At 45.5% G+C, this 143,028-nt stretch overlaps 6 protein-coding genes across 6 annotated transcripts in view; 4 read left to right on the top strand and 2 right to left on the bottom strand.

Moving 5' to 3' along the window:
* The window catches only part of LOC139654128 (E3 ubiquitin-protein ligase rnf213-beta-like), a 27,816-nt gene extending 24,329 nt beyond the window's left edge, over positions 1-3,487 (top strand). Inside the window, exons 56-63 of the mRNA XM_071531167.1 lie at positions 72-155; positions 317-497; positions 620-821; positions 918-995; positions 1,220-1,417; positions 1,698-1,787; positions 2,294-2,472; positions 3,048-3,487. Of these exons, the coding sequence (XP_071387268.1) occupies positions 72-155; positions 317-497; positions 620-821; positions 918-995; positions 1,220-1,417; positions 1,698-1,787; positions 2,294-2,472; positions 3,048-3,186 (1,151 nt within the window). The 3' untranslated portion in view covers positions 3,187-3,487. The remainder of the gene's footprint in view (positions 1-71; positions 156-316; positions 498-619; positions 822-917; positions 996-1,219; positions 1,418-1,697; positions 1,788-2,293; positions 2,473-3,047) is intronic.
* Positions 3,488-3,864: 377 nt separating this feature from the next.
* cep131 (centrosomal protein 131) lies at positions 3,865-24,293 on the top strand. The gene is made up of 27 exons (XM_071531172.1): positions 3,865-3,991; positions 5,022-5,218; positions 5,466-5,560; positions 7,311-7,422; positions 7,712-7,839; positions 8,265-8,369; positions 8,997-9,173; positions 9,286-9,403; positions 9,509-9,625; positions 10,202-10,394; positions 10,889-10,986; positions 11,172-11,351; positions 11,465-11,656; positions 12,214-12,351; positions 12,481-12,606; positions 12,738-12,854; positions 13,149-13,178; positions 13,715-13,817; positions 15,165-15,366; positions 16,656-16,763; positions 17,162-17,279; positions 18,139-18,213; positions 19,919-20,061; positions 20,302-20,479; positions 20,656-20,852; positions 21,076-21,136; positions 21,256-24,293. The coding sequence occupies exons 2-27, from the start codon at positions 5,033-5,035 to the stop codon at positions 21,325-21,327; spliced, it is 3,369 nt and encodes a 1,122-aa protein (XP_071387273.1). The 5' UTR covers positions 3,865-3,991; positions 5,022-5,032; the 3' UTR covers positions 21,328-24,293.
* A 1,260-nt stretch (positions 24,294-25,553) lies between these two features.
* st6galnac (ST6 (alpha-N-acetyl-neuraminyl-2,3-beta-galactosyl-1,3)-N-acetylgalactosaminide alpha-2,6-sialyltransferase) lies at positions 25,554-36,814 on the top strand. Its single transcript, XM_071531175.1, has 10 exons — positions 25,554-25,677; positions 26,904-27,292; positions 28,963-29,335; positions 31,006-31,171; positions 31,633-31,807; positions 32,464-32,602; positions 33,477-33,580; positions 33,798-33,881; positions 34,159-34,258; positions 34,684-36,814. The coding sequence occupies exons 2-10, from the start codon at positions 27,153-27,155 to the stop codon at positions 34,852-34,854; spliced, it is 1,452 nt and encodes a 483-aa protein (XP_071387276.1). The 5' UTR covers positions 25,554-25,677; positions 26,904-27,152; the 3' UTR covers positions 34,855-36,814.
* Positions 36,815-37,686: 872 nt separating this feature from the next.
* Positions 37,687-39,385, bottom strand: LOC139654126 (parvalbumin-like EF-hand-containing protein). The gene is made up of 4 exons (XM_071531165.1): positions 39,280-39,385; positions 39,003-39,138; positions 38,785-38,900; positions 37,687-37,730 (listed from the first exon to the last, which is right to left on the bottom strand). Exons 1-4 carry the CDS (start codon positions 39,383-39,385, stop codon positions 37,687-37,689), a joined length of 402 nt encoding a protein of 133 aa, XP_071387266.1.
* A 20,339-nt stretch (positions 39,386-59,724) lies between these two features.
* On the top strand, positions 59,725-90,746 carry aatkb (apoptosis-associated tyrosine kinase b). Its single transcript, XM_071531166.1, has 14 exons — positions 59,725-59,787; positions 67,427-67,621; positions 72,638-72,779; positions 75,953-76,032; positions 76,939-77,057; positions 77,616-77,703; positions 79,572-79,705; positions 80,314-80,398; positions 80,795-80,916; positions 81,978-82,127; positions 82,706-86,285; positions 86,489-86,618; positions 86,781-86,987; positions 88,376-90,746. Exons 1-14 carry the CDS (start codon positions 59,725-59,727, stop codon positions 88,402-88,404), a joined length of 5,124 nt encoding a protein of 1,707 aa, XP_071387267.1. The 3' UTR covers positions 88,405-90,746.
* Positions 90,747-92,936: 2,190 nt separating this feature from the next.
* Positions 92,937-120,417, bottom strand: baiap2b (BAR/IMD domain containing adaptor protein 2b). Its single transcript, XM_071531168.1, has 12 exons — positions 120,360-120,417; positions 119,173-119,244; positions 117,357-117,494; positions 107,796-107,948; positions 103,368-103,604; positions 102,298-102,502; positions 101,429-101,630; positions 100,830-100,910; positions 100,204-100,372; positions 98,771-98,808; positions 93,533-93,576; positions 92,937-93,066 (listed from the first exon to the last, which is right to left on the bottom strand). The coding sequence occupies exons 1-11, from the start codon at positions 120,402-120,404 to the stop codon at positions 93,549-93,551; spliced, it is 1,368 nt and encodes a 455-aa protein (XP_071387269.1). The 5' UTR covers positions 120,405-120,417; the 3' UTR covers positions 92,937-93,066; positions 93,533-93,548.
* Between the last annotated feature and the right edge of the window lie 22,611 nt (positions 120,418-143,028).

The following is a 143,028-nucleotide window of genomic DNA, read 5'->3' as shown; positions in this document are numbered from 1 at the left end:
TGAAAGTGTAATGAAAAAATCCACCACCACCATCACATACACAAACTCACCTTTCTCATTATCCTTGATAGGATACCAGAAGAAGGTACTGCATGAGAGGGTGAAGACATTCATTGAGGTGTGGAATTGCCTCAGACTGGATGCGGCGAACAATTGTAAGCACATGTACATTAATTCTAACGTAAACATGTATGTATGTGCGTGTGCATGTTTGTATGTTGAGTAGTTAGTGTAGTGGTGTGCTTGAGATATCTGGTGTCTGCTGCCTTCACTGCATGCCTTGATTTGCTTGCTTCTGTGTCTGTATATATAACAGCAGACTTGGGTGCGGACGTGAAGCTGTGTGAGAAAGAGGTGACACTAGAGAGCTCTGGGGAGTTCCTGACACCATGTCGACATGGACCTGGGTCATGTCTTCGAACTCTGGTAGATTTCCTGTCAAACACTCACAACAGCTTGGTGAGAGAGGCTAGGAAACTGAGCCACCAAGAAGACAGGTCAGTCCGCCTTGTCCGGTGTCAACTGCTAAGGCATTTGGCCTTTGAATGGAATTAACTGGGATGATTAAGACTTTGGCCTTTTACAGATGACTGTTTATTTTCCTGTGATATTTCCCCAGTGAATACAGTGTTCCATTGGAGGAGATATCAGAGACCCAGCTAACCTTGTGCCATCCAGAAAGGGAGCTGCTACCCCTGGTGTTAGCCCACTGCCACTACACCTTGAGGAAAGGCGGGGAGACCGACATTAGTTACAACCTGCCAGGGATCCGAACCCAACTGGCCCGTCGCTTCCTGACCGGAAAACCACTTATCAAAGCGGTAAGAATGGAAAAGGATCTCACAATTACATGCAAATGCTAGGTGATGCCACCTGTTCTACTAACCAGCACTATTGTCCACTTTTATCAAAATCAGGACACCTCAAGGTACTTGAACAGACACCTACAGGATTTCTCTGTGGTCCTAACAGAGGTCAGAGACAAGATTCGTCAGGTAAGTCCATTTCTGGTACCAGTCTTTGTCCAGAGACAACACTGACTAAATGCCAGCCCAAGAATGTTCACAGTAGTTTCCCCTGTGGGATTTTGAGAGGCCACTTTGTTAGAGGTCAAATTCCTTCACCCAAACTCCTCTCTGTTTCCATTCACCGGGAGAGGTCTCCCCCCTGCCAGGCGCCACTCAGTGGCCTGCTGACAGTTGCTCTGTCTGTGGTATAGGAGCCGCTGAAGGGATCGGTGAGCGGTGCCATGCGGACAGTGCTGCGTTCATACACTGATGTTTGTGATGCCGTGTTTGTGGTGGAGATTGGCCTGCGCTTCCTTGGCAAGACGGGCGGGGATCCCCAAGGTCAACTTTTGTCCTACCTTACTGATTCACTGCAGATGGGCCCGCAGATCTCCAGCTGTGTAGCCAAGGTAGAAACCTCCGAACCTACAGATATTTCTCTTCCAACATACTTATGCAAATAATATGTGATTATATAGATCTCTTTTTGTATGCAAGGCATTATTACACCACCCTATTGTTGGTCTGTCTATACAATGATAGTATTCCCATTTATAGACTACTCCACTCCACTATTGTGCACTTTGGAAATAAGTGGAATAAAACGTTCTCCTACTGTGCGCTGATCTAACCTAGTATCACCTAAATCACTTAAATCCATTAAACCCTTCTGTTTCATTTTCATTTCAGGCTCTCGGAGAGAGTAGACTGGAACACAGCATATTCACCTGGCAGCTCCTAACCTGCTGGAAATCTGAGCTCATGCTGAGCCGAAAGCAGGTTAGTAAGAATAAAATTATAATGTGCCCAGCGGGTTGCTGAATACGGCAGTCACAAGAGAAATAGGTGAGAGTGTGACAGAATTATCCCTGTTGACTGTTGATGACTGATCACAACAATGGATCTGTGCCTAGGCCAAGCCACTTTAAAGACCTAGAAACACAAAAGCCATGCATGAAACTCCCCCTCGGTGACCACATATTTTGTTTTTGAGTAATTCTTTTCACTCATGTGACCCCTGCTAGCTGCCAGTGACTGACCTCAAAGACCACAAAGAGTTAATCTTGCTGGGCTGTAAATCCGTAGAAAGTGTGCCGTCCGACATGGCAGGCGCTCAGTGTTTGACCCCAACAATAAAGTGAATTGTTTGAATTCCTACTGCAGTTTCTGCCACGAAGCACATGCTTTGAAGATTTTCATAAGCGTTGTATAGTTTGATGCAGTCCGTAGCATCCAGGATCAAGAGGTGTGAAACAAACTTTGATAACACTGTCTATATGTTCCAGGACCCGTTTCAGAGGCTGCCTTCAAAATTCCAGCAGAAGCTGTCTGTGGAGGAGAGGAAAGGAGTGAAGATGTTCCTTGCTGTCACAGACGTTGACACTTTCTCTCTGGAGCTGCATGAAATTCTCCTACTGAAGACGAGCAACTCCATGCCAGACCAAGACTACCTGCCACACTGGGAGTAAGCAAACTCTAATATCACCAACAAGCCATTTGTATGCCCCCCTCCATACTGACGACACAACTAGCAAATGTATTTTGACCATTTGTGAGTTTAGGGTCTGCAGGAGGTAATGCACCAAACAAATGGTAAAACAAATCATTTACAAAGCATTTGCATTATTTTGTTTGAAGGGATGTGTATTCCCCTATTTGGCCAAAGTTTTGTTGAAGAGAAGACATTTTTGGAGTCTCATAAATGAAAGAAGTGTGCCTATTGTCAGATCAAAGATTACCACCCTCATTTAAAGGAATCCATTGAAAGTGGACACTTTCAATCACAGTGAAGTGTGGGGGTCTCACCCTGAGCTCTCCCCTGGGATTTGGGGCCTTTTGACTCCCAGGACCAGAGCGTGACCCCTCCAGGCGACCATCTGTCAGGGGAAAGGGGCTTAAGTTATATACCCTCTGCAGGCACAGGTCATCTCTATTGAAGCAGCAGCTGGACAGGGAAGTGAATAGGAATGTGTGTGGAGAGAACAATGGATGCAGTGCTAACTGTTGCTCCTCCTTTCCCTCCCTCCTTGCTGTCTCCAGCATCAGGTCCACTGTGGAGAACCATTTGGATCAGAAAAACCTTCCACCTCTGCCGGAGCTTGATTCCTTACCAGAGGACATCACACTGGACAAAGGAGCTGATGTGTGGAGGGCAGCTGTAGAGTTCAGAAAAATATAGATCATTTCTACAGAAAAATGAACCATTTCTGATTTATTTTTATTATTACAGGGCATATGATTTTTTGTTATTATTACTACTACCTATATTAGAATATCTGCATGATGCTGTCATTCAGCTGCCTTAACATTGTCTCAGTGTCTATAATTAATTCATTCCATATGATAGGATGAGGCAGAACATTTGAAATATATGTGTCTTTCCATAATGTGAATATTATAAATGTTTCTATTAGGGGTTAAACTTGAATATGTAATGAGAGAGAGAAAGGAAAGAGGAAGAGTGGTGTAATAAAATAAAATTAGCCATATTATTGTATTGCATTATGTTCGTTCTATTATTGTGGTGTTAGGGAACTATTAACAAATCACCTTTGTGTTGTAACTGGATTGTTTTCTATGAAAGCATTCCTCAACACTGATAACTTGGGGAAAAAAAACTTATTTTCATCTTGTCATCACGCCTCCCTTTGCATAGTCAACCAAACGTTTAATTTGAGCCATGCCCCCTTGCACAGTGAACAGTAGACAGACAGCTCTCCCCTGCCTATCAGATGCTCGAATAAATGGACATTGTTCATTCTCCACCACTCCCAGACGTCGAGGGGCGGAGCTCTACTGTTTTGTTGCCACAGAGAAGATGTTGCGCGTTATTTTCGTTCCTTATCATCTTGGTCGACGGAGTCAAACGGAATACTTTCACTGAGCAGCGGAGGACCGTCTCGGCAGTTAAACGATATTTGCGATAGTTCATGAGCGCTGTGTTTGGCTAAATAATCCACAATGGTGCCATCCAGCTTCTGATTGTAAGTATTTGCTCATTCGCCAACATATTTGCTCATCTGGTGATGATGGGGGTAAAGAGGAGAAATTTTTGCTTTGGCATGAGAAGGCTTAATGTTATTCTGAAAACAAATTTGGCAGCTTTTTATTTCCCTGAAGGATTTTAACGCTACGTTGGGAATGGAATACCATTTCGCCTGCTAAAACGATGCGTTGATTTGACAAATCAGTGTAACGTTATCTTATTCTGATATGATTTGCATCAGTTCTTAACGTACCTTGGGAATAATCTGTCCCAACCAACAACAAGGTAAGGGTAACAAGATTTATTCGTAGCTGCAGTTACAGTAATTGTGTTAGCTAACGTTAATAGTTGTTAACGTATCTTACCTTGCCAGCTAGCAAGTGTTATGTTGTTAGCTGAGAATAGCACAGAACATCACATTTTTGCTGTAATGCTGTTTCATACCTCTTTATCATACCTCTCATGCTCAACTGGGCTTGTTTTTCTTGTCTAGGAAGATGATAACACAAACATACACCTGCAACATTGTAGCGAACAATAGTAAAATGCTATCCTTGACACAGTTAACGTTAGCTAGCTATGTATATAGAGAATTGTTTTAGAAGAGGTAACGTTAACTACGCTAGCTCACATATTAGGAGTAACGTCAGGGTACAGTTATTATAGCCTCAACAACGTTGCATTTTAATGAGAGTCTTCTCACTGGGTCTGCTCGCTTAACGTAATGGACATATAGGTTTAGACCACAGAACATGATATAACGTTAGCAGCCTAATTCTCATTTTGTCCACTGCTTTTACCACGGCTTTGTCATAGCGTATTCCTCCTCAGTTGTCAAGCCACCTCAGCTGCAGTGGAAGTTGTGAGTGGCTTTGTTGTTGGTTACCCTGGGAAACAAACAAGCCAGGGGAAAGTGACTGTTATTTCGTCTATTTTCATTGCTGCGCCTGCTGGAGTCCCTGGAGAAATAGGTGGGGGGCTTTGTGGCCTATTGCACCTCATAGTCATCACAACCAACTTCTTCACAGGCCTACAAAGGATGCATACCACACGTAGCCCCGCGTCCATCCCGACAGGTGTCTCAGGAGATGCTCTGGACCTCAGCTTGACAGGCTCCCAGCTCTCTGTGTCCAAAAGGCCCAGCAGTGCATCACCTGGGAAATACTTCTCCCGCTCCGTGTCCGTATCTGTGGCTAGCGACAGCAAGGGAAAACGCAACACCCTGGTGAGTAAACCACTGTGGCACTACACTGCAATATGTGTGGTATTACAGGTATGGGGAGTGTAGCTGATGATGGTGTATGAGTGATCAAAGAATCTAATCAAGAGACAGGATTATCCAAGACAGGATTGCATCAGGATTGTTGTGTAGTTTTCCTAAAACAGTGAACTTCATCAGAATGCTTCATGATACCCACTGTGTAATGTTTACAGTCAAACCATGTCATTCACTGACTCTGTTAAATCCACAGAGTGATGCAACCTTCGGCAGCTCCCGCTCCATCAAGAACCTTCGGCGGTCCAACAGCACCACTCAGGTTAACCAGCAGGCCAACATCAGTTTAAGGTACACATACACACATACCCATACACACCTGCAGGGATGTAATAACAATGGAACTATTTATGCTGTGACACATTTATAACTAGACCAGCAATATTTCAGTATGTTGCTTAAGTATTGCTCATATATATGTATTTGGAAAGGGGCTCCCCTCTCAGTGCTGATAGCTCTATGGAATTATCTTGTTTTCGTCGTTCCTAATCGTTGACATACACTAAGCTGCATACAGTATGTGCTGCTACATGCACTCTGCAAAGCTTCAGGCAAAGCTGGCTCTTAGGTTCTCAGATTGTTCATCAGATGACCTCCACAGTAATTAGACCTACCTGCTATTGAAATATGAAGAACCGATGAATAGTTTTGTGTTTGGAAATGTCAGAGTAGAATGTGCACATTCTGGGTCAGACAGTCCTCTGATCCAGTCTTCATGTTACCACAGTGCATAACTGCAGGAACAGTTACTGTAGCTCAGCCGGCTTGCGTGGAGTCTTGACTCTTTAAAGCAGCGTGCCTCTCTTCAGTGAGCAACAGCTGGCGGCCCAGAAGATTCGTCAGTTGGGACAATGGGCATTGTGGCGCGCCGGCTACTGCATGATAAAGAGTGGAGGGAAGCTGGGGGGCTGTTGCTCGGGGGGAGCAGGGCCTTGCTTTGTCCCAGGTTAGAGGGGGAGGGCCGGGACCTTGGGGTCGGGTTACCCCCTCCACCAGGAGCCAGTGAAAGGAGAAGTGTGTGTGTGCATGCTCTGATTCTATTGTCCGGCAGCTGCCGGCATCCCTGCTCCCCTTGCTGCCTCTCAGGATGCAGAGCGGAGGGGCTTTAAATTTAAAGACATTCTAAATACCCCCCTCCATACCCACTACCAACTCTTTGAGTCTTTCAGGACTGTCATTGGGTCGAGCTCCACCCGCTCGCTCTCCACTGCTTCCTCCCCTCCACGCATCACTCTCTTGTAAAAGGAAACGTAGAGGAATGTGCTGCCTGAATTAGTGTTGTCAGATTGCTTTTCATTGGGCCAGCTGGCTTAGCCCCCCCCCACCCCTCACTTAAACACACACATGCTCACACACATTTATACACTGACCCAGACAGCAACACCCTGCACAGCGCAGGCAGGCTCCAGCACAGATGCCAGCGGAGGCCAGGCCAGACAGGAGGTCACCCTACATCTGCGACTAATGATGGAGTTGCTGGTGTGTGTTTGGGGTGTGTAAGGCTATTTGAAGGATGAATGACAGGCCACTGGGATCAACATATGCATGTGTGCATTTGCATGGAATCCATAATGGAATTCCCCTTGGCAGAGGGTCTGCTGCTACATACTGAATTCCAGCACTTGGGGGAGAAGAGACGGGGATGAGTCCCGTCTATGCAGCTGTCACGACAACATTTAATCACAAAAGCTGCCACCGAAGGCCACGCTTAAAGGCCCCCGCTTTGTGTTGAGTTGCTTAATTGTGTGTTGTGTACCGCTAAGCCCTTGTTGGGTGAAAAGCGAACCCGCAAGCCATGTGCTCTTTCCCCACTTAAAAGGGCAGATTTGAAATAATTTGTTTGGCTCAGACAGCCACCACCTCAGCCTTTTCAACTACCGTTTCACTCTTAACCCTTTGCAATGCATACACACTTGGAAATAGAACCCTGGATGATGTTTGATTGGTGATGATTTTGTTTAATGCCAAAGAAGCATAGTGAAACATTACACAATATAAAACAATGAACCTTAGCTGTGTCTGGCTTGTATGTGTTTCACAGTGAGGACCAGAATGACGACTTCCTGGCCCTGTTTGACAGCAGCTCAGATGGACGCAGGAAGCTGGCCAGCCTCAGCAAGGCCTCACCAGACAGAACCACATGGAACATCCTGGTACTTAACATATCACCGTCAACCGCACTTTGCCATTTGTTCATTTGTCATAGACTATATATAGCTAATATGCATAATAACAGATTTATTAATCATCATATGCATAGCCAATATCAGAATTAAAGATCATTTTAGTTAAATATTCAACTGTAGCTAATAACAAAAGCTTTGTTCCTTTTTCAAACATTGAAAGATAATCCATTCTGTACTTTTAAATTTTCAAAAGTTACAGTAGGTCAGGTTTATCAGATTGTGTAAGTGCAACAAGTGTATGTTCTCTTTATTTTAGGATGACCAGCCCAGAGCTTTCCCCCTGCCCTCTAGTTCCCGCAGCACTGGCAGCATGGACTCTCCCACCGGCCTGAAGAAGAGAGAGCCTGGCATTGCACTGGCTGCCAACTTCACCGCCAACAACAGGTGGGCAGCGTCTCTGACACATCCATACACACACACACACACACAGCTGGAGAATAGCTCAACAGAGCAGGGACGGGCCTCTCCCTAGGCCTGGTGACTACTTGCACTGCTGCATTCTGGATTTCTATCTGCTTCTCGTGTTTCATACCTGCTGAATAATGGCAGCTGATACTGCCCTCAGGCATTCCACCCACTCACTGAGGCTTTTTTTCCCCTGAAAATTGTCAAACAAAATCCGCGCAGGCTCAACTTGGACTATGGTAAGAATTTGTGTCAAGGCACGTATCGATTACTGCACTGCCTTGAAGGTGGTAGAGTGGCATTCTTGATACTTAATGTAGATGCCAACACATGAGCTTTTCAACAGGTTTGTAAATCAGAGCTGTCTGTTGAAAGTGTATCATTTTACCTTTTTTTTTTTATAGAAGCAACAAGGGAGCTGTGGGGAATTCTGTCACCACCATCTTACACAATAACTACTCTGAAAAGCCACTCACGCCTAAGAGCTCCAACCAGAAGCCCTCTTTCAAGTAAGTCCATAAATGAGCACAATTGTTTGCTTGACATAGTTTCAGTGGCATGTTTAATAGGGTTAGACCGATATATCGGGCCAACATTGGCTTTCTACTAGTCAAATACTAGCCGGTCAGTGTTAGGCACCTCCAACACGATGGATATGGTGCAGTTTGTTTAAATACATATATTGTATAAATTATTGTATGATTGATCAATACTACTCTTGTATAGGAAGCCCCCCCCATTTTGATCAGATTGCATGAATGTACCTATTATCATTATTATCCCGGGTTTCAATGGAGAGTTTTGGTGTCTCGTGGTCTAAATGCCATTTCAGTAACCTAGAATAAAATTCTGCCCGAAACACAACAAATAGTTAGATTTATTAATTTATTTATTTTGCATGAAAATTGTCCTTTTATTATCTTTACATCATATTATATCATCATCTTTATATTAATTTAAAGATATTAAACATCCACTCAAAATATCTGCTATCGGCAACTTCAATTCAAAAATATTGGTGTCAGTATTCAAAACCCCATATCGGTCGAACCCTAATGTTTAATGGACCTTGGGTGAAAAGTGTCTCATAATAATCCCATTTCTCATCTTGATATCTCTCTTATTTTTTCTTTCAGCAACATCCTTAAGGCCACGGGGAACGACGAGGTGTCGCTGGAGAACGGCTCCCTCACCAAGTCCCAGAAGAACTTCTCAACATTGTCCACCTCCAACAACAAGAGCCCGGCATCAGCCCAGCGAGGCAGCCCCATCCTGGCCCGCAGGAGAGAGGTCACTGAGGAGGAGGCCGAGAGGTCAGAGTGCACCTCATCCAGAGTTCTAAATGTCATCATCCATTATCATGGTTACCACTGTCTTCCGTTTACTGTTCTATTACTCATAAGTGTACCTGTTGTATATTTAAAGGTTTATTCAGCAGGTGAACCAGGCAGCAGTCACCATCCAGCGCTGGTACAGACGCCATGCCAAGAGACAACATGCTGGCCAGGCGGTGCTCAAACGCATCCTCGCCACCAAGAAAAAGGTACCCATCGCCTCCCTCTTTTTATTCCACAGGTGGGCTCTCTTGTTTCTTCTTTCTTTCCCTTGATATTATTGTATAAACCCTCTCTGTCTCATTCCCTTGTAGGAGCGGGAACAGAGAGCAGAGGAGGACAGGTGCCCAGAGCAGCAGAAGAAGAAGGAGGAGGACAGGAAACGGATCCGTGAAGAGAAGGCTCGTCTGGCCCGCCTCGCTGCCATCCAGGTAACACATTTGATTTACGTTACTTTGGTGGTAGTCGTAGTTGCTATTCCCTGGCGTTCTTCTGGCTGGCTTTTCAAATAGTAAAACAACATTTTAAAATCATTTCACGGGATTACAAAGAATGAAAGTAGCCTACCAAATGTAACCCACATAGTTGGCTCATAATGAAAGGAGATCATGCTTGTTTGTGATCTTATTATTTCAAACCATAAGCATCCATTGATCCTACAAGGAAGTTGTCTACTTGTCATTTATTAAGCACACCACACTGTTTGATTGACAAGTGATCTCAGGAAAGTGCAAAAGTATAAAAACACCACAGCAATGACCACTTAGCATCAGAGATGTCACTAAAATAGAAAATACAAACAAAACAAGAATCTTGTGGATTATCACTTTAACCATTATTAGCAGATGGTTACTATAGTGATCTTTGGTTGCTAGGAGGTTTCTGACTGCCAAGCCTCTTCATCTTTACAATCCAGATGTTTCCGAAACATTGCTGAGCCAAATAAAACAAACACTGTTGGCTCACTAACTGATTGCCCACGGTCTCCCTCGGGTGGCATGCTATAGGAGCTGCAGCAGAAAAGAGCCCAGCGGGCTGCAGAGGTGCAGCAGGTGGCGGAGGATGAGCTGGAAAGCCTGAGGCAGAGCGGTAAGGTGGGGCGCAAGAAGCCCCCCAAGATTTCCCCCACCAACAACACCCCAGCCTCCCCAAGCAAGAACAGCCCGATGTCACCCACTGACGTCAAAGCTAAGAACACAGGTCTGTATGCCTCTGTTCTGGTTTCTTTCAGCATCAGATCCATCACTGTTATTCTGTGAAGTCATCCTTTAATATGTTCTAAAAATGAAATTGGCCATGTTAAAATGGTTCCTACGCAAGTCTGGAAAATTGAGAAAATTATGGAATGTGAATTTGATCATTTCCAGGTCTTGAGTTTGGGAATTATCCACAAAAAGTGTGGAAAAACATTCACTACAGTGAAGTGTACACACTGTAAATCCACACTGTACAAACTGAAAATCCACTGGCATTTCATCTTTTGTCAAATTTGTGTTATGAAGAATAAGAACAGCTATAGTGTGATGTAACTAAGCTTATTCATACTGCCCACCCACTAATAACATGTCATATTGAACACCAACAAAATCTTCAAATCCAGTCAAGAAGTTAAGGTCTAGAAAAATATGGTATTTTTGACATGGAAAATATGTTACAACCCCATGGGTGTGCTCACTGGTTATGTGTTTCCACAGACTCCAATGTGAATGTTGTGGCTGATCTTGGTGAAGTCTCCAGCTTTAGAGCCATTTCCCCGGCTTTGTCCAATCGCAGAGGCTCCCAGTGCTCCCAGGTAACTAATAGAAATGTCCAATTCCACTTGTGTGAGAATTACAGTATTTTTTAGTGGATGCTACAGTATAAGCGTCAGATGCAAGTTTCTGTAGCCGATCAAAATTACTGATCCGCTATTTGCCAGTCCAAACTCTTTATAGCACTTGTCTAATTGCCATTCACATTGTTATCTCCATGCTCCAGGAGATCCTCCAGAGGTCAGTGAGTGTGGAGGACCAGCGTCAGGGTGCTTTGTCCAGCAGGGCCCAGTCTAAAACCACCCTCAACGAGCTGCTGGACACCCTGAAGCTGCTAGAGGAGGAGCCAGAGAGATTGTCGGAGCCCAAGAGCTACCGCAAAGACAAATATGCGTGGATAGACGAGGTCAGGGTTCTTTTGGTTGCTTTTTTCCTGCCCTCATTCAGAATTAAACCGCTCCATTAGAAACCTACTCTTGCCGTGACTTTAACACGTATCTCCCCCATGCCTCATCGAAGGACGGAGAGTCCAACTCTCTGACCACAGACAACCTGGAGCGTCACGGCCAGCTGATCCACAACCCCGCGCTGCCAGACGGGGGCGCCCTGCTGTCCGAGGCCAAGCTGCAGAGCATCATGAGCTTCCTGGACGAGATGGAGAAGTCCGAACAGGAGAGACCGCGCTCCGTCACCTCAGGGTCACACAGAGAGGTGAGGGTCTGGAGTTTGTTTTGGGAACTGATTGTCTTGTTGCAAACGGACTCCTAATATTGACAGTAATTGCTTCTTTTTTTCCATTATTTTGGATTCAGTTAACCCTAGCATGCCGGCAAATATTCTGATTGTGTTAATCACAGTGTTTTTCCCGTGGCACTGTGGGAATTCAGGTCAATCAGACAGGGATGAGTCACTTCACTCCTCTTCACTGTGTGCTGTCAAACGTTGCCATGGTTTAGACAAATCAGTTCTGTATTGTGCAATATCTAATTCATGAAAGGAAGTATAAGTTGGAATATTGTGCAAACTTAAAACTCCCACAATCCTCTTCTTATATTCAGAAAGAAACATACATCATCGCCATGAATAAGCCAATGGACTGGATACAATTAGTTCTAGTTATGTCTTTTTTTTTTTTATTCAGTTGACTCTAAACTGCCACCCGGTGTTCTGATTGTGTTAATCCTCGTGTTTTTTTTGGATCTCATGACTTCAGTCCTAAGAGTTGCTTTGTGTTGACTGACCGCTGAATGCTTCCTCCGTGTTTCCAGGTGGTTTTGTCCGAGGAGGAGCTGGTCGGTGTGGAGCAGGCGTCGGCCACCGCCGCCGAAATCACCGGCTCCATGATGAGGCTCAAGCTGGAGTTGGACGAGAAGAGACGCACCGTCAACATGCTGCAGACCGCACTGGTGGGGGAGACACACACACACACACACACACTCCTCACGCAGTCACATCTCATTGTTGTACATTTTCAAGTAGAGTGCATTTCTTCAGTAACATCAGCTGTCATCTTGCCTTGCCATTTTCTCCATCAGGCCCAGCAGAGGGAGCTGACGGTGAGACATGTGAAGGAGACAGAGAAGGAGCTGAACAGAAACTTCCAGCTCCAGAAGGAACAATATGAAGCCACCATCCAGAGACACCTGGCCTTCATCGATCAGGTAGGCACACACAATCCAAACTAAGCTGCAGCCTGCTCTCACGCCTCAAACAATTTATTTTCTCTATGCTCTTCTCCTTATTCTTTCTTTCTTTGTGTCTAAAACTTTGTCCTCTCTCTCTCTCTCTTCAGCTGATCAATGACAAAAAGGCTCTGAGCGAGCGCTGTGAGGGAGTGGTGGGAGAACTGAAGCAGGTGGACCAGAAGTACACCAAGAAGATCGCCCAGATGCAGGAGCAGCATGAAATGGTGAGACGGGGCATGAGCTGCTCACAGGCCTGGCTTTGGCCACCAGGGGGCAAACTTGAGTCACTAAATGATTCCAATATTTCTGTGAAGACTTGAGAGTGTTGCACGTGTGGTTCTCATTTTTCACTGCAAATAACTTCTGCCTCTGCTTATGCTTTGTGTCTCTGCGCCTCATGTGTTTTTGCCCTCTTGCAGTGCTGCTTTTGTTTAACTGTCTTCTCTCTCTTTTCCTCCTCTTTCTCCTTCCTCTCTTTCTCTGTCCTTGTCTATATGTCTAAATTTTTCTGGCTTTAGGTGTGGCAAATTCTGGGTCCCTTGTGCGAGGTAACATTTTTTTTCCCTCTAACCCCACTCATCCCCGTCACCGTCATCTTTCTCACTCCACCTTTGCTTCTTTCTTTCATTTGTTCATCCTTCACATCTTCTCTGGGACAGTCTGTGTGCATGTAAGTCTCCTCAGGCTTTTCTCTTGTCTGGTTTGTCTGTAGCTTTGGTCTCATACCAGATATGAACCTTTTCCTAAGATGCTGGTTTACTGCGCAGTAGGCTATTTGACACTTTCTGAACTCTGTCCTTTCATAACCTGGCTGTATGATGTTTCCTGATGATCCATTTGATCTTACGTCAATATTTCACCTTGAATTTATTCCCCTACATGTTGTTGTTGTTGTCACAGTGTGACAAACTGAACCCTGTGATCCACAATGTACTCCCCCTGCTTTAAATAGGACCAAGGCGGTGTGCTGCTACTGTATCAGTAGTTTTCATCACTTTAGTGCCACTTCACTCTATCGTGACCTTGTGACACCATACCACAACATAACTTGCCCTCTGCCCTCCTTCACTCCCTCCATCCACAGGAGATCAAGAAGCTGAAAGAACTGATGAGCGCCACAGAGAAGGTCCGTCGGGAGAAGTGGATCGACGAAAAGACCAAGAAGATCAAAGAGATCACCGTCAAAGGTATTCTACAGATAGCTTCAGCTTGTATTGGAAATCCGAGATTTTGACTGTTTCTGCTTCACTGGCTCCTTGATCTCAATAGAGCTTTGGCTAAGCTCTGAAACAGAACATGTAATTCTAGTATGCTTAGGGGTAACTTGTCGTGTCTGCCCTCATCCGTCAAACTTGCCTTGCTTATATCAGGACCGTCTCGCTTTTTCATAAATCCTCTGTTTTATGCTGTTAAACAAATTATAACTGCAGCTCAGAACCTGTGCTACATCTAATAAGCACGTGTTATGTTTTCTGTAGCAGTGGTGTGGCATAACTTCCGTCACCAGTTGTTTACTTCTGCTTCTCCTTCCCAGTGCATATTAAACCCTTGCGTGTCCCTTTCATGCAGTTAGTTTCAAGTGGGTATGGTGGATCTTGTCGAATTTTTGAACAAATTATACAGAAAGTCATTACAGGTAAGAAGGCCATTGCAAAAACAATTTAATAAAGGATATTTACCGTGATCATCTTTATGTGGGACAGCGTAGGCTTAATTGGGGCTGTGATTTTTACCGTCGTTGGCCCCAATTAGGTTTTCTTCTAAAAAATTTAGAAGACTGCCGTGAAAAACTCTAATCAAAGTTGTTCTCACATCCCTCAGAGGACGCTGATCTCAGAAAGTTGGCATGGATGGCAACTTTGGTTACTAATTGGTTTATGAAATCTGTAAGAAGTGTTGAAATGTTTCCACCCGTAGCAAGCTACCAACACACATATCCTACTTTTCAGTGCTCATGCTGTCTCTGGGAGGGCTCTGTCCTTCCAAACAGCTGGCAACTGAACTACCTCAAAGAAAACAAGCTGCATCAAGGAGTGTCGCATTAAAATTATTCTGTCTAGCTGCTGTTGGTTTGCTCAGTTTCTTGTGTTGGACAAGAGCAACATGAGGAAAGAGGTGCATTCTCCTGAACCTTACCATTTTGTTCCATGTGCGTTGTTTCCTGCCTGCGATGGCCCGATTCCTTGAAAAAGTAACAGACACCAATCAACCAATGCTAGGGAGGTGTTTTCTTTTTTTTGGCACAGTCACAGGGCTTGAGGAGCCAGAACTGTTTCTCTGTCTTGAATCACTCACTGCTCAGGCATATTTACTTCCTTTTTTCCACCAGGATTGAAAAAGAAAATGCTTTATGGTACTTTTGACTCATGAATGGTCGGGAACCACTGTTTTCAAATAAAAAACACATTTGAAATCATCTCCCACTCATCTTTTTTCTTCTCCCCCACAGTTTTATTCGGTATGCAGTGAACTTGATCTTGCAGGCCCCCCGACCACACGTGTGTTAACTGTTGCTTTCCTTCCTCCTTCCCCAGGTCTGGAGCCAGAGATCCAGAAGCTGATCTCCAAGCACAAGCAGGAGCTGAAGAAGCTGCGGGTCCTCCACGAGGCGGAGCTGCTGCAGGCGGACGAGAGGGCGGCCCAGCGCTACGTCCGCCAGTGTGAGGAGCTCCGCCAGCAGCTGGAGAGGGAGAAGGAGGAGCAGTGCCAGAGAGAGAGGGAGCTGGCCAAGCAGAGGTAGTCATACAGATCATACAGCTCATAATTAATCATCACACATATTGGCCTATATATGCCATATACAGGGAGTTTCTTGCTTTCTTGCTTTATTTGCTTTTAATTGTGTTTTTCTTTTGGCACTTTAAGATTTGCCTTTAATACGAAGTGCATTATACACTACCAGTCAAAAGTTTGGACACACCTGATTGAATGTACTGGAATGTAATGTTTTTCATTCTCTTAAAGCCATTTTGATCTAAAGGCTTCTGCTTGAAATTTGTTTATATTATGTATGAATATAAATAGTGAAGTTGATGCCTATGAATTTCTTTCCAAAGTCTTTGGCTTTCCATCAAGGCAAAGGGCGGCTACTTTAAAGAATCTAAAATATAAGATAGTTTTGATTTTTTTGGTCACTACATAATTCCATTTGTGTTATTTCATAGTTTTGAGGTCTTTACTATTATTCTAAAATGTGGAAAACAGTAAAAATAAAGAAAAATGTGGTCCAAACTTTTGCCTGGTAGTGTAAAATAACATACATTATTATGATCGACACAAACTCTGCATACAATATATGCACTGGCAAACATAGATGCACACAAACTTGTGGCCAAGGCTGAATTGGCCACAAGAATGTAAACACATTCATGAGAACCCCTGAACCACCCAACCACACAATCATGCTATACTCTGTCAAGCGAAAGCCGAACCAAACGATGGAAAAACTAAACAGGAAGTAGCTTCAAGGTGAACCTCTTACAAGCCAAGCTGTCTGTGTGAAGCTGAGTGCATTAAAGCCTGGGGTGCTGCAGAGATGGCCTTCCCTCTCTTAATAGTTTGTTATTTCTCACGCATGTTCTCATGGCTATTTTTGGAAGCGCCGCAATCACACTGCCTGTCCTGCGCTGAGAGGTCGAGAGACAGACGGAGAGGCTTTTAATTGCACTTACATCCATTGTAGATGGAGAATTTGGCGATGACCTTGTTCCATTTGCAGAAATACACCAGTTTGTGAATGTGTCTCGCATATATGAGATGCTACTGTCAGCGAGAGTTTGATAAACAGACTCTCTGTGTGCTCTGCCACTGTTTAGTCTTTATCCATTGTTTAGGTTTATCCTAGCAGCATGTGTACAATCGCACTTACATATGTGTGTGTGTGTGTGTGTGTGTGTGTGTGTGTGTGTGTGTGTGTGTGTGTGTGTGTGTGTGTGTGTGTGTGTGTGTGTGTGTGTGTGTGTGTGTGTGTGTGTGTGTGTGTGTGTGTGTGTGTGTGTGTGTGTGTGTGTGTGTGTGTGTGTCAGATATGAGAAGCAGCTCCAGGAGGAGGAGCTGTCCTTGCAGCAGCAGAGGAGGCGTCTCTACAAGGAGGTGGCTGATGAGAAGGAGAGGCTGGCTCAGCTGGCTGCTAGGTAGGGTCAAAGGTTCTCTCTCTCTCTCTCTCTCTCTCTCTCTCTCTCTCTCTCTCTCTCTCTCTCTCTCTCTCTCTCTCTCTCTCTCTCTCTCTCTCTCTCTCTCTCTCTCTCTCTCTCTCTCTCTCTCTCTCTCTCCATCATTATCCTGGGACACTGTTGAGGTGCCCTTGAGCAAACAGCAGAAGACTGGTTGTACTAGGGTGGCTCTCAGGTGGGAATGTGTGCAACTGTGTGTGTCTCAAGTGACTTTCCTGGAATGATTAAAAGTTTAAAAAAAAAAGTACACCATATTTTGGCAGTGAACTGCTCCATGCCACAGGGATTGTTATAATGTGATATGGTGACGAAATGTGTGAATCACCCTCTGAGCTCGCTCCTCTGCATCTCTCTCGCAGGCAGCGAGCGGAGCTGGAGGATCTGCGGAGGCAGCTGGAAGACAACAGCTCTCTGGCCGGGCGAACGCTCAGAGAGGAGCTGGACAAGACCCGAGAGGAGCAGGAGAGGAGACACCAGGTAATGACTCTGCTCAAAGCACAGGATAACTTCAGGAAGGAAACCAACTGCAGTAACTTTAGGAAGGAAACCAGGGCAACCCTGAAAAATTTAGTGAAGTGGGCAAAAAAACGCTGTGTCATAGGTTTCTTTTTCCTTTTTACCACGGAGCTATAGCTACAGCTTTCTAGTCAGTAACAGGCAAATTCAGGTCAGTCAGGGGTGAGACAGTTCATTCCTCAATACCTGTCGAACTTTGTCATGGTTTACAGCACCTGAGAACACAATTTTCTACAAATCGTATCTGTTGCTTATTAAATATCTTATTAATAAAATAACCTTACATTTTCACAATAATACTAAGTTTAACTACGAATTTTCACACCTAAGCTGCTAATTTTCACGCAACTCCCACAATCCTCTTGGCGTATTCAGACAGAGTTATATGTGATTGCCACATAGAAAAGGATTGAAGTTCCAACCTGTAAGCAAGGGAAAGAGGAGCATTTGAAAGATGTTACGTTATATTTAGAATAAAGGAAAAGATATGACCGCTTCAGTGGCAAGAGACAAAAGACAAAAAACTATGATTTCAACATTAATGGAGAGTCTTCTTATACCGTGTCTGACTTCCCCTTCTTTACAGTTTTGACCGTTTCTATCTATGCGTTGCAGAACTGTGCAGTATCTGTTACTGTTTTTCTTCAGAAGCATTCTTGGAGTATCCCAATCGTGAAAATCTCTCTGGAACAGCCAGTTGTCTCAGAAATCTTATCTAGTATGCACAGCCCCATGAGCATTCAGCAGAGGTCTCAGCAGGAGAAGGTGGCAGGTAGCAGGATTGTAGCAGGCTATTTGAGTGTGTTGTTTGTGTAACTAGGTGGAGATGAAAGCATTACAAGAACGCCTGGAGATTGAAAAGCAGACCTGGGAGGAAAACTACATGAAAAAAGAGGTTTGTGTGTATGCATGCACTTAGAGAACATACTTGCATGGATGTGTTGTTTTGCACTGTATCTGCTCTCAGCCACGCCCTCTCTTCATGGTGAGGTATAGCAAACCACTAAATACTCTGTAAATGTGAATTATTGTCCCCATAGGACCCTTTTAGCATCTGGGCCAGCCACTTACTACTGTATGCTGTGAAACCCGAGGTTCTGAGTGTTCATAGTGCCACTCTGTTTCAAATTGAAGAATGATACTCGCTCACTCTAAATGGTCTTTTTCCATTGTGCTTAGTGACATAGCAGGTGGCACATTGCCAAATCTGTATGGTCTGTGCAGCAGTGAGAGTGAGAGCAACCCATGCCCCCCACACCTCCCATTTTCCTCTTAAAGCTACACTAAGCGATTTTCTGACCACTAGAGGGCGACAGAAACCGCAACTCATTTTGTAAACGCACACAGCAAAGCCCTTAAGGACAAACCGTGCATAAAGGCTAATGTCTAAAACACACGTACCTACGGAGAAATGTCGCCGGTTACCAGTAGGGCTGAACAATTAATCAAAATTTTATCAAAATCGCAATATGGCCTACTGCAATTTTCAAATTTCAGGAGGCGCAATATTTGTTAAAGGCGAAATGTGTGTCAAAATACCATTTTAAATTAAATATTGTGGTGCTGCAGAGATGTCCTGGCCTACACATCATATTCTACAGACTTAAGAAAACATCTTTGTTTGGTACAGATCCCCGCGAAAAATCACACCATAATCATTTTAATATGTTTTTCAATGAAAATGAGAATAATGATATAAAAATTATCGTTCCCTCTAATATCGCAAATCAAATCGCAATTGCAGTATCAGTCAAAATAATCGCAATTAGATATTTTTTCAAAATCCCAGCCCTAGTTACCAGTCTTGCTTAGCAGATTTTTCTCCCGCTGGTTACATGAACCACAGTGACAAGTGAAGAGGTAGGTAGCAAGTTTACTACTTGAACAAGTTTACTTGCTTGCTTCATGGATTCCGCATTTACTAGAATTCTTTTCAGGGATGGGAGGGGTAGAGCGCCGCTTTCAAACTGCGAGGGAGGAGACGAGCTAGTTTTAAAAAAGGAAAAGCTACGACTCGGGCCAACTTTGACAACAAGCTTTAGGAAAGAGGTGAAAACAACAACACAGCTGGTCCGCGTGTGTGGCTATTTGTTTATATCATTACATCTCACGGAAATCTCCATGTAGCACACGTTACTTTCAGGATTGATTACAGGGTCTGAAATCGCTTATTGCAGGTTTGAATGACATGTGGACAATACCCTCAGGGCACTGACCACATTGAATGACAAAGAATAGAGTCAGGCTAGAAAAACACGAACGCACCACTACCCTGTCAGTGACTCTAACATGTGAATGTTAATAATTAAAGAAAAAGCATTTAGGTCCGGTGATTATCATGGGTATGTTTTCTTGGAAGTGTGTGTGCCATAGATCAGAGCATTGTCATCTTCACTATAGAAGCAAAAGTACAGGTTTTACCAACTAAGTTGATCTTTCCATCCGGCGTCCTGACTGTAAACATCATGGTCATGATCAGATAGCCAAAACCATGTCTCACATCCTGAATAGTTGCCATGCATACAGGGAGCTTCTACATGTGTGTGTATATGAAGTCAGCCGGTGGCTCAGAGTGACAGCGTGTGTGTTTGTGTCCCCAGGAAGCGTGGCTGCTGAGTCGGGAGCGTGAACTCAAAGAGGAAGTGCGGCGAGGACGTGATAAGGAGATCGAGCTCGCCATCCAGAGGCTGGAGGAAGAGACCAGCGGGGCCAGAGAGGAGTGTGACAGGGCAGCCGACAACAGGTGTGTGTGTGTGTGTGTGTGCTGACAATTGATACACATCGCTTTTGACAAACTATGGCATTACTTTTAACAGAGAGAGTGTGGCGTCCATCCATTTCACACTTCTAGACTATTTCCGACGGTTTCACTTCTTCTCCGCCGGCCGTTGGAGCCCGATGCTTCTCTCGTGTAAACCGCAGCTTCGGCATATGTTCCACATGTTTGTATCAACACCAACCCCGTAACACATGCTATTCCCAGGGTGAAGCGCGTGAGGGAGAAGTACGAGGCTGAGCTGAGAGAGCTGGAGCGCTCCGAGAGGGCGGCCGTGGAGAAACAGCAGGAGCTGAGGAAGAGACAGATGGAGACAGACGGAGAGCTGATCAGAGTACAGGGCCTGCTCAGACAGAGAGAACAGGAGATTGAGGATGTCACACAGGTATGGAGCAAATCACTGTCATTCACCAAGTCCTTTCCTATTCCTTCTATTACCATTCTATTACCCTTCTCTTCTGTGTGCTGCCAAATAGCAAGTCAGCAAAGGCTTATATCCAGAGAACTACAAACTGATGCATTTGCCATCCCATCTGACTTAGTCCAACTCCTCTTGTCTAGACTAGGGACAAGCTGGCGGAGGAGCGCCGCAGCCTGGCGGAGGTGATCAGGCAGGAGTTTGCCGACCGGCTGGTGATGACGGAGGAGGAGAACCGCAGGATGAAGGTGGAGGTGTCGGAGGTCCGGGCCCGGCTACGGCTGGAGGTGGAGAGAGTCACCAGGGAGAAGGAGGAGGAGCTGGCGGAGGTCCACCAACGGTAAGGCGCGATGGAGTGATCAAGGTGTCGGTGGAGTAATAGATGACTAGATGAACTGAATAAAGAAGGGCAACAAGGGATTGGACATTTATGTACTGTGGACAGAGGATGAGCAATCAGTTGTTAAGAGAATGTTTGGGTGAAAAAAAAAAAAGCGAAAAAAGCAGCAAAATCTCAAATTTTTTGGTCAAGAAATAATTTGCTCCTCCCTCTGATTTTCCAGAGTGAAGTCAGCCATCTTGAAGAAGGAAGAAACTGTCACTAGTCTTCGGAAGCAGCATGAGGTGAGCAGCCAGTTTTGCAGCGAAGACTGTATCTTTCTGTCAGAGCATGACCACTAAGCAAACACACTCGGGGAGAGATGATTGACAGCATGTGTAAATATTTCCTTCTCCTCTGATAGGCTGCTCTGAAGAGGGCAGATCACCTGGAGGCCCTGTGGGAACAGCAGAGGAAGCAGCTGCTGGAGAAGTGACTGACAGGAAGGCCAGGTCCCTCTGGAGCACTCTCCCCCCACCCCCAACGTCTCTCTCCTCCTCTCCTCGACGCTCTATCCATTGTGTCACTTGGCCCCCCCCCCCTGGTTTCTTTGTTTTCCTTTGGATATTGTTCCTGCTAGCGAGATGGAGCCTGTGGAACTTCAGAAGGCCGAGCGAGGGAGCTCCAGGGACCGAGCCTTGTCCTACCTCATTTGAAACATGCAAAACGGGACATAGAAGGAAAAGCGCCGGGCTTCACTATATAGGTTTCCTCCCTAGGCATGAAAGAGGATGTTGTGTGTCAGAACCTCCCTTCTTTTAAATGCCACAAACCAGGTGGCTGTTTTCTTCAGCAGCCCCGCAGGAGCCAGCCGAAAGGCTATCTCGTCCATTCTTTCCCCTCCGGAGGAGGAATGCAGCAGTTTTTGTGACCGTACCCCCCCCTCCCTCCTCTATCTTCACTCTGCGGGAGCAGGAAAGCCTCCTTGTTCCCCACAGACTCTGGCTGCCACAGAGAACAGTTCCAGATGTTTTCAAAAACCAGCCCAGGCCTGCGCTGCTGGGGTAAAGGGGAGTGGGAGAGGGTGGGGGTTGTTCTCTCTGAAGGCCCACTTACAGCCATCCACCCCCCCACCCCCCACCCCCCACCCCCCAGGATTCAGATCACTCAGCGTCAGAGCTGAGAGTTGTGCCTGTATGAGCCCGGGCTCTCGGTGCCCCCTTTGTGTGTTGAGTCATAGATGTCTTTTGTCCCAGTGCCCCCTCTGGGCTAGTGCTAATTACATGATCCAGCCTCGCTAGGAACACCCCAACAACTCAACCCCTCCACCTCCCCCCTCTGCAGCCATGTGACCAGCCCAGTATAGCTCTGAACAGTTTGTTATGCGAGGCTTGCACTAAAATCAAATCTAACAAAGAGGTTAGAAGTAGCGTACTAACATCGGTCGTAGACTAAAGTTATAGAGCGTGTGCTAGAATGTTGCTAGAAAGAATGAGAGGAACAGCTGTGGGCAAATTTATGGTTAGGAGCGATGAAAGATGGGACTTCTGACGGCGCGCTTGAGGTCAAAGGCAGAGAGGTCATGATTACAGAGTGGTTTTGAACGTTTGTGAATGTGAGACAGAGAGAAAGAAGAGGAGAAAGGGGAGGGCGGCGGGATGGAGGAATGTGCATAGAAAATGTTTATAGGATTAGGAAAGCAGAGCCTGGGACAGAGTGGGGTAGTAGGAGGGTTGAGAGGGTGCACAAGGCAAGACTGCCGGTTTCATGTGACCGGGCGTACGCTAGAAGCCCTATAGGTTTTGCCACGGCAGATTCAGAGGCAGCACTGTGACAAAATGCATCAGACTCTGAATGGGGTGAAAGGGGGCCATGTCACACACTTTCCCTAAACAACGCCGGGTATGGATTGTCCAGCCCTGCTTTGTAATTCTCTCAGGAGCCAAAACTTCTCAGCACTTGGCTTTAAAAGTAACTTTCTTTTACCTTGATTTTTCTTTTCACGCGCTTTTTTTTCCTAATCCCTTAACCCGTAAAAAATGAAAATATATGAAGACGTTTAGACAAAGTGCCTCTCGCAGACACAGCAACTCTTTGTGGATACGATTTCAGTGAGAATGGTCTTTTTCGGAAAGTCCATAGCTTGAAATAGGGTGGGGGGGCTGTAATAAGAGTTTGCGCTGCAGGGGAAACTCTAAACCAGGAAGTAAGCCTGTTATTTAGGTGCAACACGATGTGACAGACCACACTCTGCTTCCGTTCTCACGGCTCCACGGCCCTTCCAATTAGACCTCATGTCACAGAATATTTATATTGTTTCTTTCTTTTTTTATTTATTTTCCCACTTAGCACTCTTATCTGACCCTTGTAGTGTTATTTGTCCATACAAACGCTGTGGACGAGGTGAAGGTTTTGAAGTAACAATTTCAAAAAAGCTAGCAAACAAGGTTTTTTGCATGCTTTTTTCAGAAACACAAGACAATTGTAGTAATATGTAATTACTATGCCATTTTCAGATGAAGTACAGTATGTCAGGTTTTTCTGATACAGAATGTAGGTGTCTGAGCCGCAATGGTCGAGGTTCCTATGAAGTGTAATCTAGTGATCTAGGTTAGGGGGTTTATGTAGTGCAGGATTATGGGTAATGGGGTTTCTGACCTCAGAGGCATTAAATAAGTGATGTCATGTCAGCCAGGAGGCAGACCAAAATGTCAATAGTTAAAATTCTCTTCCATCTTCACAGACCTTTTATAAAAAAAAGAAAAAGGAAGGATAAAAAAAAATCCCTGCTTAGTCTTTTTAGCGAGAGACAGACGTGATTCACTTGCCTCAAGGTAAGCATGTGTCACGCATCTACTCCGGGTTTCACGGTCAGCAACTGAGATTAGACGCGAGTCATAACGTCCGTGACTTGGAGGCCCGAGCTGTTTGAAGCGCCACAGTTTGCTCCCAGCCTCCCATTCCTCTGCTGGTGTTGGCACGGCCGGCGGGGCTGTTGGCCTCGTACCCTAGAGGGTGGCAGTATGGGTTGGCATTTGTCGCGCATGCCCGTCCCACATGTGCCAATGAGCCTTGCCTTTGTGTGTGTGTGTGTGTGTGTGTTTGTGTGGGTGTGTGTGTGTTCGTTCCACAGTTCCACCATTCCTCTCTTTTTGACCTGGGATGACCCTGATGGCTTGAGTGCAGACACACACTCACACACACACTGAAAGTAGTCTATTTGGATGAATTTTTAATTTGACTTTGTACACAAACCACTCCAGTTGTCATCGGTTATTGTTTTGTTTTCATGTTTCCATTTTTATATACATATATATATATGGTTTCAGTATAACCCTTTGTGCCCAAACTCTTAGCTCTTGACTGAACCGAACTGAACTCTTATGTTGTTTTATTCGTTCGTTTTTATTGCTGTTCATAGTGATGGTTCAAAACTGTGAAAAAGATGACTGATCTATCTGCGAAAAGAGAATAAAAAGAAAAAGACTGTTTGGAAGACGGACTTGTGTTTCTCGTCCTTATTCGCCGAGGGAAGAAAAACAATTGTTCGCTTGTTTCGGCTCCCCACCCTCCCCTCATCCCTCTCTCTCCCTGTCTCTCCCTGTCTCTTTCTCTCGGACCATAACTCATTGGTTGGTGGAAAAGTGTCTTCAATCACATCTAGTCAATACCTTCTGGAATATGAATACTTAGCCAAAATAGTTGTTGGTTTGGAACTTATGATTTACTTACAGAACTTTATCGCCAAAATGTGAAAATTGTTAACATGCATAATTTCATTGCTAATTGAAATACCAGCAAGCTATTATGCTCAAATGTCTGTAAACCAAATGTTTCTAGAATATCTTGTGTAAACGGAGATTTCACCATAATAGCTCCCTAATTGCAGTGTCCTTTCCCCCTCTTATGCCTTTATGAAGGCGGGCTGAAAAACACCAGAGGGATGTTGTAGCCTATACATCTGGAATAATGTCCGGAGCTGACCCACTTCTTTTCTCCCTCCCCTTCTCTCCCTCGCCCTCCAGCTAGCTCGCTTCCTCTGCCTGCCAAAGCGGCCCGGCGCTGCGTATTGAAATGCATCTCTTCTTTCTGTATGTTTCCTTTCTCCCTTTTCGCAGGAGGAAACCGAACCTAGAGAGGCACGCCGACTATTGACTCCCACTTGGCTTCAAGGTCCCCGCTGACCGGGCCGGTGAAGGGTGGATGGAGGAGGAAAGGGGAGGGAAAAGGAGCGGGGGGTGGGGGGGGCTTTACAGTTATCTGACTGATAGAGATGTTTGTCTTTGTGTGGGAACGGGGAGACTGAAGCCTCCTTCCTTGATTAAAAAAAACAGGCTGTCAGCTTGTTGGAGAACCTGGGGGACATTTAGCCCTGCATGTTCCTGCTTGTCGCACTGACAGCTCCTTTTGTGTCTGTTTGTTTACGGGCCTGTGTGTGTGTGTGTATGTGTGTGTGTGCTGTCTCTTGTCTGTCATTAGGTTTTGTGATTCAGGGTCTCCACACACTGTGATCATAGCAAAGATCTTCTTTAGAGCTGTCTGCTCATGTCTAACTTTATTGCAACCTGGAGAGAGGGTCTTTCTCTGTTTCGTTTTCTCCCTCCCTCCCTCTCTCTCTCTCTCTCTCCACCTCTTCCCCTCACACTGTGGGGTTGAGGGGGTTGACCAATTGCCAGCAGCTGTTGCTCATTTCACAATGGTACCGCCCATACTGTGCCGGGGCTCTCAGTGTAGCCACTCCACACTAGATGAGGAGCACAGAGCTCCTAACTTAGAGGAATATGCTCTCATTATAACTGTCATGCCGGGGAAACTGCCTCTACAGACTACTGAAGACCGCAAATTGGTGAGAGGACATTTCAAATATCTTATCTTTTTTTATTTTTACAGCTTTCTGTTGACAGGAGAGGAGCAGAGGGAGACAGAGAGACGAAAGAGAAAGAGAGTAACAGTCCTCTAAAGGGAGAGAGATTGAAAAGTCATGACTCGTCTCAGTTTAATATGTTGAACTGGGGTTAATGCAATATCTGTTTAGTTACTCCTTTCATTTTGCCCTGACTTTTTTTGGCACCGAGTCATATTGGAGAAAATGTAATTACTTCCATGACATTTAATTCAGTAAGGTTGAAATCTCTGCCAGCTGTATCGAGTGCTTATTGTCTGAAAAACCTTTTACTGGAACAAAAGAGATTCCGTCTCAGTTTCCCAGTGTTATGTCTGTTATCAGAGACACGGGAGCTGAGTTTATCACTGGATCACCGCAACACATTCTTTCCATTCCCCGTTTAGCCTCAGACCGGAGTACCTAAACAAGCTTGGGAAAGTGTATCATTGACATTGTCATCAGTGCTGGTTATCATTTTACAGATTCATCCAGTTATTAAGGGATTAGGCCCGTGGATTGGCTGGACTTAACAAAGCAGCTAGAGACTTGCCTGGTAAAGAGAAGTTAGAGAAGCAGATTTCAGCAGTGGAGTGCCCCCGCTGCCTCGGGCCATGTTTATTACACTGCTTACAAAGAGGTGAGAAGTGGAGAGGGGTTGGTGCTCAATGTGTATGCTTATCTTCGGGCTGAGGGATTTGACCACAAAACAGTGGGGGGAAGGAATGAGAAGATGTTTCCTTTTCCTGGTTTCCTGCCTTTGCCGCTGTCATCACCCATTCTGCATTCTCCTGTCCAGTGAGCAGAGAACGCTGTCTACCGGGGCCACAGTTCTGCCCAGCCAGAGTGCGATTCATTTACGCAGTCATCGCTAAGATTGATCCAGTTTCAGCCTTGCCTCCGTTGTGTCCCGCATAATGAACGGCTGCCGCACAGTAGGAAGGCCAGGGTGAATATGCAAAGAAGGCGACGGAATAAAAGAGGAATGTAAAAGGATAGGAGGATGGTGACCGTGCAGTTTGTGCATGGGTGCGCGGGGGGCAGAGGTTTCATTAAAAAGGGATTATTGGGAGCCGTGTTGACGCTGAAAGATAAAGTTTCCCCTTCCATCCTGCCCCCCCCCCTCACACTTTCTAACTCTCTCTCTGTCTGTCTGTGCCTCTCTCCTTCCTTTCCCTCCCCTCCCCTAGTTGTGTTGAGAGAAGCCCAGAGTGGAGCCCAGAGCCTGTTGTTGGGCTAATTAAGTCCCCCCCCCACCTTCACCACCTCCACCCCTCCTGCCGCTCTCTCTCTCCATCTCTCTCTCTCTCTCCTCTCCCCCTCTCTCTGCCCCTCTCAGCCTCCATCCTCTGCCTCCTCATGTTCCTTCGGGGTGCGCGGAAGGCAGGGGGCACACAGGCAGCCCGCCGCCCGGGGTCGGGCTCTCCGTGACGTGGACCATGGCGCTCCAGAAGAAGCTGGTGCTGGGCTTCCTGACCGTCAGCTGCCTGCTGTGCATCTACATCCTGTGCGTGAGCCTGGAGATCCGCGTGCCTTGGCGCATGGTGGATCTGGCCCACTTCACCCAGGGTGCAAGCGGGTGAGTTGGGGGTTGGGGGTTGGGGGTTGGGGGTTGGGGGGTGGGTCAAAACCTACACTTATATCTTTCTTTCATCAAATGTGGTTTGTAAATGCAGTATTTATATGTTATTACATGGTGCCTAAATCAAGATTTACCAGTATTATGGAAGGCTGTATTCAGAAAAGACAGTATTCACATATAAATACAATTTCAGTGTTCTCCCAAATGGCCACCCGTAGTAAAATGGCACAGGGTTAAACTCTTAGATCATGGAGGGTATTAAAAGTTCCATGGTTTTCAGTAACCAGTACTTATTCCCCCCTCTGGTTGTATCATTGTGGTTTCAACAAAGGAGCCACACAGCGCTCTGGCTGCAGTAATGAAAAAAGCCCCCAGAGTTATTTCACTGGAGGTGGTCTCTTACACACATATGTGAAATGTAAGCTTTGTTATCATGGGCAGTACTCCAGGTTTAAAAGCCAGCGAGTCCAGATAAGGTGCATTAAGAGGAAGGAAGGAATGGCACAGATGGCCGTCTCTCAATGGTCTATTTCAGACACTAAATGATAAGTTTGGGGCATTCACAGCTCACGGGTCTCTCATTTTGAGGAATGCTGGAACTACTGAGCCGGTCTTTTATCTCATTGCCTGGCTATTCAAATAAGTATGTGCATATCCTCTTCACTTCTGCGTTCTGGAGTCTAGTGCATGCTGTGTAGGAGACGTAATGTGTCCTGATGAAGGTTTTTGCATTTAGACAGGGAAATGAAGAGAACTCTGCCCGTTGTGTGGAGTCGGGAACGTGGCTGATTTTTGTCTGTGGCCTTTCCGTTTTGCATAAGCTTTCAAAATATCTCATAAAATCATAAATCTCATAAAACGTAGCTGCCTGTGTCTTCCCTGCTTCTCTGTTGTCCATGTGGCCTTTGATCTCCGTTGGTCATTAACAAGTTTCAGTTCCACTTTTATACGACTGCTGTATTACATTTGCATCTCATTACTGGGCTTTATGAGGTTTACCTCCTGCTGAGCCTGACATCAACAGCATCTGGTGCATCAGCCTAATAATAATTGTCCAATCAGGGTAAAGGGAATGCCATGGTTACCTGAAAATGCGGCTTTCTACCAAAAGACATAAACAGAGTAGCCCGTATGGCACTATGCAACCTGTGAATCTAGAACATGAAGGCTAATTAGTTCTACAACAAGGGTTAGGGTTTTTTTTTTTGTGTCATTGTGCTGGATGGTTTGTAGCAGTGAAAAGCCTTGTGTGCAGTCGCTCACATACACACCTCAGATACAATATTGATAATTAAAGGGGAAGAAGAAAAGCAGAACTGAGAGTTTCTGTGTACGTGGAAGGACAGAAAGTGTCAACTATGCCGACCTATGTTTATGTTCTAGCTCACTCTTTTCTCAGAAATAGCTCCTCTTCATTTTAATCACGTTACACCATCAGCAGGACTGTAAAAAATTGGCAAAGCTATGCCATGTGAAACGGAGAGGCATAAATAACCTTATTTCTCTCCCACACTGGAGAGAAAACAATTAAGAATGCACGTTTTTTGTTTGAAAAGCCAGGAATTGGAGTCAAGCAAGGGCAACGCAACCGTGTGAAAAGGAAGGTTAGATGATACATGTCCACCAGTGACCTGCACATGCTTATCAGTGAATGTTTTGTCTTCCAGCGTGTCACAAGACTCTGAGGAGCGTCTCGGCGGTGACGGTGACCGCTGGACCCAGGCGCCCCCTGCCTCGACCTTTGACCCTCAGCTGTTCTCCGGAGCGGCTCCGCATGAGCAGAAAAGTGCCACACAGGCTCCGACTTTAAAGGCCCAACCACCCGCACCTGCCGGAGAGCGGCCGGCCAAGAACAACAACACCCTGCCTCCGTCTAGAGATGTCAGCGAGTCTAGTTCCGAGTCTGACGCCATGGATAACGGCAGAACCGCCACCGAAGGCCTTAATCTGCGGCCCCGGCAGCCCACCCGCGCTCCCGGGACGACACAGCCTCCCTACATCGGAGATACCTACGCCAGTGAAGATATCCCACCGCAAACAGTCAGTTCCGTCTCGGTATCTCTGCAGAATCTGCTTGTTGTGACTTCAGCTTTCTGCGTAGATCTCTGATCTCTGTCTGCGTTTTCTGCTTAAAAATAATGCCCCCCCACCCCCCTTTTGCAGCAGTGGGTGGTGGGTAAGATGATCCTACAGGTAGTTAGCTGTTGCAAGAGGATAAAGAGTGATATTGTAATTAAACAAGGGATTATGCAATAGGTAATCAGAGAGGTAATTTATACCCCCTTGCGTTGTGCCTCGGATGATCTGGTGCATTAGATTGCTTAGAGATCATCAGCGGAGTATCGGAACCTCTTCGTTTTCATGACAGCTGTCACACACCTCTGCTTTTCCACAGGTTTGACAGGATGGACTTGTTTGAAGCAAGCATGTGCGCTTATAGGGCGGATGCCACAGTAAAAAAATAAAAAATAAAAAATGGGTGGGCCAGCCTTCCCCATGAATGTTTACCAGAAAAATGAAGTCAAGCCTCGCAGGGCCTGGTTCCGTTTCTCCGTCTCCCTCTGCCCCTCGAGTGTGTCATCAGCACAAATCTTTTCGGTTGCGTTTTGTCAGATGGTCCACCGAGGGGAATAGAGGAGAGGATGAGAAAGCACACGACTATGAAATGGAGACATTGCTTTTAAAGGAATAGTTCACCCAAAAATGAAAATTCTGTCATCATCTACTCTCCCTCATGCCAAATGAAACACAGGTGAAATTTGTTAGTCCATATAACACACAGGGAGGTTGCCAGCAGGGAGGTTGCCAGCAGTAAATATACTGTAGGTCTTTTTGGAACTCTGAAGAACTGGTCCCCACTGACTTCAGTTGTTTTGGAGAAGGCTGCTATGGACTTGTGCTGGCAACCTCCCTGTGGATTTTTGGATGACCTGTTCTTTTAAGAACGTCTCATGTGAGCAATCACAGGGCTCTGTGGCAACAGGGTGGTTTCATTTTCATTTTGATTGACTGATTAAGACTATAATTAAAATAATTCACTATGATTAAGTGACTCACAGTTCATATTTTCCACGTCTTTCAATGACATATTAAGTATTAAGTATGATATTGTAAAGACTTCCATGTCAGTTTAACTGCGGTTCAGGCTTTGAGCGACTAAGGATTGCATACCTCATAGACTGGGATACGTAGGGTAATTGACTCTATAGAGAACCAGTGGATAATACAATTAGTGAAAGAAAGTTGCTAATGGGTTCAGTTTAATCAGATCAGGCTCTTTGTTTCTGTTGACCTTAAACTCTGTGTTTATGTGTATGTATGTGTGCATTCTTTCATGTTTCCTTGTGTTCCTTCATATATGTAGTTTGTGTTTTATTCATGTGTGTCAGTAATGTATCGCCATGTAAGTTTCATAATGAATATTCCTCTCGCAGGACCAAACCTCCAGCATCCCTTCTGTCATTAGAGTTGCTCTTCCGTAGCTGTGTAATTACTAGATAATTGCCTCCAGCGAGAGTCTGTGGGTTAATATTGCGGTTGCGCAACCCGCCAAATGGAACTAATGATGCTGGTCTGTAGTGTGGGCTAATGATCATGTAGACATGACTGTATGTTGGGATTAAGACCCTGTCATTGGTTAGAGGGGAAGCTGTATGTGTGTGTGAGTGTGTGTGAGAGATAACAGCAACTCTGGTATCTGCTCCCTGCAGGACTGTCCGGACAGTGTGAGGAAGAGAGTTCCATCAACTGATTTTGGTGGGCGTTTTCTGAAGAGCATTCCAGTCCTGCAGTGGGCCAAGCATGCCACTCCTGAGCAGTACCAGCGCCTGAGCCAGTACCCAGGGACACACGGCTGGGGGGGGGTCGACTACGAGAGTAAGTCCTCAACCGCTTAGTCGACCTCAAACCATTATCACAATATATTTTATTGAGAGTACTGAGAAAACGAACACAGAATTTTCACGTCACACGCCATGTTTTGCCATCTTTTGTCATGTCACACTGATGGTGTTTTTTTCATATCTAAAATTCAAGTATATCCAGATGGCAGACTGAAAGTGTTTCTCATTATATAATCAAGGGCATGTGGGCCTCCATGTAGTTAAGATGCTTGTCACGTTAAGAGAATGATAGCTTCCTGTCTGTTTGCCCACACATGTAGCCTCAGGGTCTTTTTTTTCAGACCAATCCCAACAACCGAGTCTGTAGGCGTATACAACTGCAGAAGCACAAAAATTCCATCTTGGCTGCATTCAGCCACTAGATCTTTTCTTGCACGATTCAAGGATTCTGTGTTAAATTCCATCCACAAATGTATTCTATGTTTGTGTCGACAGCGCTGGTGGCAACGCTCTCTGTCCTCAATTCTTCTGCTAACTGGCAGATGTTTGACGACTGGAGCCACCGCCGGAACAAATCGCAGTGTATCCGCTGTGCTGTGGTGGGGAATGGTGGGATACTGAAGGACTCCAAGAAAGGAACGGAGATCGACAGTCACGACTACGTCTTCAGGTACACGCTGACTGTGGCCTCGTTGAGTGTTCGAGTGTAAAGTGGACCCCGTGTTAAAGGAAGAATCCACCCTCGAAAGGCATCCTGGGAAATGTAGAAAACACTAACTGAAGCAGAAGTGGAGGCAGGTTGAGAGAAAGTGGATACACCAAAAAAAAAAAAAAAAAAATTACAACACTTCATCACAAAATAACTCCTGGAATCCACTGAACATAACAGTGTAAGAATATCTGATGGTGGATTTTTCTTTTAAAACCACCCCTGTGAACTCAAATTGCTCCCTCACTGGTTTTCCCACCCGGTCGTCAAAGCACTGTGAAATGAGAATAGGTGTGTTGTTGTAGCCTGTAGTGAATAGTCAGCGTGGGCTCTGGTGAAAAGCTGCAGATCAGAGGTGCTAATGCCAGCAAGCGCACAGTCATTGTGTGTCATTCAGGATGTCTCATTCAAGTGCTCCTTCAGTGCATAGACTGGTCCCTGTGTGTGTGGTTGCCATGGTGACCGATGGGTTAAGTGGTAATTAACAGTGTTCTTGTGCGTGTCTGTGTGCTTGTATGTGTCGGTCTGTTTATTTGCCTGTATGCATGCGCATGGGCATCTTTCATCTGTGTGTGTGTGTGTGTGTGTGTGTGTGTGTGAACACCACTGATCTGCAGGACCAACGGGGCAGTCATTAAGGGCTTTGAGCAGGACGTGGGGTCACGGACCACCCACTACACGTTCTCCACCAACACAATGAGGAACTCCATGAGGAGCTACGCCGACCTCGGGTATCGAGGGCCGCCTGTGTCTGAGGTCAGGACCAAACAGGAAACTTTTTCCTCACCATATTATTAGAGTGCATCTCACAGGGGTGAGAAACTGTGGGGGTACAATGTAAAATTAAGGGGTCTGCACCCCCTAAAATACTGTCCTGGTAGAAGCAGGCCCGGGTCACAGCACATAGAGATAGAATAGGGGAGATAGAATTAGGGCATTGGCACAAGAGGAAAGTACATTTACTCAAGTACTGCACTTAAGTACAGTTTTGAGATACTGGCACTTTACTTATTAGTTATTATTATAGTTATTAGTTATTATTATTTCCTCAGTATTTCCATTTTGTGAGACTTTGGACTTTTCCTCCACTACATTTATCTGACGGCTGGAGTTACTAGTTACTTTGCATAATAAGGTTTTACATGCAAAAATTTTATGAGCTTATCATATAAGCTCATAAAATACGTTGCATTGTTAGAGTTTAAACTCCCCAACAGTATATGGAGCAGTTACACCTGCAACATTAAAATACTTCTGACAGGTTAGCGCTTCAATAATTTAACTCTCTGAAAGAATGAGGACTTTTACTTTTCATTCTTAAGTACATTTTACTGCTAATACTTCTATACTTAAGTAAAATTTTGAATGCAGGACTTTTACTTTTAATGGAGTTAAAATAAAAAAAATATTTTTCTATTATGATGTTGTTACTTTTACTTAAGTAGAGGATTTGACTACTTTTACCACCACTGGGCATTGGTCATGGGAAAGAGAAGAACAGAAAGAAAAAATAAACATGTTTGGATCTCTCTCTCTCTCTCTCTCTCTCTCTCTCTCTCTCTCTCTCTCTCTCTCTCTCTCTCTCTCTCCCTCCCTCCCTCTCTCTCTCTCTCCCTCTCTCCCTCTCCAGGAGACACGGTATGTCTTCTTGCCAGATCATGACCGTGACTACTTGTTGATGAAGGCTGCGGCCACACACACTCCAGTAGAGAGAGGGCCTGAGCGCACCAAGTCGTGAGTAACACTCATGAAGTGCATCGTCAGCTCTGATGACGCACGGGCAATGATGAAATGTTGTAACTGTTTTTGGTGTGTATGTGTCTGTACCTGTGTGTGTGTGTGTGTCTGTGTGTGTGTGTGTCTGTGTGTGTGTGTCTGTGTGGTGTTGGATAATTGACTGTAAATGGATTGTGTGATTACGTAATACTCTCATATTTCCATATTTCTTCAGCCCGCCCGACTACTTTGGAGAAAATGTGTCAGCAGAAAAGTTGAAGATGTATCATCCCGATTTCATCCGTTACCTCAGAAACAGGTGGGAGTTTTACCAGCGGGACGGGCGTGTCTGATCACAATGAAAGCATGGCTCTGATTACAAATAGTGTGAATGAGATTGAGGTTGAAAGAGGAGTGTGCTCTGGGGAGTTCCCACACAAAGAGGATTTATGTATTAATGATGAGCAGCTACTAAAAGATTCAGGAATATGCGAAGAATGCCAAGAAACCTCTCGGGGGATTCTCCCTCATGCTCCTCCGCATCGCTGTCTCAGAAACTGACCATACAGATTGTTTTTCATTTTGTGATGTTTCAGATTCCTCCGGTCCCATACCATGACAACCAAATATAAGAACATATACCGTCCGTCAACGGGCGCTGCGATGCTGCTGGCCGCTCTGCACACCTGCGACCAGGTAGGATCTATCATCATCGTAGACGGGTCTATATCCACTCTGTGGCAGGACTGCACTTGCCTGACAGTGTGAGAACGGATTTACTCCGACTACTGCTGCAAAACACACACCTCGGATACCGTTGTGTAACCCTGATCGGCTTGTGATAGGGAGTCACTCACAAAACAAAGTTTACCTTGGAAACAGTGGTGTGTTGCAATGCCAACCTTCTCACATTGTCCTCATATTGTTAAATATCCACCCACCTAGATTCCAAAGCATTGAATTGAATTTGATCGGTGTGAAAGCTTGTTTTCCAACCGGTCTGTTATGCGGACACAAATGAGCAGCGTTCTCCCCTCTGAGGCTGAAATTCAAGTAAAAAAACAAAACCAAAAAAAGAGCATAAATGAGGTCATTCACTGTTTGTTTCTGTGTTGATAAAGGTGAGCGCGTACGGCTTCATGACCCCGGACTACAGCAGCTACTCTGACCACTACTACGACAAGAGCTACCGCCAGGTGGGCTTCTTCGCCAACCACGACCTGCGCATGGAGATGAGGCTGTGGCAGCAGCTGCACCGGGCGGGCCTCGTGCGCCTCTACATGCGCCAGTGAGTCAAGAGTCGGGGGCCCGGGAAGTGACGCCATCCCCCGCCTGCGTGCGCGTTAACCAGCGGTGGACCGGAGCACATGACAGGAAGACGGAAAAACCAGACAACCCCGCTTTCTCTCACAATGACTCTCTTGGCTTCCTGTTGCTGAGCAGAGAGAAAGCGTTTTTTTTTCTTTTATGATTCCTGAACTAGGATTTTTTTTTCTTCTTCTTGACAGCTGCTATGATTGTTCAGGATTTAGCTAATTTGTTTTAGGGTTTTATTTGACACATTTTACTCTTACTTAAGGCATATCATACAATCAGAGTTTGGGTGTGTGAAAAGCTGAGTTGTGTGTGCTGTGTGGTACAGTATGTTGACAAGGGACAAGACTGCAATTCAGTTGGCTACTTACTTAAAATATCCTGTCTCCCTGCCCTAAATAGCTGGTCAGAGCACTGCTGGCAGTAGTCATGTTCTATTCTGATATTTACTCAGATTCTGTTCTCTCTCCCTCTCTGAGTGTGTGTGTGTGAATGTCTGTGTGTGTGTGTGTGTGTGTGTTTAAAGTGGAAGGTGAACAAACTGAGTGTGACGAAAGCTCAGTGGGAAAAGTATTTAAAATTGAAAGTGCATTTAGTTTTAGGAACTTAACTTATTGTCGTTTTTTTTTCTTTGTTCTTACATCCCAGCTATTTTTTTTTAAAGCACAAAAGTGTACTTTTTTTCCCACACAGTGCCATAGTATGATAAGAAGAATACTGTATGGACTCCATTAGAACTCTCAGTGCCTTTAATGTGAATCACTATTCTGGAAAATGCGTCGTGGCCGAGGTAACGGAGGAAAATATTTGAAGTGGTGGAGTTTCCGCAACAACACAAAAGAGGACACGTTGCCAGTGGCCTTTTTTTCTCTCTGTTTGGATTCTGTGACGGTCGCCAAGGACGCTCTTTACAGACTCTGCTTGTGCACCTGAACTCATCTCTGAGCTGTGACGGTAAAGGGTCAAGTTCATCGAGATTCATTGTTCTCACTGTTGATTTCCTTCACATTGTCACTCATTTGAACTCATCTCCATGGACATACAGTACTGTATGTATGACATGGAGTAGCGCAACAATAATGTCAGTGTACTGTAGATTTGTGGTGTAGGGGAACAGACAAGTAACCAAAGACACTGTGCAGATCAGGGAATATATGTTTATTTCGTGTTCAAAACTGAATGTTCCAGTTAACTGAAACATTGGATCATATTTTTGCAATGAGGAGTGGATGGGTGGGTTTGTAGTGCAATTTTGATTTTGACCTTTAAAATCTGTATAAAAGGAAAACTGTGATTTTATCTCTGTGGTTTTGGGATTTATTCTTGGTTTGTCTCTGACCTTTCCTTCTTCTGAGTCCAGTGGAGAAGAATAGCACAGACACTGAAAAGGGTTAGCAGTGTCAAGCACAGCAGTCATTCTCAGTGTGTGTCCAATTTATGTTTGTGTACGCTCTTGTATTCTGGACTGGCATGGTGCCTTGGTGAGGATATATAGGGGAGACTGGGGATGATTGTAACACATTTTGTCTCAGTCCCTTTTGTTTGAGTTTTAATGTTAGATTTTTCAAATTTTGACACAAAGTGCCCACATCTGTCTGCTACAAATAGCAAACACTTTAACCTCTATTGTACTATCACAGACTTCATGAATTGATGTCAAATACAAGGAGTTCCATTGTTATAACCTACCCCGATACCGGGGTAAGTTATAACACTAGCTGGGGTAAGTTGTAACAACAAGAGGAAAGAAGCAAAAATTTAGCTTATACTATGCACTATGCATTATAACAGCTCTAATGAAGAATGTATGACATTAAAAACAACATGACTGTCAGTCACTGTGTATGTGTGTGTGTGTGTGTGTGTGTGTGTGTGTCTTTTACTATGTTGATCCTTTTGAACTAAACCATTTTAACATCTCTTAACTGCGCATGGATGTATGGGTTGTCTTTTAACAAAATGAACTGAAATGTGGTGTTCCATCACATAACTGTTTAATAAATGAGTCACAGTAACACTTTTTTCAACAGTGTTACAACTGTCACCACCCCTGTCGGCCATTATATTTGTAGCTGTTGTGGTTTGAGATTAGCATGGATGGAATGCATCACATGTTACTTGACTACTGTTTAATCTAATACAAGTCCTATCATGTTAACTTCAACACTATCAGTGCTAATCAAAATATAAACTTGCTTCAAAAAATCACTTTCTTACTGTAAACTGCACATGTAACATCAGGAAGGAAGTGGGTGTGTACAGTAGTGATTATACGACTCCCGCTTATCACTGGTTGATGGAAATGCTTTTACAACTAACCCCATGTTAAAACCATCCCTGGTCTCCCCTATATAGTCAGATGACGGGTGTGTACAAACACCTACCCTGTAATTCTAGCAGACAAACAAAAGTGCATGGATAAGAAAAGGCTGGGCATGAGAGGAACATAATCACGCTATAGCTTTATGCAGCTTCCAAAAATGACTGAGGAACACACAATTTACAGACAAACACGGGGCATTCAGCCAATAAAATAACCCCAACACCCAACTTTTGATCCCCCCAAAAGTTTTTTTGGGGGGGGGTAAAATGTATTTGTGAACTACAGCCAAAACTACTGGGAGCAACAATAGTCCTCACACTAACCCGATACCTGGATGCTTTTCAATCCACAGGAGGAAGAGCATTCTTCAGGGAGGGTACAACTGGCATGCAGGGCCTCTCTCTCTCTTCCTCTCTCTCTCTCTCTCTCCCTCAAACTCTCTCTCTCACACACACACTCTCTTGTACAGATGGACCATGCGACCTCTTTACTTTCTTGGTTTCTTCTCCAGCTTCACCATGTTTGAGAACTCTGCAAGGCAGGGAGGGGAAGCTTTAGCGACAGATGTGAATGGGAGCGAGGGTGGGAGCTGCATAAGGGAGTTACCACGGTCATGAGTCATGCATTTCAGTGCTGGGGCGACAGCCAAAATGTCTGGCAGCAGGACATTACAGTTACATACTACAGTTAGTAGTATGCGACCACAAGTCTGCAAGCCAAGCTGTTTTTCAGGAATTTAAGTAGATGTGGGTGAATGTGTGTGAGTGTGAGAATAGATTACCAGTTCACATATGGCTCTCATTTTGTATATCAAGATCATAGTCAAATAAAACAGGGAGTTGTCAACGCATAACAAGAAGGTCAAGCATGGTCGAATTTTCCAGTGTCTGACACTGAAGGTGTGTGCTCAACATAATGTTAGGCTAAAGGATTGGGCTGCCCAAAGTAGGGCCTGCTGGCCAAATTTGGCCCTCAAAAAACGTTGGTCAAAAGTGTTCCAAAGAGAGTAAAATATTCTCATTTCATCTATTGATTTTTAGGAAAATACCTTGTAACAAGACATATTAATAGGTATCTTATATACAACCTAAGACACTATTTTTATTGGTTGCATTTTTAAACAGTCAGTGTCCACTTGGGATATATTTGCCACCCAGTTGTTTGCCCAAGTTAAATATTGGTGGTTGGACCTCTGTGATAATAACTGAGCTTCCATGACAACATGTATTGCTATTTGAACAACTCCAATATAACTGTGTGTTTACAATATGATGATAGTGCCATTGCATTATGCTGAGCTCATCTACTATCCTGGCCTTTAAACACTGCTTTATCAGTGGTTTACCATGAGAAAGATCAGCTGAATCCACTGAAGTGTTTGCATTCCCATTATAAACATCCTTGTGATACAATAAGTTACTTGCTGATTCAACTTTATAAGGCCTGAAGAGTGACCCAGTTGCCTCTAGGGCTCCCTGACACATGTAGAGTTACTAACTGCTGACCCTTAGTGGTGATGATGGGACAGTGCAGCTTAGAATACAGGGCAAGTCAATGCAGCAGAAAAACATGAACAGGCCCTCACCACTGTAATCAATTCGTCCGTCTCCGTCTGCGTCTACTGCCTGGATCATGGCCTCTGCCTCCTCGTCAGAAAGAGGCATTGAATGGGTTGAATTCGGCACAGTGGACAGAATATACCTAGGAGACAGGAAATCCTTTTGAGCTTGAGTGGAAGAGACTCAAATCTATTCGACTGAATTGTTAGGCCAGTATGCGTGTCATTCTGTATCGGACCCATACTTGATCTCGTTCCACTCTATGTAGCCGCTGCCGTCTTTGTCCAGCATATGGAAGGCCTTCTTGATGGCTTCCTCCCGCTGTTCGGAAGTCTTGAACTGCCTCATGTACTCCAGGAACTTGCTGTAGTTGAAGTTGCCTGCAGTGCGACAGAGAGTGGACAAAAGATGACCTCAGCGAGCGACATCATCCACATGACTCACACATGTACCTCTTCATGCGTTATCTCGTCGTACTCATCGCTTTCAATGCATAACTCCCATCTCAAACACACACACACCCTGCGTTCTCATCTCCCGTGGCATGCGGTGGATGTCCCGGTCTGTGAGGGAGGCGCCCATGGCCACAGCCACCTTCTTCACCTGCGATCCAAAGTCATCCGCCATGTTGTTCACGTCTGCCCCGGGCTGGGGAGTAGGAAGGAAGCAAGCAGAGAGGGTTAAACACTTTTGGAGTGTGTGTGGAGGAGTATCTACTTCCCCGCTTCTGTTTCCACCGGTTGAATATCCAGCAAAGCGGCCACTGCTCTTTCAGCAACAGCTTCTTGGCACGCTCAAAGGCAATCGATTTGGTTAGCAAATCCAGTCATCTGAGGCCCCGAATGTTGAGCCACTGCAAATCAATAGAACTTCAATTACCCAGTCAAGTGATTAGTCATAGCCTGGTCATAGCCGGGTTACTCATGGCGGGGTAGCTCATGGATATTTTGGGTCCTCCTCATAATGAGATATGTGGTTACGATGCTGCCAACGCTGATCTCAGAGGACACATAATTTCAGAAGTCACCATGGTACTTGTGTGTGTGTGTGTGTGTGTGTGTGTGGGAGAGAGAGGGAGAGAGAGAGAGAAATGGTGGTATGGGTCTATGGCTGAGCATTAGTATATATACTTTGTTAGCTGTGTAACTAGGCTTTTACATTCTGGTCACGCAGGATGTGGCGGAGGGTGAAAACAGCCATAGAAGCTACCATAAAGCGTAAACTGCTGCTGCGTTTCCATGGGTTTCATCATTCCCATCATACTCCTCCCCCCCAATCTCGCACTATCATTTGCACTTCAAGAACTCTCTTATCAAGATGAATATGTGCGTTTCTCTCCCCTCGCGTTGGCCGCCGGTTATAAAGACACATCAATTCAAGAGATCAAAGCGGACAATTCTGCTCTCAATCTACAAGTTCCAAAGAGCAAAAAGTCAGACAAGACACTGGAGATAAAAACACTTATTCCACTTTTTTTTTTTTTTCTACAACTTCGACAAACTACCGCCATGCTTGGAAATGAGAAAATGACACTGACATCAAGCAAAACATCTCTGAAAATCGTTACCAGTTATTGATGTTTACAGCACAGACAGAAGACCAACTCAAGGTCTATCCCATTTACCATTTCCCCTTTTCAACGTATCTATCTCTCCATATCCTGTCCAGTCCTACTCACCAGATTCAAGGTTTCCTGGTAAAGATGACCCTCCCCCTCTCTCTGTCTCTTATATATGGGCAGGATGGAGCCACCAGTGGCCTTGCACCTGTCTTGCTTTCCCTGGTGGAGCCATTCTCCATTAGAGTCTTGGCTCCCACTGTCCCAGACAGGAACACTTCTCTCCAGATGTACTGGGCCAAGACCCCACATTAAGCCTGTTGATAGGGTTGAGTTGGAGGACAGCCACCTCTTGGTAGGGTTGAACCAGAGGACAGCCTTGGCATGGCACTTGAAGATTATTCATAGAGCCCAGTGCATCCAGAGTTTATCGGTTGTTTTCCTAAAGTGGGAGCTGTTGTATTGGTCCCCACACTTTGCATTTTTAATGCATTTGTACTGCAGGGTTTTCCAAATAATAGGGGGTGGTGATAGTGCAGCTGTGGTGCAGCACATCACCAATGGCTGATTCTACAAATGCATGCTTTTTTTATATGCAATTGAGACAAGGACGCACACCATCGAGTCTTGTGAGTTAGTGCTTCATCCAGCTAGCTATCATTTCACCAATGGATTTTTGTCCTCTTCTCTCTCAGTTGTCAGATATGGCTAAGTGCTTTGCTTTGTAATATAGCCTGAACACTGGTCTGATATGAGCTCATATTTGTCATGGCTGACCCAGCTGAGCCAGCCACTCTCCACTCTGTGCCAGGGCCTTGGCATGGCTGTTGAAGTTTACTGAGAATATACTCTACATACTCTAGCAGCCATGTTCTTTTTGGTCTCTTCTCTCCCAGTTAACAGGTAGTTTTGGGTGCTGTGTGCTTTGCAGTCAGCTGAGCCCATTGCCTGAAGTCAGTTCTCTGATACCAGCTGATATTTATTGAGGCTGACCCTTAAAATTTGGGGCTACACTTCAAAGGCAAGGAGTGTAGACCGGACACCTCAGCAGCTGTAGGGAAGTCTATTCCACACACACCCACACACACACACACACCATTACCGCTTTGATCAGAACATCGCCGTTCCAGTGATAAATCATTTCAGAGCTATGGCCCTAGTTCTCTGTCAGCCTCACACAAGGCAGATAATCAAGTTTGCTGGCTGTTCGCCACACACTTAAATACAGGAGCTGCAGGAGAGAGGACTGGCTGTTGGAAACGGTGTTCTGCAGAGAATGGCTGCTTATATAACGCAGCTGTACGTGCTAACTTGTGCTAAATAACACATGAGCAGCGAAACACTTCTGGGCAATTGTGTATGGATCAGTTCTCATACTAATGCATGCACCAAAGCTACAGTACAGGATGATGCATAGATGAAACTGGATTAGATAAGTGATATTGGTGAAGATTTGTGCTATAGTACAAGTCATATGAGTGTGAGCACATGTGTGCTTATCTTCCTTGGAGAGAGAGTCTTATTAATAGAAGAACATGTGTATACAGGCCTATTGAAGCCTATCAGACTGTTTGCAGAGGCCCTACTGAGTTTGATATCCGCTGTGTATTGATCCAGGCTATCTTACATTGGATCCCCTCCCAGCCAGGCCTCCAGCTGTGCTCAGACCCCTTTAAGACTGGATGCTAACATTTAAGACACTCCATGAGAGGAGCGCTTGGTTTCTGATAGGTCACACGCCGCATGTAGTAACCCCCCGAGTGCATCTGCCCCGCAGGGCGGTTCCCACTGTCTTTCTATCAGACATTCCCAAATCCAGGGCACTTTATAGGGCCTCAGCCAAGTCTGGAAAAGACTTTTAAGCCTGGATATCCACCACAGCAATTACAACTAAGTGCTTTACAGAGTCGAACAGCTGTGTATGACTAATCAAGGAAACACAAGCAGGAATCAAATGTGTTTTCACAAGTTGTTTTAAAAGATAGACCAATTGAAGCTGGCTGCTGTAAAGTGAAGATTTTGTAAGTAGGAGCTTTGATAGCATTTATATAACACTGTGTTCTAATAAGTGTCCTCACTATATTTGTGCATTAAGCCTTCACTGTGTGTGTGTTTGTGGAGGTACATGTGTATGTACAGCACACTACAGTACTGCATGTGAGGTGAGGCGTTTCTGACCCCAGCTGCTAAGAGCAAGTGAAACTGTGTTTGTGTCAGTTATTGAGTGGTGTTTTGATGCGACGTGATTCGCCGAAGCCTTCTCCACTCAAGTAAAATGGCTCCGACGCCATATTGATTCAAAGGTTCAATATTCTCATCTGTGATGCTGAGCCATAATGCAGCACGACTGCTACAGTTCAGTCGAAGATAGAGTAACTTAAAAAGCAAAATCTTTCCATTCCTCTGAGTCTCTCCTTTTTTTTAATACTTTAGAATGAAGTACATGTAATTAATCCTATTAGCATGTCTGAATTGGGTGTTCAAGTCCGAAGAGCCTTGGAGCCTAATTGAAATTGACTTCATAAAGACCCATTCAGCTGAAGCGTCACATTTAACAGACATACATTAGTGTGGTGGATTAGCACACCAGAGTTGTGCCGACAACCTCCTAATGATGTGTGAATACACACAGCTGTATCCTGTCGCTGAGTGTGTGTGTGTAGCGCTAATGCACCATTCACAGGCTTTACTGCGTGTGAAAGTGTGTTTTGAAGGATGCCTCATTTAATTTTGTAAATGTGAGGAGTCTGATTCCAAAATGAGATTCCCACCATTTAATAAAATTGACACCTACTCTTACATAATGGTTGGTGGCATGAACGTAAAGCAAATTATGGGTTACTATTAAAGTTATAAGTCATTTTACGACCTTTGCTTGTTTTTGAAGACAGAATAAGAACCCTTCATTTGGTTAATTTTTATGGGGCCACTGAAGAAGAAATTGCGTAATTTATCTCTTAAGCTTTATTAGATGGAGGAAATAGACTGTGGCAGGGGCCAGCAGGGGACTGAGCTTGTAAACAAGCAAAATGAGCATTTCAGATATAATTCAGCCTATTACCAATCTGCTGTTTCCAGAAGCCAGATAGTAACACTGTTGTTCGGCTCACCCTGGCAGAGCCTAGACTCATTTTACATGACTGGGACGTTATCTCTCTCCCCGCAGTCTGATGGAGTACAATCCACAGCACCTCTTTATCCCAGCAGAGTTTGTTATGTCTGGGAGTTAATCAGTCTCTTATCCCCATGGACATTGTTCCTGCCTGGGCCTACAGGATTCAGAGGTATCTCAAACACACATGCGCCTGCACTAAAACACACACACACACACACACACACACAAACAGTTGGGCTTCTTAATTAGTCTCCCTCTCTATCCTCTAATTATTTGCTCATGAGGGGGATTCTTGAATGAACAGTCCCCACCAATCTCAAGCCTATTCACAATGTGAGCAGAAGGTCTCCTCCTCTGCAGAAGTATTATTGCGGAGACTTGGCACCCAGTGTGCTCAGCTATTACAAAGTAATTCATCGCATTGGCAGACTGTTTGATTATGTCGGTGGCTTGGATGTTTGCACTATGCAAGCCCACTGTAGCCAATTTCCAGGCTCCACACCAAACGGAGATATCCATATTTCTATCGTAGGAGAAGACTATTACCTTAATAGGAAACGTATTGTGCCTTTAATGGGGGCTGGGAAATGTATTGACTATGCATAATGAATTATGAGGAATATTCTTCATATATTAAGTCTATACTCAGAGAATTTTTTGTGCTTTAGTGTTTTAAATGGAGGCTTGTGAGAACCATTATTGAATTGTATGTGTATTGCAATGCTGTCAGGTAAAACCCTTATATCTCCCAGTTGTCAACTTTCCAGGAACTAAGAATAGCAGTTTTCATCTTGACCACCATGCATTTTTGAGTTTATCCAATGGGGTTTTGAAAGGGTTTCATCAGCCCAATAGAGTGTAGAATTTTCTCAACCCATAGAGGAGCGTGTAATCCTTCATTTGATGATAAAACATGAAAATCACCAAAATTGGAAGGCTTTCGCATGACAACAGTGATTTGTTGCTCTCATATTAGCTCCATCGTATCATGTTGGATCCGGGGCTGCAGAGGGGGGGGGGGATGGAGAGGGTCCAGGCTGAGCTCGCTGCTGGCTGCGGTGGAATCCCAGGGCCAGCGGGTCTTTACGAACCAGGAGGTTGAAACCAGAGAGGGGCTAACTCACCATCTGCAGCTGCCCAGGTGCAGAGTGACCGGGGCTCCAGAGGGAGCCGTTAAAGCCGGGCTGGAAGCCTGCTCCAGGGCCCCTGCTATCCTCCCGCATCACCCCCTGGGGACAGCTGGGAAGACTGGGGTGGAGATAGAGATGGATGGGGTGCGGGGATGGGCGGATGCTTAAATTCCAATGCTGTAATTCCATTAGTGCTGTCCGCAACACAAAATGGGACTGCTATGTAGAAAATGGTCAACATAATATCATCTGTGCAATGACAAAATGAAAATCTAAATGTATAGTTAGATGCTATATTAATCCACTGCTGACCACAGCTGATGTATGACGCAAAGTGATTGAAAAGCACAATCCCCTCTGCCGGCTTTTCACCTCCGAAATCCATCTTATCCTCCTCCTTTCTGTTTCCAGGGAAACGGCAGACATGCAACACAATGTGTCAGAGAGTAGAATATGAAGTGATAAGACAGAGGAACAAGAGGAGGAGGTGGAGGAGGGGGAGGAGGAAAAGAGATTTAAGAGGAATATTCCCGTCAGAGGAGGAAAAATCAAAAGTGTCCAAAAATAGGACCCTGTATAGAAAACATAACACACACTGTGGCCCCGCGCCGTCTATTTCCGCTGAGTTCTTATTCATCAAGTGCGGGCTCCATTAGAAAGTAAATGGGACCGAAATGGAACCAAGGACAGAGATGACAAGCCATACATCATCTGCTCTTCTTATTCCTCTGCACTTACTATCTCTCCGGGAGGAAAAAGAAAGAAAGCGGCCTCGCACATACAGCCATCTGAACAAGGACGTGCCATCTGTATGCCTGTCACGGAACACCAGCCTAAACAATTTGCTTATTTGCATCACCGCTTTTTTTTTTGGTTTGTAGATTTTTCTTTAAGCCACAACTCTATATATGTTCTTAATGGAAGCTGCCAGAACATCTTGTTATAGACATTCGTCCAGACTATATAATATCTATTAATTATGGATGACACAATTACATAACCATCCGTCCATGGAAGAAAGAGCAGGGTGGGGGTCGAGACTGTGCAGAATGCGAAGGGTGGAAGAATGGAATCATGACGAAGAATGGATTTCTGGGAAGACAGACATTTCTTTTCTTTGACAGCCCCAGCCTGTGACATTTCTATCCCTCTGCGTTGGTGAAGAATTACAATCATAGTAGCTGTGGGTGATGTGCAAGGAAAAAGTTGACTCCCCCCCCCCCCCCCTGCCGCCGGGAATCCAATCTGACTGGAAGTGGGATGAGGGAGAAAGGAGGGAGGAGGGGGACTGGGGAAAGGGATGAATGTTGTTGGGTGGGGGAAGGGGGGCCTCATCCAACATGCATGAACAGTGGGATTAGTGTGGAGAGAGGCTGTGTGCGCCTTTCCCCGGTGTTACATCACAGTCTGTTCATGGGAGATTTTTTTTTTTTTTTTATATCTCTTCTTATCTAACTGTGGGAGTGTGAGTAAATAGTCGAGGCAGAGGATCCGAAAAAAAATCGCAGCTGCAGGCTCTGCCTCCAGAAGCTTGAAGGGGGATGCTCTGAACACACATACACACACACACACACACACACACACACAGGAGTATTCACATTCATCATACAAAATTCATGTAGAAACATTTGCTTTGTTCCTTGCACCTGGTGAAGATGGAACAGCCTACAGCCTGCAACCTTGGAATGAGAATTAGAAAATTAGTAGACTATTTAGTGGCAAAAAGGAGACTGTTGCACATCATTTTATCCCGTCTTACTCTATACTGTATATGCCAGTCAAGTGAACATGTTAAAGCAACACAAAAGCCTGTCCACAGCATCCCAAGTCCCCTCCCCCCTGCAGACAGAGCGCAAAAACCCACTCTATAAATTCTATTTGGGCGCATTACCAAGCAAGATGGCGCTCTTGCTGTCAGCACCCCGGACAGCTCCCACCGCTTCCAGCTTTCAACAGCTATGAGAGAAAACCTGGACTGAACAGAGGTGCCACATTATCTCTGATCTCGGTCAGGGCTTTCGGATGAGTTTCGTCCGTGAGTGCGTCCCGGTGTCCTGGCGTTCCGGACCTGCGCGCGATTTGGTGCAAACGGAAGAGGGGGGAATTCGTTTCTGGATCAACTTGACTGCTACACGGCACTTTGTCGCCCCCCCACCCCCCGCCTCCTCCTCCTCCTCTCCTCCTCTCCTCTGCAGCGACAATCTCAGCAGCACATCTCACAGTTCGGGGGACTTCAATAGGAAAAATAGAAAAGGTAACAATTGGCCTCGGCATGCAGTGACTTCATCTAGTTGCCGCACAGAAACGGAGGAGGCGCGCGTCTCTGTCAGCATCTGTCTTCATCACACCGGCGAGAAATGGAGGCGCGCTTTGAGATATCACCCGGGGCCGCTTTGAGAGGAGAAATGAAGCTTCGCTCAAGAAATACTGTTGCCTAGTTTGTCGCCGCCGCAATCTGCAGTTTTCCGTTCGCAGCACCCGGTATCTCCGCGGCGAGGAAGATGCTGGTGTTACTGGTGACGATGTCTTCGGTCTTTCTCAGCCCCGGCTTTGCCCTCAGCTCCCATTTCGACTCAGGTGAGCCAACATTCCGCTGCTAACATCCCTGAATAATGAATACAGTTATGTATTTCCATCCCATAATCTAAGGTGTGTTAGTCCCTGCATAAACAGTAGGTTGGCAATATATGCGCAAAGATCTTGTCAGTTTGCGCCTACTTCAAAGAGCGAACCAATATACATACACCATATAGAACCATATAGAAATGATGTAAGCTTCCCCATCTGCAATTATTAATGCTGTGTGCGCGCGCGCGTGATTTTGTGCGTGCTACACGTGCCTCTCTGTGTGTTTGTCTGAAAGAGAGAGAGATTGGGATGAAAAAGGAGAGGGAGAAACTGTGTGTTTGTGTGTGCGCGCGTGTGCGTGCGTGTGTGCACGTGTGTGTGTGTGGTGGAGAGGGGGAGGGGGTCTTCACCTGTGGGTCCTTTGCCTATATCATGGAGCAAGTGTATACATAATATTTATTAAAGAAACAAGGTGCACAGAGATTCTACTTCAGCATCGGTTTCCCTCAGCCGGCCAGGTCAGGGAGTCAGGTCAGCTGGGCAGTTTAAAGGTGCAGCAGGTATAAAGGTGAAAGGTAAAAGACAGGAAATGAAGGTGAAAGGTGAAAGGAATCCTGGGAGCCGAGGAGCAGAGGCTTTCTCTAATTGGAGCATAAGGATGTAGCTGGAGTTATCCAATTAGCGCTGGAAGAGAAGAGGATTAGAAGACAATGAATGGAGCGCGGATCGGCCCATTGTTCCTCACATCTCATCGGATATTACATGGTGAAATGCTTTGAAATCACTTGAATACACGAATGCCTGTGTTTTGAATGTGAAACCCAACGCAGTGATTGCCTATTTATCATCGCGCGGCATAAGCAGCCACTGGCCTGTCATTCAGGTGGTTGCTATGGCGACCAAAAGGTGCAGCATTCTATTGCTTTCCCATCTCTTGTTTTCACAGCGGATAAAAAAAAAAAACATGGATTCACCCATTCAGTGCTGAAGCCTTTTCAAGAGTCTCCCAACCTTTAACTTTGCACAGACTTCAAAGCAAGGATGCCGGCATGTTGGCTTATTAACTATTGTCTATGTGTGGATTACTTGTCTGCTTTGTTTACGAAATTGCCATGCAGTGCTCAGTGTGCTGTAATAGCTAAGCCTACTGTGTATAATGGTTGTCTTCCACTCGATATCCCCAAACTGCGCTTGAGTGGCTCTCTGCTGTCTCCCTTTCAACGACTGCTCTTGTTTCGTAATGCTCTCCTGCCCTTTTCGAAACACGTTAATTGAATTGCATAAATCCCCCATCCCTTCCACTGTATCAGTCCCTGCTGTGGTCTGATAGTGCCAGGGAGGACCAAGCAAGACTTTCCATTCTCTGGTTTCCCTCTCTCTATTACTTCCAGTCGAATCTTAACTTCCACTGCTGGGAAGCCCACTTCATTTGCCTCGATTTTCTCTATTCTCAGAGAAACCTTTGATTGTCGGCTATTGTCATGGAGCTGGCCGTGGTGCTGAAGTCACTCCGATGTCACTCTTTTCACATTATTAAATACACTTTCAAAGTGTCTTTCTGTCCGAATATCTTGTTCGCATCTGCCTTTGTCTGTGAAATGGGAGCCGCCGTTGCTCAGATAGTTTCTGTTCTTTACTACTGTCTAATCTTTTGAATGAGGTCATTGATGCCGGGATGGGGGGTGTAGGGGCAAGTAAATGGAGGGATGGAGGCAGAGAAGTCGACCGATCACATTGAAAAGCGGTGGAAAAGAGTGAAAGTGGGAATGCGACAGAGGAAGAAATGCTCAGAGGGAGGGAACTAAAGAGCAAGGACAGAGAGAGAGAGAGAGAGAGAGAGAGAGAGAGGGAGCAAGGAAGAGGCTTGTCCTGACCTGGATCTTCCTGCTGGGCCAAGCCACGCTGACCACAGTGTAGGGATGACATCACAACCCAGCGCCAATATGATTAGCAGTAAAAGCAAGGGCTTGGTATCAGCGGCGGTGGGGGGGGGTGTTTTTTTACTGGCAGCGCTGGCCTGCTGCCCAGGCTCCCAGGTTATCCATTTCACATATCTCACTTGGCTCCTGGCTGCACATAACGCCCGCACACACTCGGGTTATATGGACGCCGAAGGAGAAGGGGAATAGAGGACGTGCGGACTTCCCACGCCACCAGGTCCCAGCACCGGAGGACACAGGCAGGGGACTGGAGGAGCAGGTAAACCCAGGAGAGAGGGGGGGTGTGGGGGTGGGGGTAAAAGGTGACTGACCCTCCTCTCCTCTGTCGGTCTGGAGGAGAAGTGGGAATATGCGCAGTTTGGGGTGGGGTGCTTGTTGTTTTTGGACTGTAGCCAAGTTCTTTCTCTGTAGGGAAGAAGGGCAGGGATGTAAGGACTTGGATGGAAGAGGAGAGAAGAAGATAACGGGGAGAGGGATGTTTTGACAGAAAGGGAAGCTGGCAGAATAAATGGCGTGGCGTTGGCAAGTGGAGGAGCTTTTGACGTAGTAATGCAGGGCGAAATGTCTGTGGATAGGATTTGGATACGTGCCATGTGCAGCGATTCAGCGAGCTCTAAAAGCTCTCTCCTCTGATCTTTTCTATGCCTCAAAACCGACACACACACACACACACACACCGATTTCAAAAGATAAAAGAACCTTGGTGGTCTTAAGGAGTGAATATCAGCCAGCAGTAGTGTTGCACCATCTGTATTTCTTTGTATTTTGTCTGCAGTTTTATTCCGTCTCTGCAGAAAGACTTGCTCACAGTATAATCCTTCCACTATTGAGCAGCCCAAAGTGTCTTAAGTGAGGCTGCTGCAGAAATTGCTAGAAAGATTGCTAATGGACACTGCGCTCTGTGGGAGGTTCTTTGTGTGTGTGTGTGTGTGTGTGTGTGTGTGAGTGTGTGCGTGTGTGCGCATGTGCATAAGTGTCTGTAGGGGTCCCATGTAAACAGACTGAAGAATCCTTTGAAGAATAATAGCTTGATTGCAGAAATAACGATTCCATTGTTGATCCATGTTTTAGTTGAAGGAAGCGGACTGACTCACGCTCATTCATGCCATCTCCATTCAAATTGAATTCAAAGCGCTGTGATTCAGGTAGCTTCCCATCCGACCTCAGATGGCTGGAGGGGAATAAAAAAAGGATGTAAACATCGCCAGCTTGCAGCGGAAGATGAGATACGCACACACACACACTCACACTCACACACTCCCCGCTTTGACGCTTTAATGGCTCGATACGCCACAAAGAAACTATCAATGGATTGACAAGCTTGTACAACACAGCGGTTCCTCCCTTTGCATCTGCCGGCGAATGCGTACAAGCTGCTGAGTGTTTGTTGAACATCGCCGTTTAAACCTGACCGGGAATCCTTTTTTCTCTTGTTGTGGAGGGAGATTATCAATGCTTGGGAAGAGTCTGGTGTACAATGAAACAGGATATATTTAAGGGGCTTTTAGAAAGAGGGATTAGGGGACGAGAAGACAGACAGAATCCATCATATGGATCAGAGAAAGTGTATGTAAAGTGTATTATTTAGTCATTTAGTTCTCCTTCTGTTGCCAACATGGACCCAAGAGACTATAGGATAGAATAGGGGATTCACAGAAACCAGCCTTCTGTCTAATTCAGCTCCCTTTTTCCCTCAAGTGTACACTCATACATTCATCCCTATGGATCTATTAAAGCATACATCTCTGCAAATCCATGCAGAGATGTATGCACACTTCATGAAATAATAACGTGATGTAAGGATCTTCCAGTTGAGGAACGGTCTCCCCGACTCACTATGCCACCCTGCTGCCTTGTGGAAATGTACTCATATGCAGGATGAGGCATGAGGCAATTAGACTGTTTATCAGCCAGCAGTGTGCAACAAGGACTCCATCATATGCTGCCACTGTGTTGGCCAACAGTCTGACAGCCGCCCTAAAGCTCAGCTGGGAGTCGTCCTCATGCATTGCTCAGCAGCTTAGAGGTTTGCAACAGCCATAGATTGAGACCCAAAATTGATTCCACAATTACTTCCCACCATGGCTCTATCCCTGTCTTTCTCTCAGAGCGACTTGTTCCATCCCAGAATTAACTCTGACATTTAAACCGGAGAAATCTATGGCCGGAGGCAGTTGTTAATGCCGCGGTGCGAGTTTGTGCAATATATGTACCAGAGCTGCGGCCGTATTTTCAATATGCTCATTTGAACATGTAAATTGAAACAGCAATTCACAGAATAATGTCAGAGCCTTCACTTTCATAATTTCTTTATATACGTTGTGGCAAAAGATTTCCAGTGCTTGAATGCTGGAGAATCCACTTCCCGTAATTGTTTGACTTGAAAGACTGTTGACCACAATCCTGATTTTTATATACTGGGGCCAGCATTACTAGATTGGCAAACTACTGTATATACTACTATGTAAAACACTGGATAATGGAGTGCAGGAGCTTGAGTTTTACTACAGCTTTTACTACAACAGAAGTCAAACGACTGTGTTTTATCTCCTAATCCTCCCATTGATCGTCTCTGTTGATAGCGGCACGCAAGCAGGGAGTTTCAGGCTCGCTACCTCTCTGATTTCTGATACGTGATTCTGCAGTGGTGCCCTTGAGCAAGGTTTACCAGCCCACCGCTTCCATCCCGCTCTATCGCGGGCCTGACTAATGGGATGGATGATAGAGTGTGACACAAGTCACCTGTTTGGATCGCCTTTGTGGCGCCGCTCATTCCCCGCGCTGGGATCTCTTTCTCTGCAGCTACTGATGAGGCCCACACACTGTAGCTGTGAAAGTCATGTTTGATCAGAGAGATTGCTGAGTTGTTGACAGAATGCATGTTACACCTAATGGGTATTTTGTCCTCTGTCCTCTGTGCTAAGTTGAATAGGAGTATGTAGAATGGGAGTGAATGGGAGTGCTGGCCTCTATGCATCACATGTGTTTCAGTACTATGGACAGCGCCCACAGTGGAAACAGGGGCCAGGCAATGAGCTAAGGAGGAAACATTTGCTATGGAGGGTTTCCATTACAGTATATTCCAAATGTACTTAATAACCACTGTGAAAGACATGCTTTGTCTTTGTTAAAGGAGTAGTTCACAGAAAAGGAAGTAAGAACTTCAGGAATCACTGAATTCATCCCTCTCTCTTTCCTCTGGTGCCTATTTTATCTCATTCATACAAAGAACAAAAATATAGACTGACTAGCCAGCCATCTCAAAAATGTGTCTTTATGCTAATGGCTGCCTCACACATTACACCAGTGACCTTCCCATATAGGATAAAATAACCTCCTTTGAAATAAAACAATTTGGCTCTCCGTATGAAAAGCAATAGACAAACGCAAGCCAATATATCAATTATTATTTCGCCTGTCCGCGTAATTACAAAATGTACTTTGGGAATAATTTCATTTCCGGCTCCTTTTTAGTCTCCCGGCTGGGGCATTAATGAGAAATTGATTTGCTACGGAGCTCTGGACTGTTAGGGAGATGTTGGACTTCCAGCCAGTTATCATCTTAGCTCTGGCTAGTGTGTTTACATAGAAGAGGCTGAACAGCTAGACTCAAGGACAGGAGAGTGGACAGAGGAGTAGTGGACTGCACTCACTGCAGAGCATTTACAGAGTGAATCGATATACAGTATCACATGGTGTTGATTTCTTTCTTTGGTTCCTGTGCTTTTTCCCCTTTGGTCATACTCTATCTATCTATCTATCTATCTATCTATCTATCTATCTATCTACCAATCCATCTCTGAACTGTGCAAGAGAGGCCCTCCCAGCCCCTGCAGTATCACAGCAGGCTGTTAAGCCTGTGATTTAGAGGGATTCATCCTCAGCCACGGTTGCCTGGCTGAGAAATGGGGTGATGGGTTCAGACTCGGGCGCTTTCTGACGCAGAGAGAGGAGCAAGGACAGGGAATGGTGCCGATGGAGGAACGCGAGCCAAGAGGAAATCAACTCGAAACGGAACGTACTGGATAGACTGCAGAACAGACCTGGGTGTGCATCATTCTTAGCGTTTGTTTCAATCTGCTTGCAGAACCAGATGGCTGGGGTTTTTAATTCTGATAGTGTCAGATCTGTAGAATCGCTGTCAGTCAAAAGAATACTAAACTGACTTTTGAATACTGTACTGTGATTGTATGGACCTTCTGGCACTCATTGTCCAATGTCAAACCCCATATTTCTCACACCTAAGTAGGCTAAAACAGTGGTTCTCAACATGGGGTCCGGGGACCACCAGGGGTCCTTGACAGGGTTCCATTATTTAATGACTATTTTGGTCCTAGTTTCACTGCTACTTCTCTACCTACACAGATAGTCATGGAATTCTGGACAAAATCATATTTAACAATAAAAATATTCTCAGATTTGGGTCAGAGAGACAGAATCTTATCATGTGGTTCTGTGGCCCTAATGTGTAGTAAATTAGTGGTCCTTGATATGAAAAAGGTTGAGAATCACTGGGCTAAACAAACCATAACAAGTGTTTGCAGATGCTACTTCACCGGGTCTGCTGCAGAACTTGTACGGAAATGTGGAAACGATGCCAGTTGAATGGAGAAGAGAGAAGCTGCCCATGCTATTTTGAGAAAGGGCAGTCTTGCTCACTCATATGTGATGTACTTGCGACTTGTGATTACTTCCTATTCGCGATTGAATGCTGTGCAAAATGAGAGCATCTATGAAACAGTTAGATCCGCATGTGGGTGGACCCGTGAGGTCAGCGCCACTGACCGGCCACAGAGATGACAAGGCGTTGGACGCTGGGGACGCTGGTAAAGCCATAGCGCTGCAGATGCTCCTCAAACTGTCGCCACGGCAACGCAGACGTCCCCCCCATCTCTCTGAATCAGTGTTCTCATTTATACCAGGTGAGTTCAGCGTTTCTGAGCTCTTGGACCAATCAAGGTCGGAGCCAGCGAACGCGATTCGCACGTGAGCGGGCCGCCGCCACACGTGAGGAGCGTGTTTCTTCATGTCATGATGGGCAGCGATAAGGAGTGGAGACTTTGTGCATGTGTCTAAGTCTGTGTGTGTGCCATGTGCGGCCATTTGTGAGTGTATTAACTATGCATTGAGTGAGAGAAAGAGTGCATGTGTAAGTGTGAGTGCGTTTGTTTGTATGTGTTTGTATGTAAGTGAGAGAGAGAGAGAGAGAGACAGATAAAGAGCATCTGTGTGTGTTTGTATAGTGTGTGTGTGTGTGTGTGTGTGTGTGTGTGTTGTGCAGCAGCGTTGGCCAAGTATTTGCTCCACTTTCTGATTTCTGCCATTTCCCCTGCTGCTTCTCGGTCACAGATGAGCTCATCCAATATTTAGAACATCACTCACCCCCGCCTGGATCAGTGTTCCCTGATCACAGCCAGCCGACTCCCTCACGGTTTGAGCCGGACAACTACAATCCCCCAGATACACTCTCTCTCTCTCTCTCTCTCCCTCCCTCCCTCCTTTTCTCTCTCTCTCTCTGTCCGCCTCTATCTCATTCCCTCTCACTCTCACACCCACAGATGCAGAAAAGCATATAAATATACAGTAGATGTAAGCTTAGCTATTCTCGCTGCACAACATACAAATCTATGCATGCATACACACACACACACACACACACACACACACACACACACACACACACACACACACACACACACACACACACATACACACAGGATGATCATTTACAGGCAGAGCAGATCTCACACTTTTACCCAGCTGCAACAGCTCTCTCTCTCCTCAGCTTCAGCATAAAGCCGACATGGCACAGATAAATAAAGCAGCCTGCACATCTTTTCTCACTCCATACCATAATAATGCCTTATTCCGGCCCTGAACAGGTAGCACTCTCCTTATAACCCTTGGAATACATTATGCCCCTTATCTTAAAACCATTTTTACATGGAGCCACACATTGAAATGAGGGAGACTGATATACTAAGTGTCTCCATGGCAACCGCGCTTGGAAACCGTGCACAGCGGGGGGGGTGGGGGGTGGGGGTGGGGGGGTGGGGGGGCACTTTGGAGTGTGAGCGCTCTCTGTGATCGCGCATAATCATCACGAAGGAATATCACAAACCTCTCGTCAGCACTTGAAAAGATCCTGCTGGCTGTGGAGAGATGCTCTCAAGTCTCCGTGTTGTTTATACACTGGCATTTCAAAGTGGGCCAGTTGATTAGTTAAAAGGTGCTTTTTTATCCATTGTCAACGGAACGGGTAAAAACAAGAAAATGCCAACACATTACGAGCGCTGGCGGGTCAGTATTTGCAGTGGTACAGTCAGTTCCAATTTTTGCCTTTTTGTCTGTCAATCACTAAGAAGTCTGCATTGGTGGCAGTCCTTACAGATATTACAATTCAAATGAGCTGCTTTTATCCTATAATGCAGTCATTTCATTTCCCGGAAGTGCCATTATCCAGACTGGGAATAGTCAGGGCACAAGTTATTCTTGTGACATGTGGTGGCTTTGAGGATCTTAAGAGGCCATTGGAGCAAACAGAAACCCATCTTCCCCCTTACTTTACTGAAGTTGCTGTAATGATGAAAACACTGTCTCCGAATCCGTTCCACAATTCCCGACTCTAATACTCACTTGGGCACAGTCACCATCTGCTGAAAGCCAGATGCCATGTTCTTCCTTGACATCCTTGCTTTTAATACTAATTGTATCATGTTCTGTTTATTTTGAAGCATGCATTGAAGCATGGATCCAACCACAACCTTTATGTATCTTATATACCTTGTGCATGTATTGATGTGTATGGCCTTTGTGGTGAGTGTATATGTATGTGTGCATGCATGCATGTGTGTGTCTGTGGAGACACCATATGTGCCATCTGTGTGTGTGTGTGTGTGTGTGTGTGTGTGTATATACCCTCTGTGTCTCTCGTGTGTTGTAGTGACCTGTAACTGGCGGCTCCTGTGAGGTGCGTATTATGTAATAGGCCCCAGCGTGGCGCTTGTGATGTCACATCTGAGCGTGTGCAGTCACCGCCGGCGGGGACGGAGAGCAGGAAGAAGGGATTCATTCTGCTTCGGTGGCCTCTCGGGGTTCATCTCTGCACAGAACCAGAGTGGGACGGGGGGGAGAAAGAGATAGAGAGGGAGAAGAGAATGAAAAACTCAAAGATCAAGGACAGAGACAGAGGAGAGTGGGATACAAATATGCATGGAGGAATAACCGTGCTTCACAGTCTGCGATGTGTAGTAGTCTATGATTCCCTCCGCTCCATTGAGCCTCGTGTGTTGTGAGTGATTCATCCAGATAAGAGACGCAAACAGCGGGACGCTCTCATACACTGCCCCCCTGGTCTCTGAGGTACACTTAGGTGAACCATGTAATGTGTGTGTGTTTCTGTGGGGGGGGCTTATCTGTGTCTGTCTCCTTGCATGCGTGCACATGTGCCTTTGTACAGTTTGTCAGCCATGTCTCATTACCTACCCATGCATACATACAGCATGGGCCTACATCTAAATACAGCCTTGCTTTGTTGTCATACTTCATTGGTCATTGGCTATTCACTGAATATGTATTTTACTCTCCATAGGGCTAAAAGAAGGATTTAAGATCTATTGCTATTGTAACTGTTTGTACATTCCGTGCCCGCGCTGACAAATATGATAATGAATATTATGAAAATCTTAGCACAAAGACTGAATGGCTGAAAGTCACAGGAGTGTCACATACTATATTGTTATATATTCCATATTTAAGTAAGCAATCGAGACTGTTAGTAATATCTGTAAGCAACAACTGCAAGTAAAGTCAAGTTTATTTATATAGCCCTTTATCACAAGCATGTCTCAAAGGGCTTAACATACCATATCATATCCATGTCATATACCATACTACATCATATATTATACTATATCATAAACATATCATATGCAGTTCCATACTACATCTCTATCCCTACTACATCAAACACATTCAAGCTCAAGTAAATCCATTCGTGTAAATAATCCATAGTCTTTCCCCTATTTCCCACTCTGACAGTGAAGTTGTCAGCAGCATATGTTTACATAACCCCACAGCTGATTATATTCGATTTTATTGCTTTTATTGTTTTATTATTTTCATTATTTCTACTCTACACTGTCCCCTATTGCTTGTTTCATATTCTGTTTGTGTGCTTAAATTCTATTATCTTATTTTTTTTCCTGGAGAAATCCTATTATTTTGCCACTGCAACAACCTAATTTACCCACTGGGATCAATAAAGCTTCATCTTAGCTCAATAAAGTTCCATCTTTCATCTCATCTTACATGCTTTATGTATTTAATGCACGTGGGCACAGTTAGCAAATGTGACATCACCGTTATAGTGTGACCTTAGAGGACATTAATAAAATGCCAAACGTCAGCCCTTGTTAGCAGGCACACACACACACACACACACACACACACACACAGGCAGACAGCCAAGCATACACACACACACATCTCCTCCTCTCTTCACAAACACAACTGCTGCAATCACACACACAACCTGACTCTTCCCCCTGCTTCTATCCCTTTGTTTATTTCAAAGTAGCGTCCTCCCAGCAGGTTTCCGGGTGCGCTTTTCTATGACAACATAAGCCTACAAAAAAACAACAAAACTGCTGCTGATCCCCATATATAGAGTAAAAACAACCAAGCTTCAGCTGTTTTCGATACTTGAGAGGCATCCGCACACACACACACACACACGGAGCAAATCCCCCTCTTCCCCAGAGACAGCCAGCGCTGCATCGTTTAGACCGAGAGAAAAGAGCGGAAAAGAGAAGAAGGGGTGACTCGCATTCGTGTTTTTTGTGATGTGAGGTCAGAGGGAGGGATGTACAACCTCCCAGTGTTGTGACCTTTAACAGATCACACACACACACACACACTATGAGGGCATACACATCCGGTTGAATCCCCGCAGCTGATAAGCGAACGCAAATATCCCCAAAGTTGCTGACTCCCAGCTGGGCTTTTGGAGATTATGTGTTCCCATGTGCGACGGGGAACTGTTTATCTTGTGTGCTCAATTTTTTACCATCCGCCCTTCTCTGACTGTCCATTAAAAAGTCTGGCGGTGGCACCGATGGCGCGGAACAGACAGCGAAAACGACACTGAGCGATGGCAGCAGGTTATTAGACTAATGGCCGCCGCGGCTCGGACAGCAGGTTGCTAGGCCGAGGTCCTGCGGATCCGCCTCTGTCAGGCCCTCCGGGGGGGGGGGGGGGGAGAGAGAGAGAGAACCGTGGCTGAATAAATCCCGACAGTGTTAGGGTGGTTTTTTTGGGGGCTATAGACGGTGTGTTATCTGGGCCGGGGAAGCAGTGAGAGCGGAGCCTCAGGTAAAAAGCTGTCTGCTAAAGGGGAACAGACAGCCGGGGTACTGCGCTCAGCATACTGAAGCGCAGCCCTGCCGGAGGAGGGGTAGGGAAATGTCAGGTAGATTCATATGCACACACACACACACACTGAGAGATACACAAACTCATGCACGACGCCCACCGAAACAAACGCGGTCTTGTCAGCGAGAAACGCCGACGCGGCAGCGCTGGAGAACGACTCCGCGCTTCGTACAAGGCTGCTGAACACAGATAATATGGCTGCTCTAGGGAGGCATGTTCCACGGTTAGTAGCTCTGAATTACAGCTTCCTGTGTAATTAGGTTATAGTACGTGGGCTGGCTGCTTATAAGGACGGAAGGTAGACCCAACTCCCACATGATATGAATAGCTAATCCTCCGAATCCTTTGTGCGACGGGTCCAAACAACAGTAGTACGATGATACGCTGGAGGATGTCGCACTGTACCGGAGAGCGACAGGCTATATTTTCCCCCTCAAAGCCTCTGCATGACAGATGACGAGTGGGAGGGTGTCGAGTTTGTTTTCGATTTTCGACCCGATGGGAGCTATAACGCAGGGGGAGAGGCGATTGACTTTGTGGTGTTTGCTTGGCGCAGGTATTTTGTTCAGGGTGACATATCTACAGAGGAAGAGTTACATAATCCTCACAGCGGGCCAGGAGCACAGGAGCCCCAGGGCGTTGTGGTCCACAGCAGAGAGGTCATGGGTAGCCATCTTATGTCCTCCATAGGCGGGAGTTATTCACATAGGAGTTGTTCACATCTTGTTTTAAAAAGAAAAATCCACCTACAGATCCTCTTACACTGTTATTTTGATGCAAATTTGTGATGTTCCAGAGTTATTTTGTGATGAAGTGTTAGAATTCACTTTTTTGGTGAACCCACTTTCTCGCAACTTATCTACGTCCGCCGCAGTTAGTGAGTTCTCGCATTTACCAGAATCGCTCTCGACAACCCAGGTGTGAACTTGCAGCATCCAGCTGTGGCTTACACATGTAGGTGGAGAGAGTAGTAGCGATAATGATAGCGTACTAAGAGCAAGAGAGCGAGAAAAATTGATTTGCCCCTCTTACTCAAACTGCAGCATGTCTTGTTGCATTGCCTTCTGGTCTATTGAGGCTGCTGTCGGTGGAGAAATTGGTCACTCTGCCACTTCTACGATGGATTTCTCTCTGTCTGATTGTCGAACGTTGGTGCAAAATGGTGAGGCTAGAAAGAAGCCCTCGCTCTTTGATTCTGAGGGACTGACACCAAAAAACTTACCATGGATGTTCGCTGGAAATATCTCAACGTGACAACCATGTTTGACAGCCAGTTACCCACAGGAGTAAGACAAAATACACCAAACAACAAAATAGGAAGAAATGCAAGGTGCGTCACCAATAGCTGTTATAACGGTGTTAAAGTGTTTTAGGGTGGATTTATCCTTGAAGGATTGTTTTCCTTTTTTGTTTTGTGCCGCTAGAAAAGCCAAGGCTATGCTTCATAGGACTGGATGTTTCATTTAGGAGAGTGTGTGGAAGGTGTATTTCCTCTCTGGTGGCAGGGGCAAGTTGTTTTCTGTATTGGCACAGTGTCCATGAGCATTAGGAGGGCATTTGAATTAGTCTGAACAGGATTGGGGGAAGCAGTCACCATGGAAACCAGCTGATTTTTGCTCCCCAGCCGGTTCCTGAGTCACAAGTCCAGGCAGCCGTTACAGCTTTGCTACCATTTGGTCCTGTTTACATTCATATCACTGATGACAGACCAAAAGTGCATCTCTGTTGTTTTGTTCAGTGTTGTGAATATGAGAAAAGGAAAACTTGTGTTATGAAAGACAGATGAATATCCATCTATATATACAATACATATATTCAAATATTTATATTTATATATAACACATGATATATCATGTAGTATCTACTATACCATACCATACCATACCATACAATACTATACTATACTATACAATACTATACTATACTATACTATACTGTCCTGTACAATTATACTATACTATTCTATTCTATACTACACTGTACTATACTATATTATACTATACTAAACTACTATACTATACTGTACTACACTATACCATACTATACTACTATACTATACTGTACTGTACTATACTATACTGGACTATAGTATACTATACTATACTATACTATTCTATACTATACTATACTAGACTACTATACTATACTATACTCTTCTATACTATACTATGCTATTCTATACTATACTATACTATGCAATACTATACTATACTCTACTATAATACTACTATATACTGTACATCTATCTATCTGTCTATCTATCTCTCTCTACATAGATATTCAATATAATTATATTCCTGTAAAGAAATGAACAGAAAGAGGATTATTGCACTATTTAGTGTGCATGGCAGATGCATGGCAGCTTGCCTTTCTCTTTGTCCCCTTAGACAGACTGTTATCATGTGGCCAGGCCATCAGCCGCATGCAGTTCACATGTGTTTGGGCCATATGGGCTTGTTTAACCATCTCCAACCCTTCCTCCTCCTCCTCCTCACCCTCCCCCCTTTCCCCTCTCTGCCTTGTCTGTTCTCATCTTGTCACCATCAACATCTTTCCTTCTTTTCCTGTTTTTGTTTTGCTTCTGCCTTTCCACTGATCAGTCTTCCTTTTTCTATTCTGTCTCGGTCTCTCTCTCTCAGTGTCTGATGGAAGCATGGTGTCAGCAGTAGCGCTAGTGGAGGAGCGGGGGTGGGGGTGGGGGGTGTGTGGGGGGGGGGGGCGATGATTTATTTTAACAGAGCCAGCATTTCTGATATAGTAGCCCTCTTGGCTCTGAGCAGAGAAGCTCCGTCTCTGTCACCGGCTTGGCACGCACACACCCTCACGCATGTCTTACTATACTTGTGAGGACTTTCCATTGATTATATTCATTCCTTAACCCTAACCTAATCCTTACTCTAAACCCAAGTCCAAGATAAAAAAAAATATCCTCACTTCACAAAATTGCCCTCACTCCAAAGGTCTAAAAACTAAAACTGGCTCTCACAGGGATATAAATACTGCAGCACACACACACACACGCATACACACTGTCAGGTTGTAGAGCATCTCTCAGCACTTTGCTCACGCTGTTTTTTTATCTCATCTGTCAGTAGCTGTGGCTCCTCCAAGGTCTGTGGGTCACAGGCATCACTCACCTGACTGCAGCGGGTGAAATCACCGCTCACACTCTTGACACCTGACCGTCAGCATTAGCCTGACTGCCCTAACTCACTCACTCACTCCCGCTCCCGATGCGGCATAGGAGAGAGATAAGGAATTCCACAGCGATAACTCTGAACACACTTCAGATGTGACCGTATGAACATTTGGCAGCGATTACGTGCATATTTGCATAGGGATTTAGGGGAATTCATCGAGATTTGAAGCTTGGCCATGCTTGCGTGCGCACACATTTTGTAGAGTTTCATTCCCAAACCAGACATTCAAGTCTGTCCAAGTCCAAGTCCAAGTTAAAAACAAGTAAAGTTTCTAACAAAGTAATGACAGTTTTATTTATTTACTTACTTAATTTTTCTTTCCATTGTAAATTTTGGTCCTTTTTAACCTGATTATCAGCTAATTAATTATTTTTAAGTGATATTTTATTATTATAATTATATACTGACATATGTTTGATTTGGGGGAGGGTTCAGTTGTTATGTATAATGTGTTAAATGTATAAAATCAATAAATAAATGTTTAAAAAAAAAAAAAGTAATGACAGTTTTTAGGATTTGGTCATATGTTTTTGATATTTTGAGCAAGGAATTTCAGGTGCTACGTATGTTTCAGAGGGGATAAAGAGTTAGAAAGAGATAAAAGCCTTCATTCACACCCATGCATGAACATATGATGTAACAGTATGAACGTGCTCTATTGTCCCTGGCTTGATGTATGCGTGGGTCTGCGGCCTTCACCAGACGCTGTAGGTCACATTTGCATCTCACATAGAATGCTCTTTGTATCCTGCTCCTCTGCCTTCTATGTTCATATCTACAACATTAGTGTGTGTGTATGTGTGTGTGTGTGTGTGTGTGTGTGCGTGTGTGTTTGCATGCCAATAGAGGAAAGCCCTGTCTCTCTGTTGGAGTCCAGCAGGGGGCCCAGCTTTTACTTTTTCAGCTCCCGGGGCTTCGTGACCACAGACCATTTCACTCAGGCTGCTCCCAGCTAGAGTCTGGAATGATAAATTATGTAATAAAGATGCAGCATGCCACCCCCAAACACACACACACACACAAACACATACACACACAAACAAACTTTCCATATCCTCAGATTCTTCTTCTATTCTTTTTGCGACCTTGTTTCCTCACTCCTGAAGAGTTTCATTTCAATATTTGAAAACTTGACGCCTACTCATACAAAATGATTGCTGTGATGAAAGCCTATTATGAGTTACTATTACAGCAAGGAGTCATTAGAAGACGTTGCTTACAAAATAGTTTACAAAATAGATCGACTGGTGAACTTTAACGCACAGCACACACACCAAATAGTTTTTTTCAAATGGACATACTAGACGTTTTGAAATGAATCCGTTCATTCCTGACCTCTCCTCTCTCTCTCCCTCTCACCCTTAATTGTGTTCGCTTTGTAAAAGGTTTGTTCTGGCCCGCTTCCAGCCCTGCGGGTGCTTTCACCTTTCTCCCCGCCGAGCTCTGGATGATTTAGCTGTGCGGCGGGGGACAGTGACCCCCCCCCCCCCCCCCCCCCCCCCCCCCCAGGCTTCTGATGGGTGAAGGGTGTCAGCGGTCACCTGGACGTACCTCACACTGCTCGCTTCCCTCGGCTGGATATGAGGGGAAAGGAAGCACGGGCCAGAACCGTAACTAGCCTGGCATCTTCGAGCGGGTACCCCTCTGGATCGCAGCTGCGGGATAAAACTGGGCACCACTCGCTCTGAACGGCCAGCTGGCTTATCAGAATAGAACAGGCCCGGCCGTAGCGAGCCGCTAATCATTGACGGCTTTGAATTCGACTTGGAATCGGTCCTCTTGAAGCAATCGCAAGACCCAGCTATGGCAGACGCGCGACAATTCGTTTTGCTCGGTACAGCATCTGTTTTAGGAGTTTAGAAGCTACAGAGTTAGTAGACTGCCACAGATGGAGGCTGATAGCCAGGTTATTATGCTGACAGGTGATAAGAGTCTGGACTGGGATGCTGTCAGCAAAGTCCCGCTCTAACCCCTAACCTACATGTCCACCCTGCCAACCAGCATCTCTGGCCTATCTGACAAGCCGGTGACTCATACCTGTACTGTACTGCTGGTGGTGTATTTAGTTTTACATCTCAGTTTGGTTCTGCAGTGAGTGGGAAAAATACAACACCATGTAGGTCAGACTCTCAAGCTGTGAATAGAACCTCAAGTGCAACCGTATTAACTGATGCTGAAGTCTGATTCAACTTACCAGAGAGCTCGTTAAGTAGCTCATTAAGCTCCAAAAAAAGACGCCAAATGGTTTCTCAGCCCACAGTTAACTGCACACTGCAAAAAGGGGGGAGAACGAGCACGTGAGGCGTCAGAAACACCCAGCCAACGCACCACACTGCAGTTTCAGCTTCTGTCTGCTCTCAGCCAGACTCAGTGTTGCTCTTTAGCTAGTTGAGTTTCTGTGTTGAGTACTGAGAGATTCTCCTGGGAGGGGTGGGGAGGGGGAGTGTACGGAGCACACAGCTCTGGGTGCTCTCTCTTCTCTCTCTCTCCCCAAACCAGATCCTTTCTTCTCTCCCCCTCTTCTCCTCACACTCTCTCTCTTTCTCTCTCTCTCTCTCTCTCTCTCCCTTTTCATCATTTAGTCATCAGGATGTGCTTCGGCTCTCCGCCTCGGGAGGCTAAAAATGGCTACCACCTCTGAGTCGCTGCTCGGTGAGAGGCAGAGGTTTTTTTTTTTTTTACAGAGCTACGCCGAACTCGAGCAGAGCAAAGTAAAATGCAGCAAAAAAAAAAAAAAAAAAAAAGCTCAGTTCACCTCCCTGCTCCCTACCTTTGTCACTGTAAATGTCCGGTGTTGTTTAGCGGTGTTAAAGAGGCTCTCTGGAGGGATGTGTCTCTGCGAGCTGGATGACCTTTCGCGGCAGACATTTGTCTCTTTGGATCGGGGCTCATTACAGCTAACGAGAGGGAGATTCTCCACTCGCACTCTGCTTCATTAAGATGAGCAGTCAATGCCATTGATTTCACACAGCTGGGGAACGAAAGACTCTGCAGGAGGGTATTTGTGTGTGTGTGGGTGCAGTAAATCACCAAAATCATTAACTGATTGTTGATTCATTGATTGACCCATTTTCACAAGAGAGGATACAAGTGGGCATGGTCATTACCTGCTAAACAACATGTTACTGGTACATGTTTGTGCTAACCAGCCCACATTCACATTCATGTACAGCAGCCTCATATCATTGCACCAATATTCTCTCCTCTCCTCTCCTCTCCTCTCCTCTCCTCGCCGCTCTTTTCTTTTAATGCAAGCTCGCCAACTTTAAGTGCTGCACTAGGCTTTCTGCATCCACCTACTTCTCCTGGGCACTTCCCTGGAGAAAGCCCAGGTACAAGATTAGATATTAATTCTTTCTCTCTCCTCTCCCCTCTCTCTTTCCCCCTTACTCCTGCACTCGCATTCTCCCTTTCTCACCCAAAAGCATCGCATTAAATAACTAGCTCACTTTCCTGCAACCGGTCGGAACAGGCCTTTAATGAGCAAGTGTATTAGCCGGGGCTTTGTTTTCATTTTGACGGCACGGGGACCTAAGTGTGTCCCTCAAATATTAATGGAGTGCTATATTCCCAGTCACATCCCCCCCAGTGTGCCACTGGGGCCGGGATTTATATGAGCGTGAGGTATAGAGGGAGTTTAAAACAAACAGCAGAGGTAGAATACTGTCTCTGCTCTCTGTAATTGCCCCCTTGCCAAATAAAATGTAATTAAATCTGGATCTTATAAGGCATCTCTTGGATGGCATTGCACAGGGTTACTGACTGGTTATATTGTACTTCAATGGAGACTTTAGGTAAATTCATTTCATTCAATTCAGTCCATTCCAGCAATATAAAATGCAGACTAGGACTCTCTGTTCCAAAAGTGTTTTTTTTCTGAGATGGTTGGCTAATCCAGCATTTAATTGTTAATTTTGCATGATTTTACTCTGTTCTCTTTCTGCATTCTGCCAGCCGGCCTCCTAAACGACAATGTTCTCTCTCTGCCCAATTATACTAAGAGCCTGATACTCGCTGAGAGCCAGTCGTACGAGCTTTCAGAGGATCAGCACAAACTGGCAGCAGAAATGACTCTCTGTGCTCTGTGTATGTGTGTGTGTATGTGTGCATGAGTGTGTGTGTATGTGTGTGTGTGTGTGTATGAGTGTGTCTTTGGCGCTGGGGGTGGCACTGTTGTTGGCACGGATCAACGTGAGAGATTTACAGCTGAAGGCAATCCTGCATGGCTGTCTGTCCAATCTGTTTCCGTGGTAACCGTTGCATTTCTGAACCCGTCACAGGATGAAAAATAAATCGCTCACTGCCCAGAAAACCCCCAAAAAATGAAACATGAGATATTATTCACGAGATTGGACAATGTGCATGCAGCTCACATCCGAGATAATTCGAAACACCAAAGTTTGAAAATTGCTTTTCCTGATACAGAGTGAAGGGGGGGGGCTCAGCATAATGGAGTGAGAGAGAGAGATGTGAGGAAAGAGCTTGAAGAAAATAACTCAGCAGAGAAATGTACGCTGTTGGGCTTCAGAAGTGGAACTGGAGTGTGTAAATATTTGTAAATAAACTTCATTAATATTGTATCATGATTGCATTTGCATCTCGCTTTTAATTAAATCATTGCATGTATTCTCTGCAGAGAAATCATACTGAAAAATGATGTATTTAGGACACATAGGGGGGGGTTATCATGCCATGAGCTAAATTGGCACCAAAGTGGCCTTCTGGGTATAATTTATGGTGCATAGTGTTTAGTACTGGATCAAATGTTGTTCAGATGTTCTGATGAATAGCTTTATTGTTTCAGTTGCTTTTCTGAAGGTGTTCAGTGGGTGTTGATGCGATGAGACATTAGTGTTTATCAGTGCTAGTGCAATAGAATGCAATAGAACAGTGAGATATTTCATGTATTTCTGCCCTGTTGCTCTGGTGTTTAGATCTTAAATATCACATCCAGCGTATCCTCTCCCTATGGAATCATCTCGAAACATCATGAATATACATCACCAGCGTACACCATGTGCATGCTATAGCGGGGTAAATATATATTGACTGCATACCATGTCTGGGATGATCTCAGGGGGTTTGGTTTGTCAGCATCACTTCAAACAGAGGCTGGAACAGTTGGAGCGTCTGTTTCTAGGATACTGCACTGTAGCACTGAGACAAGGAAGAGACCCGAGTTCATCCTCCGCCTCCCTCCTGACTGTGTGTTATGCAAAAATGTTCCTTTCACTCACATAAAAAGCACTACTACCAAAAACATTTATGTCCAAATCACCTTGAAAATGCTGTTTCACGGCGCACTCTGGGACGTTTCTAATGAAAAAGCAAAACAAAAATATGTCTTTTTTGCTGATAAATCAACAGATTAATTTCAGCGTGGCTTTGGGTGCAGAGGCGTAATGTTTATCATGGCATATGAATCCTACAGGGCTATGATTCATAACATTTAATTTAGAGCAAATGCATGAAGCCGAGACATAAATCAGACATGTAAATGCCTCTAAATGGGAATGCGAGATCAAGAGAATAATTTCTCCTGACAAAGCAATCAGGTGTTGTTTATGGGCTGTATTACATTATACATGAAGTGATGGAAAAGCCCATTTACTGCTAGTGAAACACTCATGCAAAAACACATTCATCCTTAAAAAGCTGCGTAATCTGAATGCATCGTTATGTGATTCACACTTTTTTTTTTATGCCTTTTTTAGTCACTTGAAAGTATACTGTGCGCGCGTGTGTGTCTTACACCTGTGACCGTAACTCTTGTTGTTCTCCTGCAGATGGCGCTCCGCTGAGTGAGCTGTCCTGGTCGTCGTCCCTGGCTGTGGTGGCCATCTCCTTCTCGGGCCTCTTCACCTTCGTCTTCCTCATGCTGGCCTGCCTCTGCTGCAAGAAGGGCAAGGGCGGCTTCAAGGTGGGGGCCTCTCTCAGAAAATCACTTCCCTCGGTGCTCTAATGTGCAAAATACGAGGCAGGAAGACACACTTCGACACCCGCACACACACACACACACACACACACACACACACGCACTCATTAAATCATATCAACTTTTCATGCCGTCTTGCATAGAGATACGCACTCCAAATCTCTTTGCCCACAAGCGTTACTGCAAATGGCCCGAACATGGAAATTTCCCCCCACAGCCTCTCATTAGATGCCTATTATGTTCCGCACACAAGGTCTCCAGCCACTTACGCTTTGCACAAAATTGTTGATGGGATGTAGGCGGAAGAGCAGACAAAGGTGGGGAAGAGGCTGTTTTTTTTTTGTAGAGCAGTGGGAGGCCCGCAGCTTCTCTGAACCGTCTTGTCCTTGTCATCCACTCTGCTGTTTGTGTATGCGGGCCCCGTTTCTGAACAGCGCCCAGAAATGGGTCACGGCAGCGGAGAAAATAGGACAACGAACAAGGAAGAGAGTGTGTGTGTGTGTGTGTGTGTGTGTGTGTCTACGTGGGAGGAATGGCGGGGATTGTGCACGACTGCAAAATTGCCGGAATATATGTCTGTATGTCTCTGTGTGTGTGTGTGTGTGTGTGCTGCCCTCTATCTCTATCTCTCTCTCTCTGAGTTCTCATTGTCTATCTGCTCTCTTGAGTTCACATATGTGGGTTTTTGCACCATTCAGCTCCACGTTTCATCTTATTAAAGGTGACATTTATGATAACTTTCACCAAAAAAATCGCACTGCATAACACAACACACAGCGGTGTCTGATACTGCAACGCATTATTCCACTGATCTCATCCGCTGTGGTTTATGCGACAAGCTCCTATAGTTCAAATATTCCCGCACAAGACGCGCCGCTGTCAAAAGAATACGAGATTTATCCTCCGACTGATTAATTTATGCCGCGACAGTGTGTAAGCCATTAACATAATTCGAGTCACTTTGGAGAACTTTTCGACACTGACACTGTGAGGGGGAAAATTTCAGGAGGAGGAGACAAAGCCGCGCGATTAAGCCTGTCGAATGACTCCTCTCACACAGCCATGGAGGTGTAGGATTGTATTAATAATCATCAGACATGTTCGCCCTCTGGTAAAACTCCATCTTCTCTCTCTCTCTCTCTCTCTAAGCCCTCTCTTTCTCTCTCTCCCTTTTTCATTTCCTCTCCCCTACAAGTTGAGTCTGTCTGAAGGAACGCAGGGCTGCACTGATTAGAGAGAGTATCTCTTTAGGTCCCCATGACATCACATCGCTCCTGTTCTCTCACCCACTCTCTATAATAATAATAATAAGCGATAATAAGAGTAATATGTATCGTGTGTAGGTAAGTGTACTGTATGCGTATCTATGTGCGGTATGTCTGGTTCATGTCTTCTTGGTGGGGCCGGACCACCCAACTCGGTCCTTTCAGGGTGTGTCCGAGGAAGGGGCCAGGGGGTTGAGGGGGTGGGTGGGGGGGGTGGGGTGGTTGGGGGGGGGGCGCGAGGGCGTGAGGAAGGGCATACCCCAGAGCCCGCAGTGCATCCGGCCCCGGGGCCCCATCTGGAATTGGACACGGCCTCTCCCAGAGCAGGAAGAGGGGATTTCAAGGGGAAAAAAAAGAAAAAGTGTGTGTGTCTTCCTGTATTTCTATACTTATGAGGACCGAATGTCCTCACAAGGATAGAGAGATAAGGAGGAATCCTTCACAGTGAGGACATTTTGCTTCTTTTCATGTCTTTAAAGGGGCTACTTTAGGATTAAGATTAGAATTAGGATTAGGTTTAGTTAGAGTAAGGGTTAAAGTTTAGTCATGTAGTGGTGAGGGTTGAGGTCAGGGTTAGGGATTAAGGAATGAATGCAGTCAGTCAGTGTGTGTGTGTGTGTGTGTGTGTGTGTGTGTGTGTGTGTGTGTGTGCATGCGCGCTCTTGGTTCATTGGGGAAGGGGACTGCCCTGCAGATGTTCTTTGGCTTTTGAGAGAGAGGGGGAGAGAGAGAGAGAGGGAGAAAGAGAGAGAGAGAGAGAGAGAGAGAGGAAGAAGGAGAAGGAAGGGGAGAGTGATGTCATGAGTATAGAATGTGAAAAGCCTTCCCTCCCACTTTTTTTTCTGCCTCACATTTTTGTGGGGGCTCAATTTCTCCAATTTTTTCTCAGTCCCCCCCCCATCCCTCTTTCTCTCTCTCTCTCTCTCTCTCTCGCTTTTTCTCTCCCTCCCTCTCTCCCTCCCTCTCTCTCTCCCGCTCTCTCTCACAAGAGAAGACCACAAGATCTGGCTGGCCTGCAAACTGGGAGATAGCGCTCCTCCCTCTTACTCCCCCTACATCCCCCCCTCTTTCTCTCTCCCTCTCTCTCTCTCCATCCCTCTTCCTCTCCCTCCATCCCTCCATCCCTCTCAACAGTCCCAGGGACAGTGGTGGTCAGCTACAAGGCTCTTCCTCCTCTTCCCCTCACTCAACAATGAGGCTCTCTCTCTCTCTGCAGAACGGTGCCTGCCTTTGCTGTGGGCACTCTTGCCTGGCACCGCCAACCTCCTGCTGCCCTGCGCCCATCACACCAGCTTGGGCCCCCCCCCACCACCCTGGGGGCCCTGGTGTGTTATTGTATGTGTGTGTGTGAGAGAGAGAAGGAGAGAGAGGTCTGCAGAGGTTGAGATGCTGTAACCAGGGCAGAAGGCATATTTTTAAGGGCATTTGAGAGCCTTTCCTCTTTGAATGAGCAATATGTCATCCTCACCACTGGACTCTGAGTCAAGGTAAGAGAGCTGGAGATGCTGTGGGGTCACGGTGCCAAATGTATTGATGATTTTATTATGTTTATTTTACTATTGGGAGAGTCAATTGGTTCTATTGCTGTTCAGCTATGGGGAAAGAGCACTTAAAAGAAGAATGCAAATGTAAATATTTGAAGAGGTTTGTGGAATGAAAGCGTTTCATTTGAAGTAATGGTTTTCCGGAACTTATTTATACAGTCTGATCATGTAAATGTATATTTTTTTAGCAGTCTTTCCTCATTCCGCATGTGAAAAGCACAAGTATGCCAATATATTTATATATTTACCCTTTTTGCAAATGAGAGACCGCAGCATGTTTTCACACGACTTAGTGCAGCATGCATGGAATGTGTGAGATTATTTTTGCGTCTTTGGATGTTCTGTAAATGCTGGCTTGTGTGTGTGCGTGCGTGTGTGTGTGTGTGTGTGTACGTGTGTGTGTGTGTGTGCGTGCGTGTGCGTGTGCGTGCGTGTCACAGTATGTGTGAGAGGTCTGTGTCGTCGGGTCCTCTGATGATGTGGAGAGTGAAAACACATGTTAAATGGGAGGGCGCCCAGGGCCGTGTGAAGATGTGGATCTGAGGTGGAGGGAGGGAGGGTGTGTGTGCTTGTAGCGTGTGTGTGCATATGTGTGCGTGTGTGTGTGTGCAGGAGCGCGCTGTGTATGTGTGTGTGTGCACGCGTTCTTGGGGGACAGGATGAAATAAGAGATGGAGGTGTTTGTGTTTTTAATGTGTGTGTGTGTGTGTGTGTGCGTGTGTGTGTGTGAGTGTGAGTGTATACATGAGTGGGTGTTGCAGAGGGCTACGGCGGGTCACATTTTTCCATCGTTGGGACCCCGCCGCTCACGGCTCCCAACTAAGAGAGCTTTATCCTGACATCCGGTCTTCGGATCCGGCCAATTCCCTCCCCTCCTCTATCTCTGCTTCATCCTGCTATGTGTCACACATCCACCAGACATATGGGATCTTTCACGCAGCTTCTCTGATAACAATTAAATGTGACTTTTCTGCCAAGCAATATAGTTCTTGAACAGCACTGATATGAGCGGAGATTACTAGTTAGTGCATTCATATTTAAATGAACTGTTATGCGGTCATAGGTGTGTTTATCTGGTGTTTAAACAACAGCCAATCAGCACTGAGGACCACAGCTATCTGTATTGTAATGGAAGATCTCTATTGCCAGTGACTCGAGCTCGATCATTCTGACTATCAAGCCCTCTGCTGCAGACACTAATGCCTCTCTGCCTCTCAATGTTGCAAAGACCTATTGATCGCTCTGCTGCTCTCGGCCATATGGGGCCTATGCATCGCAGAGCTGGATCGGATGCCTATACTGCAGTAAATGAAGGCAGAAGTCTTATTCCCTGTCCACACTACAGGAGGGTTGGGGTCGAATTCTTTGTTAATTCGATCAATGCTAAATGTACACTGAAACTGCCCTGCAATGACTAGGTATTTATTTAGGTTTTCTTAAACATTTTCAAGGACAAATATGATGTTTTCCTAGTCAAATGTTAAAAAAAAAAAACATACTCCCTGAGTGGAACAAAGTGAACGTGAATTCAGCCCGTCTCTCCACTCCGGTCCGTACCTGTGCCGCGCTGGTTTCCAGAAGGCATCTCAGCACTAAAAATCATCTGTCTTCGTTGCTAACGCGAGGATGATGATAATCTTAGTGCTAATATTCTTTGGAGAAACCAGACTTGCCGTGTTTACATTGTCCCGTTCCAGCAGTCTCACAGCAGCTCAGGGAGACGCTGAACTAGGCCAGGACTGCTTGCTTCGGTTCGCTTCGGTTCTGCCTTGTGAAACACTCTCAAGAGGCCAAGGAAGCCACACTATCATCAATTTTGTATTTGTATGACTGCTCCATTTGCTGGGACCATTTCCTCTTTCTCTGGAATGGACTGTTTGTGCTGTTTTCTATGATGCTTCTTGATGCAGATTAGGGCCTGATGCAGTAAAAAAAAACACACCATGCTTGTTTTAAATGGCTACAGTTGTATGTCACTTCATTAAAATGACACTTTGGAAGATTTTGAGCATGCTTTTCACTTTGACCTTTACTTCTAACTCATGTCCTTAAATTTGTGACAGTGTCCAAGTCAAGAAAGACTGCCAGTCCAATGCAAGCAACCTGCTCCCTTGTCTCTCTGGTCTGGTCTGCCAAGCTTTGTTTAGATGACCTTTGACCTTTGTGTGTATTTGTGCATTTGTGTGTTCCAGGAGTTTGAGAATGTGGACGGGGAGGAGTATCACGCGGATTTGTCCACTTTGGCATCGCCAGCCTCCCAGAGCGGCCCGGAGGTCTACATCCTGCCCCTCACCGAGGTCTCCCTGCCGGTGGCCAAGCAACCCGCTCGATCAGGTGGGTTAACATGCAGTTCAGTTCAGTTCAGTTCAGTTCAGTTCAGTTCAGTTCAGTTCAGTTCAGTTCAAACTTGGCCCCTCCACCCCCATTTGCAGTCTTCTCAATTCCAGAAAATCTTTGAAATCCCCAGGCTGCATTTACAGAGATTTAAGGTTTTGCTCTGCTTTCAAAGGGGATGACATATAAGATGATGTCAAAGGTATAACAGGTGGCCTAGGAATATCCAAACGGAAAATTGTTTTTGACGTTTTTTGTCAGCGCTTTGTAATTTATGTCTTTACTCCTTTCGCCGTAAAAAGTGATGCAAACCTTGCAACAGCTTTGCAAATGTGCCAGAGCGTTCCAAATGCGAGTATTTTTCAAGGGTGTGCGAGTAATGTAAGAGCGAGGAAGGCTGTGTTTGGCCCGAGCCAGAGTCTGTCCCCAGAGTAGGTGACCAACGCCCTAACACTGGCCTTGGTTGGCTGGGCCTCCACCTATCCCACAGTCCCTGCTAGCCTGAGCTCCAGTGTTGGGTCCCTACAGGATGAACTCTGTGCTCTTCAACTCTCTCTCTTACTCTCTCTCACCCCGACTCTCTCCCACAAACATCTGCCTGTTGCATAATAATGTCCAGGCGGCCAGCCTACACTACTGCTCCTTGGTATGTGAGGCATGCGAGAGCACCAAACCCCGATGAGAATATCCCTCTTTCACCCGGTCGCTTTCTCCCTCTCTATGTGGTTCTGTGTGACAATGGTCGCTGTTTTGTGTTGATGCATATGGGGCCGATAGCAGTAGATTCAGCCTGAAACTTATGATATCGGAGTGTGGTTGGACTTAATAGGTCATGCCCACTCAGTTCGCCCGGCGGTCGGTCTGCCCCAACCATACGCTGCACTATAAGCATCAAAGCAAACAGAAGTGGATGCGAAAGTTTGTTTGAGACTATATGGCCCTAAGGTTTGACCCGTACTAGTCAGATAAGCAGTGGATCCAGTTGCAGTGTGAAAAAGGGCCATACTGCTAAGTGTTAAAAAAAAGCTTAACATATGCTTCCTCTTCAGTGAATAATAGAAACCATATGGTATTGCAGTAGTGACAGAGGTCAGGAGTCTGTTGCTGCACCCTTCAGGAGGGCCTCACCCAGTGACATCACCAGAGGAACTCAAATGATTTACACTAAAGTGGGAGAAATCGATCTATTGTTCTATCTATACTTTGCTTATAACTCTCCATATACCTTTCTCATTAGCTTTCTCATGTTTGACGGCTGCTATTCGCTGCCATTTTGTCAGGGCTTTGTCTTCTTTCCCTCCCAACCTTTTCAACCTCGGATGATTCCTGAGAGGTGAGGTAGATGGGAGCTGAAGTAGTTAGGACATGTGAGTAAGTCTCGTTGCCTTCAGCCAACATCCCCCCCCCCCTCTTTCCCCCTGCTGTGAACTGGGGTTATTGATGGGAGAATGGAGTATGTGGATAGGTGGAGCCCCTAATGAGACACCCATACTGTAAGAGCTTGGCTCGGCCCGCCGCTAGGTCCCCAAGACCCACCCTGATGCAGCTGCTCTGTGCTGCAGGCTAAGAGTAATGGATTCACACCCACTCATATCACTCGCGGAGATGTGTGAACAGCTACACACACACACACACACATATATATAAGCAAAAAGAAGTACAGCCCTCTCACACATCGCCTCTCACCCAGAAAACATATTCCCAATACTTCTAACAAACACAATTGCACTTTCACAAATTTGCTGAACAAAGTAACTCTGTCAATTATGGCGGCCTCTAAATCCTCTGCATGCCACCATTTCATATTGAGTTACGCGACCATGGGTAAACAATTGAATTTGGAGGATTGTCCAAGGGCAGCACTGTAGCTCAGCACCTCACCAGAGACTGGACCGGATGCGCTGGACTGGAAGAGGATAATGGGAATTCCATTTGGCTCTGAGTGATTTAGCCGCTGTGTCTCACTAAAGACTTCCTGCCTACCAGCCATTTAGCTAGACACATTCTTCAGATAGATGCTCAACAGCACTGGCTTAGGGACGGCCAGACAGTCTGCTGTCAAATGGAAATTGAGTTAGTGTACTGGCTGTAAAGAGATCCCAGAACTTACTACAGTAGTCAGGGTATTTTCAGTTTCTCACATTGGGAATTTGAAAAAACAATTCAAAGGAAAGCAAATAAATCCAAACACTGGAATACACTTTGAGGCAATTAAGTTAAGTTGTTTTCATCCCCAAGGCCGAGGGAAAAAACATAATGGCGTAGGTAGGAACCATTGTTTGCCGCTGTTATTGCCACAACTCAACTCACTCCTATGTCATGGAGCTTTGGATAATAGCCCCAGTGTGTGTGTACTAACTGGTCCTAACTGGTGCCATGCAGCCCTAGCAGCCAGACAATGGCTGTGATTCTGCTTAGGGTCCGGAGAGTGTGCGTGAGCGGGCCTAAGGAATGACTCGTCTGGGGAAGGAGACATGGGTGTCCAATATGGCCTCCACACAGTGACTGGACTGTGTGGCCGTCTGGAGGGGGGCGGCGAACGCCACAAAGCGCTGTCTGTCTCGCCTCGACGCCTAGAATGTAAGTGTCATCGTGGGGGAGAGAGACACACAGAGAGAGAAAGAAAGAGAGAGAGAGAGAGAGAGAAAGCAAGGGATAGGTGGGGAGAGAGAGAGAGATGGAGGGGAGCGAGAGAAGGAAGGGCAGAGGGGCAATGTTGCCGTCAGCGCCGTCTCGTTTGGCTGAGCCGGGACGGAGAGAGCGGGGCGGCCGGGCGTGTTCGGCAGGCGGGACAGGCGCAGGTCATCAGCGGACCCTGACAGTGATATGCACTGGGGAGCCGGAGGACGGAGCCGGACAGACAGATCGGTGCCAGAGTCGGCTTAATATAGAATGAGACTTCAGAGCGGGGTTCGTTCTGTTTAGTTTGGGACCATGGGTAATGTCCATTGGCATGTAAGGATATCTAATTTGGGGCAGGATGAATGTCAAGCGAATGGACCCGGGACGGATTCTATAGGTGTTGCTTAAGAACTTGGATGTGGTGCGTTTTGCCGTGTTACTGTTTCTAAAAAATGGAACACAACAGTAAGACATCATTCTGCGGCTGATACTCACTCCAACATGACAGCCTGTGACACTAACACCCTTTTCTCTCGCTCCCTTTCCTCCAGTGCAACTCCTGAAATCGACCGACCTCGGCCGCCACAGTCTTCTCTACCTGAAGGAGATCGGCAATGGCTGGTTCGGGAAGGTGAGCCCACTTTTGACACCTCACTCTCCTCAACTAGTATTCCTGTCGGTGGGCTTACACTTGCTCACTGATGTGCCTGCTGCTGCATGTAGTATGCAAAGTAGATGAAATATGGCGTCAGTGAGGCTCAAGTCACGGCTGTTAGTCTTCGCTGTGATCCCAGGCGCGTTTAGAATGGAGCTGGTTAAAATGGCCGACATGCTGCATTACCTGTAATGTGTATGTGTGTGTGTGTGTGGTGTGTGTGTGTGTGTGTGTCAGTGTAATGCCGGCCTGATCCTCGCGCCTTTGATGTCGGCTTCTCCCAGGAGTGATAGACCTCTCCGGAAAGCCCTAGGGAAAAACTGTACGCTGCTGCAATTTTCAAAGCAGCAGTCTGCCACTGCAGGCCTCATATTGTGCGGGCTGCGCTGTGTGTGCTGTGGTATCTCGCTGTTTCACCCAGATAACATATTGTTGTCGTTCTCTCTCGTTCTCTCTCCCCCCCCCCTCTCTGTTTCTTTGTCTGTTTCCCCCCCCCCCCTCCCTCTCAAACTCATACACTCATGAACACACACGCCCTTTCCACTCTTGTGTACCTTGACTGGGTATGTCCATCTGTGTGTGTGTGTGTGTGTTTTTTGTCTGTAACTGCATGCATTGCTTTGTGTGCTGTCTTAACATTTGTCTCTTTGTTTTCTTCACTGAACTGCTGCATGTCCGCATTATGTCTGTCGCCTTTTCTGTTTTTCTTTGCGTACAAACGTTTCCTCTGAATGTGCGGTTGTGTGTGCACTCCCCCCACGCCATAAATGTCCATGTCTATGTACCCCGCTCTATGCTCATGCACATGTGTTTGTGTGTGCGTGTCAATGTCTGTTTGTCTGTCTTCCCTGTGCGTATATGTCTCTGTTGGTGCTGTTGCAGGTGTTGCTGGGGGAGGTGAACGCGGGTCTCAATACCACCCAAGTGGTGGTCAAGGAACTGAAAGCCAGCGCCAGCGTCCAGGACCAGATGCACTTCCTGGAGGAGGCGCAGCCTTACCGGTAAACATGCCCCTCACGTCGCCCTGCAAAAAACCCTGTGTTTCTGACTGGATTTCTCTCTCTCTCTCTCTTTCTCTCATGCTGTTGTCTTCACCTCTTTCATCTTCTCTGTCTGCTATATCCTCTACCCTTCCTCTCTCTCTTTCATCCTTGCATTGTCACCCAGCCGTTTTCAACTTTTTAACAAAACAGTGATAATGTCCTTTCAGTACTCTTACTCTCAAACTCTGTCAAATTATCATTTTCTAGTCTAAATTGCATTTTTGCATTATTCAGCAATGTCAGCAATACTGCAACTGGATAAATCTTTCAGTTTTAACACCCTAATGGCCTAATGTCAGTAAAATTATTGAAATCAGTGTATATTGATGAGGTATACTTAAGTAACTGTACAAATTTTCACAATTGTGGTGTGTGTGTGTCTAGGTGTTTGTGTGGTTTATACTGTATATGTCAAGACTCACTTTTTACCTTTTGCTCTGCTATGCTCTTGTGCTCCCCTGCCCCCCTCCTCCCATTCCCTTTACACCCCCCTCCACCCCCCATGCTGGTCTCCAGTGCCCTGCAGCACCCTGCGCTACTGCAGTGTTTGGCCCAATGCACTGAGGTCACTCCCTACCTGCTGGTGATGGAGTTTTGTCCACTGGTGGGTAATGCTAAGCCACAAGCCAGGGTTGGGAAAAAAAGGAATTACATGTAATGGGATTACTTTAAAGTTCTGAAGTTAATACCCACTCAGCACCAATGCTGGGTAAACTTTACCTTTGGTGGGTAAATGTGTATCTGCCTTGCACTTAAAGAGAAACAATATATTAAAAATGAGACATTTTAAAGGTTTTAACAATTCAGTCTCTTTGCTGTAAATGTACTTTCACTGCTTTATTTCAGTGTTTTTTTTATATTTCACCTTACCTTATTTGGCTCATAAAATGCATTGAAAACATCTATGTAATAGCCTACATAGTTTCTGTTAATTATTTTGGCCAATAAAAACATTCTTGGCAGCTTCTGTAAATATTTGGCAGGCAAGCCCAAAGGTAGCAGTAAATCACACTATGTTTGTACCAGTCACAACTGCGGGATAAAATCTACCATCAGCTGCCATCAGGCTACAGGCTTGATTACTTCATTTGATTTAACTCAGATATTTGTGGTGACAGTGAAGTAATCAAAGAACTGAGACTGGCTTCCTGCCACCTTGCATCTCCTAAATCACCTCTTGATTCACTCCACTGTGTTAAATGAAGTAGGTTGGTTGTAGCTGACCCCAATATATTTTGTTTGCAGTAACATTCACAATCAGGCCACAACGTATCACACTAAGTGTTGATTTCACAATGCTGATTTATACAGCATATATGTGATGGCACGGGGGTGTGGAGGACAAGCAGTATTTCAACTCTGATGATTCTCATATTCTTTGACTACTTGACTGTCATCACGCATGAAATTGTTAAATAACATGCGATAATCCTGCTGGCAACCAGACAGCAGTGGATGTTATGATCCAGTAAACCTCATTGAGTGACTCATTTATCATTTGTAGAGAATTAGTGTAATTAGTCTTAATCTGATTTACATATGTGCCGAGAAAGAGGTGTGGAGGACTAAGAATCTGCCAAGGAGTCCAGTTTTTAGCTGCAACCAGCAGCTACTATAAGTCACTCTGTCAGTCAGTCGGTTGGGTTGGTCTGTGAAAAACACAGCAGGGATCCTTCTAATCCCCTGACAAGTGATTCAACCAGAGTTTGACTCTTGAACCCAGCAAGCAGAATGTTTACATTATGCTGTTTGACATGGTTAATTTAAAAGACAGCATTTGTCCATAGACACTAAGAAACAAGTTATGCCCCACACCGAAATTCAACTTTTAGTTTGATAACATTGATTGATGTTGCACAGTCAGTAGGCCTAAACAACAGATCACTGATTATAACTATTCATGAACATTATTAGTGACTGCACAATTTAAACAATTATAGGCCTAGTTTAGGCTACCAATTGTCACAACGCCCCCAATAAAGTAATCTAATGCGACCAATCTGGTCGCAGTTTATCACAAATTACATGTTTGTTACAAAGTTTGGCAGTGTGCTGGGTTGAGGGTGTTTAGAGGGTGTTTCCAAGGAAGGAAAGTCACATTTCCAACAAGACTGTTGTGCAACAAGTTTGTCTCTTGACTACCTCTTAATCATGACTACCACGTTCCCTCAGGTCCCCCTCAAGTCTGGTCTCTCCAGTAGTCCAACTATTGTTGCAATAGAGTTTCTGAGCGTTTAAGGACAATACTGCCCCCCAGTGGTCAGATGATGTAATATGCAGAAGAAATTGTTTGCTAAGTAACAGTGCAAACATTATAGGTATGGACACTCATACAGTAAAATTAAAATGGATCTATTCTAGCTCTGTGGGCTACACATTGTGTGCACTGTCCTGACCTTTGGCTCAGTGTGTGTCATTTTATTTTTTTTTCTATTCTTGTTCTGACCTCTCTCCTCTGTTTGCTGTGTCCAGGGGGATGTGAAGGCTTACCTACGAAGCTGCAGGACTGCTGACACCATGACCCCAGAGCCCTTGATTCTGCAGCGGATGGCCTGTGACATCGCATCAGGACTCTTACACCTGCACAAACACAACTTCACACACAGGTACAAAAACGCAACCTCACACAAACCAGTGCAACAGCAGTTTCTGTTATTAAATATTGCACATGTCAGAATTAAATGTCATTTTTGAGCCCTTTCATAGACACAATGCTTAGTGTGTTAACCACAGAACCACCCAGCATCCTGCAGCTGTGATGTGGGCAGGATCTGCCTTTTTTGCTTCCCGGTTGCTTCCTGGAACAATATCCTGGTGCTGCCTGAGTGCTCCTTATAGACTCCAGCATCAGTGATTTTGTTGCAGGGGGTGACCACTCCTCTCCAGAGCAACTTTAACCTCCTCTTGGTCTGCAGTATCCTTTGCAGAGACAGTGGTAGCCTGGGTGGTGGGTCGCCCGCCTCTTACCTGCCACGTCATTTGTCTCGATATGAGCAGCGTCGATATGTGTTTTCAGAGATAGCAGTGTTGAACAATGGCAGCTCTTGTAAGACTAATGATTGCGGCTCACTGTCGGTCAATGTCGTTTGCATGGAGTGAATTCCAAATACCACAGTGCCTCGAGAAATATGAGCCTGCCTCTGTGCACTAGTCTTACTTAGTATGGTTATAAATAATGAAATGTAACAGCTGTTCCCACCCTTCCCTCCACCAGTGACTTGGCTCTGAGGAACTGCTTGTTGACTGCTGATGTCTCAGTGAAGATAGGGGATTATGGCCTGTCCCACACCAAGTACAAGGTAGATCTATTCAGGAGACACACACACTGAAAACTTTTTTTTTCCCAACTTGAAATTAACCTTATTGTTGTGTCAGCACATACTTTTACTTATTCAGATAATTTGGATGAATTGGAAAAAAAAATAGAAAAAAAGAATAGAGTAGACTAGAATTTACTTTACCCAAATATATGTATATATATATATTTTTTTTAAATTTCACAACCTAACTACCAGAATAGTAAGATAAATTAGTTTGGAATTATGAAAAAGTATGTTTTTTTGAGTCAGAATAAAATGCTAAAATGCTTGAGATGGATTTTTACTGTGTTACTGATATCGAATAAAAACCATATCCAAAGCTTTATAATTCTCTTTCTTCCTCCCTTTCTATCAACATCTTGCCCCTCCCATCAGGATGACTACTATGTGACAGCAGATCAGATGTTCGTGCCGCTGCGTTGGATCGCTCCAGAACTGGTGGATGAAGTACATAGCAACCTGCTGGTGGCTGACCAGAACCAACAGAGCAATATTTGGTAGGATAAACATACACACACACACACACACACACACACACACACACACACACAGGCATGCACACTCACTTATCCATGCAACTTTTCAACACATCCTTGTGTCTAGTTTAGGACAAGCAGGGATGGAGTGCTGGAAAACCCACCTAAACTCAGTTTACCCACCTTTTTATTTGCAAATACAGTTTAGCCACCTTTTAAGGCTGACATACATCTTTATGGCATAAATTCATAGTATACAACATAGTTTCACACAGACATAAGTTATGAAAGGATGGGGACTTTTAAGGAAAGAAAAATACTTTTCTGGAAATATATGAAAATATATAAATATGACAATATAATTTTCATTGTTAACATACTATAAGATTTATATGTTAACAAATACAATTTGACCATGCTGTGTCAAAAGGTGTTATTAACAGGTAAGGTAATGTATATGAGTTGTGCCCAATGAAAAAAAACAATTATCATCCAGAAGGATCCTATAAAAATATCACAGCAACACTACAACTCCTTATAGAAATATTATAGTGATACCTCAGGACATTCTGATTCTCAACCTTTTTCATATCATGGACCCCTAATTTAGTCCACATTAGAGTCACAGACCCTCATTTGATGAGATTTTGTCTCTCGGACCCAAATCTGAGAATATTTTTATTGTTAGATATGATTTTGTCCAGAATTCCATGACTGTCAGTATTGTAGGTAGAGAGATAACAGTGAAACTATGATCAAAACAGTCATTCTTCTACATTATCTAATGGTGTTAACTTCTTGTAAATGAAATAATGGTGAAGTTTAACGACTCAACAATTTGCTGTGGACCCCCTGGAACCCCCTCAAGGACCCCTGGTGGTCCCCGGACCCCACGTTGAGAACCACTGCCTTATGAGATAAAAAACTCCAAGTCCAATAAGGTCACTATAAATGAGTACCACAGCCACACTGTAAATCCCTTACAGTGATTTGTTATTAGGGCTGAATGACACATCCTTTTTAAATTACCTTGTTCAGATTAGTGTTTTATGTTTCGTCCTCTCAATGTCCATGCTGTCCAGGTCTCTGGGTGTGACTATCTGGGAGCTGTTTGAGCTGGGGAACCAGCCCTACAGACACTACTCTGACAGACAAGTACTGACCTACGCTGTGAGGGAGCAGCAGCTCCGGCTGCCCAAGCCCCTGCTCAAAGTACCCCTAGCGGAGCGCTGGTGAGACACACACACACACACACACACACACACACACACACACACACACACACACACAAACATTTAGAAACATCTTCAGAACCATAAACAGTCCTTCGGGGGTAGAGGTGATACCAAGGGCAAACACAGAAAAACGCAATATTCACACAAGCACTCTTATTCTTCTTTCTCATTACAAATGGTAATCCAGGGCTCTAGCACTCCTGTGCCTTCCATCATCATGCTCTTTCCTCCTAGACGGTTGAGACAACCACCACCCCTGAGTCCAATATTAATGATGTGATGGTGTATGCAAGACCAAATGGGTCCGCCCTACCCCGGGAGATGGGAAATACAATTAAAACCCATCTCTCCCAGGATGAGTGGATTCTCATTTCCTCTACAGATTCTAATAAATATGCAAATCCTGCTGGTTTTCCATTTCCTGTTTTGGTGCCGTTTTTTTCCTCTGAGCCCTTTTGTTGCACCTTGTAACAACTTGCAGGTTTATTGTGTCTGGTGTATTTGACTTTCTGTCTTTCTGTGTGTGTGTGTGTGTGTGTGTGTGTGTGTGTGTGTGTGTGTGTGTGGGTCCGTAGGTATGAGGTGATGCAGTTCTGCTGGCTCCAGCCTGATCAGAGGCCCAATGCAGAAGAAGTCCACTTACTGCTCAGCTACCTGTGTGCTAAGGGAGCCAGCGAGGCTGAGGAGGACTTCGAAAGGCGCTGGAACTCCCTGCGTCCCAACGCTGGACACAACGGCCATCGTCCCTCCTCCGCCATGCCACTAGACCACCACTCATCGACCTCCTCCTCCTTCCCTCTCCTCGAGCAGTTCTCAACCGGTGATGGCTACCACTCAGAATCCGGGGATGACATACTGACCATCACCGAGACCAGCCACGGCCTGAACTTTGAGTACAAGTGGGAGCAAGCAAGGGCAGAGCAGCCTTACAGAGCCTCGGCCTCCTCTGGTACCTTGGGTCAGGTCAATCACCATTGCCAGGATGCGTTTTACCCACCAGGGGGCATAGTGGGAGGCTGCCCCATGGAGGGCCTCAGTCTGGGGGTCTCTCCTTCTTACTACCAACCCAAACAGCTCCACGCTCCAGGGGTGGTTCCTGTCCTTAGTGCCCATAGCCCCTCAGTAAGCAGTGAATACTACATCCGAATCGAGGAGCCAGTAGACTGTAACATTGACCTGGACTATACCATGTGCTCCTACAGCCCAGACTACCAGGGCAGCAGCGGAAGTTTCCTGACTGGAAGTGCTGACTCGGGGGAGTGCATGGCCTGCCCGTCACAGGCTAAGAACCTGGGCTCCTATTGGTCAGCGGACATCCATAAATCAGACTTGTACGACTCGCACGACTCAAGCCCTGCAATCTCCCTGACGATGGAGCCTCTTTTGGGGCAGATATCGGACAGCAGCCCCCTGAGACCCTGGGAGTCCGGTCACTATGTGTCCTATAAGGATCGAGACGGGGGTTACTACTATGAACACTCGCCCCCTATGGGCATAGAGCACCACTACCTGATAGGAGGGGAGCCCCCTTGTGAGCCCCATCAGGAAAGCTGGGGGTCACGGAGCCTGCGTCAGGCCCTGGGAGAGTTGGAGAACCCGCTGGGCATATCTCCCTCTGTCAACAGCCCGCCTCAACAAGCCTACAGAGACCCATACCTGGACACCAGCCAGAGCTCCATCATAGGGAAGAACGTAACTGGGGGCTACTACGACATGATGGGCTCCCTGAGGAAGACCATGCCCAGCCATGCCAGGCACAACAGTCACTCTGTCAGCATCAACATAGAGACAGAGGGAGCGCTCTTCATTGGACACAGAGACAGTGATTCAGAGGAGGAAGAGGAGGAGGACATATTTATTGAGAGGCACAGCTGCAACACATGGCCCTCAAAACACAGCCACAGCAGTCTGGGCCACCACAGACGAGCGAGCCATAGCTGCAGACAGGATGCTTATGTAGATTTCCACTACACAATGCCCAGTACAGACATTGAAGATACCTGGCCAGAGGAACACAGCCTGGCCTTCCACTCTCTGCCCAAACCCATTGACTACCTTGAGCCCCACCAGGCCAAAGACAACAGCACCTGCCTTAGTTTGAGTAAACACCACACAATGGTTCCCTCGGACAACTGCAATGCCTACGTCTACCTGTGCCATGAGGGGGAGACTCAGGTGTCGGTGCCTGGGGAGTGCTGCCACTCACACTTTGTCGACCCCCTCACTGGCTTGCTGGTGAGAAACTACAGCCACAACAACTACGTCAGAGATAAGGTCATTGACATCCCAAGAAATGAAGAGTCGGTCAATCTATCACCTGCTCCAGGGGGTCCCATTGTAGCCAAACCTGCCTTGATAAAGACTGATACACCCATCCTAGGCAGCGCAGAGCAGTATGTTGACCTTACGATTGACGATACCCCATGCAAAGAGAAGAAGGAAGATCTCATCAAGGAAAATCTAATCATGCAAAACCTGATAGAGCCTAAACTAGAAGAGGTGATACTGACAATGACTAAAAGCACTCCACCCCCCACAGACAATATGCATGTGATGGTGGCCCTCACAGAGCCGGAGTCAGAGTTGAGTCATACTGTGGACAGCGGCGTGGACCGAGGCTGCTCCAGCGTCAGCCTAGCTGACATCCTCGACTGCAGCGATGATGATGAGGATGATGACATCACAGATGACATCACTGATGTTACCTCAGGAATCTTTGCTGATGAGTCCAGTGAGCTGAATGCCTCTCCTGCCTTTAAGTCCCTGCAGAAGCAGGTAGGAACCCCTGATTCCATGGACTCCATGGATCTACCATCTGCGGCCGGGTCTTGCGAAGGTTTCAGCCCTGCATCCTCCCACCCTTCCAGTTCACCTAAAGCCATGGACAGTGGCTATGACACAGAAAACAACGAAAGCCCTGAGTTTGTCCCCAAGGAGCCTCATGAGCCCCGTGACCAAACCGTGGGGAAGCCTACCCTCGATACTAGCCTGGAGGAGGAGGAGGAGGTGGAGGAGGTGGAGGAGCAAGAGGTGGAGGCTGAGGCAGTGCCCAAAGAGAATGAACCATCACTGGGTGAAGATTTGGCTGTAGCAGACTCACAGACCGGAGACCATGTTCTTTTACCGCTCAGCGATAAGAACCCATACAGAGACTCTGCCTACTTCTCGGACTATGAGAATGAGAGGTTGTCCAGGGATGAAGGGGACGAACAGCCTGAGAAAGCAACAGATGAGGAAAATGTTGGCGAGGAACAGTGCGTGACAGAAAAGAAGGGTGAGAAAAGGAAGAAGGAAGAGGAGGACGATGAAGAGGACAGTGAAGCTCTTCTCGAGGAGAACAAAGACATTGAACTTGAAATGAAACACATGCCTACTGCAGTAACAGCGTCCTCATCCCCTCCACCAGAGATGGAGGCACACCTTACAGAGGATTGTGGCCAGGATGAGGGACTGGAACTGGCTGTGGAGCCCTGTGACTCTGCCTCCACAGCTGACGTGGGGTTGGACGAATGGCCATCCCAGGAAGAGAGCTCATCCCTGGGAGACTGGGCCGCAGAGGTGGTGGGGGCCATGGAGGAAGCTCTTGGTGCTCTGAATGGAGATTGTACCTCTGGAGTGAAGGCAGAGGAGGAGGAAGCGGAGGACATGAAAGACTCCACTCAAGCTTTAGACACAACAGAAGAGCCAGCGATCAAGACAATTCAAAGCAGGTCATCGGGGGTATCTGGTGAGATTTCACCCACCTTACCGAAAGATGAGGTGGCCTTGCAACACACAGCAAACACCAGACGGTTTTCATCCTCCTCTCCTCCACCTCCCTCCACCCCTCCACCTCCCCTCCCCGCGATGGAGGGCCGGGTGTCTCCCGCCGACGGGGAGGAGGCGGACGAGGAGGACGGTGACTCGGATGACAGCGAAGAATCGGATGAGGAGCTACGGACCTACAGCGTGCAGGAACAGAGCGGAGGCGAGGAGAGCGAGGACGAGTGCCACCCGGTGCCCATCGTGGTGAGTGACAACAGTGACGCCCACAACCTGCGCAGCCTCCTCAAGATGCCCACCCTGCTTACATCAGAGAGCCTGGAGGACGAGCTGGACCGCAAGAAGAAGGTGGTGTCCTTCTTCGATGATGTCACCGTCTATCTGTTCGATCAAGTGAGTGGCAAAGAGAGATTATCCTCATATAGACTTTTTATGCAAGGCCCAGGCATTGCCAAAACTGAGAATGGTTTCACATAATTTCATCTGATTCACCTTCCAGGTTTGATAAGTCTTCACACTTATCTTTCTCCAATTAAAACTCTAACAAAATAATAATCTAATAACCGCTATGCTTTTCTCAACTTTACTGCCACTAGGAAAGCCCTACTAAAGAGCTGGCTGAGCATGGCTTCCCTTCAGGAGCAGAGGGTCAAAGTTCACGGAGCAAACCCCAAGAAAGGGTTAATGCCTCAGATGACTCCTCAGATGGGAACATCTCAGAGGAGAGTAAGTACAGAACTAAACTGTGCTGAATAAATAGATGTAATTGAAAGAAATGATTGGTCTAGTGGTTTTAGCATCCAGAAAACTCATGTTTTGTGAGCAAAAGATTTATCATTAGCTAAATGAGCATGAAATCCTTCTCTAATTTCTTTCCTCTTGTCTCAGGTGCAGGGTACGAGTGGGAGGACGACTTCCCCCTGCTCCCTCTGCCAACATCCAAGATGGCGTCTGACTCCCCTCCATCCCGCTCCACCCCCAAGGCCCCAGAGCCCAAACCAGCCGTGCAGTACTCCCGCTTCACCGTCTCGCCCTCCAGCGTTTCCCGTTTCTCCATCACACACGTGTCCGACTCTGATATGGACTCGGCAGGAGGTGGGTCGGCTCAGAGAGGACTGGTCTCTAAGCATGAATCGCAACTGATCTTTGCCCCCAGCAGCTATAATTAACTGTATTTTTAGGGGTGAGGTCTTAGATTTAGCTGCATTTTAACGTTTAGGTGCCTTCTTTCATAGCAAAGAGTGAAAAATGATTTTTCTCAAGTCAAGAAATAAAAAAGTGCTACTGAGTGACATCCTCTTTGTCTAGAGATAAGTAGGCTCTTTAATATAATAATATCTGCAAATATGGAATGTTTTCAATTCATACCCTTTGCACTAGAGGACATTTCTCTTACAGCTTTTTAATATTTCCTGCGGATGTTGGCTTTCAGAACATTCTGGGAAGTTACGAGTGGAAACCAGGATTGAACACATAAATTCTTGCCTTCATGTGGCCACTTAGCCTAGAGAGCCACTAACTCTCATTTCTTGTGAACTTGTTCCCTGAGAGCTTTTCGGTCTTTCCGCAGGATTCTGGCTGTTTATTTTTAAAACTAAAGTCTAGCATCAATGTTACAGCGTAGTCAACGAGTTAATGCTTTGTGTTCCGAGCTCATTCTCTTGGAGCTCTTCATTCCTCTGGATGGCGTCTCTCTAAACACAACTACTGTAGATTTATCTTTTTTTATTTTTTTTTTTATTTTTTTTTATTTATGTAGCACAAAAGAGTAGTTCAAACAAAATATCCATAATGTATACCAACATCATTAAGAGCATGTGCAAGGAAGACCAAAGAAACCCAGAGGGGCTTGTGGAGTGTCTCCCTTAATGACAATCATACATAATTACAATATAGTGTGATAAAACCCCCCAAAAAATTTAGAAAGAACAAAACAATATAAACCATTCAATAGATAAATTAATACTATTAAATAAATCGGGGGGAAAAGTGGAAAATAAGTAAAGGAATATTGAAAGAGAACGAAAAGAAAAGAAGAAAAAAACAGAGTAAAGGGATAAAGAAACAAAACAAAACAAAAAGGAAATCTTTGCAGATTTACACAACCCTAAGACTTTGTGTAACTGTGTATTCCTCTGAGCTAATGAGTCTAATGATGAGTTTGCTTGCCTGAGGTCATTTCAGTTTCCTATTAGTGTTGGATCTCAAAATACAATCATTATGCCTAGTGGGTCTTGAGCACACAACGCCTGGACCTGGACTTCTGGTTAATTGCTGATCCTTTTAAGCTGTAATTGTTGGCCATCACATATTGCCACAGAATAATATACAAGCCTATGCTATGACATGTTATACTATAGTAAGGCGTAAGGCATACTACACTATGAGATAATGTACTTTCTACACAAATTTCATATCAATAATCGGGAAGGAGGACCTCACTGAAATGTAACAGCCTGTTTGTCTTATTGTGTCTTCTGCAGGGAGCAGTGAGGACGGGGACAAGGAGTAATGGACTATGGAGATCTACTGCCACCCTGTGACAACAACTCGGCCTACTAGCATGACTTCTGATTTATTTTCGAACGTCAGGTTTTAGAAACACTCACAAGACAGTGCCTCTTACCGTCTATGGACACTTTTCAAAGCTCCTCCTCACCACAACGTAGGAGCGACCCAATCTGTTTAGAATATATAAAAGAGTATGGTAATATATACAATTTACAGAATAATAATATATATGTATGTTGTAAAGAATTTACGAAAGCAGGGGAATTCTGCATATTTTCGGAAACAAAAAGACAGAAATGGAGGAAAAGACCTTTGGAAAGCATCACAAGTTTGCCACCATATTCACCTTTCATTTATGACGGAGAGTATTCATGAGAGTATGGAACCAGCATGGCTTACAAATAGGACAGTTAATTCATTGTGCATACTGAGTGAGTGCGTACTGAGTGAAAGGGTACAACTGGACCTTTGGTTTTTCAACAAAGGATCTGTGCTTTGAACAAGACTGTACAGCTCCAGAGACTTCATACTTTTGAGGAAATTGCTTTACTTGTCATAACGAATATCAATGGGAATCCTTGAGGTATCACAAGTAATATAATGTTAATATTTGGGTCCATTCAGGAAAAAAAGGACACCTAAGCGTCAAAGAAAAAAGCAAAGGGAAGTCTTATGGCTCCTGTCTGGTTATAGTATGGCTGTCTTTGTAAAAACAGCTCATCTAACCCAGACAGTCCGTTTTGTGAATCTATAAGTGTTTTTTTTTCTATCAGGACCGCTACTGTACTGTTTTACATGAATATATATGGCTCATATGCTTTCTACCAAATTGAGTGCCAGCATCACCATCACTACCAACCAGTCTTTGCTGTACACTCTAAAACATCTAGCACAACATTGTTGCTATAGAAGATCCCTTAGCGGCTCTATCTAAGAGGTGATTTAAAATTTAACCCTTATTAAAGGTTTGACAGGTGTGTCAAGTATAGCAATGCATGGTTTCAAGTTACTATAAACAGGTATCTATCTGAAGCTATTTCTAAGGGACAAAAGGGAATTGATTTTTGCTTTTTTTTTTGAGAGTAGACAGGCATAAATGACAATGGAAAGTCCTTTTCATACTATTGAGCCAAACTGGCAGGAAGGTGAGACGTATTTGGACTAATACATATACAATCTAGTTCCCAAGGAGTGATGAGGTCCGGCACAGTAAAGTACATATCTGCACAATAGTTTGAAAAGTCTGTTAAATAGTGTTTTTGACTACAAAGAGATTAGTCCGAACCCACATGTGCTTTTGCGTGTGTAAGTCAGCACACTGTACACCCAGTATTTCTCAGCTTCTGTCCGTTTCTATCATATTTATCTGTTTGTAACAGAAACAAGAACAACTGCCTGCCCTTACTTTGCATTCTGTCACCTGCTGTATATTGGCTACACTGAGCTTGTTTGGAGCTGTTTTGTACTATGATTCCAGCATTAGAAGTTGACACATGTTGTACAAAAATCTCCTTTACAAATTTGGTTTATTTACAAAAAAGAAGAACGAGTTTGAGCTACACATCGAAACAGTAACAGAGTATCATTTTATAGCGCTTAAATGCTTGGATGAAATCACTTCTGATAAATAGGAAAAACCCGTTGAGCCTCGTAGGTTTGATTCAAGTCAACTACATTGTTCAGTGTTAGCCTAACCTGTCTGTTCAGCTGGTTGAGAGGTGATCGTTGGCTGATACCATGATCTTGAAATGTTATCACCCTTTGCTTTCTGTGTATGTGAGTGTGAGGAAGTGAAGGGGAGGCTGTTGAGTAGAGATTGGTCGGCTGCTATTCCACGGCACTCATTGTATCCCACTGCACCACCGTCGGCTCTGGAGCCTCAAAGAACCAGGGTGCCACCTTTAAAAAGCTCTCTCTGATCGACATGTAGTGTCTTCTAAGTGTTCGTTTGCCTCCGAAGGCTTTAATATTCTGTAATAGTTTAGCATAGAACCATCTAGACAGCTGTCCGTAATATTTTTGTATCTCGACAAAAAGACTTTTAAAGCGTATTGGCGTACCTGTGGAAGAGAGAGGGTAAAAAGAAGATATCTCTTATGTTTGTTGTTGCCAAAGAGATGTTGATGTGTGGCCCGGGGGCAAACGGGAACATGGTGGGTACAGTAGGTATTGTTTTTACCCCAAAATGGTGAGAGGAGGGAGACATGTGGCAGCAGCTTTGGCCTTGTACTGGTCGTGAAAACGAGCAGGAGTAGTTTTAGTTAGGGATACTGTTAGTAATATGTGCCCCCACACTGACTTGGTCACATCATTACTTTCTGTACCTTCTATCAAATATAAATAAAGTCTGTTTTACACATCTAATAAGTCTTTTGACCTTTTGTATGTGTTTTCTGTGACTAGGTTCACACGAAGAGAGAAACTGAATAGTACTCTAATATGATTCTGGCATAATTGCTTTATTTGATATAATCATGGCTGCCTCTAAATTATAGTTACATTTACATACAGTACACATGGGGATTTGATGAGAAGCAAATACAAATATAAAATCATAGAAAATACATTTGGAAAATTGTATATTCTTGTTTACATATAAGCTTACTGTATATACAGGACATATAAAGTATGGGTAAATACTTGATTCTTTATTTTCAAAATTGATTGAAAAACAGAGTGTATGTGATCACATTACATGATACAGCTAAATTGCCAGCTTTTATCTTGACTCAGCTATCACATTTGCAATAACCCATTTAGACAGACAACAGTGCCTGTTTTTTATTCCTCATCTGTCACTTGTAGGGTTTGACCGATATGGGATTTTGAAGGCTGATACAGAAAACCAATACCGATATTTTTTAAGTTGCCGATATTTTGTGCTGATATTCTATATAGGCCTATTTACAAGGTCAGTGTTTCCCCCAGAATCTTTGTCTTGTCAGGGTGGAAAATTCTCTGAAACAGCATTTGGACCATCATAGGACACTAAAAGTCTCCAATAAAAGCCACAATAATTAAATTCTTTTAGGTGGGTTAGCAGCTCCTTAAGGCAGAGTGAGGCAGGTTTCACTGCAGGTTTTACTGACACTCCTGAAGCTGTCAGATCCTCATCTACATCCTATCATCAGGGGGAAACATTGGCTATGCGATTTTTACTGAAAGGCCAATATCAGCCCAATATATCGGCAAACTGATATATCGGTCTAACCCTGATCACTCGTCCATCTCCTGCATCACAGAACTCAGTTATCTTAAAGTTATAGTAGACGATATGCAATCACACAAAGCATTTCATTGGTCGATTGTGTAATTGAATGTTTCTCTATATGAAGTGTTGCTTTAAGTACAAGATCTTAGAAATCCCTTGTTCACTACGAACAATATTAATCAAACATTAATCAAATAATGACATTTTCAGAACCAGTACAGTATTATTACAAACAACTGCTGTAGATTTGATTAAGTGCAGCGTTTTTAAGTAATATTTAGTAATAACATCAGAGTTTCTGCGAATATACAATTAATTGAAGATACAGTACTATGAGTAGTGTGCTTAATACTTGGATGCTATCATTCAGTCCAAATCTATTCCAAAGATGCTGTAGATTTCTCTGGCTAGTCAGTACATCGGTTATCTCCATGGTCTGCTGAAACGTCTCTGTAGTTGTGCTTGAGATTGTCCTGTGAAACCATCTCGGTTCAGACGAGCAACGGCCTTTTCTGTTTTCTGGGTGCGAAGGACAGTGTTGGACGTCGCACCTCCATCAGTCCTTTGCCAACCAGTCCCAACATTATAGAGGTTATAGTGCATGCCAGGTGAGAAGGCAATGCTAACAAGTGAGGCTAACAAGTGAAACACCTGAAGGGATGCGTATAGCTTACCAATGGTAAAGCCCTTTTATTGACAAGGCAGGGGCAGAGAGCTAGCTTTTCAAAGCACATGTAGTCTGGCTAGCTTCACCTCAGGCAGGCTGGAGATCTCAGAGTCTAGATGAGAAGCCAGTAATCAGTCTTAGGGTGGTGATATACTAGGCAATATTCTGGGCAACGTAAATGGGCAACACTCCCAGCAAGTGAGCCACACAGTCCAAAATCTATTCAAAAGTTTCCTGGCCACAAAATCCTCCTGTTATTATTATGTCACCCATAACTGTTACCCCAAAAAGGTTGCCCTGTGAATCCATGCCTTTACATACAATTTAATGGGAAACAATCAAGAGCAAAGCCAGATTTTGTTTACTGTTCGGCAGTGTGCTTGACATCCTAGAAGATCAAATATAAATCAAATATAGCTTTTATTTACATTATCTCATCTCATACAGTAGTTATTGTCATCGTGAATTGCTGTGGTACAGTTCACTGCTGGTCATATTGAAGTTCTTATTGTATAGTAGCACTACGGTAGTATTGTGGTTGATTCAAAGCTCTCGTGGCTGAAGGGAGAGGGTGCGGTGGTAGTTGTGATTGGGAAGCACCAGCACCGGTAATTCACCTACAGCTAGTAATGGCGGGGGTGGGGGGGTGGGCGGTGGTTCAGTAAAGCCCAGGGGGAGGCGAGGCTTTCTCCACCGAGTCGTAGTGGACTTCATCCGGCTGGTCGTCATCAGAGACGGGCGGCATGGCTGGGGCCTCCACAGCTGGCTCAATGGGTGGGATGGTGCTGGGAAGAAGTAAAGAACAAATACGGTGAACGACTTTTCATTTTTTTATTTGATGAATTAGATATCATGCATAAAATTGTCAATGATGCCAAAAAAAAGATCAAGGAGAGAACAGGATAGTGTTCTTTTTCAGCAACGGTGCACAAAAGCAGTGAAATAAATAAAAGTCTGATGACTCATGCAAAAAAGAGGGGGGGGGAAACGTGAGCTTGATATGTTTATGATGCTCAAACATGCAACATGTATTTCCTGGAATGTCCAACCAATGACAGCCCATGGTTAGTCGGGGAGACCCAGGGTCAGGATGCCATCACATGCATTATCATGAATGGCAGCTGTGCAAAAAACCCAATGATGGGAACAAGCAAAGACGCAGTCCATGAAACCCACAGCCGATGAGCATGAAGTAGTTTATAGGTGGTAATGAAAGACAGAGCGAGAGGCTGAAGCAGTCCAGTCACTTACGATGGGTCTTGGTCACTCAAAAGCGGGCATACTCTGGCCCTGTACTGGAAGGTAAAGACAGTCCTGCAGTGTCAACATTCAGGCTCTTCTCAAGGAAGCACCAAGTGCTATATATTAAAGTATGATGCACAGCTCAATATACTGTAACAATTACTATATGTTCTTATATGGCTTTACATTATACAGTATGCATATTTAATTATTATTAATACAAAGTTATCATTATAAAAGGTGCTACTTGTAGCATTTTTAAACATCAATATATCAGTGTCCACTTAATTGTGATACCTTGTCTTAATTACCGTAAATAAATGTAATCCAGCAGATTTCCCATGAAATCTGACCCGGTGGCTCACAATGAAAAATGCAGTAAAACGCCCATCTTCTCTGTGATGGTCTCGCATGTTTATGGTAATTATACCAATGCCTCAAAATTAATGTGGTAATGATTTATTGATGATAAAATGCTACATGTAGCATCATAAAGATGTGCATAAAAACACAGACTGTAAAATATACCTTGATTCATTAGTAACTCTCCATTGCTGTAATTTATCAACATGTAACTTATTATACCCCAAATACATCGACTTCAGAAGACAAAACAAAGAAAACAAAACACAAATTACAACAGGCAGGCACACAGACAGGCATAGAGACCGGGACACAGTGAACTCAGAGTGCAAAACCACACAAACACAGGTAGCGTTATAGAAAAACAGACAATAGTAAAATGGATAGATAGGACACACACAAACACACACACACACACACACACACACACACACAGTTGAGTTGAAAAAGGTACCTTTATGTTTGCTAGCAGCAGGAGGAGCAGGCCAGTGGGTGTGTATGGCAGGTCAGGGCGGGGTAGGATGCAGTATAACTACTATTATACACAGTACACACACACTGTACATGCAACAAGGCCAGTGAGAGGTTATGATGATAACCATCCTGGGTCCAGAGACACCGGCATGAGAGGCGACACCAAATGTATAAGAGGAGCCACTGTTTGATGCATAAGCAAGAGGACAAGAACTACGGAGTGATTATGTGTTCTAGCTTTGAGAAAGGCATACTCTTTTTTTTCCAGTTCGGATGTGGTGAAACAAGCAAACAAAAGCCAATAAAGTATGATATAAGCATTTTATTTTAGCATAAAACAGGCTTCAAATTAAGCGATTAAATGAGCGCTGTGAGTATCCATGTTTATTTTGCTCCCAAAGCATCTTTGCTCAACGGCTGTAGATTCTTCTAAGCAAAGATAATTAGTTTTACAAGCTAATAAAGAAGCAGAAGCAAACAACGTTGCCCTTTGAAGATTAATTTAGAGACAAATTAACAACTCCTTTCATTAAAAAGAACACCTCATTTCAAAGGCTGACTTCTTCCCAGTAGTCCCTTGGGATACAAAGGCCTTCTGGATGAATATGCACGTACAGAAACAACCAAAACCTTCCAACTGAATACATTTATTCAGCTTCTTTTTTTTTTTTTTTTTTAGAGCAGAAATTCACCATACATTTGAGGTCATCCATGTTCAACATTACACTGTTTTGGTGCCCCAAAGCATGCATATCCATAAATTCTCCGTACAGTATTTGGATTTCTGTTCTTCTTCCATAACAAAAAAAACTTCCAAAATAAAAGCACATAAATCGATATATAGAAATAGGAGTTATTTGGCCACGGACGGTTGGTGTGCTATCTCTGCAGCGATGGCAGTCATACCTTGGGCTTATTCTAGTGGAGAAAGAAGAAACACTGGCAGCTTCCAGTCGTTTGCACTCGACTTTTGTCTCTAAATTCATCAAAACAGAGATGGAAAAGGGGGGTTGGCAAAGCTGGGGGGAAGACGGGTGTTAAGGTCACACACATAACAGAGAGGGAAAAGAGAGCAAGAGAGACAGCAGACATGTGCAGCAAGGACAACATTTCTACAATGCAAAAAAAGTCCATCTTAAAGTCATTGATTTCATATTATGTCTTGAAATCTTTTTCTTAAAGCAAGTGAAAAAAACAAAAGTTTATAGACAGAATAAGGCAGATCCAGTAGTATCAACAGTTTTTTCCCCCTTATTTTAAGAAAAACTAAGATTTTAAGACTTAATTAAAGATTAAGATTAAATGACTTGTAAAGATGGATATTTTTGCAGAGTAGGTAGCATGACAGAGGTTTACTGTTTCAAATTGTCACTTCCTCCCTTTGGCAAAATTTCAGTATTTCAGGATGAATTTCAGTGAAACCTTGTAAGATTTAAAAAGAATGACTGTGCAGTAATGACCAGTCCCTTGTGGTACAGTATAAGTAAAGAGGACAGAACAGCTACATCAGATCTCGACAGTAGGACAGTGGTTAGTATAGACAGGCACTAACTGGACTGGACATACAGACAAGCAGACCAGCGTCTTTATTTGGCACACACAGAGAGAGAGAGACAGACAGTTCTTTCATCCCCCAAACATGATGCTTTACTCGTTGTTGTTTTTTTTAAATCAAGCCTTTTATTGCAAAGACAATAGTACAAGAAGGCTGAATGAAGTTCCAACATCAAATTAACCCCTCTCCCTTTCAAGGTTGCAGAGACACTCGTGAGAAGCTGTGCCATAAGATAAACGCGGCAAAATGTAAATGCCGCTTTAAAAGTCACTGACCCAAATTCCATTATCACCACATCAAGCGCTGTGCTGAAACTTTGGCCTAAAGTCCAACAGCGTCTCTCGTGTTATTGACAAGAATTTAAGTATGTACAAGTCTTCAATCTGATGTTAAAACTATATATTATTCATGTTAGTGTCAGATTTTTACTCCACAGCAAGAGGCACTATATTATGTGCTAATGTAGAAAAAGAGTTAACGTGGGTGAGAATGAAACCGTGTCCTGTAGCACCATGCGTCCGTACTGAGGGAGGGTTTGAGGGAAGCAGCCGTACCAATTGTCTTTTCTTTCATGCATGAACGGTAGTTACACCCGACTCAGAGCGTTGCATCACTCTAAGGGATGAGGGTTGGTTGTCCCCATTCAGCCTTGGTAAGATATTCAGACACCACAATAGATAGTCAAGCACCTGGGTTTGTGTGTCTGGCACACTGCCCGTCTGTAAAGATGCCGGATATTGGAGAACAAGTTCAAAGGCCTATATTGATAATAGTATAAGTGTTTACAGAAAGTCACAGAAATACGGACTATTACTTTCATAAGGTGCTTTTTTTATAAACCGATCATAGATACTGTATGACAAGCACTTCTGTATGGCACATTTATGTACAGTAAACATTCTTGTCACCTTTGATAATGACTGGCTCCGTTCCATAAGTTAAAACATTTACATTAGCTGTTCACTACACGTGATACATAGCCTCTTGTTTCAGAGGGATACAGGGATTATCAAAACCTCACAGCATGAAAAGGTAAAATTATTGTAGTATACTGTAAGACCCAGTAAAAGTATTGATTGTAATATCATATTTACATTATGAAATCCTCTTTGGGATCAACATATTTAAATTTACACTCCGATATACAAATCCTTTACATCTTCATTCTGATGGAGAGCGCTGACGTTTGTTAAAATCAGTTGTTTATTCGCTGGGGAGGGGGGGATAACCCCTCCTCCGTCGATATAAAAGACATGTACATGCATGAAAGACAAGCAAAAGATACATTTTCCTCAGAGAAAATGTCCGTTTCCATTGATTTTTTAATAAGGATGGCACGCAGTCCTTTTTAGTCTGGTTTGGCTTGGCACAGCTCTGCGCCAAAGGCTTCGCCAAGTGGCTACTGCCCAGTTAGAAAGCACAGGGCAAGAGTGGGGGGGGGGGGGGGGGGGGGGGGGGGAGGGTGGGAGGAGGGTTGTGACAGAGAGGGGTGGGGGGTGGGGGGGTTTGGGGAGAAAAAAAGATACAGACCCAAGCCTTTTCCTTGCGTGGCTCGGCTTGGGGAGAGTTTATTGCCATAAGCAGGAGGAGGGAGGGGAAGGGAAGAAGGAGTAAGGATGAGGGGAGGGAGGGGGGAGGAGTGGCGGGGGGGGGCGGATGAGGGGCAGCGAGGTGTCTGTCCTATTGCGCGGCTGGCTGAGTCTGTGCCTGTTTGTCTGTCTGTCCTCACACTGTCGAAATCAATTTGCCCTCTGCGGAACTGCGGACAGAGAGAGGGAGAGGCTTCCAGCTGGGGTGGCCCGGGAGACACAGCAGCAAACACAAACCAGGACGTGGGGGGGCAGAAACCACTTCTACCCCCGCAGGCCACACATGATCAGAAACCCCCACAGTCAAAAAGCATGATCTGAGCTGACTCTTGTATATATATAATGGGTGGCTTCAATCAAATAGTGGTAATTCTTATTAAACATTATGTGGCTTTATAATTTGGATGCCTTTGTGTTTGCTCTAGCAATTGCTACAAAGGGACATAAAGCATGGTGAGCGTACTGGGATTGGGTGGGTGGGTGGGTGGGTGGGTGCAGTTAAGCGGGTGGAAGCGCTACTGTGGTTGCATGGTGCATGGAGGGCAGCGTCAGTTAGCTGGGCTGAGGGGAGAGGAGCCGGGAGTGCAAGCGTGGGAGTTTTTCGTAAAAAAAATTAATGAACAAAACGAAACTTAATCAAACTTAATTCAACTTAAGCTTAACACAGAAACCAAGGTAACCAATTAACATGCCTTAAAACGTACTCTATTAGAAAAGAAACATGATTCCAAATGGTCCTGTATGGGTTGACATGGACCATTTGGCATGGCTGACCAAACACAAGGCCGGCCCTGTAACCACTACACACTATACGATCTTATCACTTATTATATCTTACCATATAAGTGCAAACAGAACAGAACGGCAACATAAAATAGCACAAAGAAAATGTTTGAAAAAACGATACACAGAACAACACAAAACAAAAATGTGGTGTGTCCTCCTGATTGTGTGTTGGGACTGAGAATATGAAGTGTGTTTGCAGGCCTGGACATCCCAATCCCACCTCTGTCTATTTCCAGCTGTTTCAACTGGGGTTGGAGTCAATACTCTTTCAGTTCAATCAATTCAAAATCCAATCAGCAAAGCTAATGACACAGCATTCACCGTGAAATATGTCCCAATAAGTAAGACACAATCATCTTTTTGTGCAAAATTGTTTTTCTAAACACTTGAATTGATTGAACTGGAACTTAGTTGAACCTGACCATGGTTTCAATATGAAAAGAAAAATATTGTCTGTAGTAAGTAAAAACCAGGTCTTACCTTGTGGGGAAGCGGGGCTCGTACTCCTCAACCCCTGGCTGTAAAGATAAAAAATAACACCCATTAGACACGGATGGATTTAGCCATATATAAATCGTAAATATTTACCACTGAACATATACCATCATAATAAATTCTTTGTCTTCAAAGAATTGGGGTAAAGCTGCCATAACCAAAGCAGCCAGCAGATGGCAGCAAAGGAACACAGTAGAGGAGACACTGCAGTGAGTCAACAGTAAAGGTGAAGTATTCTTTGAAGGCTTGTCATACTAAAGACTTATAGATATAAAGAAGGATATATGACTAGAGGTAGTTCAGAAGCTAGAAATTATGCCATCGGATGCAAGGAAGAGAAAGGTAAATATTCATTTGAACAGTGGGTGGATGTATATGATGATTGTACTGACTGATGAGTCATCATTGTGTGTGTGTGTGTGTGTGTGTGTGTGTGTGCGTGTGAGTGTGTATCCCTAGGCAATTCAACCTGCAGGTTAACCAATCGAACCCTTCTGCACCTCTGAGCGCTGTGGTTCCTCCTCCACGTAACCAGCTCTCATCCCGGTTCATACCCCATTAGTCTTTGTTTTGATCATCTGTTCTTACCAAACCCTCACTGACACTTTCATGTGCAAATAAGCCTGCCAATGCTCATGCCGACAGACCCACTTCTCTCTGTGTGTCACCGGAGATGTGGTTTTTTTTTTTTCCCCCGGAATGATGTGAGGCGGAAAGCAGCGGCATGAAGAATTTAAGGCGTTACACGACTGTGCCGAGCAATCAAACGCTGCCCACGTGTGAGAGGTACGAGCCTCGCACATGGGCCACCACCTCCTCCTCCCTCCTCCTCCTCCTCCTCCTCCTCCTCCTCCTCCTCCTCCTTCTTTCTCAGCCAGCTGGGTTAACCCCCCGGCTCTGCGTTATCAGAGGACGCCTGTCAGAAGCGCTTCCCTCATGAGACAGAAGCAGCCGAGCGCAGAGGCAGTCTTCTCCAATCTGCGCTGTGTCACATCTTGGACTCAACCCGCCATACGCGCACTCACACACACACACACACACACACACACACGCACACACACATACAGAACGTGTGACGCGTAGGGGAACTGATCCCTGCGTTTATGTAAGCTAATGTAGCAGAACTTTCTCGGCAGTGCAGCGGCACTAGAGAACTGGGCGTACTGGTAAAGGAAGAGACAGCCTGTCAAAGCAAAGTTCTTGCTGTGCTATATCTGGGTGCAATGTGAGTACCAGTAGTGAGACTGCAGTTAGGTCAGGCAGCGTTTAGGGAGTAGCTACCTACGAAGCTTCTGAGACCGAGACAGAAACGCGGGCCTTTGCCAGGGTTCGTGCCACGGCTCAGTGTGTCATGTGCGAACGTGTGGGCAGGTGCCAGTGTGTGTGTTTGCGCGCTTGTTTTGCAGGGGCCCCCCTACCTGTGAGAAGCCTGGCACCGCCACGCTGTAGGGGCGTTGTTGTCTGCCGTGCGCCGCGGCGGCACTCTGCGCCGCCATACGGGAGTGCATGCCGTAGTCGGGGACGGGGAGAGCCATGTCTTCCCTCTCTAGAAGGTTGCCCGTGCTGCTGCTCTTCCCGTGGTGGAGGCTAGAAGCACACACACGCACACACACACACACACACACACAGAGAAAACAAGGCAACGGTAAACATGTTGTCCCCCCGAGGCAGTTCCCCTCTGGGCCAATCAGTAGCAAATATGTCAGGTTGTGGTTGTTTATTGTGTGGGACAGGGAGAACTGCAGGGGAGCCGTCACTCAGTGGACTGCGCCTTTTGAAATACACTTCCCCGATTGGTTATAAAACTGTGTCGTTTTGACTGGTAGTTTTAGTGTCCCACTTGGGCCAATCAGTCTAATATTAATGCTGGAGCACGGTGGTGAGATGCATCATTTCCCCAGGTTTCATCAAAATCCAATCAGTGGTGTTTGAGATATCGCGTGTGACGGACGGACGAATAAACAAACGATCCGTACGATCCATGACATCGATATTGACAAATATACATACATGCATACAATACACTGAAGTAAAGAACACCTACTTGTGGACTCGGAGCTGCCTCATGGAGTCGCCCTCACCATCAGCGATGACCCGTGTGTAGGAGAAGGGAAACCAGCCACGCCTGGTAGAGGGGGAATACCAAAGATTAGCAATGCAACACAAATAGCTGGAAAACACCCTCAAATCCAGACTGATCAAAACTGAATGCAACGGTCCAACTAAGACAAATTACATGACATGACTATGCAAATGCAGATCAAAAGCCACTCTGGATGAAAACACAGAGACGAGTCAGGTGGTGTGTGTCCATCTGTGTGTGTGTGTGTGTGCGTTCTTTTACCTCTATCCTTATGAGGACCAAATCTCTTCAAATAGGATAGAAAGATGGGGAAAGAGTGGACAAAGGACTAATTTAGGGTTAGGCTTTAGGATTAAGGTTAGAATTAGAATTAGGTTTAGGTTAGTGTAAGGGTTAAGGTTAGGTTTATAGTGGTGAGGATTAAGATTAGGGTGTGATTGTAGTCAGTGGAGGGTCCTCACAAGGATAGTAACACAAGCCTGTGCATGTGTGAGCTGCAAATGTACAGTATGTGCATGTGCGACTCCATCTGTGTCTGTGCAAGCATAAGGTGCGCTCACATCCTGTTCTTCTCGTTCTCCCCGTAGTGCCACCCGTCGCGGGCCTCGGGGACCAGCAGGGTGATCACGTCGCCCTCGTTGAAGCTGAGCAGGGTGCTGTTGTCCCCGGCCGCGTGGGAGAAGATGGCCTGCACGCGGGTCCTCCCGTTCCGCTCCAGCCCCGCCGCCATGGAGCTGGACCTGGGCAGCGTGCGGGTCTCCGCTGATGGGGGGACGGAGGAAGCGAGAGAGAGAGAGAGAGAGAAAGAGGGAGAGAAGGGAGAGGGAAGGAGCATGGTTGAAAGAGGGAGAGGGATGAAGGGAAGGGGGAGGAGACGTGGTTAGCTAATAATCACACCAAATTGCACACAGGCTTCAAATTGTCACTTCCAGTCTCCACCTCTCCAATAAAACACCTAATGTGGGGTGACCGGTGTAAAACGGCTGCTAAGTGAATGGGTGTGTAGCTACTGTACCTTCATATAACTCAGAGTGTGCATTTTTTACTGGTTGCAAAACATTTCTCTCTCCTGTGTGATTTTAAATACCATTTTTTGTAAAACCTCTTCCTGTCCTCCGCCTATTTTTACTGCTCTTTTCTCCTCCTCCCTTTTTAACATCACACTTCTGCCTATTCCCGCTTGCTGTGGCCTGTTTCCATTACGATTGCACAGGCTGTGCGCGCGAGTTCTCCGTGTGACAGCGATAACAACCAGGAAGATAAAGAGAAGGTCTATTCTTTTAGTTCCTTTAGCTGGTTTCAGATCAGCTTTGGGTATTCACGCAGGTCTTCAAGGACTACACTTCCTTAACTGTGATAAAACCTCTGTAAAGGCCTGGTAAAAAAGTCATCAAAAGTCAAAAGTCAATGGCATCGTGTCGGCCCTTACTCAGCGTGGTCTTGCTCTTGGCCGGGGCGACCTTGCGCACCGGCAGGGTGTTGGAGTACACCTCCCCTCCGTGCCTCTGGGTCAGCGGCGAGGCCTTGCCCTGGGCCGCCTTGCCGTCCATCCACTGCTGGTAGTCCTCTCCTCCGTGGGCGCCGGCCGTGCCGTTCATCACCGGCATCCCCCCGTCCACCGCTCCCATCAGCCTCTGCGGAGGAGAGGAAATTAGCATAGAGGCAATTAAAACGCGCGCAGCCTCGCTTTCGCATCGCCCAAAGCCGTTATGTAACATCCTGCAGCTCATCAATAATAACGAAGAAGGTGGAGAGTGGATCTAGGTCAGGAAATGCTGATTAACGAAAAGACCAATCAAGTCCAATAGAGCAAATAAACACACTAGAGCAAAAACAAGCCTTTGTGGCAATGCTGGACTGCCAGGATGCATTTCTGTATATGTTGATATATATCGATACACAGACATACATAAACATATGGAATGACTACTGGGAGGATGAGACTTCCGAAGAATTTCAAAGTGTGTTTTTAATCAGGGAACATTAAACACCAGTGAATCTGCACCGTGGGATCCGTAGTTTTTAATTAGAAGCCCGGGCCAAACCGAGGCAGTCTCTTTCATGTGAATCTTGAAGGCCTCTCTCTCAGCGTACTAGAAAGCGGCCCTGCGGGGGGAAGGAGGAGGCAGGGTGTAAAAGAGCCCGAGGACCCGAGGAATTTAAGCCCCCTCTGCGTGCGACGCGCTAATTAGCATGGCCCGCTAACGATTTCATTTGCATCGAGCGAGAGTTTTCCGAGGACGCGTCGAGAGCTCCCATGATGCGTCGGCAACATCCGGGGGGCACCACTCATCCACACACTCCAGGTCCTAATTAATGGACTTGTTCGAGGCATAGAACACATACCTACATATCTGTGTGTGTGTGTGTGTGTGTGAAACTGCATCAGCCAATGGATAACATCATTCACCATTGCCGTTTCCAAAAACTTTTTATCAGATACAACTGCAACAAAAGTCAGGCTAGATGAAATGATGTTAGAGCAACAGGGGAACCAACCTGTTGCCCCATGGCGCCACTAGCCATGAGGGCGGCCAGCTCCGGGGGGACGGGCAGGGGTTTGGCACCGGGGATGGGCTCGGAGATGACCATGCTGCCCTTGGCCCCTGGGTGGCCCAGGGTGCCCCCCGCGGCGCTCATCTGCTGGGCCAGGAGCATGGCGCGGTCCGGCAGCTTGTTGGGCTCGGCACACGCCTGCTGCCAGGCCGGGATCTTCTGGGATAACAGCTCCTTCCCCTGGACGGAAAGAGTGTGGAGGAGTGGGAGAAAGAGGGGGGAGAGTAGAATACATTTTTCATTCAAAGGCAGTAAATGCGTTTCCCAATACCGCGGAACAGGTGAGGTGAGTCATCCTGCCTTAAGGAGCTGCGAACCGTACTAAAAGAACTTCATTAGAATGGGCTTCAATGGAGAGTTTTAGTGTTCCATGATGGTCTAAATGCTGCTTCAGAGGCTTTTCAACCCTGACAAGAAGAAATTATCAGGGAAACACTGAATACTTGTCATTTTTAGGGCATAAAATTTAAAGATATTGAATATCGGCGTAAAATAACTGCTATCGGCTTCAAAAAAACGTTATCAGCCGACTATTCTTCCACCAGACGACCCAGGTTCCTAAACCCAATTGGCAAAAACCCGCCCCGCAGAAGTGTCAGGGGGTCGAATGAAAAGATAACTGATGGGACGAATGAGAGGATGATGAGAAGGCCGGAGGGAAGAAGAAGGGGGAGGAAGGTAGATGGAGCGGCATGAGAGATAAGTACGAAGCGAGGGATGAGAGGAGGGTAGCCGAGGAAGGAAGTGAGATACCAACCCTGTTAATGAATGCACGCGTTTCGTTTGAGAGGCTCTCTACTGGCGCATGAAGGGCCCGACTTACATTTCCTCCATACATTATACAGCGGAGCGGGTCGGAATCCTGAGCAGCGTTACATAAAGACGCTCCTCATTTGCATTCATGTGTCAGCGAACAAGCGAGCGAGTGAGAGAAACACGCAGAACTCCTGAAGCCACGGATATGGGACAGGCGCTCTAAGGAGAATCTAGCGCTGACACTGTTATTTGAACTCCATCAGGTTTGTTAAAGTGGATAAACACATTCTTGCTTCAAGGTTGTCTGGCCCCGCTGGGTAAACGTGGGCTGGAGCATCAGGTGTCAGGGTGTGGGCGGGATGATCAACGGAATTTGCACACACACACACATAGAAAAAGTACAGCAAACAAATGTGCACCCACAGGTACACAAACATGAGAGAGAGGGAAAGAGAGAACATCAGATGAACATGACAACAAGACTGACATAGTTCTATTTGTACCAGATTAATATGCGCTGGATTTCTCTGTATCTGTCAACATGCACTGGCCTCTTAATTTTGACATTTTGGCAAAACAGTGTTATCTACTTTAACACCCTCTGGTGATAATTAGTGTTAGCCATAGAAACCACTGGCTCTCAGAGAACTGTGAAACTGCTGCATACATTAATGTAGTGACCATCAAGTTATTACCCTCTGGTTGAAATAGGTTTTTGTGCTGGAACCCTAATCTCTATGTTAATATATATAATTGCTGCATGAGAACCGGCGATTTATTTGTCGCACAGTAAAAACGTGTGGTGTATATGAATTAGCACAAGAGGCCATGAGCATACACTACAAAATGTGTCCATCTTCATTCCACTTGTTCCCAAATAAACTTTCTCTTGTTTCAGGAATTTTCTAGAAACAAAAACGTTCAGTGTTTTGAAACAAGGCACAACAATTCTGTAAAATGAGTTGATTTGCATTGGAAACAAGTGAAACTATCACACCCCATTGGCAGTTTATTTCACTTGTTTTGAGAAAAAGACTCAATATTAGATTAAATGATTTTTTTTTTTGCAGTGTGGAGAAAATACTTCTGGAACCTGAGGGGGGGGGGATCCATGTCTGAGCTGTATTAAGCGAGTACCTAAGGAAATGAGAACTAGCCCCCAGTGTTTTTCCAGGCATTCATACAGGATTATTACAGTTACAATGGTACCCAGGCTTAGATATTGTCCTCCTACCAGCGGATGACTGGATTAATGGGATTGGGATGGAGATTTGATTTATCTGTTTCTGTGTATCCATATCTGCGTGCTTGCATGTGCATCAGTGACACTGATCTTATGTACTGTATGTGCGTGTGTGCGCCAGTCACACTGTTCTTCAGTGTGTCTGGCTGCTGCTGGGAGCCGTGAGTCACTGTGACCCCGGTTGGCCCTTCCTGCTAGGTAAGGTAGTGCGTAGGTGGTCGGTGTGGTTTACCAGTGCGATGATCAACTGCACTAGCAGATGGTGGCTTTTTCTCCTTCGTTCCTGTCTTCTCTCTTCCCCTCCCTGCTCATGAGCCACAGCACAGGAGAGCTGTTTTCTTAAAGGAACACGCCAGGTTTTTGGGAGATTTGCCCGTTGGTCAGCTTATCCATTAAGCGGTGAGAGCATATGACACCAAAATCATCCGTGGGTCCCCAGTAGATCATTAGCTAATGTTGAGTGATAGAAGGTGGGCAGCATTATCCAAAGTAAGAAGCCTGACCTTGTAGTAATAAGCAGTTGTTAGTATTTTTATTATATGGCCTGTAGAATTACAAATTCAAAAACAATCAAATATCATTAACTCAATATAGCCAGGTTTATTTTTGGGACTATTTCAGGTGAGTAGTCACGTATTCATCCCCTGCACAGTGATTTGTAACTATACAGTCTCCCATTGCCCATCACCTTTACTTCTTTACTATGGAAACAAGGAAAATAGTCCCCGGCAGTTCAAAACACTATGTTATATTTTATCATATTTTGTTTCATCATACATCTACTGGGGACACATGGATGATTTTGGTGTCAATGTTCTCATCACTCAACAGGTAAGTTGACCAATGGGCCATACTTGGAGCAATGTGGACAAGGTAGACAGAAAGAGAGGGAGAGACCCTGAAGACTTTTCCTTCACTTTGTCTTAGTCTCCTGTATCTAACCTCTTTTTCCTAGAAGTGTCATCCTGTCTCCCTAACAATACAGTGCTGTCTAACTAATTTCATCTCTCTCTGTCTCTACTTTTTCTATGTGAACACAGTTTGTATTCTAACCTACTGCGTACCGCCTCTCGCTCTCTCTCTCTGTCTACCTCTCTCTCTACCTCCATCTCTCTTTCACTCTCTCTCTCTCTCTCTCTTTCTGTCACATTCAAACACACAAACACACACACACACCCACACACGGTGAGTCTGTGTCTGAACGAAGTGTTCCTGTAGAAGTAGGCCATTCTCTCTCCTGCTGCCCCCCTCCCCTCCTTCACCCCCCCTTCGCCATCCCCCCTCTACCCACCCACCCACTCAACCTCTACCTCTCTGCAACTTCTCTTCTGCCACTTCACATTCCCTCCGTTCAGCTCCTGTGCTCGGGGACAAACACAGCCCGACAGAGAGAGAGAGGGAGAGAGAGTGAGAGAGAGAAAGAGGGGGAAATAGAAAAAAAGCTTCCCTTATCCAGTTCTTGGATAATATAACGCTCCTGATGAGTGATCTCCTGGCTGCACTGACGCATGAGAGTAGCCAAGGCATGATAGTGGAGCCCTTGAGGCGACTGGCTGGATGCAGTGGATGAATGACTGCAGAGGGGTGCCGGTGTGGCAGGGAGGGTTCAGCACTTTGGTACGGAAGGAGGGGAACAAAATCAACAACAACCTGGCTGCTTTAGTACTTTTTTACATGTACACATTACCTCCGTGTGTACATTTTACAAGGTGATAACTAACATCTGCACTTTCTGTACATATTTTTGTGCAAATGCTACCTTCACCTCAAAATCTAATCATCAATTCATATTCGCACATCAGGACACATTGCTGTATATGTCTCCTCCCATCTGTAACCTGATTATGTTTCAACCTGTAAATCTTGACGAAGATGCTGTATCTTCTCCATCTATTTATGTGCTGTATCATTTTCAATAGGTTTAGTTGCTGTGATTATTTTGGTGTGATTAATTGCTTTTATCATCTTATTTATAAGATAAGAAAACATAGATAAGATGATAAAATGTATCTTACATTTGTAACCATTTACCTTTTTCATATCTATATCCTATTCTCTGCTGCTGGAAAGACCCAATTTCCCCGCAGTGATCATTAAAGTTTCATCTAATATAATACAATCTAACCTAGTATGTTTTATACTGCACCAACTGTACAGCCCCCTAGTTTTAAGAGTTTAAATAAAAGAGATTTCCCAATGAGGTAAGCAGAGTTTTCCAACTACATCACCAGGTACCCAGTGACTATCACGAGCCCTGTGTACCGCGTTAACCGTGTACTGTGCGGTGCGCAGTGTGTACGGCCAACATGCACAGCGGCAGCAGAGGAACCAGTGCGAACATGCTAATGGTTAAAGCCGTCCCAGTGTCTCACCTTGCTGTGGTAGGCGCTGCTGTTCTTGGCCACGGCGCACTGACGGTCCACCAGGAAGCAGTACCTCCGCCTCTCCTCGGACAGAGCGTTCTTGTAGCCCTCGGCGATGTAGTTGTCCAGCTCGCTCTGCTTGCTGCTGATGGCCTCCACATACTGGGGAGAGGAAGGAGGCGGATGGCATGAAAACACGCGGCAGCCGGATAGATGTCCATAATCACATCTATCCTGATGGGGTTAAAGTTAAGAGGGTGCGGGGGGGGGGGGGGGGGTAGGATGCCGCAAAATTGTTAAGGGGAAACTTTTACCCTGAGCATGAAATGAGCCAAAGTGCCGTCAGTAGCTTTAACCACTTTGTACTGCTCATGTTAACAATGGAAGCAGCGAGGGATTGCGGCAGACAATGGGCTAGACTTTGCTGTGGTGAATTATGCAGGATTGAACTATGCGATACCAAGCTGAATCACACATCAGCCATCACAATCATGACATATAAAAGGCTGAAAAGTTGTTTAATAGATGTACTGACATGGGAAAATGATTCACGGAGCGCCAGTGCATTTGGAAAATGTCACTGCGGATCACAACTGAAAACCATAAATTACAGCAAAGGAAGTCAAGCCCCTCTGACGGTCTGATCGTAAGTGTCTATTATGTGATAATGGGGGACGGAGTTACTGTATTTCCTGCAGATTAGCCCAGTTGAAGCGCCTTCCTTTTCCATTCGAACCCGCTCACCCTCCCGGCGTATCTGTGTTTTTTTAAACCCATTCACCCTCTGTTCCTTTATCGACACAGCCCACTAAATCCTCTTTGTCCTTCAATCATGGTAGAGTACATCTCTCCACCAACGTAGTGGAACCACTCATCCACATCAGGTCTCACCTTGAGAAGCTCTGCAGCACGGAGGCAAGGGTAAAGCTAACCTAAACTAACCCTTAGGTCACTGGTATAACTGAAAGCACCAGAAGATTCCCTATAGAGTGTGAGCCCAGCAACTAAATCACTATTATCATTGAACAGGGAGGATCTGTGTCAGCTCATAATGTGAAACAGGTATTCTTCAAGTGCTAGACAGAGTCTAGCTGCAAGGTGTTAATGACCATGACTGGGCTCTTTGCAGAGAAAGTGGGCAGCTAACAAATAGTCAGTAGCAGGCTGATTGTTATAACACCAATGCAGCTGAGGGATAAACTGTCTCCAGATGCAAAAAGCAAATTGGTGGGGAGACATAATAAAAAGAAAATGGAAAAAAATACATTTGATGGGTGACTTGGTCATTGGATATGGAATTAGATCCATCCTTGCAACACACTTCTGGCTGATATTAAGAGTTGCAGTTCCTTTAGCAGCTTTAAAGCTAAATTAAAAATGTGGCTTAAAGCTAAACAAACATACAACCACTAATTTGCAGACTGTAACTGACTTGATTTTTAAAATACATGTACTTTGCACTGGCTTTTACATTTTGTACACTTCAATGTCTAGTGCCAATTATGTGTTAGTGTTGTGTATGTGTTAGTGTTGTATTTGTGTGGATTGTACATATATGTATGTTTTCAATTGTAACCTGCCAAGGGACTGCAGACGAAAATTAGCTTGAAGCTAAATCTGGTACAATCCATCAAATGGTGACATTTATGTTTAACACTGTACAGACTGTAGAGCTATATATCAGCCTATATATAGTTTTCACTAGTGCCCCCCATACTAAATGTATGCATTGAGGGTATGGTAAAGAGTTTTGGATGAAAGTGTCCACCCAATGGCACATGTGATCTGTACCAAATGTTTCAAACAGGAGCAAAAATGACAATTCTGCTCCAAATTAAAAGCACATGCCCCAGACAATAACAGATACATCTAGTAACACTTCTTAATGGTTTTTTTTAGGATGCCCAAATGAGTCATCTTCACACCCCCACTTCCACAGTTCGGTCATAGCGGAGACAAACACAAAGCTCCCCGTGGAATACTTGACCTACATCTCCCATGGAAAACAGACACGGGCCTCATCCTGCTAGCTTCTCCCTGGCATCAGCTGTGGACTGTTAAGACTCAGACGCACTCACACACTCAGCCAGCGCTGCATGGATAGGTATGCCATTACAGAACTCATTACAGCAATGTGAGCAGGTGTTTACCGCAATTTACAGACTCATTTTATCGCTTTCCTGGCTGCGGCTCTGGAGATTTCCTCCTCCACTGCTTTTGAAGTCTCAATCACACACCCAGAAGAAGGAAGGTTGGTTACGGGTTCGTTGGTTAGGGGACTGCTTCTATATGTATGTACAGTATATATTATATGTATGTATGTATATATTATATATTCTAACCATAAAGGCTACATAAAGCTGTGATTTATTAACTAATTAATTAAAAATAGGACTAAGTCAGAATAAAGGACCTACTATGGTTCTTTTTTATACTTTTGATTTGGAGAATTTAATGAATTCTTAAAGGGTTTTTATACCACCAAAATGAGCTATGTATAACCATTTGAGTATGGTGCTATAGAAAATAAACCACTTTAAAAAAAAAAAAGGGGTTCTTAATAGCACCATAAAGGTTCTATGTGGAACCATATAGAGGGGTAAACACACCTAAATTCATTGTATAGTTTATCTACCTTTTTAGTCTAGCATAAATCTGTGTAGTAAATTCATAGCATATCATAGTAATTAGTATAAAACTGATGCAAGTTATAAGAAGATAGAGTCTTTTAATGGGGAAAAAAACATATATCAACAGTTCTAAGAACATAATTGATTTGATATTGATGGTTGTTTGCCTCATGATCATCACCGACTGAGATCACTCTTTTCTTTCTCACTCCATCATTGGGCATGACGCTATAGAGAATCCTTCTATTTATAACACCAAACAGGATTCTACTATATGGTACAAGCTTCAATAATCATTTTCTGGTACTGTGTAAAACCCTTTTTGTCAAGAGTGTTGCCATATACCTTCATCCTTATCTCTCCACCTCTCTGCTTCACCTCCCCCTCAGTGTTTATCTCTCTATATATATACTTCTTTTCCTCCATCTCTCCCTGTCTCTCTCTCTCTCACTTTCCTCTCCATCCTCCCTCGCTGTCCTCAACTAAGCCAGAGTGAGATGTTCGAGCCTCTCGGTGATGACACCCCTCCATTGATTGACTGTTGGTCACATCTCTGTAATGAGCCTAATAACCCAGAATTGACAGGGAAGATGAGACAAAGGCAACGGACACCCAGCAATTAATCTCCCCCATCCTTTCACCCTTGTATACAGACTGATTACAGAGAGCCGAGGGAGTAAAATTGAAGAGCCTCATTAGTACTAAATACAAGGTAGAGATGGGTGATGAACAGCCCTAGGTTACAAAAACATATTCCAAATAATTCTTAGTTTACTTTGACATAAATGACAGATGGGTGAGGCACCATAAGGGAATTTAGACTATTTGAAAGTCAATTTAGTCTAATCTTCAGTGACTGACACCTGAACTGTCTTGTGTTATGATAAAACCGAACTATCTGATGCTTCAAATGCTAAAAGCAATATTATTTTACTCACGCCATGTAATGAAATGATGAATGGTATGCTCTTACATCTTTAACATTATTTGGTTTTACTTTTCACCTTAACAGTTCCCCCATTTTCAAATGAGTCATGAATTTAAGAATGACATTTGTCTGAATAATTGCCTTATTTTTATGCTAAACTGCAAAACTATCCACTTCAACAGATTACTTAACCTTGTATTGAGATTTCAAATCTTTTTTTTTAAGTGAACTAAAAAAAATCGACCAATAGGATGAGTTCAGTTGTTTCCAATACAAATCAATGTGGTTCAACAATTTTTGAAACATGATGTAACATTATCGTGAAACTAGCGGTTTTATTTCAAGATATTGTCACTTGCTTTTAGGCTGACATAAATCTTGATGAGGTAAATTCACAGTATATATCATATACGTAGTATCAAACTGATGTAAGTTATATGAGGATAGGATATTTTAAGAGGGAAATATAATGCTTTTGTAAAAATATAATTGCTTTTTGTTAATATTGGTAGTTGTTTGCCTTATGATGATCATCAACTGGAGGTTTATCTACCTTTTTATTTACCACTACATCACTGGAAGCAAGAGATTGTGTCATCTAATTGGCAGATTCCTTCACTCATTACAAGGAAAACAATGAGTACCACACTAAATGACTTAATATGGACATTTCTTTTTTCCCTGTGGCTCCATGATTCAGTGCACAGCCACCTGTCAAAAAGTTCCCGGCTGTCATTTCTCTGCACTGCCTTCCTTAGTTCTGCAAGTTGTGCTGTGAGTCCCTGACACAAGCAGTTCACTCTCTTAACTCGTCAGTTTATCCCACACACACACTCTGCTGTTGTGTTGCTGTTAGCCATCGGGGAAACGATACAATTGAAAAAAAAGTGTTGATCTGTTGATGGGCCACATGGAGGAGCCACAGTGCCACACCTCACACCTCTAACATGTCAGTGAAGGACTGTCTTCTCTCATTATCTTCATATCCACAGCGTATGTATTAGATCTACACATTGCACAGACCGGAAGATAACATCCAAAAGGGACAGAGAAGGAGAGGGAAACGGCTCCTTTGCCCAAACATGGCCATTTAGTCGGAACTGAGCAGTTTTCGAGAACTGAACAAGGTGCTTCAACGGCACAAGTGTGCGTGGGCGCACAATGGTTGATATCCACTAATCACTGACAGTCAAATGCTGAAAACGGTGAAAAGCCGAAATGGCAGCGGCAGAGGAAGACGAAGGCCAGGTATGAATCATACAGACGGTGGGGGCGGAGAGAGGGATAAGGTAGCCTGTGAAAACACACAGATGATTTTCACAGCGTGGAGCCGTGTCGGCCAGATCCAGACCAGCATGCCGGGGTCAGGCCCCGCCATGAGGGAGCCATCAATCTCCAGAGACTGACTGACAGGCTGCGAGACGGGAGGGAGGGAAGAGCCTAAAGACAGACGCAGTGTGTGTGTGTGTGTGTACAGATACTATTGACTCTGTGTAAACCGAAGAGAGAATCAGACAAGAGAAAGAAAGGAGGGAATCGATTGCAGGTTTACCCGTGGCGTCCTTTTTGTGTGTTTTGCTTTGTTTACCTCTCTGTGGGTGAGTATTTTTGGCAGCTAGTAAACTCCTCATGATTGCAGGGTATTGCAGGCACGCCCTATGAACTACGACATGGAAACCAAACACCATGTAGGGGAATAACTAGAAAGCAGAAGCTGTCCAACCAGTCTCTTTTCCCTCTTAGCGTTCCTTAAGTCACCAGAAAACCACAGAGTTTAAACAGCTGATTTAGTAGAATGCACATAGCCTTTGGTTACCAAATACACAAGTCACATGCTGAGACACAAGGAATGTGTTGTTTTGTTGCTTAGACCTTACATTGTATAAGAAAATATGAAATATATGGCCGTTGAGATGTGCCGTAACAGCATTGTGTAACACAGCACAGTTTCATAAGAGCTCCCCAGAGCATGCTGCTATAATATAGTACATTAAAGTGCATTTATCCAGCGCTGCACGGCTCCTCCTCAATAATTTAAGTATAGCGTTAATGCACCCGGCTTGCAGCATGTGCAGTATAGATGCGTGTTGTGATCTCTCTCAGATATGGAGCCCTAATTAGATTCCAACAGGCTTTTCACGCTGCTGCCAATCAACCGCACCGGCTCCCTCCTTCACACAAAATCTGAGTCCGGCCAAGAGCTCCAGCGGTAGGGGAGCTGCTGCTTCTGGTTTCTGCTGACAGCAAGCACAATCAGCATTTAAGATGTGTGTGTGGGGGGGAGTGTGTGTGTGTGTGCATGTGTGTGTCCACTGTTTATCGACTTATTTCACATCGAGATGGCCTGAGCTGCTGGTACTCAAAGTCTTGCCCCGAGGCTGCGAGAGACTGAGAAGCAGGTGATGTAAAACATATTTGTTTGGTAAGATAAAACCTGCAGCTCATAGTTATTGTTCAGTAATTACATCAACAGTTCTAGTTGGTGAAATGAAAACGATTTGGAGAGAAATTAAGCCACCTTCACGGAGGCGGATGAATTTAAAAATAAAGTCTTGCGTTTATTTAATTTGTGACCTTTTAATGAGGCTGGAAGCAAAGCGTGATGGTATGCAAATTGTTTCATGCGCGCTTGACGCAGAGGTAACAGAAAACCTGCGCTGATCATATGAATTTTGACTTTTCTCACCTCAGCATCTCAAACTGACATAACCCCCTTTTTTATCTGGTTCGCGGAGATGAAGGAAAACAGAAATTGTAGAAAGGCTGAAGTCAAAAAAAAAAAAAGAAAGTGTGAGACTGGGAAAAAACGACTGTACGCGTTTGTACAGCTCCTCCCCACCAACACACTCTTTTGAAAGCATTTGCATCAAACTGACATAACAACATAAGGAGAACAAGAGAACTGGGTCATTCTGGAAGGAGGTGAATGTGTGTAAGACGTGAGAAAGAATCGCAGAAGAGAGAGTAGAAGTCAAGTTTCCTGGTTTCAATCCGTCAGCCCAGCTCTCTATATTCTCTCTCTCTCTCTATTCTCAACCATCTTTCTCTTTGATGCTTTGCACACACACACACACACACACACGCGCGAGGCTCTGACGTGCTAGCACCTCCTCTGACCTTATCCCATTAAAAAATGTGTCAAAGCCTGGAAAAAAAAAAACTGAGTGGGCAGGCGGAAGGCGTTTTCGTGTGTGGGATTGACGTGTTCCTTTCTTTCATTTCCCGCAATGCAGGCGTTTCTCACTTTCTCTCCATCCATCATGGCTTCTTATCACGATGAGTCGATAATCGGTCGTTTGAATTGTGTTACTACTCTATCCTCACATGCACAAGTGGCGGCGCGTGGGCGGGGCAGGCAGGGCAATTGCCCAGGGTGGCCATTTTGCATGGTAACGTTGTGTGTGTGTTTGAGAGAGAGAGAGAGAGAGAGAGAGAACTGATTGATGCTGTGAGTCATTGTGTGGCAATGGGCATCATATTATTATTAGTTTTTGAGTTTGTATATCCTTTTCGATTAGCGTTATCCCTCTCTCCCACCGATCACGCCTCCAATAATAAATGTAGAAGAAGATTGACCACACTGTGCTCAGGCGGCGGCTCGGTGCTTTATGGTCCCCGAGGGCCACCGTTGTAAATGAGCAAATTTCCTTTTCGCCTATGGTTTTAATATTGACATCAATCACGAGCGGGAGGAAGCCAGGGAATTGTGTGCGGTTTTCTTTTTTTTCTTTTTCTCGCCAACCCCCCCCCCCCCCCCCCCCGAAAAAAGGCAAGCGCTGAGCTGTTACAGCTCTTAATTAAAAGATGGAGGGATGCGTGAAGCGAAGAGGAAGCTTTTTTGCAGAGCCTAATTACACATAAGCAAAGTGAACAGACACATGCATAAACACAAGCGGGCTTTCAGGCTTCGCAGGTGCGGATAAACAGACGTATACGGACGCACACACACACTCACACACACACACACACACTCCATATTGTATAATCAAGGACGAGAATCTGTCCCCCTTTTTCTCTGGCTGTGAGTTGAGGCCACCGGTGTCTCCTGTTCCTGCCAAGCCCTGGTTCCCATTAGGGCCCATATGACGCACAGCAGGGACCTGGCTGCCCAGACACACTGCACCGGCTCCCTCCCATCCATGCACATGCTGCTTCAGCGGCCCGCGCCACACACACACTCACACACGTGCAAACCAACGTACACATAAGCAGACGCACATGCAGGCACAATTAATGCATACACACGCCAGTTCACATTTATGAGGTCTGAGAGGTCGGAGGTTCAGTTCATCTGGAGAGCTGAGGACAACAGGCGCAATGGGAGTGAGACTCCGGCGAATGGAAATGGCAACGCAGGTTAAGCTCTGCGCGAGTGTGTGTGTGTGTGTGTGTATGTGTGTGTGTGTGTGTGTGAGAGAAAGAGAGAGAGAGAGCCGGGACCCGGGCTTTCATGCTTCGTAAGCCATTAAAGCCCAGAGGAATGGACAGGGCTTTGGGGGTGAATGTTCCGACGCTGTTCCTCGCAGCTCCGCGTATCGATTTTTGGAATGACTCGACACCCCCCCACCCACCCACCCACCCACCCACACACACACACACACACACACACACACACACACACACCTTTCGCGCTCCACCAGCCATCCATCGCGGCAAGACTAACAATTACACAATAATTACCCCCAACCCCAACCCCTACCCCCTCTATTGCACTTATAGAGTCGTGTGGTGCGACCGCCTCTATAAGTGCAGTACAACTAATATATATATATACATATAAAACTATGCAACAGCTCTCCCTCCTCCCTCTCTCTCTGCTTCTCATTGTGCCGAGGAACAGATGATAGGAAGGCCAGCGCATAACAGCAGATAACAGCATCTCCTGTGTAGGTTTGTGTGAGAGGGCCCGCCCACCATGTGTCACCACACCGACTGCAGACGGGGGCACGGAGACGCACATTCTCTCCCTCACACCTCCGCTCAAACCGGTACCTGTACATGGCTATAATACGCCTAATATGCCTCCCCCCAACCCATTAACCCGCCCTAGATATTCACTTCTATAAACAAATGTTACGTAAGACCGCTAGAGTGCACCAACTAGTGAAATATATGTAAATAGGAGGAAGGCTAAATTAAAGTAGCACTGTTATGCCGGTACTGCAATTTGCACCCGGTGTACTTTGCGACGTTGCCAAACAGACAGTCTGGAAATCACTCTGACGATCATCATTACGCTCCGAGCCTGTGTTTATCCTCGCGAGCCGGTTCCCCGCATGTCCTTGACCGAAAAGCCAACGGAGTCGTGAACCCTCCCGGTCTCCCGTTTCCGCCATTGTGCGGCCTGGCATCCGAACTATACGCGGGGCCGCGGTCGGGGGTCGCGTCCCATTCAGCTCGGCGCATCCCTATCCCATCAGCACTGGCAAGAGCCGCGGATTACACAGCTGCACTGAAGCTGAAATCCTGTCAGGAGGAGCGAGAGGCGTTTCAAACCCCCCCCCCCCCCCCCCCCCCGACTCTACATAAGGCGATGTGCGACACACACACACACAGAGGAGTCAGCCCGGGTTCACCGAGAGTCTGGGTGGCTGACTTTGATCTGCTGAAAATGAAAATAAAACCGCATTATGAGAAGCGTGTTGTTTTCTCTCGGATGCGATTGGCTGGTTAGCGCCGCCACCTGCTGGGCCGCAGCCAATTGGACGGTATTTTCCAGGCTGTCACGCCTTTCATATGGCGGGCTTTGGGCTGGCCAGCTGGCCATAAAGATGCTCTCTGGGCTAGAGAGCCAGAACATCTGTTTTTTCCCATTCATATACATATAGAAGGTCGGCTCCCACTACACCAAAGAAGCTCTATATTTTGCATAATTCAAAACAGCTTTAGCCACCTGCATGCATTTGAAGCACTCAAATGTAGTCAATGCACATTGCCTGCAACATGTAAGGCAAGCTTACTGCTGCAAACACACACACACACACACACACACACACACACACACACACTGACCTGCATCTCCTTGTCCCCATATTTGGAGGGGTGCTTGCTGCCCTGGCTCTTCCTGCGCAGTTTCTTCAGCTCGGCCTGGCACTTCTCCAAGCTCTCCCCTTTGCTCTTGTGCTCCATCTGGTACTTCTTCAGCGCAGCCTGAGGGGGGCAGCACAGAGTCAGCAGGGGCACCGCAGCAGCACCACCGCACATGACCTTTCATACAGGCACTAAAGTCATTTCAAAAACCGTCCCGGCGAGCGGTCGCCCTCTATTGTACGGTGCGAGTGGCGAAGCGCGAGGACACAAAGGTTGAGGGAGGATGGCACTGCGGTGTTATTGTGTATCGGCTATCTCTCCTCCTCCACCCTCTGTCCCTTTTTCCTCCCTGTGTCCTCCATCCCGGACTATCTAGTGGTTCAGGCTCATTGTGCTCCTGTCCAGGCCTTTGTGTTTCCCTCATTCACATCTGCCAGGAGTCCTCTGATGCATTTGACGCAAAAAGCAAAGCAACCTTTCCCTTTTTTTTTTTTTCAAATCTATGTTTTGTGGTGTGGGTAATTACTTTCGTCAGAGATTGAAATAACAGAGCAGGCGCACATGTGCCCCTTTGATCCGAAACCGGCCTGGCAAAGGCTTAAATGAACTTGCATCCAAATTTCAAACATGAGGTCATTAAGCATCTATTTCCTTCTTGAAGGCATCAAGACATGCAAACTTTTCATTTTAGACGCTAATTATCAGAATGACATTCATCCAAGAGCCTTCCAAACATCCCGCTACATGGGGTCTCACAAGGAAAAAAAGGTTTTGGGACCAATTCAACACTACTGATCGCTGGTAATGAATTTGTCTATTTAAATTTTTTTTTTTTTTTGCAAAACTCCTCTCATTTTCACGGAATGAGTCATAACTCATGGAGCAGAGAGGGAAGTAATTTACGTAACTTACTGCGGCTTGGATGAAAGCCGGTGGGAAATTAAGGGGAGAGTGTGCATTTTGTCTCTGGCCAACGATTTTATGAGAACGTGGTTAAATATTCCCCATAACTTCGCTCCCCGGAGAGGCCTATCCGTTGTGGGATAGAGTTAAAAGCAGTGTTGCGTCAAGCCTTTAAAAAAACGTGGCCTTCCCCTCAGAATACACAAGGCACATGGTGGTGCTGGCACACAGTTACATAATGAGTTGAATCTTAACCCCTTGCACCCTGAGTTTCCTTTAAATTTCCTCTAAAGTCGCATCAAAGTTAGAAAAAACATTTTTTCCATACTGTGCGACAGTGTCATGGACATATTCTGCATCTGCTCGTTCCAACGCTTCATTGAAGCTACAGCTGCTTACTATTGAGTGAAATATTCAAACCCAAGATGCCTTTTTTACAACAAATCTAGATGTTTGTGCACCATTTTATACACATTTCCCGCTAATTCAGCCTGACATATTTGGTATCTTTTGAAACTTTGGGATCTTGACTAGAATTTTAAATACATTTTTGTGGATTTGAACAAAGCTTGGCTGCAAAACGTGTTTGTAATGATGGTCCCCCATGCGGGACCAGCGGGGTAAAAGTAGTTTTTAATGCAATGCAATGAGAATCTTCTTGAGCCTTTTATTGCTTAGGACAGGTGCTCTGAATAAGGGCCATCTCATTTGTAAATAAGCTATAATTGTACTTTTTTCTTTATTGAAACAGTGGGAAGGAGGAGAGGTAAAAGGCCTAACATCTACACTGTCTGTGAGCACAAAGTGGAAGTGGATATGAGAGTAGTGTTGGGTACGGCTGATGCAGATGTGGATGCTGCAGGTGTGTATTTGGACAACCAGAAGGGAAACTCACGTTCAGATAGCGTGCGTCCAGCTCCACCTTCTTCTCCAGCTCTGTGAGGAGCTCGTTGTGGAAAGACTTGAGCTGAAAGACACACAGGAACACAAGAAGCTCTCAAAAACAAAGCGACAAATAAAAGAGAACGAGAACCTCAAGTAGTTACATCCACAGCGGTTCAACCGCAGCAGTTTATTTCCAAAAGGAATGCAGTGGCTGTCTTGAGTGTTGTGGTGCCAGAGGGACTCGAAGGACTGTGTTTGTGTTGCCATCGGAAACGTCGCACCCAAAGGATTAGGGGAGGATGTGTGGTATGTAAGATGCATGCCAAAGTAAATCTGGTGTATGTGTGCACGTGTGAGAATGTGTGTGTGTGTGTGTGTGTGTGTTGAGAGGGCAAAGTTGAACCAGTGGTGAAATGTCACCAAGCGAACCGCAAATGGCAAAATCAATAACGTCCTTAAATTATTAAACACACTTGAACTGAACACACGCTGCAGTGGCTTCCGCTGACTTTCAGATGATTAAAAAAAAAACGAAAAGCACTTCCATCTTGGATTAAGACTCTTTGTGACCTTATCACAGGCCTCTCACCCTCGCTCTGCCTCTCTTATCATCAGTGTAGAGGGGAATAATATTTTCTTTAACTTCTATCAGTCGGATTTGTGCTGGGAAAGCTGGAACTCTTGTTTGTGGGTGTCAGTAAAGAGTGAGGTCTGGATTGTGTTACACTGAGATTAACATTTCCTTTTCAGCAACCTTCCAAAATAAAGTGCATAAAGCCAGATTAGTCTTCTCTTTCCTGCTTCTCTCTGCTTCACTTGTTCTTCTTCTCTCTCTTTTCCTGTTGACTGAACGCTCACTGCTAATGGCACCGCAATTGGCCAATTTACGATTTGCCAGTTTCTGATGCAAAGCTTTTGGACAGCCGAGTCTACAATTTTTTTTTTTTTTTGCTCTGTCATGGATGCAATTTAAAATGTTGCCAAGTCCTAACGACCTAAAAAATACTCAAAAAAGGTACGAGCGCACAAAACATAATGAGAGTAATTTTCATTTGTTACTTATGCCCTTGATGAATAGAACTCTTGTCATGTGGAGACTCAAAAAGCCAACAGGCCCGCAAGCTGTTCGGCTCCCAATCCGTAGCTTAAGAAGCGCTGATTATAGAAACGCCATCACCACCGGCACCACATGCTCACCATCTCTTCAAGCTGGATCTGGATCTGTCTGTGGACCTCGGCCATCTGAAACAGTAACCTCCCCTGTAGAGAGAAGACAATGAAAAGAGAAAGAAAATAAACCAAAAAAAAAGAGAAAAGAAGAGAGATTGATGTTAAACCTCCCCAAACGCCTTCGGAAGCTATGTAATCGTGCAAAAAGACCATGCAGCCACACACAGAACGGATGAGAGACAGGTGTATGGTGCTGAGGGAGGAGAGGAGGAGGAGGCAATGGACAGGATGAAACATCTGTCATGTTACAAGCGGACAAAACTCAAAACACAGACAAAATCAATAGAACATTACAAGAATACGCAGCAAAGACAGAATGAATGAAAAATCAATGAGTTTATCAAGGGCTTAACAGGGAACGTTTATCTCTATATCAAAATCAAACTCAAATGTGAAGGCGTTTTCATTTTACCAATAGCTTACAACACTACAGCTAAGAAACATACAGCTATGATGAAAGAAAATCTTATTGACTCAAGTAATTTCATCTTTGCATTGAGACATATGTTGTATTACAACATAACAAGGGGGGGGGGGGAACAAAAAAAACACCAGAAAGCAGAACCCAGAGAGAAGTCGAAAACTGAACAAAAAAGAAGAAAAATAAACACAAAAGAAAAGTAGAAAGTAAAGGATGATTCATGCAGCCAGGGAGGTGCGTGTCGTTTTAAGATACCTACATGCTGCCTCTTCTGAATATGCAATGCATTGTAAAAAAAGGAACAAAAAGATCTAGTTTGAGCAAAGAACAGAGGGATAGAGACCTGGAGAGACAGTGAGAGATCAAACTACCCCAGAAGAATGAGACACACGACAGGTTTTCACACAAAAAAAACACTCAGACAGGCAGTTAGTCAGACCCTCGACTTACAACTACAGACCTCATGTTATTACAGATTTCTATAAGACTTATCTGTCTCTCTATTAGGGATGGGACAATATATCAAAATTCAATATATCGCAATACAAAAATGTGAAAAAACGTACCGTGGGGCAGAAAAATTAATCGCGATATTGGCTACATTTTATTCTGCTGTAGTAATCACAAATGAGACGCTCGACCATCACAGTTTCACAAATTATATTATTTGCACTTTGTAATGACATTTGTACATTGTTGTTTACATTCTAGCAAGCCAATGACATTGCTAGAAAGATTTGCGTCTCAGAAATAAACATTATTCTGTCATACTTTGTCATTAAACTTTTATTACATCGTATCGTGGTTTGTTTCAAATCATAAACCCCATGAGATGAGAATATTGTCCCATCCCTACTATCTATCTATCTATCTATCCATATAAGTATATATGTAAGACTATAAATATGTAAGCTTAGCCTCTGTATATTTCTAAAAATGCCCACAATAATATATTCCACAGTTCAACCACCGTTCCACACAGCGCTGAGGCACTGAGGGCTAATTTATTCCAAATGAGCCCACTAATATCCATTAGTGGCACTCATCTGCCTAGTGTATAATGCATGTTGACATCGGATAATGTATGTTGTTGCAGCCGTTACCGTGGGGGGGGGGCGTGGGCCGGCCGGACGGGGCGTGAGCCGACCCCTATGGACACCGGACAGGACGCTTTAAGAGTGGGCTGCTTTCGAGGGGATAATACGGGCTTAATGGAAGTGCTGCGGTCATCTAGACGCAACTCAGCTGGAGTAAGGGGGAGGGGGGGGGGTGGTACTGGGGGGGGGATTTAGGTGAGAATCTTCCAGAGAGATCAGTCACTGCCCAGAAACACAGCATGTCACACATACATATGGCGGGAATTGGGTGGGAAACGTTTTTTACACGGCCGTTTTAGTCCCAAGGTCCCTGACAAAAGACACTTAAAACGCACTCATCTCCGCTAGCCCACTATATAGCGACCCCCCACACACACACACATACACACACAGACACACACCCATCTGCCTATGAAAATGCAGTGACAGCTATATTACTGTACAAGTGTTTCACTGCCTCAGGCGAGGGCATTAGGAGTAGTGAGGCAGATAAATGCACTGGTGTGTACTTCCAATCTCTCCTTTGATTCTTGGAGGGCGCCCAGCACACTCTCCATCCCATCCATCAATAAACAGCCACTGGCCGTCGATGGGCCGTGGCAACTGGGCTGAACTCGAGCGCCACTGTCTATACACAGTTACACACACACACACACACACACACACACGTCGATCTCAGCCAGAGGACTGCATGTTATAAAAACACAGACACTTTCCTATACATTAGCCCTGTAGATGCCAGTCCATTTCCTTTTTTTGCGTAATGTTGCAGCTGCTTTCAGTGCCAAGGTCAACTGTGTGCGCTCCTTCTATGGATCAATCACAGTACAATGCCCACTTGGAGGAAGGAGAGAGAGAGAGAGAGAGAGAGAAAAAGAGAGAGAGAGAGAGGTAAACAACATCCACTCTCATCCTCTAACCTTGCTCCATCTTCGCTCCCCCCCCCCCCCCCTTTCCCCCCCCACACTCCCACTCTGTGCCAATGCGAAGCCGTTCAGCTGGGAATGAAATATAGCCGCAGGATTAACTGCACTTCACTGTACGGTTGCTTCTGCAAAATGGAAGCTTGGTTAATTTTTCGAGCTTTTATATTAGATTAGATCAACGACAGAGAAGAGACAGCTTAAAAAAAACAGTGCATGGGTTTGCATGGGTGTGTCCATAGCCAATGACTTTGCCCCTGCAGGTCCCCACCACCTGGGCCGCCCCCCGAATTCCTGGATGTGCTTGTTTCGTTGCACCGGTCTAATCCAAAACCACTCCATCTTGCATGGTGAAATATTGGACTTCTACCCAGCAGACCAACTAAGCTGCTTACTGATAATCAGAACAGATCACAACATCTGAGGCTTAGGGAGACTAAAGCATATTGTTGTGGGCTCCTAGTGCAGGAGGGTCTGGATCAATTAGAGAAAACACAATCATGGCCCTCCGCTGCGTTTGCCCACGAAAGGTCCTCGCTGATCAATACTCTGGCATCCCCGCGAATGCCCGTGTGTCACAAAATTTTTCTCCATTTTCCAGCCACCGCCGCCATCGTCTACGGCCAAAGCTCCACACTCATTAGGGCGCTTGTTGTTTTCATGTCGATGTCTGAGAATGAGAATGGAAACCACAGGCGGATTTTAATGAAGCACGGCGGTTTGATTTAGCGAACAAATATGTACGCCAGCAAGTAAAAAACATGCGCGTCATTCGTTTGCCTAATGCAGCACGAGGTTCATTAAGTCCGGAGATTCAGAGGTTTACAGCACACACTGGGAGAGATTAGGTAAGTACCTTAAAACAATAGCTTCCAAAAAAAACGCGGCTCACAGAATTAGTTGGGGAAATAATCATTCCTGTGTCAAACCTGCTAAACCGGTTATCCGAGTCGGGGGAAAGTTCCCTCCGAAAAACCATAACCTCAGCTACTGCCTAAAGCCCCGTGTGGTCTGAACTATAAATCAAAAACAAAAGGTTAGTTACCCGTGGGTGTGTGTGTGTATGTGTATGTGTGTGTGTGTGTGTGTGTGTGTGTCTGGCTGGCCAAGCGGTTCCGACCATGTCCATAGGGAGAGCTGTTTTTCCTTGGGAGATGGAGGGTGAGAGGAGGCCCATAATTCAGCGCGGCTAACCCGAGGGCAGCACTCACATGTGGGTTTATTACCCCAGCTACTCTCTGTCTCAGGGGAAGAGAGAGAGAGAGAGAGAGAGAGAGAGAGAGAGAAAGAGAGAGGCTCTATACCAAGTGTTCGATAAGACACAGCCGCAGTTAATGGCCATATGGAGGGAGGTGTTTTATGAAGTGTGGCGTCTCTCTCAGAGGGGACTGTATTACGGGAGCCTGAAAGCAACACAGGCAGCTCTAATCCCGGGAAAGCTGCGGCGGAGGGAGCACAAGGTGCTGCTGGGAGATTTGTCCTCCTCAAAGCCACCTGATTGACTGTTGTTGTTGTTGTTGTTGTTGTTGTGCTCGCCTGGCTATTTCATTTCTTTCATTTCTCTACGCACCACGGCTCTCTCCCCCTCGATTTTAGTGGGACTTTTTTTTGCTGCGTACGAAAAAAAACAGAGGACCTGTGATTACATTCCCACACACGTAGATCTCATTTGCATTTACATTTTAGGCATCTATCAGAGGAGACTTACAATGAGTGCAACAGTAGAAGAAGTGTCCTAGATCAGCAGAAATTAGCACACCAGACTTTCCCCTGTCATTGAATAGGTGAGGCGGGTCACCCTGTCTTCAGGAGCTGAGTCTGAGCTTCAATGGAGAGTTTTAGTGTCCCATGATGGTCTACATGCTGTTTCAGAGGCTTTTCCACCCTGACAAGAATACAATTCTGGGAAAAACACTGACACACACACACACACAAAAATATTTCCTTTGGCTTGGGCTGTACAAAGAGGGCTCACTAGATGGAGCGGGCAGAAGTAGGAAGAGACAGATCTATCTGTCAATATATTGTACGTCCGCACTACAGTCCAACATAAAAAAGTGGAATGCTGCAGTCGGCTGGCAGAAATACAGAGGCTCAAATGTTTAAACGGACTATGCTGTCAACATGTTCCTCGATCACAGCCCCCCGAAAATATGAATCACCTCAACGAACCTACAGCCGGGCATGCTGAGGGAGAACTCCTTCGTCCTCAGCGATGCATCAAGGCGGCGCCTGGCACGCGTGTGTCGTGTCGCCGCCGCGCGCCTCTTTGATATCTTTAGCCGCACGCTGTATCGAAAAAGAAAAATGAATCCTTTTTAAAAATGAATTAGGGTACAGAAGATCGATAGGAACGGCCCGGCTATACATAATCATTACAGGGCGGCTGATGGGGTGCGAAATGGAGATTGATTATTCGAGGCGGCGGGACGCGGGCTGGGAGCGAGGGATGGAGGGACGGAGGGATGAGGGGATGGAGGGGAGAGAGACCCAAACAGGGACGGACACAAAAACCTGATGGCTTTTTTTTTCTGCATTGACACATGGACTCCAGTGGACCAATAGCTGCCAACCTCATCACCTCTGACCTCTTAATGGGTCCCACAGTGGAAAAAAGTAAAGATTTACAATGTTCTTTAAGTGATCCATCACCTCTTCTGTCCCTGTCTTCCCTCTACAATTTAGTCCTTGGTCTAAAAAATCGCGGCACAATAAGGTTTCTGCGTGTCAAAATCTCACACTTGGCCCAGTTTTATGCATCTCGCTCCAAAGAGAAAGCGCCATTGTTTCCAAAGGCGTGCCTGACGAGTGTGTGTGTGTGTGTGTGTGTGCGAGGAGTCGGTGACAGCCGAGTTTCACACCACCGCCGGGTGACAATAAGGTAGAAACGGAGGGAAGTGACAGGTGCTACTACGCACTATGAAGTGTTCCGTATTTCATAAACACTCCGAAACTGGGAATCCTACAAGGAAAAACAAAGCCGGCGTGGACAGCCTGAAGACAGCAAAACACAGCAAAGCACTTTTGTGTTTTTTTTTTTTTTTTCTGTCTGCTGTCTTTTGTCTTTTGGAAGTGTCACAGAGTGTCAGCGGAAGGATTAGCAGAGGATGTCTGGTATGTAGGATGCGTGCCAGAATCTATTTGGGGGTGTGTTTCTGTGCACATGTGTGTGTGTGTGTGTGTGTCATCTATGTGTGTGTGACTGCAGAGCCTCTGATCAGGGCCTGTGCTTCCCACTATTATCAGCACCATTAAGTCACCATTTGGCTGAATCCCTATGCCAAGGACAGTGCGACAACGCAAAGGACATACTTTATGGAGTCCAGCAGTTTATTATAGCCACATCAACACCTTATTACTTATCTCAGATCCATACACCGAGTCACTACGCTACAGCTCCACCACCAGACACTCACAAAGACCTGCATTCTTCAGACTTGTTTGAAATCCCCCAGACCTGCATTCTTCAGACTTGTTTGAAATCCCCCCCCGGAAAAAAAGCGCTGATGAGCATGTGGCACTCAAGACAGAGACGTGAAACAGAGGCAGAAGAAAGGCATCAGACAGGTGGTGTGGGTTGTAGTGATGAACGGCGTGGGGGGGGGGGGTGATCAAAGCGGCGGTGCCCGGGCCCCCGTGCGCTCCGTCGGCAGCCGAGCTTTGATTTGACCGGGGACCGACTGAAGGCCGCTAATGAGCCGAGAACACATCGCTCTTCTTCCTCTCCCTCTCCCTTCATTATGTGTCTCTTCCCTTCTTCCTCTTCTCCCTCCCTCGCTTTTCTGGTGGGGGTGACTTCAGCACAAGGGCTTATTAAAAAAAAGGGCAGAGGCAGTAGTAGTAACCGATGCCAGATAGAGGAGGATGATGATATGTGGGGGGGGGGTGTGGCTGCAGATAATTAAAACGTATGACTGGTTTAGAAGGGAGCAAAAGGCTAAGAAGTGAAAGAGAAAACTCCCATCACCCCATGTTCATTCATTCATTCATTCATTCAGGAGTATTTTTACATTATATGAGGAAGGTTGATGCGATGGTGAGAAGTGAAGGGGGAAAAAAAGGAGAAGAAAGAGTGCTCTCGCTGCAGTTTCCCTCCCGACGCGGGGCGAATGCTAGCAGAATTCTGATCGGGGGGGCTGGAACTCGGGGGAAATCCGGGCAGCGCTGGCTCAGAGGAAAGGGGGTCGCGATGAGGTCACCGTCTTCTCCCTCAAGCCGCGTGGCGAGAGAAGATTTCAAACTAAACATATTTGTGTGTGTCCAGCATAATAAAGCCTATCGTTCCCTGGCTGCCACCGAGGATGCTCCTTCCCCCATCCTTGTTTATGAGTCTTCATTACTGCTTTCATCCTCTTTCGGTTTCCCCATTACCACTGCTCATATCTCCTCTCCCAGTGTCACCCAGCTGGGCAGCAGCATCTGATTTAAACCACTTCTCTCGCAGAAGAAGTACAGTTATCTGACAGGCAAATGAGGGGGGAATTATACAGTAAAACCCACTGATGAATATGGAGCTACGGGAAGAGAGCCGTGCAGATTTCTGACCCAACAAAATTACATTCTCCTGTGTTGAATCTGTATCTAAGCCTCGTTCCCGGCTTCCTCTAGCTGTGAAAGCCTGCCATCTTCAACTCTCTCGAAGCGGAGGAATACGGACGCCGAGAAGGCCAACACTCTCGCTTAAAATCATGTTACTCTGAGTTCATTATCGAAAGGGTAATTGTTTCCTGGACCTCCGATTTGGCCGCCTGAATTAACCTTAAAATGTTTTAATGAGATGGATGTTATGCTAAAGCGCGATCGGGCCTCGAGGACGGGGGAATACACCAGAGAATGATGAGAATGAGATGAGGAGCGAGGGGAAGAATTCATTAGAGCCCCCCCAAAAAATGGAGTATAAAACACATAGGTACGTTAGGAGGAGATGTCTGATAGGGAATGCTTTCGTCATTGGGTGTAGCTGCGGTGACAGGTGACAGAGTATGAGACAGGGATGAAAACGATGTCAAACTGTTATTTGATGCCGTGATGTCCGAAGATGACGCCCCTCACACCTATTTTTTTTCCTTCTGAGTGGCAGAAATCAAAAAGGCAGAAGATGCGACAGGTACCGCTGCACAGATATTCCCTGCATAAAACACAGGCTAGGAGCTGGAATCCACTGTGTATGAGGAATGAAATCAGTTGCAGATCTTGAGACATAAAGGATACAATGCTTTACCAAGTGTGCTTCCTTCCACAATAGCTCTGCCTGGAGCCGAGCGCCACAGAGTGAATACCACCTCTGCCCAAATCTGCATCTGAATGGCTGAGCCCCTTATATGGCCAGAGCGGGGAACCGGAACTGCAGGAGCATCCTAGTTTTTTTTTTTATGTCCATATTTAGCATGCGGAAGAGAGAAGATGTCATTTTCTGCCGTGCTGACATCACCGACGAGCCATTTTTGGACTGGCGCACCGAGCATCGTAGCTCCGTCTCTCCTCCTCCTCTTTCGGAGTGGCTCCGGTTTGATCTATTTTTAGAAACATGTGCGGCGTCGGCGTGTTCTCCCTGGGCTGCCTGAGCTCCCACATCAATGCGGGGGCGTTCACACACACACGCACGCACAAAGAGAGAGATAGTGAAAGGGAAAGAGAGAGAGAGAGAGAGGAGGAAAGGAGTGGGCTGACTCTCACCTCTGCTGCAGTGAACATGTCATGGAACATCTTTTCTCCCCTCATGCCGGAGAGAAGTGGCTCAAACTTTGACAGCAGCAGCTTAAATTAAGAATAAGTGAATGAAACAGAATGAGGCATGGTTTCCTCTTCCTGCTCTGAGCTCTCGGGGCTGCGGGATCAGCTCTGCTAAGTGATAAACAACACCGCTCCGGATAAACAAGTGTCCCCACGAGTGAATGTGAGTCAGAGTATTTTGGGCTGCGAAAGTGGATAATAATCATGTAATGTTTTTGTACTAATTACTCGGTTTGAACGCCGCCTGCACTGGCATGTGACTGCCTGTGCTTGTGTGTGTGTGTGTGCGTGTGTGTGAAGACAGCTTGAATCTACCATTAAACTGCTCCCCTGTCACTGCTGCTGTCTCTCAAGTCACACAGTGAGCCAAACTGCCAAGTGCTCGGCTGAAAGAAATAGCAGGATTTGCCGCCGCGCTCTCTCTATACGCTGCAATTATACACCGGAAGCTTCTCCACAGTGTCAGAGTGGGATGACCTCTTTTGTTGTTTGCCTCGACTAGATAACTTTACCTAAGGGAACAATATGGATACACGAATCCGACTTATTCCCCCCCCCCAGGCGGCGATTACGGCTTGAAAAACCTGTTTGTACATTTGACCCGAGAACATAATGCCGCATGTATATTCACAGCTATGCTCACTATGTTCAATATGCTATGGGAAATGTTTGGTGAGGAAAAAGTCTGTAAAATTTCATATTCATCTCTCTATTTATACATTTCAAGCCAAAATGCTATATAGTCCATTGCGGAAATCATTCCTACCCAACATTCATGAGTCAATATTTTTTAAAAAAATGCTCAATTCTACCCTCAAAAACAGAACAATTTCATAAGGTCTTAAGGTGACTCATAACTTAATTTGCAACCCATAATGTGTTTTTGCCTCTGTGCCGGCAAACCTATTTGTAAGAGTAGGCGTCAAGTTTTTTTTTCCATCTCATTTTGGAACAGAGCTCTCCAGCTGCTCATACTTTACAGGCTGAGCTAGAATGAAAACAGTGTTCTTTACAAGGAATAAAAGGTAGGCATGGTAAACAACTTCAACTTGAGAATTTTACTTTCACACCTCTTGGGCAACTTGTTGGACTGTTTTCACTGGCTGGGATTTCCCCGAGGCACCTCATGTTTATGAAATATTGAAAGAAAATATCTGCAATACCCACTGTAGCTTTTACAGCCATAACGATTAGAATGGGATTAACTGCTTGTTTCTTATGATGCAATTTTTAAACTCTCTTTCATGGAGACCAGCAATATTTTTAGTCTGGATATTATCAGTTATGTAAATGTGTACCCAAGATGCTCCATGGCTAATTCATCAACAATCCAGTGATTCTATACTAGTCTATGCCCTTTGCTTTCTCCACCCAACTCCCCCTCTTGTCCTCATTTTCCCCGTCACATGCAAGTCAGCATCCTCAGTGCATGTCCTAATGCCATTAGCCACTGCTCACATTAATGCTCAGATTAATTGCATTGTTTCAGTAAATCCAATCTGAGGTGGCAGAGTCTCTCTCTGCAAGAATTCACTCCCAGAGTTCAGGCAGTTTAAAGTCCAGCCCGGTTAATTCAGCTCTGTCGCACCCAGCCATTTCCCCCTCAACAAAACCCAATTAAATTAACAATTACAAGTCTCCCCATTTTACAAATCTGCCTTCAGTCTTCATCAATTATGAACTGCGAGGTAAAGCCCTGTGCGAGTGATTATCCCCCATCAAACACACACACACACACACACACACACACACCCTTATCTGCCATCATAGCTCTTGTCACAGCTACAGCCCTCTGGCAGGCACGTGCTGGCTGAGTGAGTGTAGTGTGTCACACACACACACACACACACAGGAAAATAATCCTGGCGCCTGCCAATTAAGAAAGTGAGCAGGCTTGAAAAGTGTTTCCGCTTCATGCCGCAGCAACAAAACTCAACACTTCTTCTCTCCTGGACCAGAAAAAGCAGAGCGGACAGAGAGATCCAGTCTTTTAGCAGACCACCACCAACCCACACTGCCTGACTGCCTGCCAGCACTCCTGGGAATGACTCAGGACATAGTAACTATCTAATCGTTACATGGTAATAGGCTGAGGGAGGGCTGATTATGTAAATACTCGATCACAGATCGCAGACTTGAGCTAATGAGGAAAATGGGTTTGGGGGATATTCTCTTATCACTCCTCCCAAATTCTGAAATCATCTATGGATGAATTTGGGAGCGCTTTTATGTGTAAGACTTACTAATATATAAGACCTGAAATCCGATAGATTGAAACTGAACCGACTATTTAGGAATTCTCCTCATGCTGCATAGTTATTTTTGACCGTGTCTCCTTCTCTCCCTCATTCTCCCGCATTTATGTCAAACAATCTGCTGAAGCCGTGAGGCACAAGCCAAGAAATGGAATATGCTAAAGTATCCAAAAAGCAATATGCATCGTCGGAGCAATTCCCTCTTTAGTCTGCACAGGCCACAGCCACAGACAAGGGGCTGCTCTGGGCAATGCTGATATGTGGAGACGGCATCAATCTGGCCTGCTCAGCCTAGCCTGTCATTTCACTGGAGGCGGAGGGAGGTTTTGCTGAGTTAAACAGTGCTAGGGCTGCTGAGTCATGGTTAGGCCTGCAAAAAGGGGGGGTAAAATGGAGAAGGAACACAAAACAGGCAACCCCGACGCGCGGACGGACACAGGACACAAGCCGCAGAAGCACAGTGAGGACAGAAAACACGTAGGGAACAACACTAGAGCGAAGCAACCAAGCTGATGGATATGGGGATGGAGAGATGCATGGTCCTTTTATTTATATTCTGAGGAGGTTTGTGATAATGGATTGTTTAAGATAATGGCATGGGCTTAGACATTAATTAAAGCTGCGGGATTACAGTAGGCTGCACCCTCGTAGATGAATTCCTCGGCTTTAAACATTTGCGATCTTAATACCGAGCGGCTGGAATGAGATCGCCGCGCGGATAATGGAGTTGAGGCCGAACGCAGAGACAGTAATGGGCTTTTCACCGTTCAAAATTGGAGTGGGCACACAAACTCAATTGAATATGTATTCACAGAGAGGCAGGGGGGAAAAAATGGAATGATGAAGCTCCGGAAGAAGTGTGAGGGAGGACCGAAAAAAAAAAGGTCTCCCCATGAATAATGAATGCACAGACAGCTTCTATATCCTCCTCTCTCGCCTCAGATACCCCTCTCTTGCTCCCCTCTTTGCCATCTCTCCCCCTCTCCTCCACCGTTTCAATCCACGGCTGCTATCTTAAGTCACAGTCACATCAGGGTGTATGAACGAGAGAGTGCACTGATTCAGTACTAACGCAAGCCAGTCACATTCCCCAGCATGTGACTGGGTCTGCAACTGTCATATACAGCCAATACTTTACATAGTGCACGACAAAGCGGCAATGATACAGAGGCGTGTCTCAATTCATATAGATGCTACTTAGGCATTGCTACCTGTATACCTTCCACACTGTCTGCTATGAATGACCTTTCAGTTCTAGTAATCACGAGGTTCGTTATCACTCATAAGCCTATAACTATAATGAGCAGAACCAGGGCCGATCCAACGTGAACCAGAAAACAGGCTGTGTGAAAAATGTTCTTTACCAGAAACAGCAAGGAGAATTTGTCCTTGCAACCTCCTTCAAAACAACATTCAAAACAGACTATTTTTCATTAGCACAGTAAATATATTCTGGGTCTTATTATGAGTGGAAAGAAAATCCACTTCACCATGTGTGCCACTGTTGGTGAATATCAAACGCAAGAGAAAGGCAAATTTGTGAATTAATTATTTGCTCACAGTGGTACAATATAAAAAAACTGTTAAAGCGCCTTTATGCGAGGGAACAAGAGATTAGCCAAATAGGCATTGCCATGACAAATATGTGGAATTAATTCTTACAGAATAAGAATTTGTTTGTCTGTGAAAAGTGGTGGTGACACTGCATTGAATAAGCTCCAAATCACAGTAAATGACAGACTAATGCGCTGTGAATATAACAGCCTGTTTTGCAGATTTGTGCAGACTGTGAGCGATGGATTACCGGAGCATCGGGCGCACGTGTGTGTGTGTATGTTCATGTCTGAGTGTGTGCATCCAGTTTCAGATTGGTCATCGGCTGCTTCTGCTCATACCCCGTTTACACCCCGGGCCTTCCCATCCACCATCTGCTGGTGCAACCCCCCTCCACCCCACCAGGGGCACTACAGCCACTACTAGGACTCACCAAGATCCTTAGAGCCTTGACTTTCGCTGGCCATCTCGCCCATCCGCACCAGAGCGTCGAAGTAGCCCTTTGCAGCGTATGTGACACCTGGAAACATGGAAGCATTGGGCATCAGATCAAGGGTGCGGAGTGGAAATGATGTCTTCTTCAGCCCAGCAACCCTCCCCTGTGGCCCCGGAGAGGTAAGGCTGGGCATGGGAAACAAAGGGCTACAAGCTACAATGGAGACTAGGGAGGAAAAGGAAAAGCACTAGAAAGGCAACTACAGGCAATGCTAATGGACAGAAGCTGGATGGAAGCTGCAGAGACCAATCTTAGCCACTATATAGTAAGAAAGTAAGTAAGAAAATGTAGGGAAAGCTACTAAGAAGAGGAAAAATTCTTCAACGGAAGCTACTTTGGAGTGAACCTCGTTAAAATCCAAAACAGCACCATCTCAACAACCTCCAGACTCGAAAGTACATTGACGAAAAAAAGTTACTTTTCCGAGGCAGTGAGGTCAAAGCGCTCTGCAATTCAAATGTGGCAGGTATTTCTCCTCTGCGGTCTGTCGTTGCACATGACAGGGACACTGGCGGAGACATTACGGTGACTCAGGCCTCAGCGCGGGGACAAGCTGGCCTCAACTATGGCCTCAACCTGCCACGGAGGCAGTGAATAGCAATTAAGCTGGGTCAGGGGTTAGCTACACGGGGAGTGGCAGTCATTATGACAGAGGAAGCATGTCCAGCAGGGAGATACATATGGATGAGGGCTGAGTATAGTATAGGGGAGTCATACTGATGGGTGTTTGCGTTTGGAACTGCCAGATGGCACTCATGCATGTAGACTACACAAAAGGGGGGAAAAAAACAGACAAAATATATATCCGTAAACAATGGAAATCTACTCTGAAGTCAAGTTCGCATTGTTCTTGCACTGTGGCTGAGTGAAGTCCACAGAGACGCTGACTGAAGCCCACTGTTATGCAAGTTATTGTGTTCGCTCTGACAATAAGGATGGAGTCTGGCCGCTCGGTCTATAAACAGACGCGTTGGCATATGCCTGAATAAAGACTTCCACTGTCGAGAATACAGTCAAAAGCATTCGGTCTGCAATCACTTCTTTAGCAAAAGCGTGAACTGAGGTAAAAAAAAATAAAATAACCTGTGCCAGTAAATCTCCACACAGCGGTGGCGACACTCCCCAGTGAGCTAAGCTGTGCACTTGGCAGTGACCAATGACATCCACAGATAGAGAGAGAGAGAGAGAGAGAGACCGACCGAGACCCTCTACCGGCTTTGCCTAAGCCTGGCTTGAGTTAAGCCTAGGTGGGATAGGAGAGGGTGAGGGTGAGGGGGGTTGGAGGTGCGGCTGCGTGGTAAGCCTCCGGAAGCCGGACGGGCCGGCCCGGATGGATGGGCTAATTTAGCCCGTGTCCAGAGAAATCCAAGCCCAGGAGGAGAGCGGGGAGGGGGGAGGGGGGAGGGGGGAGGGGGGGGGGCAGGTAAGGAAGGATTACCTCGGGGAGATCTGAGAGCTTTGCTGTCTGCGGATGGGAAAGTGGGCTGTGACAGAGAGGGAGGAGGTTAGGAGGAGGAAGAGGGAGGAGGGTCTCCCGGCAAAAGAGGATTAGAACAGTGATATAAAGCTGATACAGAGCGGGGAGGGGAGGGGGGGGCGAATGATTCCTCCCACATGTTTGTAAATGAAACACACACAGGGAAAAAAAGTCAGTCCAAACCAGCTCAGCTGCAGATTGATAATAGGCACTCCATCCATCCTTCACTCCCTCTCTCTTCCCCAACCCACCTCGCTCTCCATCAAGCCCTCCACAGCCTCCATCAAATCCCTACTTCCCCTCTCTTTCTTTTGTTCCCCCCTCGCCCTTTCTTTTCTCACTTGATGTTCTCTCCGCCCCCCCCCACCTACAAAATAATCCGGTCCAGTGTGGGGTTGAAGTGGCATTTCTCCACCCTATTTTCCAGCCCTGCAGCGCAAAGAACACCTGTCTGCAAGGCTGCAATGGAGATTTTAATAAAGACCGCGTCCTGGCTAAGCACCGCATCCCGGTTCTCACGGCCCTGCATCCAATCCCATCAAACGCTTTTAGACTCAAGCAAACACAATGACCTCCCGAGACACAGCAAATCAGCTCCCTTCCTGCGTCATGCCAGTCTTCAAAGCCCCCACCCCTCTCCCTCTCTCTGGTCCTCATCCTCAGAAACAGAGGCGTATTTACAGCGCCAACCGATGCCCACTGGGTGCCCGGCCCCGCTCGCCGCCGCTCTACTCCAAAAAACCCCTGCGCCTGCCTGTGCGCTGCCTGGCATTGATGAAGCGTAATCCCCGCTCTGGGAGTCGCATGGCTATTTTTAGCCTTATCTATCAGACTACACTGAGGCCCGCTTTATTGGCCTCGCGGGTTGCCGAGTCTTCCCTGCGTTCCCCCTTCTAAGCTCGCCGCACGGAGGAGGGCCCTACCCAGCGGAGTGCAGCTATAACTGGAACTTACATACCACTGTGTCACTGAAAAGCATATATATGATCCGATAAACCAGAGCGCCTACTCCCTACTGAAGGAAATGGAAAAGACGAGTGGAAAAGGGATGTTTCTCTTATCGCTAAATTAGCTCGACATGCTTGAAGGCTCATCTTATCCGAAGACATGCTAAGAGCGCAGGATTTTCATTGAATTTCCAACCTAATCTGGAAGCATGAAATATTCTAATGGATGCTTACTGTGTGACTCTAATCAATCCATGTAACACTGATTAATAACTAGGCTGTAATATGCTGCTGGCTGCTGGCTCAGTATAATCGTCACGACAATGATCAAGGCTACTGTCTTTTCCTCACATGTTTAATCGTGCAGTCCGATTCTCCTCGCGCTTCCCAATGTTTCTCTGTCAACCTCTTTGTCTCCCTCCCCCTCCCCCCCCCCCCTCTTGTCCTGGATACCGGCTCTGTCCGCTCTCTTTTCCTCGGCCCGGTGGGGCCGGTCCTATTCTCGCAGCTCCTCCTGCTCCACTTCCCATTGGCCTCTGCTCCACTTAGCTCTCCCGAACCTCCCTACAGACATTTCCATTGCTTCTGTCCTTCACCTTGAGCCACATGTGCACCTTGCTCTCTCTCTCTCTCTCTCTACCTCTCTCTCTCTCTCTCTCTCTTTCTTTCTCTCTCTCACAGACACACATGCACACACACATCAAACAAACAGACCTGTACAAGCCACTGACTGGTTACAAAATGCAATGGAAAAAGGACACAGCAGTGGACGTGTAAGGTTGATGAAGCGGTGCCGGAGGGAGGAGAGGAAGACATGTGGACATGGACATCCTGACAGAGAAACAATCTGACATCAACAATACAGAGGACATCAACCCCAGCTAAAACAGAACAGAACCACCTCTGACAAGCATCTCATCGACATTTGAGGGAATATTCAGAGAGGGTTCAGTGAATATTCCGTTAAACGTCTTTTCTAGCATATTTGATGACTTTCTCTGCAGGGGGGGGCGGGGCTACTTTGCTGCCGTCATTTTTTGTTTTCCAAAATGACAGAACATCCATAGCTTGTGTAGTTCAAAGCCCCCCCACCCCCCACCCGATGGATGAGTCCGCCCGCCGTCGCTCATGCCAACTTTGTGGACTCTGGAGGGGGACAGTGGCTACATGCAGACGTCAACAAACACCAGAAAGTACTGTATATATCGCCGTCATCATCTCAGCTCATCTCTATTTGAGATTAATCAAGGGGGGAAAAATAAAAGCAGCGCCAAGTGTCAGGCCAGTTGGCCCTCTGCCTGGACTACTGGACAGAGAGGAGGAGAAGGAGGAGGAGGAGGAGGGGAGATGAAAGAAGGATGAAGAAAGAGAGAAACAAGGCAAGAAATGGTTGGAGTACTCACTGGAGAGCGCCTTCTCGTAGCTTTTCCCCATGGCTATGAAGTTCCGCAAGCAGGGATTGAACTGCTCCATGATGGACTGCAAAGAGAGAACAGCACGTTTTGTTAGTCGGCGCGAGTAGCACAAAAGACACCCATACACACACACACACACACACACACACACACTGATATGAGCTATGCCAGCGTGCCACTCTTACTAGGACACTCTCACACACGTATGCACGTGCACACACACACACACGCACGGCTCAGTCAGCTAAGCCAACCAGGAGGAAGAAGAGTGCAGTAGGGATTCATTCCAAGCCTCGCGCCGAGGATTGGAGGGAAAGAAAATACAATGGAGGGAATAAGAGCAAGAGGGAGAGAGAGAGAGAGAGAGAGAGAGAGAGAGAGAGAGAGAAAACAAGTCAGTGGGGGGTAGGTGGGGGGAGGAAGGGAGGGGGGTCATTTTTTCCTTCTCACCTCCCCTCCCCTTCTCCATTAAAACGAAGCCCGGCTTTGGCTGCCGACTCGCATAGCTCAGCAGTAGACCTGGACCCAGCGTTCCTCTCTCTCCTCCGCTCCCCCACCACTTGGTGAACTGTGCCACACTGCTTGTGCTAATTGCTTTTTTTTTTCCCCTCCTTTTTATATGGAACAGGAGTGTACAAGGAAAGGAGAAATAGGTAGAGAGGGAGGAATAATTGGGGAGGCGAGAGGATGAAGATGGATGAAGGATGTTCTGTTTATTTTTTGGGGGGGGGGGATTTGGAGCGGATTCACTGCTTCTTGCTCGGTCCAGTTATGGGGTTTTTTTATTTAGTATAGCAGAGGGAGAGCGGGAGCAAACAACAGTGAGACAGAGCTGAATTATTAGGGATGGGAATAGGAGACGCTCCAACAAGCTCCAAAGCACATGAAAACGTCTCGGGCCGACACCTGCATCCCGACTCAAACCGGGTTATAAAACCGGCCGCATCCGGTTTTAAGAAATCTCCTCACGACGAACCTGGAGAGTTTCCGGCTTTATCCTCGAAAAAACACACAAAACTAAATCCCCTCTCTCCTTCATGACAGAGAGCCAAGTATTGATCCGTTTATTGTGAGAGGCCTGCGGTGCGCCAGCCTAACCTGCGGGGTCACACACATGTAGGTTACCTCTGCCTGGGCTGTCAGCAGCGCTCAATTAACTGCCCTTACGTGTGTGTGTGTGTGTGTGTGTGTGTGTGTGTACGTCCATGCCTCAGCACGGTCAGTGGAGTGAGTCCACATCCAGCACGGACAATAAGCAGAGGACTACGCCTTCGCTAACAAGTGAAGGAAGAGTCAAGAAGGAATGTATAATGAGTTCCACCATCTCCTCCTCCCTCTCTCTCTCTCTCTCTCTCTCTTTCCCCATCTCTCCTCTTGCAGTGAGTCAACCCTCTCCTCGGTCCAAGCTGCCCTTTCACTTTTTTGCCATCCCGCAATTGAAAAACCACCAACTCTCCCCCTCACTTTTCCGCATTCCAACTTTAAGAACTGTCAGACGAGGGGGCGGCGGCAGGGACTGAAGGGGCGAGCTGGTGAACTGAAGGAAAAGAAAGAGAGAGCGAGAGAAGGGGCAAAGGACAGGGAAGGAGAGGGCATGAGGGAGGAAGGAGAAAGGAGGAAAAAAAGATGAAGGATTTATTCTTTATCCTGGGAGCGCAAGACAAGAGGAAGAAGAGGACAGAGAGAGAGAGAGAGAGAATAGGAAGAATGGGCAGAGGGAGGGAGGAGGAGGAGGGAGAGGAGGGGTTTGTCTGAGGTTGAGAGACACATCTATTCCTGCCAGCGCGGTACGAGGGACGCCTGCTAATGTCCCTCTGTGCCCGTTGGCTGACGCACCACAGTCACCTTGGCACACCAACTCCAACATGACTTGGAAAAAAAAAAAGAAAAGAAAAGAAAAGAAGAAGTAGGACAGGACGGGACGGGACGGGGCAGGGAGAAATATGAGGCTGACTGGCCGGTGATTGAAGAGAGAAAAGGGCTTCAAGGTTGGCCCAGGTAAAAAAAAAAAAGGTAGATTTAGGAAGGAGAGTGGAGGAGTGACGTGTGTTGAAGTGCATTAATCATAAATACATCATAAGATAATTTGATTTCAGGCTATTTCTGGACGGATTGGGCATTAGAATTGGTTATATTCATGATCCTCATTCTAGGGAAGGTTTTGCAGGCGCTGCTACATTGCTACAGTGTCTGAGGTCGCAATAACAATCAGCAGGTAAGTGCACACACACACACACACACACACACAAAGATCAAAAGGAGAGAGGTGGTGCTTATTATGTGCACCGCTGGAGACAAACAAACCTATTTATACCCCGATTCCATCTCGCCCCTCTCTCCCATCTCTGGGTATATGTTCCGTTACGTAAGAGAGAGCGCCGAGCAAACTCATTCGGTGGGAAACGCTCCAACAGCGGTAATCACCCAGGCTACACCATGCCTTGGCAGGAGGAAAGACATGATGAACAAAGGAATAAATATAGAATATGGAGAGCGGCCTATTTCTCATGTCTGCATAAACAGCTGGGAGATGTAAAGATCGCAACGGCAAGGGGGGGGTGGCGGATTTCTATGTTCATGTGACTGTCTGTCTGTGTGTGTGTGTGTGTGTGTGTGTGTGTGTGTGTGTTGGTTTGTGATGAGAGTGTTACGCAATCACCGTCAGACAGGTCTGGCTTCATGCGCCACATTCCACCATTGAGGCGGCGTGGCTGGTGCCAGAATACTGTCAAGGTTTCCCATGTAGTTACTGTGACATGTGGGTAAACACACACACACACACACATACACATTCACACGTGGGAAGATATGCATAAAACAACTGATTGAAAGAAAGAGGCCAAAGCCTGATTGCTGAAATGCTTTGGCTGGGAAAGTATTGATCTAATTAAGGATTGTGTACATCCACTCAAGCCGAAGTGAAATTCAAAATTGCATTAACTGCAGCCCCTTTACCCACACACCCATTTGCACAACACACACACACACACCATTTTCCAGGAGTTAATAATTTGCCGAGAGTGCAGACTCCTCTGGGAATCCAACCCCCGACTGGTTCCCAACTCATCAATCAATTGATACCGAAACACGTGGCAACTGCCAATCATCATCAGCGCTGTCCTTGCATATGCTAATGACCAACTAATTCTGCAGTTTTCCTCACTGCAACGTGATCATACGGTTTAGGGCTAATTTAATAGGATCATTAACTTGGCTGGTCCTAGCTTAATCCACACTCAATCAGCTGAGCTTGTTCGTTTAGCAACAGGGACTAAGGCTGATTAGCATTCCTCTCAATGAAAGACAATATTTGACTGAGTGCATGGGAAATGAGTGGGATTACTGTGCAAACGGTGCACAAGAGGCTTTGTCTTATTTTTGCCCGTGTGCTTCGGTCATGTGTTCGCCTTAGCCTTCCTTTTAATTGACTCGCTAATCACCCTTACCAATTAAATGCCGGGAACTCGGCAACAATACGCGGATTGTCTTTTCTTACTGCGGAGTAGGGAAATGATTTCACAAACGTCTCTGATAATCATCAAGCCCGCTGAATGTTATCTTTAACCCAAATGCCAGCGTAATAACAAAAGGCAGAGGAGATGCGACAGTAACCTCTACTTTGTTAAAACAGTCATCCAGATGCTAACAGTGATAAGGCACCCAGTGATAACAGAGTGTGTGCCTGTCAGTGTGTTTACTGATCTCAGGCTGATTCTATCAACCCCTAGAGCTGATGCCACTTGATGCACAGGTACCGTTTTTTTTTTCCCCAATACATAATGCAGCATCAGTGTCATTGATGCAACCTTTTTAATGCCTTGGCACCCTTACAGGAGACACAAAACGCCAGAGCTAATCATTGAATACTTTGAAATATAACATGAAGCATATCCCCCGCAGGGGAGAGAGGGAAATATAAAGATCTGCTGACTAAGGCCCAAACTGGGATTAACCTTGTGAGTGAAAAGTGTCATTACAGGCTGGTTTCAATGTACGTCAGTAAAGTTGATGGAATTTTGTCTTTGCATTTGAGCAAAATCTGAAGGCGCCGTCAATCAACAGCCTTTGCTTTTAGACACATGGCATCCTTAAGAAGAATCCAGGCCCTCCCCATTCACCTGTTTAATTGTTTTCCAATTTGCATCACTAACCAACCACTTTGCTGTGTGAGCTTCAAGAGCGGCAAAAAGCAAACATGAAGACTGCAGCACTGTACCTGAGAGGGGCTGGGAACACGTGAGCATGCACATGCCGCCTCACACAGAGACACACAGGACATTTAGAAGAGGCACACAGAGTGCAATCCATCTCACGCTGACTGGCTGTAGGTATGGCCACTATTTGAAATATTTATCCTCACATGGAAGAGAAAGCAGTCTCATCCAAGGCCATGTTTTGGCTATTCAGAAGGCAGATGTTCATTCTGGAGGCATTTGAGTGTGTGTTTGTGTGCATAACTCGATAAAAAAACATGTTTGTGTCAGTTAAATGTGTGCAAGTGCATCTGTGTGTGTGTCCGTGTGTGTATACGTGGAGCTGTGTCTGTGTGTGTGTCTATTGCAGACATCTGTGCTGCTGCTATGGCTGTCAGAGGAGCGTGGCTGTTCAGAGTGCAGAGTGCTAACAGCCGGGACAGGCTGCCATGTAGCATCAGGTTCAGCAGGGGGAGGAGAGGGGTTGGGGCCTCTGAGCCAAACACTGTGGTTCCTCCTGCTCCGGCACCAGACAGGTGTGTGTCCACATGTGCTGCTACCTTTAATGAACCGACATCATGACTCAAATAACAATAATGTGTCAGTGTACGATAGGCTTGGGCCGATATTTGCTAATATCAAATACCGCGATACTTAATGAATATCGCAATATTTTCTGCGATATCTAATGTTATATATAGCCTAGAAATGTGATGTCATTTAGAAGAAATAAAAAAACTGAAAAAAAAAACGTAAAAACAAAAATTACCCCCCACGATAATATTGTATATCGCGATATTTTGGTGGGACAGCATCGCGATATTACATTTTGGATATCGTCCAAGCCTAGTGTACGATTAATAATAATTTCATTTCAGGTGTGTCAATCTCAAACATGATGTCCATTTTGAAAAAAAACAGCAAATTGTGAACTCTTGTGAACTGTTGAAAAATGGACTGAGCGATAATAACGAATTTGGCTGGAAGCAGAATTTGTGTGCATTAATCACAGCTGACCACGGCTACATTGGGAATTGATACACTGTTGTTTACAATTAAACATCGTGATTTATGGAAGTATGGGACCGACTTGCTGGGGGGAGGTGGGGGGTGATTAGTGTGCCCATCTGCGACTGGTGAGAAACACAATGGCCCCATTTATATAAAGCTCTAATGAACAAATATTGCGCTGAATGAAAAACGGACTTTGTGGGATTGGTGCTTGTCGGAGCTTTTGCCTCCCAATGAGCTCTGCAGTGTATCAAAGCCTGGGTACTGTCACAGTCTGCCTCTTCCATGTGCCCCGGTTTATTCTTCTTGGATCTGTGTTACATCACAGATTAAGGGGCAGGACGCATTCTTCTCTGTCACCGGTGGCTATGAGAAACACTAAATTCACCACTAATACAGCTGAATTTCAGCGCCGCTCCACTTTAAGTGCCAACCTGGCCATAACAGATGGCTAATGTGAGGGGAGGGAGATGGAATAGATAGCAGCTAGCCCTCAGCACCAAGGTTAATAGATCCATCAGGCCAACATGGCAGTGTGTGGACACCATGTCCCACGCCAGATGAGTGATGTGGAATACAGCCAGAGGTTATACAAGCTATTAATGATGGAACAAGGGGAGGCATAAAAAGGCAAAAAAAAAAAAAAAGACATCTTTCTGTAGTGTTTATGACAGGCCGGGGTGGAAACAGGAGCGTGTGCGCGTCACCGGCTGGAAACACTCAGAAATAAAGATAAGCACACACACATAAAGCATGCAGACTTTTGTGTGTAAGCGCACTTTGCAGACACTTTAGGGAACAGGCAAGGGAAGAAAACAAGGGGCATTAGAGAACATTGTGACCTAGCTGGCTCTGCTATGAGAATGTGGGGGGGCGGTGTGTGTGTGTGTGTGTGTGTGTGCGTATGAGTGTGAGTGTGTGTGTGTGTGTGTGTGTGTGTGTGTGCGTGTGTGAGTTGGAGGCAGGAGACAAGTGCGTGGGGTGAGTCAGAGCCTACATAAACACCAGCAGGTTCATTTCATGTTGGGGCGTAAATTACTGTAAAGCCAAGCCAGCCATGTGGCACCATTAGAACCTGCTGCGCCTCTCGCTGCCAAACACATTAACTAGCTCG

The sequence above is a fragment of the Centroberyx affinis genome, unplaced genomic scaffold (genome assembly GCF_046629955.1).
Source record: "Centroberyx affinis isolate AG114_WGS23_722 - 3 ecotype Tasmania unplaced genomic scaffold, CSIRO-AGI_Caff_v1 ptg002048l_1, whole genome shotgun sequence".
In the NCBI taxonomy this organism is placed as follows: domain Eukaryota; kingdom Metazoa; phylum Chordata; class Actinopteri; order Beryciformes; family Berycidae; genus Centroberyx; species Centroberyx affinis.
This window is presented reverse-complemented; position numbering and strand designations above follow the sequence as displayed.

What these genes read in the sequence shown, in the direction of transcription:
- cep131 (XM_071531172.1), top strand. Translation starts at nt 5,033, where the DNA reads ATGCATACCACACGTAGCCCCGCGTCCATCCCGACAGGTGTCTCAGGA. An exon ending in AACTTCACCGCCAACAACAG is followed by an intron (nt 7,840 to 8,264) that starts GTGGGCAGCGTC and finishes TTTTTTTTATAG; the next exon opens with AAGCAACAAGGGAGCTGTGG. An exon ending in CTGGCTCAGCTGGCTGCTAG is followed by an intron (nt 16,764 to 17,161) that starts GTAGGGTCAAAG and finishes TCTCTCTCGCAG; the next exon opens with GCAGCGAGCGGAGCTGGAGG.
- st6galnac (XM_071531175.1), top strand. Translation starts at nt 27,153, where the DNA reads ATGGCGCTCCAGAAGAAGCTGGTGCTGGGCTTCCTGACCGTCAGCTGC. An exon ending in TTCACCCAGGGTGCAAGCGG is followed by an intron (nt 27,293 to 28,962) that starts GTGAGTTGGGGG and finishes TTTGTCTTCCAG; the next exon opens with CGTGTCACAAGACTCTGAGG. An exon ending in ATCCGTTACCTCAGAAACAG is followed by an intron (nt 33,882 to 34,158) that starts GTGGGAGTTTTA and finishes GTGATGTTTCAG; the next exon opens with ATTCCTCCGGTCCCATACCA.
- LOC139654126 (XM_071531165.1), bottom strand. Translation starts at nt 39,385, where the DNA reads ATGGCGGATGACTTTGGATCGCAGGTGAAGAAGGTGGCTGTGGCCATG. An exon ending in ATAGAGTGGAACGAGATCAA is followed by an intron (nt 38,901 to 39,002) that starts GTATGGGTCCGA and finishes CCTGTCTCCTAG; the next exon opens with GTATATTCTGTCCACTGTGC. An exon ending in CGGACGAATTGATTACAGTG is followed by an intron (nt 37,731 to 38,784) that starts GTGAGGGCCTGT and finishes CCTGCCTTGCAG; the next exon opens with AGTTCTCAAACATGGTGAAG.
- aatkb (XM_071531166.1), top strand. Translation starts at nt 59,725, where the DNA reads ATGGATGTTCGCTGGAAATATCTCAACGTGACAACCATGTTTGACAGC. An exon ending in CAAGCAACCCGCTCGATCAG is followed by an intron (nt 72,780 to 75,952) that starts GTGGGTTAACAT and finishes CCTTTCCTCCAG; the next exon opens with TGCAACTCCTGAAATCGACC. An exon ending in GAGGAGGCGCAGCCTTACCG is followed by an intron (nt 77,058 to 77,615) that starts GTAAACATGCCC and finishes GCTGGTCTCCAG; the next exon opens with TGCCCTGCAGCACCCTGCGC.
- baiap2b (XM_071531168.1), bottom strand. Translation starts at nt 120,404, where the DNA reads ATGGCCGAGGTCCACAGACAGATCCAGATCCAGCTTGAAGAGATG. An exon ending in GTGGCGCCATGGGGCAACAG is followed by an intron (nt 102,503 to 103,367) that starts GTTGGTTCCCCT and finishes TCTCCTCCGCAG; the next exon opens with AGGCTGATGGGAGCGGTGGA. An exon ending in GAGCCCCGCTTCCCCACAAG is followed by an intron (nt 93,577 to 98,770) that starts GTAAGACCTGGT and finishes TTTACCTTCCAG; the next exon opens with TACAGGGCCAGAGTATGCCC.